The 127,837-nt window shown below is 45.2% G+C and overlaps 1 long non-coding RNA gene across 2 annotated transcripts; it reads left to right on the top strand.

Moving 5' to 3' along the window:
* The first annotated feature begins 21,436 nt into the window (after window positions 1-21,436).
* LOC307180946 lies at window positions 21,437-101,709 on the top strand. Of its 2 annotated transcripts, XR_013825830.1 has the most exons (4): window positions 21,437-21,642; window positions 44,724-44,913; window positions 52,648-52,756; window positions 100,115-101,709. It is a non-coding gene; the product is annotated as an uncharacterized lncRNA (long non-coding RNA). The 2 variants fall into 2 exon arrangements; XR_013825831.1 differs by lacking the exon at window positions 21,437-21,642 and having other exon boundaries at window positions 44,358-44,913.
* Window positions 101,710-127,837: the final 26,128 nt, after the last annotated feature.

Here is a 127,837-nt window from a genome sequence, read left to right as displayed (position 1 = left end):
GCTTCAAAATTCCATGTAATCAGAAAAATGGAGAAAACGTACAAAAAGAGATGGGATAAAAGGATGCCAACTCAAACACCTCGGCCTGTCTACTCAGTTGCCTCCCGCATTGTGGTTAACAAATCTGAACCGAAGCCCAGCCGCTGGGATTTCACTCTGTCCAAGTGGCTTGGTACCAGGAGGAATGCGCCTGCCAGGGATGTGGACTGCTCCATGAAATGCCTCACCGCATTTTGGTTCTCAGGTTTTTCTTTTAAAAGGAGGTCGTTTTGTAACAGCAGTTCATCCGAGGAACAAGAAGTGAGCACTGAACTAAAAACCATTGGTCTGTGCTGCTTCTTTTGTCTCTCGTGCTCGCACCCTTGTAGCCTCAAGGCTTATTCTCATGGACTCACCACTGTACACACCATCCACAGCCCCCCTTTCCCAACATGACCTGGGCGTGCGCCAGAAGGGACCATTCATCAGAAACGACAATATAAAGGGGAACCATGCTCATCCCAGGTCTTCTAAGTCTTCAGTGGGAGACACATTTGGCCAGAAGTGTACCATTCTGATTTATGGTGCCCAAGAGAAGCATTTTTTCCATTTCAGCCTCATTTTCCCCCATAACAACCTAATGCATTGTAGTTGCCACATGATTTGGCGCACACAATACTATTTTTGCTGGTTATTATTCATTTCAAACCTGACCCAAACACCACCTAGTTTTCTACCTGCTGAAGAGAATGAAGGTGTCAACTCCTTAGTTATGACAAGAGTAAATCACATAGTTTGGTATGTTGGCTGGGACAATTACATGTACTGAATACCAGCTTTTATGTAATGGGGTCTACGTGGTGGATTTTGGTGGGTTTTGGCCACCTGGCTTTCAGCCCACCTTCAGAACAGCCCATCAGGTGCCCCGCTCTGCCCTAGCCAGGGGGCAGCTACATGACCCAAGGGGGGCTGATTGCACACTCCTCCCTGGAATGTGAATTTTAAGCACAGTAATGTGGAGACTAACATAGTAAGAGCTTATTCCTGCCATGGTGGCTTCCTGATCAGCAATGGCTTTTTCCCATTATTCTGCTTCTAACCCTGTAGTTCATTTCCAAGGCTGGATTTCTGGTCTTTCCATCCACCTGCACACTCCTGTTTCCTTACTGTAATTTCCCTTTGCTGTAGGTTAGTGGAGGTCTGCTTCTGTTGCTTGCTACAAGCAAACATTGACTCAGCCCGTCTTGATGAAGCTGTGTGATTTGAGTCATCGGAAGAGAATTCCTGATCTTACACGGTGCTGAAATCACCTTCTTACTCGTTCCTTTGTATGAAGGCATTGGAAGCTGCTATTACAAAAGAGCAAATATTACTTAGGGAAGGTTACACTGCCAGCTCTTTACTCCTTACACCTGAGTTTTCTTATAAGGGTCGTTTCTCTTTACTTGTCAGAGATCAGCAGAATGGGACTTGAACAAGTAAATGTTGATAGGGGTGAACTGGGAGAGAATGAGAGGTCTGCAAGATCAGATTCTTCAAGATCCCACGGGTGACTGATTGGAAGGTTCTCGGTACCCAGAAGCATGAGTTCACAAGACACTGGGGAGAAGAGAAACGGAGCCAAGACGAAGCAGGAGATGCTGAAGACAGCCCTCTTTGCTGCTTGCCTGCTGGCAGCCACACACATGCACATAAATTGCCAGGAGGGGGCACTGCTGGAACTCTGAGAGAGGGTCTGGAAACCGAATGAGGCAAGGAGAAAGTGTCTCCCTCTCAGCGGGGGAGCTGTGTGAGTGCAGCTCAAACTCAGGAGGAAAAATATTTTTAAAAGGACAGTAACAGGGATAGGAAAGGGGAGGCAGAAACTTTTATCACTGTGCAGAAAGAGCAACAGATGTGGGGAAGGTGAGCCTGTGTTCCAGGCTCCTGGGCAGCAGGAAAGGAAACCCTCAGGCCTTAGCTCCTGCCGAATGACTCCTCAAGACTCCAGTGCCATTTGCTTTCAGTCACAACCCGCCTGGTATTAAGAGACGAATTCACTCCAGGTGTCCCAAGTCAACTGGCACCAAGTCACATAGATGAGGTTCATCTTAAAGGGGGGGGGTAATACTTTTACTTTTTAAAGTAAATTTTTTATTGAAGTCTAACACATACATAGTAAAGTCAGGGCAGAAATCATAAGTGTGCTGCTCAAAGATTTTCACAGAGTGAACATGTCCCTTTAAAAAGCATCAAGAAACAATGACCACTCCCCCCAAAAGTCCCCCCCCTTGCGTTCCCTGGCAGCATCCTCTCCAAGGGTAAACACAGTCCAAACTTCTCCATCATAGAGTTATTGCCCCTGATCTCAAAACTTTTGTAAGTGAAGAGGGGAAAAAACTTATATAAGTGGAACCATACAGTATGTACTTTCTGGCTTTTTTTTTTTTTTTTTTAATTTTTTGGCCACACTGCAAGGCTTGTGGGATCTTAGTTCCCCAACCAGGGATTGAACCCGGGCCCTCAGCAGTGAGAGTGTGGAGTCCTAACCCCTGGACCGCCAGCGAATTCCCTGGCTTCTTTTCATCAATGCCACATTTTAAAAATTCATCTGTGTTGCTGTGAGTAGCATGAGTTTGTTCATGCTCATTTCTTGGTAATATTTCATTGAATAAATATACCAGTTGATTTATCCATTCTGCTCGCAAGGGACAGTATGGATATTTGAGTCGTTCCACTGTGATTATTACAGAAAGAGCCGCGATGCATTTCTATTGAGTATATACCTAGGACTGGAATTCTGGGCTGGTAATATGTACTGCTTTCGGTCATAAATGACACATGACCATAAATCGACATACCAAATCTTCTGTATGATTTTTGTACCTGAAAAAGGCACTTCCAAATGTGTTTTAAGCAACACTGAAATACATATATAGGCTCTCAAAGAAATTACTGAGAAGGAAAGAGTAATTAGTTCTTACCTAATTTCATTGAATCCAGCACTCATCATGCTCTAGAAAAGTGGCCACAGGGTGGGAGAAACCATAACAAACAAAACCACAACCTAGAAATGGGAAACAATTTCTATAACATTCCCAAACTGGTTAGACATATACATAGGACAAGTTTTTGTCAAAAATATGCATATGGGGTTTCCCTGCTGGCGCAGTGGTTAAGAGTACGCCTGCCAATGCGGGGGACACGGGTTTGTGCCCAGGAGCGGCTGGGCCCGTGAGCCATGGCCGCTGAGCCTGCGCGTCCGGAGCCTGTGCTCCGCAACGGGAGAGGCCACAACAGTGAGAGGCCCGCGTACCGCAAAAAAAAAAAAAAAAAAAAAAAAAAAAAAAAGCATACGTGTGCCCAGTAGTGGGATAGCTGGGTTGTATGGTAGTTCTATTTTCAGTTTCTTAAGGAACCTCCATATTGTTCTCCATAGTGGCTGTATCAATTTACATTCCCACCAACAGTGCAAGAGGGTTCCCTTTTCTCCACACCCTCTCCAGCATTTATTGTTTGTAGATTTTTTGATGATGGCCATTCTGACCGGTGTGAGGTGATACCTCATTTGGCACCACCTAGAGGGGTGGGATAGGGAGGGTGGGAGGGAGACACAAGAGGGAGGGGATATGAGGACATATGTATACGTAAAGCTGATTCACTTTGTTATACAGCAGAAACTAACACAACACTGTAAAGCAATTATACTCCAATACAGATGTTAAAAAAATATATGCATATGTAAACTTTTAATCCTAAACCCACTTTGGGGCAGCCCTTCTCAGCTCCAGGCCAGACTCTCACCACCCCTTACTACTGCCTCTAAGTCTATTTATAAATTGTTGTACAGAATCTTTTCACATGTATGCTAAGGATAGAATTTTTATGAAGCAGGACAGGACGTTTAAAGATGTAAGAGTTCCCCAGAGGTCATAAGTAACTACTCCAATCTACAACTCCATTCTCCACAGAAAAAGAAGGACCGTTATTTGTACACATTTACAGGAATCCCAAATCGTTTGTTGCCTTGCCATTCCCTGGCCCAACAGAATGAAGCTGCATCCGCACAGCGCCAGGACGATGCTTTGAATGGACACAGAACACAGCTATTTGGCATTTGCAGTCACTGTTTTACTGACTGGAAGAGAAAAAAAAGGTTGAATTCATTTACAATGGCCTTTTAAATGTTGACCCGGTCTAAGCCTTCTTGAAGGGCCTCAAGCCCGTTAAAGGAATTTGAAAAAAATCTACAGACAAACGTGGTTAGGGGCATTTCTCTATAAAAGCCAGTTTTTAAAAGGGAAACATATGTCTAGCCACTACCCCTGCCCCTCATTCTTGCTTGGGGAGAAACTATTAGTGATTTGGATTGTCAGTGTGATAGCACTCCACCTACCAAAAGAACTGCGTTTACTTGAAATGATGCTAAATGGTCATTATCCAATTGGCCCCTGTCAGATTTCTTAAATGTTCTAAAAGGCAAGAATACTTGATTCAAAAACAACCACTATTGGAGGAAAGTTATCAAATTATAACATATTCTAAAACTTTTGGATGCCATTTGCAGCAATGGATGGACCTAGAGATTATCATACTAAGTGAAGTAAGTCAGACAGAGAAAGATAAATATCATATGATATCACTTACATGTGGAATCTAAAAAGATGATATAAATGAACTTATTCACAAAACAGAAACAGACTGACAGACTTTGAAAACAAACTTATGGTTACCAAAGGAGAAAGGCAGGGGGAGGGGGAGGGATAAATTAAGAGTTTGGGATTAACATACACACACTACTATATATAAAATAGATCATCAACAAGGACCTACTGTATAGCACAGAGAACTCTACTCAATATTCTGTCATAAACTATATGGGAAAAGAATCTGAAAAAGAATGGATATATGTGTATGTATAACTGAACCACTTTGCTGTACACCTGAAAATAACACAACATTGTAAATCAACTATACACCAATGTACAAAAAAAATTAAATTAAACAAATAAAAAATAAAATTTTGATAGTTCTCTGTCACAATGTAGAATGATTTTGCTCTATGTTTATTTTGCAGAAACTAATTTACCTGATATCTTATGATCTGATTGGAACAAGATTTAAATAGCTGTCGTGAAAAAGAAAGCAGTAGTATCAAAGGTGAGAATGTTATCTGCAAAGCTATAAATTTATAAGCAGCCAACCTTGCTACCCAGTCTTTCTCACTGCCATCACCTCATCTCACTGAAGCCTGAAAGGTAATAAGAGTCAGATGTAGGGAGGCCATTCTCCATGGGCCTCTTGTGTTTCCACCTATCGTCTGCACAAAGGCATTGGCAGCTTTTGTTCTGTACTATCTTATCAAGGACGTTGGTAGAGCCTGGGAGAATAGAGATAGTATCTTATTTCTCAAGAGCAGATTCGTTTCCTGCCAAAGATAAAAATTTCATCTCTTTCTGGGGCAATGTTTGGGCAGGTTGGCTATTGGTCCCCTTATAAGATTGGGGCTTTCCTCAACTCAGAGTTCCTCACTGTGACACAAACTCACTGTGTACCTGGCATCCACCTGGACCCGCCTCTGCATTGCCCCACCCCCTCTGAGACTCGGGGTGGGGGACAAGGGGCAGTGGTGTGACCCTGAGGCCCATGCTACCTGTTGTCCCGTGGGTAATAAAGTCCACCTCTGACCCAGGAGTCTCGTGTTTTCTACTGACATCTATGAAACTGTGACAAGCCAACTTGTTAGCTTGCAAGTAGGGGAACAATTCTTGACATCTGTAAACATCTTCAGGTAAAAGTATCCCTGAGTCATCCCACAAGTATTCTGTGCCTAAGAAAAAAAGAAAAGTACCAAAAATATAGGCTACATCAGGCCACATTAGGAATGAGTGCAATTTTAGGGAGGCACCAAGTGCCCGAGAAGAAGGGGTCATTCAGTACCCTTCCTTGCTTAGGACAGAGGCCCAGATGTGGTCTCAAATCTTTAACTCAGTGCTTTGGGCAGCCGCTGACATTCAGCCTCCTGAGGAGGCAAAAATGGGGTTCACACCATTGTTATTTCAATGTTAATATATACACTCGTGAGGCTGGAGGTTGTGGTAGATGCTGGTGAAGGTAATCTAGTCTATACAGCAGACAGGCAGCACCATTCAGTGGTAAGAAATTTGGACAGCACTCAGGGCCTGTGGCAGGTTGAAGATCTTGGTGTTGTTGCAGACCCAGTCTGCACAGTCTGTCCTTTTCTCTCACAGTGCTTCACAGCCTGGAGACAAGATGGAGAAAAGAAAGCAGTTGGCTTGATCCAGATTGGGGCTCTGCCTGGTGGCTGTGGCAGAAAGACACCAGAGCACGGGCCTTGGGGAGGCAGTGGCAAGGGTGTCTTTGAAGGTATGGTGGGCCTTGGGGTCTAGGTTGTGTTTTATTAGAGAGGAGAGTCAAACAAGGAAGAAACCAAGAGATGGGGGGGAAATGGAAATGTCAAGGGAATGGGGGTTTCATTTTAAAAAGGTCAAAGGATAAGCATGGGGAGATTAAGAAGAGAAAGCCAGATCAATCAGGAAAGTTTGATGTTGGCGTTCAAGAGTTCAGAGGTGATGATCAAGTTCAAGAGGGGCCACAGGGCAGAGACTGAGGAGGAGAAGATGGTTACTGGAATAGAGGAGGTCAAAGAACCATGAGGGCAGGTTCTGAATGGGTCATTTGGCTAGATGTCACCACGATGGTTGATGGCTATGGTTAGAAGGACGGAGGGCCAAAGAGTTATTTAACTGCTCCTTCAAGGAACAGTGGCCTTTACGTGCAAGTAGAGAAAGAAGCGACTGTGGACAAGAGTTGGAGCAATGAGGATGCTGCCCTCAACTCCAGCCCCTGAAAAGCATGCAGTGGAGGAGGATGAGCAGCTTCATGTGATCTGGACGCAGGGGGAGCAGTGGCCCTGGGAGAGCTCAGTTCAGCTAAGGATGAGAGACGGAGTCTGTTTACCAGACAATGGAGTATGTGTGATGGGGAGGGGGCAGAAATGGTGGGAGTTAGTGTCCAGAGGAGGGAGCCCATAACAGTGAGGGGATGAGAGAGTGGGAGAGGATGGATGACAAGGGGCAGCTGCATGCTGGATGATGGCCAGGGTCAACATTTATGGGAGTCATGGCTGAATCATCTGACCTTAGTTTCCCCAAAGGAACCCAAGTATGATTCCATGCTACTTCAGGCTGGAGGTCCATGATGCTGTTGGCCATTGACTGGAATTCAAAATAATATGTTGGTATTTAAGGTCCAAGAAGTTAATCCCAAACACTGTGGTCTTGTGGTAGAAATGGCAGGGGAGCCCACCAGTGGTCAGGGAAGAGTGGTCACCTGACTTTGGATTGTGTTTCGTTTGAAATACTAGATAGGCCAAGAGAGGTTTATTTTTGTCTTACTTAAGGTCAAGCAGTGACCAGTATGGGATGGGGTAGACATGCCACCATGTCATCAGGGACCTAGGCTTCCTCAAGCTATGTACTCCTCCATAGGTTGTGGCCCTTGCCCTCATGGTCACAAGGCAGCTCCCAGAGCTCCTGCCTTCACAGCCACATTGCAGGCAGGAAGGAGGAAGGGAAATGGCAAAAGGGGCTGCTAACCGAGAGCCTTCTTTAATGATCCTTCCTGGAAGCCCCACCAATGACTTCAGTGGGCTCCCCGATTTGAAAGAGAGGTTGGGAAATACAGCCTTTTAGCTGAGCACATTGCATTCCCCCCATGTATATGGTTATACTAGTAAAGAAAAAGGTGAGAATGGATATGGGATAGGCAACTAGAAGTCTCTGCTACAGATATTACAGAAACATGAAATATTTTTATTCAATTTAACTCATCTTTGTGTATTGATTTTCTCCCCCATACGTAACATAATTGCAGGCCTCCCTATTTCATTTCTGGTTCAATATCTCTTCCTGTAACCTGGATTACTGGGGTACTGTCCTTCACTTCAAGGTCTCCCCTCTATTTTCCTTTAATCTAAGCCAAACTATGCTCTCAAATCTCCTTGGTCACTGAAGAGATGGGGCCTGGGACTGGGGGGTCCTTCTTCAAGTTCTAGCACAGTGTCAGAAACCACCCGTCTCTAGGGAGGGTGGGAGGGAGGGAGACGCAAGAGGGAAGACATATGGGAACATATGTATATGTATAACTGATTCACTTTGTTATAAAGCAGAAACTAACACACCATTGTAAAGCAATTATACCTCAATAAATGTGTTAAAAAAAAAAGAAACCACCTGTCTCAGTTAGCTTTTGCTGTATAACAAACCACCCCAAACTTTCACATCTTAACACAACTATTTTATTACCTCTTGCAACTCTGTGGGCTGATTTGACTGAGCCAGGTAGTTCTCCATGTGGTCTTACTAGAAACACTGTTTTGGGGGTTTCTATAACTAGAAGTTACTCTAACATATACAGCTACAGTGCTGTATAGACTCTATGGCCAAAGAACTTCACACTAAGGGAAAACAATGTATTTTTTTCCCGCCATCTAAAGAGGTTGTATGTGTTGGTTGTATTAAAGAGAACATTGTTGAAGAAGGATTACTTAAAAAAAAAGACAAGGAAGAAGGATTACTGAGAGTTTCAGTATAAAAAAACTCTAAGAGTAAGGCTACAAATTTTAAAGATTAGTAAGTGGACACCATCTTGCTTTCCTTCCTTTTACAGCTCAATGCCTTCATTGCTTTCGGGCTAACAGGCAAATATCTGGGGAATCTTCTGTCTGGGAGCTCTCTTGAACCTCTTTCTGACCTAGAATCTTAAAACAGAATATACTTTCATCCTCAGGGAATACACTCAGGATTCATTACCACACAAAGCAGTTCTTGAATTCAGAAGAAAAGAGAAACAGAAAAGGAGGCATTAGTCTTTTTTGGAACCTGGGATCCAGGGTAGGTTAACATGGAAAACACCCTGGAGGGGCTGAGGCTGGTGATGGGCTCTGCTCGGCCACCAGGGACAAGGGCAGTTTCTCCAGCTCATGCAGAAAACTTAAGCTTAACCTCTCTACAGAACTTTCCTTCAACTGTCTATTTTGCATTTTTAGATCATAACCACACAACTCTGAAAATCTCCTTTCATGAGTGTGCCTGTAAAAAGTGCCTCCACGAAGGAAAAAGGTAGAGCTAGGCAGATCCACCAGGGGGCGCTCTCTGGGGTCTGGGGGTGTGCTTCATGCAAAGCTGGGCGTCCAGACAACCGTGCTGGCAGGACAAGTGGGCTTCCTTGGCCGGGAGCAGAAAGAGGGTCTGCATCAAATAGGGAACCCCCCAGGCAGGGGGAGAGGCCTGACACTCCGCGCGTCCCACGGCAGCAAATTGGATTTGGTATCTGTGGAAGACTAAGTTTCCAGACCTTATAGAGAACCCTGCTTCTTAGGACTTAAAGCTGACCCCATCTTACTTAAGGCGTGGAACTGTCTTCCCTTTTTCTTTCATTTGCCAGGAGAAACTACAATGCACTTTTCATAAGATGTATAAATTCACAGAAGTGATACAAAACACATCTCCCAGAAGGCTTTGCTCCTCCTGCACATGGCTTGCCAGCGCTTTCTCATCTCTTTTCTCTTCCTCCAGCCCCTCTTTCTTTCTCTCTTCATTCCTCTTTTTTGTTCCATGAGGGTTCCCATCTCTGGAAATGCTCTCTTCAGAGTTGAAGGGCTGCGAGTCAACCTTAGGGGCAGGAGTCCCCCCAGGTTCTGCGATGTTTTTCATTTTTACCTTCTTTTTCATGTTATTTTTGTGAGCAAGCAACTTCTTGATTCTGTCTTTGATGGTACCAGGTGCTCTGAGGAATTCCTTCACAGAATTTTCAGGGATAACTAAAACCAACAGTAAAAGAGAAGTTCCACATTGGCCAATAATTAGATCTCTCACGAAAAATGGAGCATTTAAAAAGCGTCAAAGTGCAGTACATGAATGCTTCCAGCATCAACACAGGGCTTCCCTGGTGGCGCAGTGGTTGAGAGTCTGCCTGCCAAAGCAGGGGACATGGGTTCGTGTCCCGGACCGGGAGGATCCCACATGCCGCGGAGCGGCTGGGCCCGTGAGCCATGGCCGCTGTGCCTGCCCGTCCAGAGCCTGTGCTCCGCAACGGGAGAGGCCACAACAGTGAGAGGCCCGCGTACCACAAACAGACAAACAAAAAACCCAGAATCAACACATATGAGGCTCAACCATTTGATATTTTAGGAAGAACTATATTTGCAGCTGTTTTAAGCAGTTCCAATGTTACGGTAGGATCTTAACGACTTTAATTGTTAAGAGGACAAACTTTTGTTTTGCTTCAGAGACTACGGTAATGAAATACCTGCTCCTACCAAGCTGGGCTACAGATTCCAACGTGATGGATTTTCCAGGATCCTCTAATATTTCTGCTTTCACAGCGGTATTCGCCAAAGTTGCTGTGGCCCAGGTGGTCCTGTAATTTGTTTAACTGTGATATTCAAAGATTATGGCTAGCATTATGTTGAACCATATAAATTGCCAATAATGGGCCATTTGTGACCTACAGAACAGTGATTTTTTTTTTTTTTTTTTGCGGTACACGGGCCTCTCACTGCTGTGGCCTCTCCCGCCCCGGAGCACAGCCTCCGGACGCACAGGCCCAGCGGCCATGGCTGACGGGCCCAGCCGCTCCGCGGCATGTGGGATCTTCCCGGACCGGGGCACGAACCCGTGTCCCCTGCATCGGCAGGTGGACTCCCAACCACCGCGCCACCAGGGAAGTCCCAGAACAGTGATTTTTGATTCAATGTATACATACCTAATTTGTCTTCCCTGTTCTCTCTCCCCTTCGAATTTCTGCACCTCAGTCAACTACTATGAAAAGCTAAATGATTTTACTTATTGACTATTTATAGAGAGGCATCTATATTTACAGTTTTACATTCATTTCCTATTTCTAATCACTAAATTAAAATCTTTTTTAAAATGCACCTTTAAATAGACTGACAGGGGGCTTCCCTGGTGGTGCGGTGGTTGAGAGTCCGCCTGCCGATGCAGGGGATGCGGGTTCGTGCCCCGGTCCAGGAAGATCCCACATGCGGCGGAGCGGCTGGGCCCGTCAGCCATGGCCACTGGGCCTGTGCGTCCAGAGCCTGTGCTCCGCAACAGGAGGGGCCACAACAGTTAGAGGCCCGCGTACCACAAAAAAAAAAAAAAAAAAAAAAGACTGACAGACATAGAAAAGAAACTTATGATAACTAAAGGGGAAAGGGAGGGATAAATTAGGAGTTTGGGATTAACAGACACACACTACTATATATAAAATAGATAAACAACAAGGACCTACTGTATAGCACAGGGAACTATATTCAATATCTTGTAATGGGGCTTCCCTGGTGGGACAGTGGTTAAGACTCCGCCTGCCAATGCAGGGGATGTGGGCTCGAGCCCTGGTCCAGGAAGATCCCACATGCCATGGAGCAACTAAGCCCGCGCACTACAACTACTGAGCCTGTGCTCTAGAGCCTGCGAGCCACAACTACTGAGCCCGTGCACCACAACTAGTGAAGCCCGCGTGCCTAAAGTCCGTGCTCCTCAACAAGAGAAGCCACCACAATGAGAAGCCCGCGCACCGCAACAAAGAGTAGCCGCCGCTCGCCGCAACTAGAGAAAGCCCACATGCAGCAACAAAGACCCAACGTAGCCAAAAATAAAATAAATAAATTTATACAAAACAATCTTGTAATAACCTATCATGGAAAACAATCTGAAAAAGAATATATATGTGTGTGTGTGTGTATAACTGAATCACTTCGCTATACACCTGAAACAAACACAACGTTGTAAATCAACTATACTTCAATTAAAAAAAATACAAACCATATGGATAAGAACAAACTCTCCTTTGACCATCATCCCCAATTCTAGAGCTCTCCCCAGAGCTAAGCACTGTTATCAGGGTGGAAATCATCCTTCAGACTTTGTCCACACTATTCATTTTGGTTCACACAAATGGACTCATGCTCTCTGTACTATTTGACAACTGCTTTTTTTATTCATGAATGTCTGGAGATACTGTCATATTTGTATGTATAAGTAGTTCTACCTTAGAAAATGTATCTCTAGGGTGATTCCTCATACTCCTCAGAGGATCAATGACCACTGGGGGAAAATGTTAGTGTAGAACTTCAGAGGTAGAAGAAAAAGGTCTTTTAGCCCAGCATCTTTGTTTTGTAAATGAGGCAACTGGGCAACGTTAAATGACTTGCCCAATGTAACTCAGCTACCCAGGAGCAGAGCTAGATTTGAGGGTAAAGCAGATGAATGAGTCTTTTTCCAGTCCTATTTCCATGGCATGTTTCTTCCTTCTTTAGGGTTAAGGGTTACTTTTCTCTAACTGCCTCAAATTCCTCGAGATCTAGAGTCTAAAGATGCATGCCCCCTTTCTGGGGATCAAATAGTGATAATAAAGAGTATTCAACTACACACTACTATATATAAAATAGGTAAACAATAAGGAACCTACTGTACAGCACAGAGAACTATATTCAATTATCTTGTAATAACCTATAACAGAAAAGAATCTGAAAAAGAATATATATGTATAAATATATATATATATATATAAATCACTTTGATGTATACCTGAAACTAATACAACATTGTATACCAAGTATACTTCAATAAAAAAAAAAAGAATATCCAAACTGATGTGAAAAAGTAATTTAAGGGAATTCCCTGGAGGTCCAGTGGTTAGGACTCCACGCTTTCACTCTCGAAGGCCCAGGTTCAATCCCTGGTTGGGGGACTAAGATCCTGCAAGCCATTTGGTGCGGCCAAAAATATTAAAAAACTTATTTAAAAAGATTAAAAACCCCGACCTTTAAGATCAAATATATTGTCCTTTTATAAAACATCTAGGCATGTGCTAGTCTAAGAGTAAGCAAAAAGGGTCTAATACCACTGAATCAATTCACTCAATTCTACAACGTGGATAGAGTTCAGAGGGAAATGAAATAAGGGAGTAGGCACCAATTTCAGTGTCCAAAAAGAATATTACAAAAAGACATTGGATTGAGAGTTTGTTAGAATATTTTTCTTGGCAATATTTTAATCTCTTCTGCTCAGTTCCTTCTCCAACATTTGGCTGATTCGTTCTGTACCAAAATGGTAGAAAAATAAATAAGAAGAGGTCCACAATATTTTGTGTAATCAAAAGGAAAAAGAAAAATGCTTTGAAAATATATATACTCCTAATTAATACATTGCTCTAACTTTGAAATCAATCTAAGGTTGTGATGACAAGAGGTACATTTCTCTTTTCAATGAAATGTCCTAGTTATTTATCAATGTGACAGCCTGTAGTTACAGGTTCGAAACCAATGACTACTAATACAAATAATCCACCATTACTCATCTTCGTGAACTTCAGATGGCCTGTTTCAGCTGATTTGCCAGAAGTTGCATAAGCTCTGACTGTAATGTGCATATATACACCTTCCTCTGAAGGCCCCACTGTGCAATTCTGTCTAAGGGTCTCTGATTCTTTTCCCAGGACCCAGCATGAAAAATTAACAGGATATACCCATTCCCTGGAAATTTCCTTTATGCAGTCAGTAACCTAACACGGAAGACCTTTAATAAATAAGGAGGACAGGGTTTCAATCCACACCAGGCAAACCTAAACATCTGCCTTTGCTTTCTGTTTTGAAGTTTTGATTTTTCCTATTGAAAAAAAATAAATCAAACCATCACAACTTTTGTGGTGCCAACAATTTCACTCCTTCGGTATGTAAAGAGCTGGGGCAAGGATAAAGCAAACTATGCATATGCACGACTATGAATGGATACATCTGGCTGTATCTAGGTGTTGCTATTTCAAATCTGACACAGCTGATGACTGTTTCTCTTGAAAATTTCTTCATTAGCGCAACATCTTTTTTGAGGATACACAAACGTGGGAGGAAGTTGCCACAGTAGGAGGATCTGGCACATTTGGGGATCTCAGACATAAAAACAGGGAATTCCACAGTTTTCAGATTCACAGGCCAGTCTTCTGTAAATGAGGTTGACAATTTCTCTTTCGGAGCGATCTGAGATTTCTCTAAATATCCACTTTGTCAACAACTCTACCTACCTGAAAATCCTTGCTTTGCTTAGAGAAGACCACTATGATGTGAGAACATCTTTCCCAGGAGGAACATGACTTTGACATTCATTTACCTGTGCCAAGTTCACCACATGATCTCCTATCACCTGTCAGGGGAAACTCTCCTCTCATCTGAGCTTTAGATGTGGTCATGGGCAGAGAGGCTTAATCATGAATGAGGAACATACTGCACCATGAGGTGCAGGCATCAGGAAGGGGCTGGATAGCAGAGAAGCTGACCCAGGAGAGTTTGCTGGGGAGGAGTCCAGGAGAGGTGTCCACCCCAGAGGAGTAGCCGTGGGTCCTGGACACACTTATCCTGCCTTCAGGCACACAGCCCTGGAGCCCTGTTTCCTGGGTATGACTCCCAAGTCCCCACTACTTCTAGTCCTATGTCCTCAAGGCCATATTTAACTTCTGTTTGCCTCAGTCTCCCCATTTATAAAGCTGGGCTAAGAAGAGGGTACTTGTGAGGCTGAAGTGAGTGATCACATATCAATTACTAAGATTAGTGCCTGACATATATTTGGCCTGTGTTTGCTATTATTTTTAGATTTCATCACCAGAATGTTGAAAATCTTCTACTGAGTTAAAAAAATTTATTCCAGGCCATACCTCCAAACTTCTGTTTATGTTATTACTGAAAGAAAAAATATTCAATGACCTGGTTGTAGCGATACCTATGCTCTTGAATATGCTCTGTATAAACTGAATTAATAATGACCAAAGCATATTCCTAATGACTAAAGAAGCTGCTTTCCAATGGGAACGATCGTTGAATTTTGATAAAGAAGCCATTGCCACTATTACTCCTATTACTAGTGCATGGTTATCAAATATTTAATAATTCTGGGCTGGAGCTAAGCCCTATATGTGAATGTTTATTGATTATATATGGATGATTTCATGTAATCATCAAGACAATATTATGGGCCAGATACTATTATGTATATTTTGTAGATGTGGAAACTGAGACACTGAAAGGTTAAATAGTTTCAGTCCACAGGCAGTAGGCTAGGGAGCGAGGAATCAAACCAAGGCAATTTGATTCCAGAAGCCACGCTCCTGGTAACTAAATGACTTTAGGTCCTTTCCTAAATTGACTGGTACTACCCAAGTCGGGTAGTACTAAAGTTTTGATTTCCTTAGAATGACACATAGCTGCTGTCAAATTAAGACCAAATTATCGAACAGTGTATTGTTAATACTAACGTATGTTAGAACAGTAAAAAAAAACAAAACATACATCGACATTTAGGTTGCTTTGTCCTTTGGGTACAGACGGTGCATAAGGATAACTGACTAACTCCTCTTCTGTACTGCCACGTAGGGCCTAAACTTTCCCCAAAACAATGAACTCATAATAAAAGTTGCTATGTTATTACATAATACAATTTACATGGATACAAATGTATTTTATAACAGCATCTTATAATGCTGGATGCCAATTGGATGCAATGCTCTCATTTTTGCATGACTTTTCTTTGCACATAAGGGTGTATTTTTTGGCCATCCTTTAAGCAATGTGTGTTAAGACTTTAAGATCAATTTTTAAAAGAGACATGGCTGTTTATTTTACAGAGAATCAATCGATGCAGAATGGAAAGGACTGGGCAAGTAATACAGTGAATGACCCAAAGATAACTTTCTCTTGTATATAAATATTCTGGCGAAAGACTAAAGAAATGATTCTGCTGCAGAATGGATAGTAACAAAATGAATGATTTTCAGATATCAAACAGAACACTGTGATGCATTTGAGGTTTCCAAGAATCAGGAAGAATTTGTTTTACCCACCCCCCTCTACTAAAGTTAGAGTTGGATGGTCAAAGAAAAACGTTAAGTTTTCTTGACGTAAGAAATGTTTGGGGCTGACAAAAGTATGCAAACAGCTCACGCAGCTCTATGTCAAAAAAACAAACAACCCAATCAAAAAATAGGCGGAAGACCTAAACAGACGTTTCTCCAAAGACATACAGATGGCCAAAAAGCATGTGAAAAGATGGTCGACATCACAAATTATCAGAGAAATGCAAATCAAAACTACAACGAGGTATCACCTCACACCAGTCACGATGGCCATCATCGAAAAGTCTACAAACAATAAATGCTGGAGAGGCTGTGGAGGAAAGGAAACCCTCTTACACTGTTGGTGGGAATGTAAATTGATACAGCCACTATGGAGAACAGTATGGAGGTTCCTTAAAAAAAGAAAAAGAGAACTACCATATGACCCAGCAATCCCACTACTGGGCATATACTCTGAGAAAACAATAATTCGAAAAGATACATGCACCCCAATGATCACTGCAGCACTATTTACAATAGCCAAGATATGGAAGCAACCTAAATGTCCATCGACAGACGAATGGAAAAAGAAGCCGTGATACATATATACAGTGGATCATTACTCAGCCATAAAAAAGAACAAAATAATGCCTTTGCAGTGACACTGATGGACCTAGAGATTATCATACTAAGTGAAGTAAGTCAGACAGAGAAAGACAAATATCATATGATATCACTTATATGTGGAATCTAAAAAAATGATACAAATGAACTTATGTAAAAAACTGAAACAGACTTACAGACTTCAAAAACAAACTTATGGTTACCAAAGGGGAAACGGGGTGGGGGGAGGGATACATTAGGAGGTTGGGATTAACATATACACACTACTATATATAAAAAAGATAATAAACTAGGACCTACTGTATAGCACAGGGAACTCTACTCAGTGTTCTGTGGTAACTTATGTGAGAAAAGAATCTGAAAAAGAATGAATATATGTGTATGTATGACTAAATCACTTTGCTGTAACCTGAAACTAACACAACATTGTAAATCGCCTATACTCCAATAAAATTTTTTTTTAAAAAGAAATGTTTGGGTTGATGTAGGATTTATAATTTCTAAACACTGGGCTACAACATCGAAAATGCGGGTTGCAAACACCTACCCCCTTGCATGCTTAAAGACAGTGTCTTCATTTCGATGTTGATAACACACTGTGGTTTCAAGAGGGAGCAAATGATCGAGAAGGAAGAGGACACCAGATTTACTCTGGCCACTTCTTCCTAATCCCTTTGATTCTTTAGCTTGCGGGCAGGGGTGGGTACGTGGAGGTGAGTTGCCCACTTACTGACACAAGTGTTTTCCCAAGGCACCGTTTTTTTCTCTGCACGGCATTTTTTTCTTTTTTACATTCACTTTTACAGGATTTCAGAGTCAAGAGGAGCTAGACCTTAAGGAATATGATTGAAATTGTGCTAATAACAGTCACAGCCTGAGCTAACTTTATTGAGCATCTACTATGTGCCCAGCTCTCTCCACCTATATTAGTTACCTCATTCAAATCTCGCAACGAACCTATGAGAGAGCTACCGGGAGGAATGTGGGCTCTCTCAAAGCAGAACCCGAGAGGAGGATTTGGGTGCAAGTGGTTTACTTAGGAGGTGGTTCCAGGAGGCTGAAGTGGGGGAAAGGGCACAGTGAGATGGGAAGGGAGAAAAGTCGAAAAGGTACCTCAATGGACAGGTAATCACTGTGGGTGAGTGGGGCTCAGTTCTGCAGGGGACATCTGGGAACCAGCATAGAACCCACTTCAGAACTGTTCCACTGCACAGGGGAAGCTGGGGGATTTACGCACAGACCCCTGGCTTTCACAGCTTGAGGACTGCCCCCAGGGGTGTACCTGCCGGGGGATGGGCACCCTCTAGAGGAAGCCACAAGGCCACGATGCAGACAGAATCCATGGCACCAGGGCTAGGGGCATGCACAGAACTGTCCACCCGCGTCATTGAAATTAGGGGTCTTCAAGGGACTGTGGCCTGGCCCCTTATGAGCACCCACCACAGGACCACCAGGAGCCCCATTTTGGATAGGAGGAAACTGAGTTTAGAACGGGGGAGCAACTTGTGAAAGGTCACAGCCAGTATGGGGCACAGCTCAGGTTCAAGTTCAGGCTTTCCTAGCCCCTGAGCCTGGGCTGCTGACCATTACATCACACAGCCTGAGACAAGTGAGGCCGGAACAGACATGTGCAAATTTGGTGGCGTGAAGGAGCCCTTGACCACTGATCCTATGTGGAAAGCTGACTTATTCCATCTCTTCTCTGAGGGCCTCTCAAAATTATGGCATCTTTCCCCCCATCCCGCCCATGCAGAGCCCTGCACAGGCAGCCAGTCTCTCTCTCTTTCTTTGAATAAAGTTTCAGAAGGACACCATGGGTACATCTACACAGAGGGACAGAAACCATAGAATCAAGACTGAGTAGCCACTGAATCTCAACTCCAGCCCAAGGCGGGAGTCCCTCCCGGAGGCCCCGGTCCCCACTCCACGGGGTCCCCTGCTCCACTCTGAGATACACAGTGGGAAAATCTGTAAGAGAGAATGCAACCCCACCCACTGGCCTTCTGCGGCTTTGGGAAGGCAATTTTATTTTACATTCGTCAAGATATTTATAGGCACAATGTCTGCTTTTCAACACTTTTTTTTCCCTTCCAGGTTAAATGCTGCCCGGTTCTTTTGGCAGTTCTTCATAGAATGTGATTTCCAGACTCACTTTCTTTGCTTATATTCTTCTGTACATCATCTCGCCCAGCGCCACTGGGGTAGGGTGAACCTTTTATGGGTGTGGGGCTCAGTGTCCGTCATGGTGTGGACCATTCATTTTTCCCATCACTGAGTGGCTGCTCTGTTGTGACACTGGGAGCATCAGCCAGATGGGGGCACGGGATGGGATACAGGTCAAGGGACCGTTTGTGACCGTATTTATTGGAACATGTGGGAACGCTGCTAAGGGGCCTGTGAGAGAGCACGGTCAGGGCAATTAACAAATCTAGGCACGTGATGAGCCAGTGCTAAAAGGCACATGATGAGAGGATAAACCTGGATGACTAAACACAGTGGGACACGGTTGGCCAGGGGAGGGACAGTGCTGTAATCGTTGCTGGCTTGTCTTGGTAGACATTCCCGGGTCTCACCATGATCTCTAGTTTTCTTCTCTTTTGGGATGCACAGCAGGATTATATGTATATTTTGCCCCTGATTCCAAGCTGAATTAAGTAAGAACTGGTGGGTGACTGTCCACACTTCCTTCCGTGCTGTGACAAACCCTACGGCCTCAGATTGATACCGTGGTATCATAAGATGGTGGGGCCTCTGTCAGCCTGGGTTCCTACGTGACAACACGGAGAAGAAACACCCTGACAACTCTCTCCAGATATAGCATGAGTGACAAAGAAACTGTGATTGCTGTTGTAACTGTGGACAGCACTGACATTTTCTTGTTACACATTCGCTGTATCGATTTCAGAGTTTACCACCTGATCACTGAGGAATTCAGCAGCAAGAACCACGGGACTCGGCTAGCCAACAAAAAAGTGAATACAGGCTTGAGGAGCATGATAAAGTGACATCAGCTCCATACTTGGTTTCGGTTGTGCGTTCTGGAAAAAGCCATGGTTAAAAACCTTCTGTGGTTCTGAGCCACTGACAACTCGGGATTGCTCGTCACTGTGCCATCACTTAGCCTATCCCAAGAGATGCATTTGCTCAGTGTCACTTGTCCTCAAATCTTATTTTCGGTGTTTGAAAATATGTCGTGACCAGAAGAACCTCCAGAATGCTTGCTGTAGTTTAAGCACCGTGCCTATGGCTTCTGTGAAAATTGGAGATGTGGTTTGACTAGCCAAGAAGACAAACCTGAGACAGAGGTAAGTTTCCAAACACTGTGTGCACACATCTCACAGCCCCCCAACACACACCACACACACACACACACACACACACACACACACACACACACACACAGCGGGAGGAACAGGAAGTAGACATGGGGAAGTAGACATGGGGAATAGCAAAGACACCATGACCGAGTGGACTTACCAGAACACTGAAGTCCACTGCCAGCATATTCATCCTATATGGGCAATTGATGAGGAGGGTGTAATTTTCTCCAGGTGAGTATGGCTAAGTCTGCCTCAGCCTCCAGCTATGATTTATAATATCACTATGATTAATAGTATATTTAGGTTGATGGATGGTGACATGTGGTATAAAACTGATAGGGGTGCACTTTTGTCATGTAAATAGCGTCAGGTCTGTTGTTCATGGAATGCCTTGTGTTACTTCAGACGCTCAGAAGTGAAATGGGGAAAGTCCTACTTTTGTGACAAGAGCGATTTTCATGAGGGTGGATGCTGCTGGATTAAAGATTTTTGTTATTCTTTGTGTTCTTTGACCAGAGTATATTAGATTAATGATAATAGCCATTATAAGTAGTATTGATGTGCTGGATTGTTTTAGGAAATATTTGTTGGATGCATATGTAGCTTATGGGTTCTGTAGCTTATCCTGTGGGTGGATAAGGAATTCTGGAAGGAAGGTATCCTCACCCAAGGAGAGCAGGTTCCTATACTTCTCCAACATCACATCCCTGTACAATTCCCATTGATCTTGGGCCAGGCATTCTCTCTCCTCTTGAGAGAAACCTATGGCCATATCCTGGTATGTCAGCAGTCCCTGAAATTAAAAGTACACATGCCGTGTGGCCACGGGAAGAGTTCATGATGTGACCCAAGAAGAAAACAGCAAGTTAAGAGAACTGGTTTTAATTTAGAAGAGTGTCTTCAATTATCTACATATATATATATATATATATATATATATATATTTTTTTTTTTTTTTACAAAGTAAGTTTCTCTATCTTATTTCTAACTACAAGAAAAGAGTATGGCATGTGATCCACAAAACCAGTATAGAGACTATACTTATCTGGAAAAGAAATGATAAAATGATGGTTTCAACACAGGCATATGCATTTTTGAGTGTTTTATTTATATCAAACTGGATAAAATGTGTGTATTTCTCAGACAGAAAAGACATGTCGAGGTAGAAATGAGCCTTTCAACTATCCATGGGTACACAAGTACACTGGGGAGATTGTAAAAGTGCAGATTGTGATTCAGTAGGTCCGGTGGGCCTGAGTTCTATTTTTTTAGGAAGCTCATTTTTAACTAGTGATGCCACAGTCTCTGATTCATTAACCACAATTGGGAATAACAGAGACATAATAAGGTCAGGTAAAAATTCATAGTTAACTTTGAACTTAAAGTGTTTTATGGATTTTACACCTTTAATAGAATAGGAAGCACAGCAGCAACAATCATTTGTGAATATTTACTCTAGACCGTGTATCTTTCTAACTGTTTTGTGTAGGATTCCAGGAAAAAGGCCTGGGCTGCGGTCACAGTGGGCGGGGCCCCCAGGCCAGGCCGCCCATCCAGGACCCCCGTTGGGGCCCTGCGCTCCTGGCGGCTTCTTCCCCCGCCGCCCCCTCCCTCCCAGAAGGCCTCTGGGCAGAGCGGTCCCACCTCCTGCGCCTAGAACGGAGCCCGCGTTTCCGTAGAGCTTGAACTCCGAGCTTGAACTGCCGGCTCGGGGTCTCTTCCCTCCGCCGTCACGGAACTAACTGCCCCGGAGGCCGAGGGGAGGGCGGCCTCACTGAGGCTACCAGCTCTGGAGGGGCCCCGGCGGCCGAAGCCACGACAGACGGCGGGACGGGTAAGTGGGCGTCGACCCTCCGCCTGGTCCGGTGCCCGGGCGGCAGCGCAAGACCAGCTTCTGAGGGGCAGGGGTTGGCTGCCACCCGCCGCTGCTGTGCAGAAAGAGCGGCCCCCAGTGTCTGGTCCCGGGGAACTTCGGTCCCTCCTCTCCCCCCTGCCCTCGGCCTGGCTCGCGGGGCCTGGGGGGCGTGGGGAGGGGGTCGGCCTGAGCGTCCTGAGGGGAAACGGGGCAAGGGAGGCGCAGGGTCCGGCTGCAGCGTCAGTGCCCCTCCTCCCGACTGCGGGGAAAGCGGCTGAAATCTCCTCCCGAGGCTCGCAGGCCCCTTATTCAGCCAAGTCCCTCTGCGCTCCTTCTTTCCTGAGCTAAAGTACCGTGGGGGGGGGGGGAGGGGACCGGGCAGGGGCCTGGCGCAGGTAATGGGGAACATCAAAAGGTGATTTTTAACTAAGGAAAACCAGCTCTCCCAACGTGAGGAATGTAGCGCTTTTCTTTGTATGCGAAGATGCCAGAGTCTGGGCTCACTGAAATCCTTCCTTTCATTTGCACCTCAGCTCTCTGGGGCCTGCATTCTGTATTTGCATATCCTGAGTTCCGTAGGGCCCGCGGCTCACACTGGAGGGCTGCAAGTGCTGACGACTGGGACGTCCTTTGTTTACTGAGATGGCAAGAAATATTCCATTTCCCACAGGCTCGAGGGGCAGAGAGTGAAAAAGTGTCAGAGAATCTCACTCAGCATGTACTTTGGTTTACATATAGGTAATATTTATACTTAACTGTGCTAATAGAGGTTCTCAAGTCCAATCAACTTGTACTACTGCCCTCTATGTATTAATTTCATCAAAATCATAAAATAAATGCCTATAGAATTGACTTAATCCATTTAAATAGGATAATGATTTTTAAAGGAAACATAGTAGAAATATAACAACAAAACCTTTACCACTGAAGGCTGGATCAGGAACAACCTAAATAAATGTTCCATTGTTAAAATATTGAAAGATGTGTTCAATAGAAATATCAACAAAAATGACAAATAATAAGGGCAGCAGAATGTTGAAATGTTCTACCTTTATCATTAAAGTGGCAGAAAATCATTTATTAGTAGGCACTGGGGGCAGAAGATGCCTGATTTTATATCTTTGTCATATTTGTACAGTTGTTTCAACAAGTAACTTAAAGACAAAATGGAAAAACAAGGAGGTTTGTGCCTGAGATCATGTTGTTGTGAAACCAGGGATGGCCACCTTGTGCCAGGTGAGTTAAGTTTACCTGGCAGGTAGACCGCAGAGCTCCTGAGAAGCAAGGGTTGGAATTTTTCTGCTGGTTGCCGCTTAGGTTCTGTGACTTGACTGATTGTGAGTCATGTTTCAGGAAAGACCTGATCACAGGAAAAGGGTGGGAATAGTGTGATTTGGGGAGCAGCTAACAACATTCATCACGGCTCATGGCCTGAATGAATTTTAAAGAAACAGGAAAACAAATGCTTCTTATGGAATCAGAGAATGTGAGGGCTGGACAATCCCACAAAATGAGGAACACCTGTCCCATTTTCCAGATGAGAAAACAGAGGGCCAGCAAGGTGAAATCCCTCACCCAAGTTGCAGCCGTCTCTCCTCCCCACTACATGGTTCATGAAAGCAGGACTCTTCCTGTCGTGATCACTGCTGAACCCCAAAAAGGGCCAGGTATCTAGCAGCTGCTCCAAAAATTTTGGTTGACTGCAGGAACAATGCTGTTTCTTTCTTTCTCACTCTTATTCAGGATTGTGCCAAGAACTCCCCAGTTTGCAATGTAATTCTATAAATGTAAATATTAATTGAGTTTTGTTGTGATGAGGACTTAGGCTTTCAAGGTAACAGACTTGGTTCAGATCTTGGTTCTGCCACTCAATAGCTGTTTGGCTTTGGGAAAATTACTAAACCTCTCTGAGCTTATTTCCTCCTTTGTAAAGTGGGGATAAGTGTATCTGAGCCAGCAGAGCACCTGCATGAGAGATGTGCACTAAATATTGGTCTTTCTCACTCTCCCACGCCATCTCTCTGTTCTTCCCAGAGAAGTTGTACAGAAGGATATAGTACTTTTTAAAAACAATTAATTAATTAATTAATTTTTGGCTGTGTTGGGTCTTCGTTGCTATGCGCGGGCTTTCTCTAGTTGTGGCGAGCGGGGGCTACTCTTTGTTGCGGTGCGTGGGCTTCTCATTGCGGTGGCTTCTCTTGTTGCGCTTGTTGTGGAGCACCGGCTCTAGGCGCGCGGGCTTCAGTAGTTGTGGCCTTCAGGCTCAGTAGTTGTGGTGCATGGGCATAGCTGCTCCGCGGCATGTGGGAGCTTCCCTGACCAGGGCTCAAACCCATGTCCCCTGCATTGGCAGGCAGATTCTTAACCACTGTGCCACCAGGGAAGTCCGATATAGTACTTTATAAAGAGGGGTTTTAATTTATTTCAGATAGTGTACATTTTTCTTGTAGAAAAGATTATTCCACTATAGAAACATTAACACGCAATACCACTACAAATGCAGTATTCTATGGGTTAGATGTTATCAGTAATTTTATAAGTAATTGGGCAAAGGCCAAAGCACTAGGTACTGAGGAGTAAGAAGACTCAAATCTGGGGTGCCTCCCCACCCCAATTTCAAGAGCAGGGTGTGTTTTTCAAATCCGTATTTCATCTGGTCTTTGCTTCTCATCCATCCTCTGTGTCTGTCTTTCTCAAGAAGGCTCAGTTCCTCCGCTTTCACACCATCCCGGCTGGCTGTGCCCCAGCTCCCGCCCTGGAACCTCTGCATGCCTGGGTGTGCCTGCTCTCCCTGTGCATCAACAGCTTTGCCAGGGAGGTGCTGTATCGTGCACTGCTCGCTGTACCCCAGAGTACCTAGACCCTTCTGGTACATGAAGTACACCCTCATCACCATGAGTGCACGCCCATCCCCTTACCTTATATCCTGCCTCTAAGCCAGGCTTGGGGGTGACTGCAGTGTGCGTTCAGCTATGTGAGCTGCTGGGATCGAAGTGAAGTTCCCAACTTTTGAAGTTGCAGTCTTGAGGGGCAGACAGTGATTTAAACTCGGGTCACCTGACTTAAAGGGGGGGCTGATTGATTTAAAGCCAGGGCAGCTGACTTAAAGCCTGCGTCCCTCAGCTGCAGGACGAGACCAACTTTGGCGGTGCACGGGTTCGCTCCAAGCCAGCACTGCTGTTCAGGAAGAGCTTCCAGTAGCGCCTTAGTGCAGGGGGACTTGGTGCGTTGTCTTGCTGCTGCCCTCAGAGGGGGGCCGCCTGCTCTTCTGGAGGAGAATCAGGGAGGGGGAAGTGCAGAGTCCCGGCTGGAGTTGCGGCACCCCTTGTCTGATGGCAAGGAAAGGGGGCGGGGCTGTGTGGTGTCCTGGGGCTGCACTCACCAGGTCGACTCAGCCTCTCAGCCTCCAAACCTCCCCCCACACACCCCACAAGAGTCTCCAATAATATGTAATTGTGCCTTAGGTTCTCGGTCTTCAAACTCATACCCAGGCTCCCAGGTCCCTTGATTCATCCAATTCCTCTGTGCTCTTTCTTCTATTAGATACAGTCCCAGAGGGAGGGGCTGGGGGATGGGACCGGAGGGACCCTGGCAGCACTGGCCTCAGCTGACTAAAGAGATCTGGGGCCTGCGCTCTCACATATGTGCGAAGACCCTTAAGGCGGAATCGAGGGGGCCAGTTAGAGGCAGTCCTTGCTGCCTCAAGTGATTATGGATCACCATCGGGTGGGGAGCACGCTGAGCCATGAGAAGTACTGTTAGGAGGACATGTTCCTCCCTCGGCTTCAAAGACGTGGGTGGGCTACAGGACTCCAGTTCCCCTCCAGGCCTCCAGGTCCGACTGCACCCCAGCGGCCTTGCAGACCTGGCTTTCTGTCCCAGAACTTGCCAGGCTCCAGGAAGAATCCAGACTGCAGAGATGGTGCCTGAGTGCTCCAGCTTAAGAAGTGCTGTCCCTGGGGACCCAACAGTGGAGGGAGGAAGGGTGAAGGGAGTAGGGGGGTGGGGTAGGGAGGGGTGGCTGCCCTGGGAAACGTTGAGAGAGAAATATCGCCCCCCACAACCCCTGCCCCCTGCAACTGACCCATTGATGCCATAGGATCTCTGGGCCTTTTAGTCAGAGATGCCTCTGCTTCTTTACTCCTGTGTTCAAAACTATGCAAAACCAACTCTTCATCCTCTTGCTGCAATGCCAGGACTTTTAAAGCACTGTTCTTTTGAAGCTCTCGTTCCCTAAACTGCAGTTTGGAGCTGTCCCAGCTATTTAAAAGTGTTCTCCTTAAACTGAGCCTAAATCCTACTCTTTTGGGAAAACTACCTTCACCTCAGAGGAGATCGTCTTTTCTGTCCATTCCTTCTTTCTACTTCCCTCTTAAGAACCCCTGTGCTCAAAGAGCTTGGTGATTTATTTTTTGCTTGATGTCAAAAAGAAACCTTCCCCATGCACCCCAAAAAGCTTTCCTGGAACATAGGTGTTTCAAAACCATGACAGTGTTTTGCAGTTAGTATACCCTGGGTAGACTGCCTAGCAATCCCTCCAAGAGCCAGAGGTGAGCGACACCTTTACTTATTTGTTTGGATGCCATTCAAGTTTAGGAAGGTCCCATTCTTGTGCCCCAGCAGATAAGACAGAGCCCTGGATGGCTGTAGCTGTGATGAGATAACTTCTGATGGTTTTATTTCCCTTACTGAGCTGCTGCTTCTAGGTGAAATTCATTTTATTACCGTGAGCCCCAGCTGCTCCGCGGCATGTGGGATCTTCCCAGACCGGGCATGAACCCGCGTCGGCAGGCGGACTCTCAACCACTGTGCCACCAGGGAAGCCCTACCTGTCCATTTTTAAAGAAAGACTGACAAAGTCACTGTAATAGGTCAGGAGTCTGAGCTCAGGGTTGGTCAAAGGTACTCACAGGGAGGAAGGTGGTTAAAAGTAGGTGGGTAAAATAGGAGGGCTGGAAAATACAGCCGGGACAACCGTGTTCACCGTGCGTGCTAATAAAGGCCAGAATCTCCTAATTTATCTCTGGTGGGAGATTCTGATGGTTTCACAGGATCAAACTCAAATCATATTCAAACTAGGGGGCTTCCCAGAGGGCGCTGAAGCACCGGCAGAGCCCACCTGCACTCCCACTTTGGCACTCCAGGATCAGAGTTGGGATTGGGGATGGGGTTGCTGTAACCCCAAGGAGGTGAGCAGAGAGGAGGAGTTGATTACCCGTCTCCTCTGACTCTCTGGCCCAAATTGCCTGGCTTCACAGGGGGGACAGAGGTTTGCTGTCAGCAACTGATGGGGCGCTTCCAGGCTGGTGGGGTTGCCCAGTGGCCCGACAGCCTGACAGGCTGTCTGCGGTGTGACCGCCCTTTGTTTCTCCAGAATCTGTACATCAGGAGGTGCATGGTTGCGGGAGCCCATTCACCGCCCTCCCCCCAAGGGGGATGGCACCTTCCCTGGCTGTACCCTATGATCACCAGGTACTTGAAATGAATGCAAGTTTTTTGACTTCAAGGAAGAGTTCACATAACCCCTTCTGCCTCGTAATGTGTGGGATTTACTATAATGGAAGGACATTATGAAGAACAGGTAGAAAACTCACCTCTTGGTCTCCATGTAGGAGTTTATTTTGCACGAATCCCTCCTACATGAGTAGATAGCAGAGGTTTATTTTTGTTCCCGTGTGTGTAGTTGTGGCAGAGGTTGTAGGTATGGTGATTTGAAGCCCTCAAAGAAATATTCTCAGAATTCTCAAGACTTCTCTTGATTGGAACCGAAAGAGACCTGGAAAAGGAGGAAAAGAAAAGGAGGAGGGAGAACGAGTGACTGTTTCTCAGTAAATTCACCTTCCTGGTTGATTGTTGTCTTCTCATTTCTTTTAACTTCTATGTATGTCTAATGGAATAATGTAGAAAGGCTGATTTTTATGCTTTAAAAGATTTTACATCACAAAGAAACTAGAAGTGGCTAACAGAACTTATTCAAATCAATGTTACATAGAGACTTTGGTATTAAATTTGTATACTAAAATGGGTTAATCCAAATTTTCTCTTTCTTTTTGAGTGAATATTTGTTAACATATTTTTGTAGATAATAATTTATCCTAGATATACAAAATTGTGAGAATGGGTACCATTTTTCACCACTTAAATGAATAGATCGTACACTTTAAATGCCAATGTTGTGTCTTACATGTTGTTTTTTAATTCCTTGATTTCCAAAACTTGTGTTTATTTAATTGATTTCTATCTAATAATCAGTGTCTCCCCTTTATTGTTTCTTACTTTATATTTTATTGATCTATAGTTAATTTACATTATTATATTAGTTTCAGAGATACAACATAGTGATTCATAAATGTTTAGGTTGTTCTCCATTTATACTTATTATAAAAGAGTGGCTCTATTCCCCATGCTATACAGTACGTCACTGTAGATTATTGATTTTATACATAGTGGATTCTTCCTCAGAATCACCTATCACTATTTTGCTCCTCCACCCTGTGTCTCCCTGCTGGGAACCACTAGTTTTTTCTTTAATGTGTGAGTCTGTTTTGTTGTTTTTGTTGTTGTATTCAATTTTTTAGATGCCACGTGTAAGTGATAACCTACCAGGCTTGTTTTCTCTGCGGCTTATTTTGCTAAGCATAATACCCTCCAAGTCCATCCATGTTCTTGCAAATTTCATTTTTTGCTGAAGTCATCATAAAAAATCTTTTTTATCCCCTAACCTATTGATGACCACTTAGTTTGACTCTATATCTCGGCTATGGCAAATAACACTGTTATGAACATTGGTGTGCAGTTATTTTTTTGCAATAGTGTTTTTGTTTTCTTCTGATATACCCAAGAGTGAAATTGCTGGATGTTATGGTAGTTCTATTTTTAGTTTTTTGTGGAACCTCCATTCTTCTTTCCACAGTAGCTGCACTACTTCACATTCACATCAAGAGCGTACAAGAGTTTCCCTTTCTCCACATCCTCACTAACATTTGTTATTTGTGACCTTTTTGATGACAGCCATTCTGACAAGACTGAGGTGATATATCTCATTGTTTTGGTTTGCATTTTATTGCCGATTAGCTATGTTTAGCATCTTTGTGAGTTCTGGCTGTCTCTCTGTATTTTTTCCTTGGAAAAATGTCTATTTAGGTGTTCTCATTTTTTAAAAAAAGATTTTGGGTGTTGTTCTGATATTGAGTTGTATGTGCTATTTCTGTAGTTGAGATATGAACCCTTGCTTGGTCATCTTTTTGGTGTTAACCTCTTATCATGTGCAAATATTGTCTCCTTCAGCAGGTTGTCTTTTCATTTTGTCTTTGGTTTCCTTTGCTGTGCAAAATCTTTTAAGTGTAGTGAAGTCCCATTTGTTTATTTTTGCTTTTGTTTCATTTGCCTTAGTAGACTGAACCTAAAACTGTTGCTATCATTTATGTTGAAGAATGTTCTGTATTTTCCTCTAGGGGTTTTATGGTCCTACATTTAGGTCTTTAATCAGTTTTGCGTTTATTTTATATATGGTGTGCTAAAATACTCTAATTTTTTTCTTTTCCATGTAGCTGACCAGTTTTCCCAGTACCACTGATTGAAGAGACAGTTTTTTCTCCATATTGCCTACTTTGTCATAAATCAATTAAATATAAGTGTGTGGGCTTCTTTCTGGGATCTCTATCCTATTCCAGTGATCTTTGTGTCCTGTTTTTGCTCCGGTCCGATTCTCTTTGATTACTGTCGCTTTGCAGTATAATCTGAAGTCAAGGTGCGTGATACCTCCAGCTCTGTTCTTTCTCAAGATTGTTTGGCTATTTGGGGTCTTTGTGTTTCTATACAAATTTTAAAATTACTTTTTCAAGTTCTGTGAAAATGCTTTAGTATTATGAGAGGGATTGCATTAAATCTGTAGATTGTCTTTGGTAGTATGGTTATTTTAACAGTATTAATTCTTCCAGTCCATGCACCTGCTATATTTTCCCATCTTTTTCTGTTGCCTTCAACTTCTTTCACCAATGGCTGATAGATTTCTGAGTACATGACTTTTACCTGCTTAGGTGTGTTTGTTCCTAGGTATCTTATTCTTTTTGGTGTGATTGCATATGGTATTGTTTTCTTAATTTTTTTCTTTCTGACAGCTTTGAGTTTTGTTTTTTCTTCTTTTTCTAATTCCTTCAGGTGTAATGTTAGGTTGTTTATTTGATATTTTTCTTGTTTCCTAAGAATAAGCTTGTATCACTTAACTTCCCCCTGTGAACTGCACTGGCTGTGTCCCATAGATTTTGGATCATTGTGTGTTCATTTTCATTTGTCGTGGGTATTTTTAGAATCCCTCTTTAATTTCTTCAGTGTTCCTTTCTTCCCCTTTTATTCTCTTCATCTGTGATGTGGGGACTATCTTTAATATTATGTTTGGATTTCTTTCAGTTGCGTGTGTGTGTGTGATTATTTAAGTTGCTGAGCTCTTAATTTCACATGGACACTAACAAATCTGCATTGTTACTCTCCTCCCCCACAGTTACTGAATTTGACCTTATATTTTACATCTACTTGTTTTGTGTGTCCCTTAACTTCTTATTGTGAATATAGATGATTTTATTAGTGTTTTCTTTCATCCTTCCTACTAGCTGTGTACATGGTTGATTTACTGCCTTTGTTGAATATTTGCCTTATCCAATGAGGTTTTTCCTTTAGTAAGTTTCCTTTCCTAATGTTTATGATTCAGTCGAGGCCTTTTCTCTTTCACTTAGAATAGCCCCTTTAAGATATCTCATAAAGCTCGTTTGGCGATGCTGATCTCTTTTAGTTTTGCTTCTCTGTAAAACTTTAGATCTCACCATCAAATCTGAAGGAGAGACTTGTTGCGTAGAGTATTTTTGGTTATAGATTTTCCCCTTTCATGACTTTAAATATACCATGCCACTCCCTTCTGGCATGCAGAGGTTATCCTGAGAAGTCAGCTGATAACTTTATGCAAGTTCCCATGTTTGTAACTTGTTGCTTTTCCTTTGCTCCGTTTAATAGTGTCTTTTTATCTTTATTTTTTTGCCATTTTAATTACAGTGAGTCTTGGTGTGGTCCTCTTTGGGTTGATCCTGTTTTGGCCTTACTGTGTTTACTGGACTTGGATGTCTGTTTTCTTTCCCAGGTTAGGAAAGTTTTCAGCTTTTATGTCTTCAGGTATGTTCTACACTGCTTTCTCTTTCCTTTTTGCTTCTGGGACCAGTATAATGCAAATATTAGTACACTTGATGTTGTTTCACAAGTCTGTTCAACTTTCCTCATTTCATTTTAATCTACTGTTTTACCGTTCATCTTCACTGATTGCCAGTACTCTGTCCTTCAGTTTTCTGATTCATTCCTCTGTATCATTTAGTCTACAGTAGTTTTCTTTTAGTGTAATTTCCATTTCAGTTATTGTATTCCTCACCTCTGTTTTGTTGTTCTTTAATGGTCTCTTTTTTTAAAAAAAAATTAACTTCTTGCTCTGGTTGTCAGTTCTTCTCCTGAGTTCTTTGATCATCTTTATAGTGATTACCTTGAACTCTTTGTTGAGGAGATTGCCTATCTCCACTTCACTTAGATCTTCTTCTGAGTTCTTTTCTTGTTCCTTCATTTGGATCGTGTTTCTGTGTCACCTCATTTTTCTTAACTTACTGTTTTTATTGCTATGTATGTAGTAGGTTCGTTACATTTCCTGACTTTGGAGAAGTGGCCTTTTGTAGGAGAGGTCCTATGTGTCCCAGCGGCCCACTGTCCCCTGGTCACTAGAATTATATGTTCCAGGTGTACCCCCTATGTGGACTGCTTGGGCTCTTCTGTTGTGGTGGGCTGACTACTGTGGGTGGTCTGGTAGGCTTGGCTGCCCCCAGAGTGCTTGTTTGCCTGGCTCTGCCTTGTATGGAGGCTGTCTGTGCTGCTTGGTGAGGCTAAATCATAAGGCAGCTGGCTGCACAGCGCTGGGGGACACCAAATCTAGTGCTGGTTCACTTATGGGTAGAATTGCAGTCCAGGTGATGTCAGGACTAGTTCCCAGTCACTGGTCCTGCGGCTATGACGGCTACTGGGAGGAAGACACAGGTCCTGAGTTCTGGCTGCAGGGCCCAGGAGTTGCAGTGTTGGTGTTGGATCACTGTCCCTGACACAGCTATCTGCAGGGTCTTCGGTATCCCGAGTCTTGTCTTGGCATTCTGATGGGCAGGGTCAGGACCCAGCTGAGTCCATGGCTGCTTCTGGCCTGCAGGTGAGTGTTCTGGTCACACAGGCTGCTGGGCTGTGGTATTCCTGGAGCTGGTGCGTGCCTGTTGGTGTAGGAGGCTGATCCCACTGCTAGAACAGGTTTGCTGTTGGGTAAGTCCAAGCTCCATCCAGTCCCTGTGCAGTAATCACCTGCCAACGGTGAGGCAGATTCCAAGTCCAGAGCAGGCTCACTTGTCAGAGGGGCCAGGGACTCTGGGGCTGGTGCCTGCCCACTGAGGTGTGGAGGCTGGTCCTGGGGCTTTTGGTGGCTCGGACCATGTCCAGGGGCAGCTGTGCATTGAGAGGGTCTGAAGGCAGCCTGTTTGCTGGTGGTTGGGGCTATGCCCCTGCTCAGTTAGTTGCTTGGCCTGCAGCATCCTAGTACTTGTGTCTATGGTCCGGTGGAAATGGGTAGGGTTAGGTCCTGAGGCTAAAAAGATAGAGGGAGGATTCGGAAATTATGCTTGCTGGTACCAGTGGCCACGAGGTAGAAGGAGCTCCCCCAGATGGCTGCTGCCAGTGTCTATGTCCCTGAGGCTGTGCTGTAGTTGCCTCTTGCCTCCCTGGGAGACTCTCCAAGATCAGGAGGTAGGTGTGACCCAGGATCCTTTCAAATGACTGCTTCTGTTCCGATTATCGGGTCATGTGGGATTTTGTGAGCATCTTTTTTTCTTTTTTTTTGCGGTACGCGGGCCTCTCACTGTTGTGGTCTCTTCTGTTGTGGAGCACAGGCTCGTGACGCGCAGGCTCAGCAGCCGTGGCTCACAGGCCCAGCTGCCCCGTGGCATGTGGGATCCTCCCGGACCGGGGCACGAACCCGTGTCCCCTGCATCGGCAGGCGGACTCTCAACCACTGCGCCACCCGGGAAGCCCTGTGAGCATCTTTTAAGTGCGGAATCTCTATTTCCCACAACCCTCTGGCTCTCTGGAAAATAAGCACTACTGGTCTTCAAAGCCCAACTTTCTAGGAACCCTTCTTTCCAGTACAGGATCCCTGGGCTTGGGAGCCTGATGTTCTGTTCATACCCCTTGCTACCTGGGAGCACCTCAGAAATTGTAATTATTCTCCCATTTATGGGCCACCCACCTGGTGGTATGGGTCTTGACTCTGTTGAGATTTTGCCCTTCCTTCTTGTCTTGCCGAGGTGCCTTCCTTATATCTTTAGCTCTAAAACATCTTTTATGTTAGGTCCCGGCCTTTTTCATCAATTGCTGTTCTGTAAACAATTGTGACTTTGGTGTGCCCATGAGAGGCATCAAGCTCTGGGTGTTTGAATGCTCCCATCTTGGACAATCTCTCCACTTCATTCTTAAATCATATTATTTAATTTTTCTTAGTATCTTATTTGATTAGCGACAGTTTGAAATTTATTATCACTCATGTTTACTTCTCCTGTTTTAAAAAATTGAATAGTGAATTCATTCATTTTGAAATGAAGGTAGTGATCTGTGAATTTCCATACCTCAAAAATCCAGGATAGGACAAAAGCCTTTTCTACCTGTGTTACCCTCAAACTCTGCACCCGACCCCAGCCTGGGGATTAACCTCTTGCACCCATGCTCACCTTCTGTTTTTGGACCGTTCACCATCACTGCATCTGTATGTATGTTGACAAAGTGAACTCTAGTCTTTCCAGTCTTTGTGTTGTGTTTTCTGGATTAGGGAACAGTCCTCCTATGAATGTACATTTACTGGTCTGCTGAAGTTCATATATAAACCTGTCAAGCACATTACCAGAATTGGAATTGCTTGTATATACACTTTGATAAATTTTAGAGACAATGGTAGAACAGAAGTAAATTGTATTTCAAATCCCACCATATTCTCACACCATGAAAACCCTTCCCTTTTTAATATATTTGTGTGTATTTTATCTTTATGCCCATAGTATATTTCCCAGAGATGGGTAAGTGTTATATTTCTTGCTAGCACATTTACCGTATTGTTCAAACATTTAGTGGTTAAACATGATCATATTTCCATGAACATGCAAATACAAGCTCTTCTCTCACACTGTCTTTTACTCCCTGCTGTTTTGTATTGCCCTCCTAATTCTCAGTCCTGGTCTTTCTTTATGTTCTTCATCAACCTGGATAGGTTATACTATTTTCTCCCTTATTCAAGGCTAATAAAATAGAATAGAACACCCAGAAATAAACCCTGATATATGGCCAAATGATTTTTGACAAGTTGCCAAGACTTTTCAAAGTAGAAAGGATAGTATTTTCAACAAATGGTGCTGAGAAGTCTTGTTGTCAACATGCAAAAGAAGGAAGATGGACCCTTACCTAACATCATATGCAAAAATTAATGGAAACGTATTAAGAAACTAAATATAAGACCTAATAAAATAAAAAGTCTTAGAAGAAGACACAGGACAAGAGGTTCATGACATTGGATTTGGCACTGTTTTCCTCAATGTGAAATGAAGGAGCAACAAAGGTACAGCTAACAAAAAAATAAACAATTTGCAGTACATAATTTAAAAAAATGTGTATCAAAGAAATGTAAACAGAATAAAATGGCAACCCACAAGATAGGAGAAAATATTTGAAAGCCATCTATCTGAGAAGAGATTTCTATTCGGAATATACAGAGAACTCCTACAACTCAACAAAAAGCAAACACCCTGATTCAAAAATGGATAAAAGACTTGAATAGATGGTTCTTCAGAAAGATGTACAAATGACTAAGCACTTGAATAGATGCTCCATATCACTAAATGCATGTTTATATATTTGTGTGCATGCACGCACACACAAGCACACAGACACATACACAAGCAGAAAACAAGTATTGGTGAGGATGTGAGGGAGTTGGAAGCATTGTGCTCTGTCAGTGGGAATGTAGAATGATACAGCTGCTTTGCAAACGAGTATGGCAAGTTTTCAGATATTGAAAAATAGAATTACTACATGATCCAGGAATTGTACTATGAGGTGTACCCAAAGGAATTGAAATCAGGGTCTTAAAGAAATATTTGTACTTCAATATTTATAGCAGTAATAATCACAATAGTTAAACTATGAAAGCAACCAAAGTGTTCATCCACTAGTTCCTGGATAAACAAAGTGTGGTATACGCATATAATACAATATTGTTCACTGTTAAGAAGGTAAAGATCTAGGAATATGCTACAACATGGATGAATGTTGAGGAAATTTAGCTACCAAAATGCCATTTTTGTGACTTTTAGTGAGTCATAACAATACAACTACTTATTTCAATTATATGGGGTACTTAGTGTGGTCAAAACCATAGAAATTGGGAGGGTAATGATGCTTTTCAGGTGGTTATGGAACAAAAAGGAAAGTTGTGTTTAAAGGATATAGAGTTACAGTTTTTAAACGTAGAAAAGAATTAGAAAGATAAATGGTGATGTTCATCACCCAATAATATGAATGTATTTAATATCACTGAACAGTGTACTTTATAATAATTCACATGTTATATTTTATGTTATTTGATTTTACTAACATACAAAATTGGGAAAGAATGTAATATCAGGAAAGGGAGTGACCCTGGGATAGAGCAGAGAGTAATCAGAAGGGTGAGACACTGCATATGTTGAAGAAGAAGAGCTGAGAGTCTTCACTGGACAGAAGAGACTTTATAAAAAAGAAAAAAAATACTCTGAGGGTGTATTAAATAGATATCTGTGGGTGTACTGCTATCTCCCATGGGTTATCTTAAGGAGTCTTTAACAAAGTCCATAAGGCTTGCTGAGGCATTTTTAAAAACTGGATTCCCTAGGAGATAATTAAAGGGTGGTACTTCAGTCTATGTCTAGGTTGACAGATTTTGCAGGGAAGACGAACCTGAGAACAGTGGATGTCCAGAGAGTGTAAGTACATAGAAATTAGAAAAAAAATAATAAAGGGAATTAGGAAAACTTTGGACTTTGGAGGTCACGTATTACTGAGTCAGACCTGAGGTTTCTAAGGTGTTATATACAAAGTTGCTCTTTGGATTATTTGTTGATAAAGATAAGTGGAAAAACTAGAGTCGTTTCCAAGTGTAGGTAAGATATAATGAGAGGATGGAGGTGGAAAGTAGGGAGGCCCAGAGAAAAGTGGGAAGGTCATATTGGGCCACGATGGTGGTAATATCCCGCAGAACAGATGGTAGGGCAGACTATGAATTCATCTTTCTTATTTCGGCTCCCCACCTCATCCTTAATAATTCTTTGGGAATATTTCATTGCTCTGTGATGCAGGTACAGAATTCTAGTAAGGAGACTACACCCTCAGTGTCCAGCTGTTTGAGTCCTCAGTGTGCTTCAAATGATGGAGAGTTATTGCTTCTTTATGAGAAGAGTTAGTACCTCGTAGGTAAGCTTAAGCTGGAGCTTATGCAATATTGATTCCATTTTATATATACTGTTGGCATGGAGGTTCCTCCTCCTCTTTCCTTGACCATTATGAAATGAATCTATATTTCTCAATATTTGGGTATATCAGATAAATACATTAAGTAAAGGAATCTTATATATTTCTCCCTGCATAATTTGCTTTTTCTTGTTTCTCTTTTACCTTTAGTAAATTAGCACAGGAAGAGACCTTGAAATGTTCTAATCAGGAGAGATTAGAACATCATATTTCTAGAGAGGTTGCTTGGACAGAGCAGGGGTCCCAGTGAGAATCAAGGCTTCTGTTTCTACTTGGAAGTATACCTGTATAGAGTAGAGGGCTCCAGGAAATATCCTAGAATATTGCAATTAGAGAGGCAGGATCTGGTACCAGATCAGTGTACTGTGACATATTTGTCAGTCATCTGATGTGAGATTCTTAGAGCCAATCCCATATGGTAGGGCTGAGTGCAGAGTGATAAAGAACCTGTGAAAGCCTCTGATTGCATGTTAAAGATGAAACTCTGATTTCGGGGAGAATTTTCTTACCTGACTGAATGTCACCTTTCTGTGGGTATGAGATTCTGTGTTTTTCCTCTGTTGATGACCACTGACTGAAAATCATTAGAGGATCATGTCTAGAAAGCATTCATTATTTAATTTCTTAAAGAAGAAAACATAGAAAACATATTTATCCACTTTCAAATTGAGGATCAAGGGGAATGACGTCGGTGAAAATGTCAGAGTAGGGAGCTCTGGCTTGTGTCCATCGCCAGAAACACTGACATACGTGGTAAAACCTGTCAGAATGATCTTATCAACACATGAAAGTTTCCTTTTATTTTTCGCCCTGTAGATTTATCTTTCATTGAAACTTAACTTACTACAGGATGTGGAGAATAAACAGGGAAGTAGAACCTGTATTTCCTGATGAGAGAATCACTAAGTCATATTAGCTGTTCTGAGCTGTGTCTTACTCACCGTGACTGTAATTAAAACAAACAAACAAAACACTTTTTTTTTGTAAGTCAGTTCTGACATTTCCTCGTTAAAGACAAGGTAACAGATAGAGACTTAGATCTACCAGAATTGAGCAAAATTTTGACTGTACCTGTGTTGAATATATGAGCATGACCTGCTACAAATCTTCATTATACTTATTGCCACAACTGACAAATTCCCTTTTTCCACTCCTGATATGTTGCATGTAAGGAATGCATAGGTCACTTATCCCAGCTGGTCACAGGTAAACACTGCCACATGGATTACTGGATGGTTTCCTGCTGGAACACCACACATTCTCGAGTATCATGCCTACAGAGTATCTGGGCTCTTCCTTTTTCTGGATAAAGGTTAGATAATCACCTAATTTTATGAGAAATATATAAATTGTATTCTTCAGGTTTTTATTTGTCCATTCTCTTTCAAGTCCTAAGTGCAAATATTAAAGTGATTTCCAAGAGGGTGGTAAATAAGACAGCTACATTTATGCTCCGAAATTAGCAATAAATCATAATACAATTGTAAATGCATTAATGTGTGATTAATATGTAGATACATATGTAAATGCAATTTTAGTAATGCTTTGTGGAGAGCTTCAGAATCTAGGTATTAAAAAAAAAGAAGTTCTTGAAACTCACAGGGAATTATAGAGAAGTCTTTGTGTCTATAAATATCAATCAGAAATAATGCATATTCTCAGAAATAAACTAGGCATAAAATTGTAGGAAAACACTTCATGAAATGAAAGAGCATGTGATGGCCATACAAGAAAAAAGAATATTCTCAGAGAATAATGAACAGTGTGGAGTTCAGCAGAAGGGTAATACAGATTCAGAGCGTAGTACTTTGGAGAGCCTAATTATGAGTTCCTCATATTTCATCTTTGGAGAGACAGTAGTCATTTGAAATATGATGTTATAAGATGACGTTAGCATACTTAAATACTTTCGTTTAGAAATGACCACTTAGAACCAGAATAAATGAAAGAGAACACAAAATTATGTTTTTGTTGATTTTTGAAGATCTCAGGTGAGTTCTGATAATTTAAAAACACATGATGCCTTTCACTGCAAAGTAAAGGAGCTCTTACAGTGGAGGATTCCTGGACTGAATGTCAATATTATGACATAGTGTGAGTGTGTTTCATGTTTGGTAATTGCAGTCATTGTTGCTTTTGTTGTGGTCATCCATTTACAGTGCTTGGTGTCAGTTGATTTATCTGTTGTAAAAATAAAATACAGTCTGTGTCTGTGAAAAAAAATACATGATGTCTTGATAAAATTGTATGGAATTTGAGATCTGGAAAAAAGCATTTCTTTTCTGTAATGCTAGGATGGTAATTGGACATTTTTGCAAGAAAGAGATTTCAGGATGCAAATCTGGTGTCTCTAAGGTGGGAAGTCAGTTCATGGTGGAATATTCTATTAAACTTGTGTGAGTGCAGAAATATTTCTTTGGAAGGAAGAGGTCACGAATCCCTTTTTAACAGTTAGTGGTTTATAGTATACTGAATGAGCAAAATGGTTATGTCTGAACTTGAGAAAAAAATAATATAGTTTTTCTGCATTTATATAATGAAGCTGATGTAGAATATCAAAAATTCTTTATTTTGAAAAACAATGTAATCAACTTGACATAATTCATATATATTGAACCTGTGGTACACACACACAATAAAACTTACATTCAAAAAATCTTTTGCACTTAAGAAATATTTGGCAGTGTAGTTGATTTACAATGTTGTGGGGTTTTTTTAATACATGTATATTGGAGTATAATTGCTTTATAACACTGTATTAGTTTCTGCTTTACAGCAAAGTGAATCACCTATATGTATACATATATCCCCATATCCCCCCCTCCTGAGGCTCCCTCCCACACTCCCTATCCCACCCCTGTGGGGGACATAAAGCACTGAGCTGATCTCCCTGTGCTATGCGGCAGCTTACCACTAGCTCTTTTACATTTGGTAGTGTATATATGTCAGTGCTACTCTCTCACTACGTCCCTGTCTCCCCTTTTGCTCTCTGTCCTTAAGTCCGTTCTCTACATCTGTGTCTTTATTCCTGCCCTGTCACTAGGTTCGTCAGTACCATTTTTCTAGATTCCATATATATGTGTTCACGTACAGTATTTCTTTTTCTCTTTCTGACTTATTTCACTCTGTATGACAGACTCTAGGTCCAACCACCTCACTACAAATAACACAGTTTTGTTCCTTTTTATGTCTGAGTAATACTCCATTGTATATATGGGCCACATCTGATTTATATATTCATCTCTTGATGGACACTTAGATTGCTTCTATGTCCTGGCTATTGTAAAAAGTGCTACAGTGAACATTGTGGTACAAGTATCTTTTTGAATTATGGTTTTCTCAGGGTAAATGCCCAGTAGTGGGATTGCTGGGTCATATGGTAGTTCTATTTTTAGCTTTAAGGAACCTCCATACTGTTCTCCATAGTGGCTGTATCAGTTTACATTCCCACCAACAGTGCAGGAGGGTTCCCTTTTCTCCACATCCTCTGCAGCCTTTATACATTGTTGTATTAATTTCTGCTGTGCAGCAAAGTGATTCAGTTATATATATATATATATATATATATATATATATATATATATGTATAGTCTTTTCCATTATGGTTTATCACAGGATATTGAATATAGTTTCCTCCGCTATACAGTAGGTCTTTGTGGTTTGTTTATCCTATGTAGAATAGTTTGCTTCTGCTATTCCAAAACTCCCAATCTTTCCATCCCTCTCTTCTTGGCAACCACAGCTCTGTTTTCTATATCTGTGTGTTTGTTTCTGTTTCACTGACATGTTTATTTGTGGCCTGTTTTCGATTCCACATATAAGTGATATCATATGGTATTTGTCTTTCTCTTTCTGACTTACTTCACTTAGTATCATTATCTCTAGGTCCATCCATGTTGCTGCAAATGGCATTATTTCATTCTTTATTTATGTCTGAGTAATATCTATTGTATATATATACCACACCTTCTTTATACATTCATTTTTCAATGAACATTTAGCTTGTTTCCATGTCTTGGCTATTATAAATACTGCTGCAATGAACATAGGGTTTTATATATCTTTTTGAATTATAGTTTTGTCTAGATATATGTCCACAAGTGGGATTGCTAGATCATATGGCAACTCTCTTTATAGTTTTTTTGAGGAACCTCCATAGTGTTTTCCATAGTGGCTGCATCAACTTACATGGCCACCAACAGTGTAGAAGGGTTCCCTTTTCTCCATACCCCATCCAGCATTTGTTAATTGTAGATTTTTTTAATGATGGCCATTCTGATCAGTGTGAAGTGATACCTCATTGTAATTTGGATTTGCATTTCTCTAATAATTAGTGATGATGAGCATCTTTTCATGTGTCTATTGGCTATCTGTATGTCTTCTTTGGAGAAATGTTTCTTTAGGTTTTCTACCCATTTTTCCATTGAGTTATTTGTTATTTTGTTATTGAGTTGTATGAGCTGTTTGTGAAGTTTGGAAATTAAGCCCTTGTCAGTCTCATCATTTGCTAATATTTTCTCCCAGTCCATAGGTTGTATTTTCATTTTGATTATGGTTTCCTTTGCTGTGCAACAGCTTATAAGTTTGATTAGTTCCTGTTTCTTTTTTGCTTTTACAGTAAGTCACCTATATATGAACAAGTTCTGTTCCAAGAGTGCATTTGTAAGTCCAGTTTGTTTGTAAGTGCAACAAACTTAGCCTAGGTACCCATCTTACACAGTCGGCTATATGGTATTGTACCGTAATAGGTTTATAATACTCTTCACACAAACGATACTTAAAAAACAAACACAAAAATAAAGAAAACAGTTTTAGTCTTACAGTACAGTAACTTGAAAAGTACAGTAATACAGTACAACAGCTGGGATACTCAGGCTGGCATCGAGGGAACAGGCGAGAAGAGTTGCTGATTAGAGGAGGGAGAGGAGGTGGGAGAAGGTAGAGGTGAAGGATTATCAGCAGTAGGAGACAGAGGGCAAGCTGCCATTTCACTCATACCTGACGTTGATGGCGCAAGTTCTGGTTCCTCGCTGGATTTAATTCTATGTACCCTCTTGAAAAAATGGTCCATTGATGTCTGGGTCGTAGCTCTTTTTTTCTCATCATAGATGACAAGGTAGCACTGGATTGCATTCTGAATGGCTGCTGCCACCTTTGGGTACCATTCTAGGTTCGGGTCCTGTGCCTCAAAAACTAACAGTGCTTCCTCAAATAAAGAAGATTCCCTTGCCATTTTCTGTGTCGTGAATCTCTTAAGTTCTTCAGTTACTTCTTCCTCCTGTCCCTCTTCATCCTTTCTCTGGGCCTCCAATTCCATCAGTAAGCTCCTCATGTTGCACAGCAAGGAATTCAGTGAAATCGTCCTCTTGCAGATCTAGCTCCAGCTTCTCGCTGAGGGTCACTACATTGCTGAAAATCTCTTCAGACTTCTGATCTACCTTCTCAAATCCAAAAAAATCATGAACTGTGGGCAAAGGTTCTTCCAAACCCCATTCATGGTGACCACTATACCTTCACACCATGCAAACTCAATGTTTTTATGGTCTTGTAGATGTTATAGTCCTTCCAAAGTTGTCCCTAGGTTGTTACTGATTTGTCACTTACCTTTACTGCCTGACAAAAAGTGTGACATAAATAATATTTCTTGAAAGTCGCTCTAACTCCCTGGTCCATAGGTTGGATGAGCAACGTAGTATTCAGTGACAGATGCACTACTTTGACGTTGGGATGAAAGTCATCCATGGATGGGGTGTGGCCCAGAGCATTGTCGAGCAGCAAAAGAATGTTTTGCTGGAACGTCCTCCTCCACGCAATATTTCTCTACATCTGGGATAAAGTGGTGGCAAAACCAGTCCTGGAACGTGGCCTGTGTAATCCAGGATATGGGGTTATGCTTCCACACAACAGGAAGAGAGCCCTTGGCTATGTGTTTAAGGGTTCTCGGGTTCTCTGAATGATAAACTAAGAGAGGCTTCAGCTTCAATTCACCGGAAGCATTGCCACCAAACAACAGTTAGACTGTCCTTTGCTGCTTTACAGCCCGGCATCAACTTTTCCTCCTTACTGATGTAACTTCGGTCTGGCATCCTCTTCCAGTACAGTTGGGTCTCATCCACATTAAAAACCTGGTTGGGTAAATACACACCATCATCAATAATTTCTCAGAGTGTTTCCGGGAGTTCCCGGACAGCTACCCTATCTGCCCTTGCTGCCTCTCCACTTACTTTTACATTATGAAGGTTGGCTCTAGCCTTGAACCGATGAAACCAGCCATGGCTGGCATTAAAAGATGTGCCCTCTGATTCTTTCCCGTGTTTCTTCTTCAAGTCTTCATGAAGGCTTTTAGCTTTCTCTTGAATCAGCATCAAGCTGAGCAGGACTCAGCACTAACGTTGATCCTGCATCTGCACACTGAGAAGTTTCTCCATCTCCTCCATCACTTTTCCATGCTTCTTCAGTGTTTTGTCAGCATCATCAGTACAGCAGACTTCACATGTTCCATGATCTTGTCCTTGTTCTGTAGATTCGTGACAACGATAGAATGATTCATGTTATAAGAATGAGCGATGTCTAACATCTTTTTGCCTCGCTCCACTCTCTTAATTACTTTCACTTTTGTTTCCATCGTTATCGCGTGGCCCTTCTTAACAGTACCAGCTACATCACCACTGCTTTTACGCTTGCTTCCAGACATCTTGGGCTTGAAATAAAGGTACTGTACTACTGTACTCTATACAGTACTGTAAAGAACACAAAAGCGCAACCACTTATAGAGGATGAACGCACGTGACAATGTATGCCAGACACGTGAACTAACTTACATGCGAATTGGACATGCAAATGGACGTTTGCATCTTTGAAAGTTTGCAACTTGAAGGTGCTTATGTAGGTGACTTACTGTATTTGTACTGCCTAGGGAGAACTACCTAGGAAAACTGTGGTATGATTTATGTCAGAGAATGTTTTGCTTATGTTCTCTTCTAGGAGTTTTAAGGTGTCCTATGTTATATTTAAGCATGTAAACCGTTTTGAGTTTATTTCTGTGTATGGTGTGAGGGTATGTTCTGACTTCACTGATTTGAATACGGCTGTCCAACTTTCAAAACACCACTTGCTGAAGAGACTGTCTTTTCCCCATTGTATATTCTTGCCTCCTTTGTCGAAGGTTAATTGACCATAGGTGTGTGGGTTTATTTCTGGGCTCTCTATTCCATTCCATTGATCCATGTATCTCTTTCTGTGCCAATACCATGCGGTTTTGATTACTGTAACTTTGTAGTATTGTCTGAAGTTTAGGAGGGTTATGCCTCCTGCTTTGTTCTTTTTCCTCAGGATTGTGTTGACAGTTCTGACTTTTTATGGTTCCAGATATATTTTAGGATTATTTGTTCTAGTTCTGGGGAAAGTGTCATGGGCAATTTGACAGGAATCACATTAAATCTGTAGATTGCTTTGGGTAGTATAGCCACTTTAACAGTTTTAATTCTTCCCATCCAAGAGCATGGGATGTCTTTCCATTTCTCTGGATCATCTTCAGTTTCCTTTACTAATGTTTTGTAGTTCTCAACATATAAGTCTTTCACCTCCTTGGTGAGGTTTTTTCCTAAGTATTTTATTTTCTTGATGCCATTTTAAAAAGGACTGCTTGTTTACATTTCCTTTCTGATATTTCATTGTTAGTGTAAAGAAATGCATCCAGGGACTTCCCTGGTGGCTCCATGGTTGAGAATCCGCCTGCCAATACAGGGGGCATAGGTTTGTGCTCTGGTGCAGGAAGATCTCACATGCCGTGGAGCAACTAGACCTGTGTGCCACAAGTACTTAGCCTGCACACTAGAACCCGTGAGCCACAAGTACTGAGCCCATGTGCCACAACTACTTAAGCCCGCATGCCTAGAGCCCATGCTCCGCAACAAGAGAAGCCACTGCAATGAGAAGCCTGCGCACCACAACGAAGACTAGCCCCCACTGGCCACAACTAGAGAAAGCCCGTGCACAGCAATGAAGACCCGATGCAGCCAAAATAAATTTAAAAAAAAAGAAAAACCAAGAAATGCAACCAATTTATGTATGTTAATCTTGTGTCCTGCTACTTTGCTGAATTTGTTTATCAGTTCTAGTAGTTTTTGGTTGGAACTTTTAGGGTTTCCTTTATATATATTATCATGTCATCTACATACAATGACAACTTTACCTCTTCCCTTCCAATGTGGTTAGATTTTATTTCTTTTTCTTGTCTGATTGTTGTGGCTAGGACTTCCAGTACTATGTTGAAGAGAAGAGGTGAGAGTGGGCATCCTTGTCTTCTTCCAGATTTTAGGGGGAAGGCTTTCAGCCTATGAACATTGAGTATTATATTGGTTGTGGGTTTGTCATAAATAGCTTTTATTATGTTGAGATATGTTTCCTCTATACCCACTTTGGTAAGTTTTTTTTTTTCCTTTTTGCAGTACGTGGGCCTCTCACTGTAGTGACCTCTCCCGTTGCGGAGCACAGGCTCTGGACGCACAGGCTCAGTGGCCATGGCTCACGGGCCCAGCCACTCTGCGGCATGTGGGATCTTCCCGGACCGGGGCACGATCCTGTGTCCCCTGCATTGGCAGGCGGACTCTCAATCACTGCGCCACCAGGGGAGCCCTGGTAAGTGTTTTTATCATCAATGGATGTGCTTTTCCGGCATCTATTGAGATGATCATTTGTTTTGTGTTTTTCCTTTGTTGATGGGGTGTATCATGTTGGTTGATTTGCATATGTTGAAACAACTTTGTGACACTGGGGTGAATCAAATTTGGTCATGGTGTATGATCCTCTTATGTGTTGTCAGATTCGGTTTTCTAATATTCAGTTGAGAATTTTTGCATCTATATTTATCAAAGATATTGGTCTGCAATTTTCTTATTTTGGTAGTGTCTTTCTCTCTGTGTTGGTTTTTTAAGTCTTTAATGAATTTGTTCCAACATTCCTTCTGTTTTATGTTTTGGTTTCTTGTTTGTGAGGCATGTGGGATCTTAGCTCCACCATGAGGGATTGAACCTGCCCCCCCCTGCAGTGGAAGGCGAAATCTTAACTACTGGACAACTAGAAAAGTCCCCATCTGTATTTTGTTTGTTTGTTTGTTTGTTTGTTTCAGTAGATTTCTTTCTTTATTTTTGGATGGATTGGGTGTCCATTGCTTTGCTTTTGTTGCAGAGCATGGGCTCTAGGTGCACGGGCTTCAGCAGTTGTGGCTATCAGGCTCAGTAGTTGTGGCTCCTGGGCTGTAGAGCGCAGGCTCAGTAGTTGTGGCACACAGGCTTAGTTGCTCCGCGGCATGTGGGATCTTCCCAGACCTGGGCTCGAACCTATGTCCCCTGCATTGTCAGACGGATTCTTAACCACTGAGCCACCAGGGAAGTCCCCCCCATCTGTTTTTGATATCAGGGTGATGGTGGCTTCATAGAATGTCTTTGGAAGTATTCTTTACTCTTCAATCTTTTCGAAGAGTTTGAGAAGAATCAGTGTAAGTTTTGCTTTGTATATTTGGAAGAATTTGCCTGTGAAACCATCTGATACTGGACTTTTGTTGGTAGGGAGTTCTTTTTAATTACAGATTCTATTTTGCTTTTAGTGATCAGTATGTTCAAGTTATCTATTTCTTCTTGATTCAGTTTTGTTTGGCTGTAAAAAAAAACCACATATATTTTTAGGTTATGTTAGCACCTAAATACTTACCATGTATTAGACCACAAAAGAGTGAAGAAAAAAATATTAAAATATTTTTTCAAATAGAAAATGTATTGAGATATTTTTCACAAATTGGGATAATAATACTAATTACAATAATGACAAATTGTTCTGAACTTAAAGACTATTTTATCTAAGATGCTTATTATATGCTTATTATAAGCATGGTATTATATGCTTATATATTATATGATATTATATATGCTTTTTATATGCTTATTATAAGCATGATATTATATGCTTATTGTTTTAAAATACATGGAATGTTTTCTCCTTTCTAACGTAATTCTTTTATTTTACCTGTATATTGTGAAAAAAATTTAGTTGCACGTAATATAAAAAATTACACTTTAATAGGAGATATTAATCCAGTTACATTTACTATAGTACTGAAAATACTTAGGTTTAGAGTTACCATGTTATCGAGTGCTGTTTTTTATTTATTTATTTTTTAAAAAGAGTTAATTGGGGGGGCATAAATTATTTATTTATTTATTTATTTATATCATCTTATTGGACTATAATTGCTTTACTATGGTGTGTTAGTTTCTGCTTTATAACAAAGTGAACAAGCTATACATACACATATATCCCCATATCTTCTCCCTCTTGCATCTCCCTCCCACCCTCCCTATCCCACCGCTCTAAGTGGTCACAAAGCACTGAGCTGATCTCCCTGTGCTATGCAGCAGTTTCTTACTAGCCATCTATTTTACATTTGGTAGTGTATATAAGTCCATGCCACTCTCTCACTTCATCCCAGCTTACCCTTCTCCCTCCCCATGTCCTCAAGTCCATTCTCTATGTCTATGTCTTTATTCCTGTCCTGCCCCTAGGTTCTTCCAAACCATTTTTTTTCTTTTTGTTTAGATTCCATATATATGTGTTAGCATACAGTATTTGTTTTTCTCTTTCTGACTTACCTCACTCTGTATGACAGATTCTAGGTCCATCCACCTCACTACAAATAACTCAATTTTATTTCTTTTTATGGCTGAGTAATATTCCATTTTATATTGAAGATGTGCAGCATCTTCTTTATCCAGTCATCAGTTGATGGACACTTAGATTGCTTCTATGTCCTGGCTATTGCAAATAGAGCTGCAGTGAACATTGTGGAACATGACTCTTTTTGAATTATGGTTTTCTGCAGGTATATGCCCAGTAGTGGGATTGCTGTGTCATATGGTAGTGGTAGTTCTATTTTTAGGTTTTTAAGGAACCTCCATACTGTTCTCAATAGTGGCTGTATCAATTTACACTCCCACCAACGGTGCAAGAGGGTTCCCTTTTCTCCACACCTCTGCAGCATTTATTGTTTGTAGATTTTTTTGATGATGGCCATTCTTACCTGTGTGTGGTGATACCTCATTGTAATTTTGATTTGCGTTTCTCTAATGATCAGTGATGTTGAGCATTCTTTCATGTGTTTGTTGGCAAACTGTATATCTTCTTTGGAGAAATGTCTGTTTAGGTCTTCTGCCCATTTATGGATTGGGTTGTTTGTTTTTTTGATATTGATCTGCATGGGCTGCTTGTAAAGTTTGGAGATTAATCCTTTGTCAGTTGCTTCGTTGGCAAATATTTTCTCCCATTCTGAGGGTTGCCTTTTCGTCTTGTTTACGTTTTCCTTTGCTGTGCAAAAGCTTTTAAGTCTCATTAGGTCTTATTTGTTTATTTTTGTTTTTATTTCCATTTCTCTAGGAGGTGGGTCAAAAAGGATCTTGCAGGCTTCCCTGGTGGCGCAGTGGTTGAGAGTCCGCCTGCCGATGCAGGGGACACAGGTTCGTGCCCCGGTCTGGGAAGATCCCACATGCCACGGAGCAGCTAGGCCTGTGAGCCATGGCTGCTGAGCCTGCGCGTCCAGAGCCTGTGCACTGCAATGGGAGAGGCCACAACAGTGAGAGGCCCGCGTACCGCAAAAAAAAAAAAAAAAAAAAAGGATCTTGCTGTGATTGATGTCATAGAGTGTTCTGCCTATGTTTTCCTCTAAGAGTTTTATAGTGTCTGGCCTTACATTTAGGTCTTTAATCAATTTTGAGTTTATTTTTGTGTATGGTGTTAGGGAATTTTCTAATTTCATTCTTTTACCTGTAGCTGCCCAGTTTTACCAGCACCATTTATTGAAGAGGCTGTGATTTCTCCATTGTATATTCTTGCCTCCTTTATCATAAATAATGTGACCATATGTGTATGGGTTTATCTCTGGGCTTTCCCTCATGTTCCATTGCTCTATATTTCTGTTTTTGTGCCAGTACCATACTGTCTTGAGTACTGTAGCTTTGTAGTATTGTCTGAAGTCAGGGAGCCTGCTTCCTCCAGCTCTGTTTTTCTTCTCAAGATTGCTTTGGCTGTTCGGGGTCTTTTGTGTTTCCATACAAATTGTGAAATTTTTTGGTGCAGTTCTCTGAAAAATGCCATTGGTAGTTTGATAGGGATTGCATTGAATCTGTAGATTGCTTTGGGTAGTATAGTCATTTCCACAATGTTGATTCTTCCAATCCAAGCACATGGTATATCTCTCTGTTTGTGTCATCTTTGATTTCTTTAATCAGTGTCTTATAGTTTGTTGAGTAAACTACTTTTGTCTCCTTAGGCAGGGTTATTCCTAGGTATTTTATTCTTTCTGTTGCAGTGGTAAATGGGAGTGTTTCCTTAATTTCTCTTTCAGATTTTTCATCTTTAGTGTATAGGGATGAAAGTGATAACTGTACATTTATTTTGTGTGCTGCAACCTTACCAGATTCATTGATTAACTCTAATAGGTTACTGGTAGCATCTTTAAGATTCTCTATGTATAGTATCATGTCATCTGCAAACAGTGAGAGCTTAACTTCTTCTTTTCCGATTTGGATTCCCTTTATTTCTTTTTCTTCTCTGGTTGCTGTAGCTAAAAATTCCAAAAGTGTGTTGAATCATAGTGGTGAGAGTGGGCAACCTTGTCTTGTTCCTGATCTTGGTGGAAATGGTTTCACTTTTTCACCATTGAGAACGATGTTGGCTGTGGGTTTGTCATATATGGCCTTTATTATGTTGAGGAAAGTTCCCTCTATGCCTACTCTCTGGAGGTTTTTTTAAATCATAAATGGGTGTTTAATATTGTCTAAAGCATTTTATGCATCTCTTGAGATGACCATATCGTTTTTATCCTTCAGTTTTTTAATATGGTGTATCACACTGATTTGCATATATTGAAGAATCCTTGCATCCCTGTGATAAATCCCATTTTATCTTGGTGTATGATCCTTTTAATGTGCTGTTGGATTCTGTTTGCTAGTCTTTTGCTGTGGATTTTTGCATCTGTGTTCATCAGTGATATTGGCCTGTAGTTTTCTTTCTTTGTGACATCTTTGTCTGGTTTTGGTATCAGGGAGATGGTGGTCTCATAGAATAAGTTTGGGAGAGTTCCTCCCTCTGCTATATTTTGGAAGAGTTTGAGAAGGATAGGTGTTAACTCTTCTCTAAATGTTTGATAGAATTTGCCTGTTAAGCCATCTGGTCCTGGGCTTTTGTTTGTTGGAAGATTTTTAATCACAGTCTCAATTTCTGTGCTTTGGATTGGTTTGTTTATAGTTTCTATTTCTTCCTGGTTCAGTCTTGGAAGCTTGTGCTTTTCTAAGAATTTGTCCATTTCTTCCAGGTTGTCCATTTTATTGGCATATTGTTGCTTGCAGTAATCTCTCATGATCCTTTGTATTTCTGCAGTGTCAGTTGTTACTTCTCCTTTTTTATTTGTAATTCTATTGATTTGAGCCTTCCTTTTTTTCTTGATGAGTCTGGCTAATGGTTTGTCAATTTTGTTTATCTTCTTAGAGAACAAACTTTTAGTTTTTTTGATCTTTGCTGTTGTTTCTTTCACTTCTTTTTCATTTATTTCTGATCTGATCTTTATGATTTCTTTCCTCTGCTGACTTTGTTTTTTTTTTTTTCTTTCTTTCTCTAATTGCTTTCGGTGTAAGGTTAGCTTGTTTATTTGAGATGTTTCTTGTTTCTTGAGGTAGGATTGTAGTGCTATAAACCTCCCTCTTAGAACTGCTTTTTCTGCATCCCATAGGTTTTGGGTCTTCATTGTCATTTGTTTCTAGGTATTTTTTAAATTTCCTCTTTGATTTCTTCAGTGACGTCTTGGTTATTAAGTAGTGTATTGTTTAGCGTCCATGTGTTTGTATTTTTTACAGATCTTTTCCTGTAATTGATATCTATTCTGATGGCATTGTGGTCAGAAAAGATACTTGATAAGATTTCAATTTTCGTAAATTTACCAAGGCTTTTTTTGTGACCCAGGATATGATCTATCCTGGAGAATATTCCACGAGCACTTGAGATAAAGTGTATTCTGTTGGTTTTGGATGGAATGTCCTATAAATATCAATTAAGTCCATCTTGTTTAATGTATTATTTAAAGCTTGTGTTTCTTTATTTATTTTCATTTTGGATGATCAGTTCATTGGTGAAAGAGGGGTGCTAAAGTCCCCTACTATGATTGTGTTACTGTCGATTTCCCCTTTTATGGCTGTTAGCATTTGCCTTATGTATTGAGGAGCTCCTGTGTTGGGTGCATAAATATTTACAATTGTTATATCTTCTTCTTGGATTGATCCCTTGATCATAATGTAGTGTCCTTCTTTGTCTCCGGTAATAGTCTTTATTTTAAAGTCTTTTTTGTCTGATATGAGAATTGCTACTCTAGCTTTTTTTTGATTTCCATTTGCATGGAATATCTTTTTCCATCCCCTATCTTTCAGTCTGTATGTGTCTCTAGGTCTGAAGTGGGTCTCTTGTAGACCGCGTATATGCTGGTCATGTTTTTGGATCCATTCAGCCAGTCTGTGTCTTTTGGTTGGAGCATTTAATCCATTTACATTTAAGGTAATTATTGATATGTATGTTCTTATTACCATTTTCTTAATTGTTTTGGGTTTGTTATTGTACATCTTTTCCTTCTCTTGTGTTTCCTGCCTAGAGAAGTTCCTTTAGCGTTTGTTGTAAAGCTGGTTTGGTGGTGCTGAATTCTCTTAGCTTTTGCTTGTCTGTAAAGGTTTTAATTTCTCTGTCAAATCTGAATGAGATCCTTGCTGGGTCGAGTAATCTTGGTTGTAGCTTTTCCCCTTTCATCACTTTAAATATGTTCTGCCAGTCCCTTCTGGCTTGCAGAGTTTCTGCTGAAAGATCAGCCGTTAATCTTTTGGGGATTCCCTTGTATGTTATTTGTTGTTTTTCCCTTGGTGATTTTAATATTTTTTCTTTGTATTTAATTTTTGATAGTTTAAGTAATATATGTTTTGGCATGTTTCTCCTTGGGTGTATCTTGTATGGGACTCTGCACTTCCTGAACTTGATTAATGATATCCTTTCCCATATTAGGGAAGTTTTCAACTATTATTTCTTCAAATATTTTCTCAGTCTCTTTCTTTTTCTCTTCTACTTCTGGGACCCCTATATTCGAATACTGGTATGTTTAATGTTGTCCCAGAGGTGTCTCAGATTGTCCTCAATTCTTTTCATTCTTTTTTCTTTATTCTGCTCTGCAGTAGTTATTTCCACTATTTTGTCTTACAGGTCATTTATCCATTCTTCTGCCTCAATTATTCTGCTATTGTTTCCTTCTAGAGCATTTTAAATTCCATTTATTGTGTTGTTCATCATTGTTTGTTTGCTTTGCTCTTTAGTTCTTCTACGTCCTTGTTAAACGTTTCTTGTATATTCTCCATTCCAGTTCCAAGATTTGGGATCATCTTTAATATCATTACTCTGAATTCTTTTTCCGGTAGACTGCCTATTTCCTCTACGTTTGTTTGTTCTGGTGGGATCTTACCTTGCTCCTTCACCTGCTGTGTGTTCCTCTGTCATATTTGGCTTTGGGGACTGTGTTTGGGGTCTCCTTTTCGCAGGCCGCAGATTCGTAGTTCCCGTTGTTTTTGGTGTCTGCCCCCAGTGGCTGAGGTTGGTTTAGTGGGTTGTGTAGGCTTTCTGGTGGAGGGGACTGGTGCCTGTGTTCTGGTGGGTGTGTCTGGATCTTGTCTTTCTGGTTGACAGGTCTGCATCTGGTGGTGTGTTTTGGAGTGTCTGTGGCCTTATTATGATTTTAGGCAGCCTCTCTGCTAATGGGTGGGCCTGCATTCCTGTCTTGCTAGTTGTTTGGCATGGGATATCCAGCACTGGATCTTGCTCGTCTCTGAGTGGAGCTGGGTCTTAGCGTTGAGACGGATGTCTCTGGGAGGCTTTCACTATTTGATATTACAAGGTGCCAGAGGTCTCTGGTAGACCAATGACCTGAACTCGGCTCTCCCAACTCAGAGGCACAGGCCTGACACCCGGCTGGAGTACCAAGACCCTGTCAGCCACACGGCTGGAGGTGAGAGCAAGAGGTAACTTTGGTACATCTCAAAGACCACCAATGAGATTCACTGACCATTTTATCTCCAGAAGTGAAGAAAACAAAATTCAGTGTTTGGCTAGTCAGCCACTTTGGAAGCCAGTCTCCAAGATGGCCCTAATTATCCCTAATTGTCTCCCAGTCTTCATGTACCTGTGTGGCTCCTCGCACTTGAAAAGGGCTGACTGTTTAACTAATAAGAAATTGCAGAAATGACAAAGTGCAGCTTCCAAAGTTATGAAAGACATTGCAGCTTCTGCTTTGGTTTCTGCTAGGTCACTCATCCTGGGGTAAGCCAGCTACCATGTCATGAGGACACTCAAGCAGCCCTAAGGAGAGATCCATGTGGCAAGGAACTGAGGCCTCTTACCTACAGCCACGTGAGTGAGTCATCTCAGAAGTCAAAAGATTTAATTTTATTTATTTTTCATTGCATTGGGTCTTTGTTGCTGCACAAGGTTTCTCTAGTTGTTTCAAGCAGGGGTTACTCATCGTTGTGGTGCACGGGCTTCTCCTTGTGGTCGTTTCTCTTGTTGTGGAGTATGGGCTCTAGGTGCATGGGCTTCAGTAGTTGTGTCATGCAGGCTCAATAGTTGTTGCTTGCTGGCTCTAGAGCGCAGGCTCAGTAGTTGTGGCACACGGGCTTAGTTGCTCTGCGGCATGTGGGATCTTCCCAGACCAGGGATTGAACCCCTGTCCCCTGCATTGGCAGGCAAATTCTTACCCACTGTGCCACCAGGGAAGTCCAGTGTGCTCTTTTTTAAACCTAGTCTGTTTTCATTATTTTCTATCTTAACAATTCTGTATTAATTAAAAAAAAATAATACTCCTTTCTACCCCTCCTGTTTGAGGATTATATATGAAGAGTTATGTCTTATTTATTAATCTCAAATTTTCACCTTTTAAGAAGTAATCACAATGTCAAGTATTTAATACCTTTCAGTTCCACCTTGAAAAGCATGGATATTAAAGTGCTAATATAATTACCTTCCCTAGTATATCGTTTTTACTTTTTGTTATGTATAAAAAACAACTAAAAACATGCATGGTTTGTAAGGAAATGACAAATTTCAGAAAATTCAGAATCTGAATACACTCTATACATAGCTTCTAGATAAAGACACAGAAAATTGCCAGATACTCAGAGGCCCCCTGATCCCACTCTAGTGACTCCCCTTAAGGTTTAATATTGTTCTTGTATCTAACAAAAAGATCATGTTACCTGTATTTTGTAGTTTATATAAATGTTATGGCACAGTAAAATCACTTTTGGATTGGGCTTTTTTATTTTATGTTGCTTGTGAATATGTCTATATGGTTTCCTGTTGTGATCATGCATTGCCACTGTTGCATAGGATTCCATAGTGTAAATATTTAACAATTAATTTATTCCAATTTGTATTACAATATGAGTGATTTTCAGTTTGTGCCTGTTGAGAATAGCATGGGTATAAAAATTCTAGAACTTGAGCTTTGGTGGTGTGTGTATAAATAATTGTTCAGTATACATGTAGTAGTAAAATTTTCGAGTCATAGCTTTCATGTGTTTATCTTTTTAGATATTTCTAAATATTTTCAAAACATGTGTATGATTTTTCTTTTTCTTTTTTTTTACATCTTTATTGGAGTATAATTGCTTCACAATGGTGTGTTAGTTTCTGCTTTATAACAAAGCGAATCAGTTATACATATACATGTGTTCCCATATCTCTTCCCTCTTGCATCTCCCTCCCTCCCACCCTCCCCATCCCACCCCTCTAGGTGGTCACAAAGCACCGAGCTGATCTCCCTGTGCTATGTGGCTGCTTCCCAGTAGCTATCTATTTTACGTTTGGTAGTGTATATATGTCCATGCCACTCTCTCGCTTTGTCACAGCTTACCCTTTCCCCTCCCCATATCGTCAAGTCCATTCTCTAGTAGGTCTGTGTCTTTATTCCTGTCTTACCCCTAGGTTCTTCATGACAGTTTTTTTTTGTTAAATTCCATATATATGTGTTAGCATACAGTATTTGTCTTTCTCTTTCTGACTTACTTCACTCATTTGTATGATTTTTCATCCTCAGCAGCAGTGAATGAGATTCAAGGATTATATACATTCTCGTCAAACCTGATAATACCTGTCATTTTCATTTGAACTTTCTGGTTGGTAAGTGATAATTAAATGTATCACTTTTTTTGCATTTAATTGACTACTAAGAAGCCAAGCATCTTTTGATATGTTTACTTAACATTCTGTACTCTCTTTTTGGAAATACCTTTTGGTATATTTTCCCCATATTTGCTATTACATTATCTTCTTATTGAAGACTTCTTTTTTTTTAACATCTGAAGACTTCTTATTGAGGAGTTTTTAATATATGCTTGCTATGAGTTCTTCTCTCTTTCTGTCTCTCCTTCTCTTTCTTTAGATGAGTGTCACTTTTTAATAACATCTAATTTGTTATTTTCCTATTTATTTATTTATTTAGTCTTATTTCTATTTATTTATGTAGTCTTCTTATCTGTAGCAGAACACATTATTTATTCTAAATCACAAATATGTTTTCGTTTCTTCAATAAATCTAATTATTAATCTTTAAATTTAAGTTAACTTTCTAAACTAAATATGTTGTATCATAGTGAGTATTAATTTTTCTGTGACAGCTGAAAGGTTACATTTATTCAGAAAATGTTGTATTCAGCTTTCTTTTCATTTGCTCCTACTTCTCATTGATTCATAGAGGTAAACATCACTTCATCCATGGGTCTGACTTTTCTCTGATTTCTCATGGTCATTCTCACTAATTCGTCTTGCCTCCTGAAATCTTTAGCAATCCCATTATTCCACAGAAGCAGAAACCTTCCTTGGGCCTTTTTCCTCAGAAGATTGATTATTCCCACATTTTAAATGGGAGATTGCAATAAGTTAGGAGAAAATGCCACAAGGGTCTCTCATTTTATTTTTCACATCTTGTATCAGCCTCTGCTTGCACTCTGTGTTCAAAGATTTTTGTACAACACATTGATGGAAGATGTCAGTTGTTTCTCTCCTTGGGGAAAAAGACAGATTAATTACCTGACAAATAAAATAAAGACAGTGTCTTGCTCTGTTCAAATGTTGGACAGGATTGCTTGCATCCTACTTTAAAAGTTTCAGGTGACTGTAGCTTAAGATTCCTAAGCTTTTTTTTTTTTTTTTTTTTTTTTGCGGTACGCGGGCCTCTCACTGCTGTGGCCTCTCCCGTTGCGGAGCACAGGCTCTGGACGCGCAGGCTCAGCGGCCATGGCTCACGGGCCCAGCCGCTCCGCGGCATGTGGGATCTTCCCAGACCGGGGCACGAACCCATGTCCCCTGCATCAACCACTGCGCCACCAGGGAAGCCCAAGATTCCTAAGCTTTAATCCATATTTGCACCAAGCACAGCACCCAAAAGGACTGCCTTACATAACCCCATGAGACTTTTGTGTGCAAGTGGAACAGATAAAAATATAAAACTATTGCTGTCTTTTTGTGTCATAAAAATGATTTTTTTTCTCATTTAAAATATTTTTTTCTAAAATCCAAAAACGTGTCAGGCTAAAATATTGGAATTTCAAATATGGTAAATCTAAGACCCTTCAAATTTCTGTCCAGTTTTGTTGATGATGGGATGCCATCAGAGATATGACTTCATCAAACACAATAGGTAAGATCCCTTCATATGCCTGATTGGGGAATATGAAAATAATCCCTGGAAAAATCTGGACATTTTCTGGTTCTCAAGTATTGGTTAAGATGGTAGAAAGGACCCTTCATTGTCCTATATGTGAATGCAGATCAATTGAGAGAGGTGGGGATAAAACAAGCAGCCTAAATATCCTTTATGTTTGCTGTACTACTAGTAGAAAGAGGAAGGCTCAACCTGTCACCATGGTTGATATAGGAAATGAGCTGCTGAAACTACACAGAAATGTACCTGCTTGTATTTTCTGTGCAGATACCTTCTCTTTTGGTGTGCCCTGATACCTCCCTCAACTTATGTACCAACTCCAGTAGCATTAAGCAGAAATCCAAAGAAATCTATTCTTTGGAATTATGAGGAAGGGAAGAGTCAAAAATTTTATAGCATGTTCTATACAAGTATACACATCACCATCCTTATCTATGTCATGCCATGCATGGAGGGTCAGTAGGTTCAGGGGATTCTGGAAGCACCAAGGTCTGTGGGGTTAATCACAGCTACATTCATGGGCAGTAAAAGAGAAGGGCCTTATCTTGCTCACTTTCTCAATGCTAGTAGCTACAAAAAGAAGAGGACAGCAGACATCTTAGGGAGAAGAGCCAACATTAAATGAAATGTCCTAATTACTCTAGGCAACCTCTCATGATAGCCTCCCATAGCTCCTCGAATCCCTACATCCTTGCACAAGGGATAGTGTAATATTACTGGAGTGTGTGACTGCAGATTAGCATTATTTTTGCTGAAAAAAAATGAAAGTAGGTTCAAGTGATAGGGTTTGAAAAGGGTTCACAGTGCCAGGGAAACTATTGTAACAATGTGGACAGAACCCTTTGGATGGATTCATCATGTTTTTGTTTTTGTTTTTTTTCTGCTTCAGAATCTGTAGTAGAGATTGGTGTGTTCCATGATGCATTCCCGCTTCTTATAAGTTTTAGATGGAATACCCCATTAGGAAGAAGTGCACGTAAGGAAGATTAGTGAGTCAAACTCCTCTGCCCTCTGTCAGCAGTGGGTGCAAAGGGATTTAGACCAAGTGCTTTCATCCTTTGACGTGCAAAGTTTTCACTATATAAATGATGTTTTGTTTGTTTGCAGGTCAGGAGCCTTGGTCTCAATATCCCTGTTTAAAAAGTGTTATCAAATGTCTGCCAGAAAGAATTGCTGATGATACTGGAAAAAATTGAGAGTTATCCTTAACAATTAAAGGTTTTGTAGCAACATGGATGGACCTAGAGATTGTTATACTGAGTGAAGCAAGTCAGACACAGAAAGACAGATATCATTTGATATTGCTTATATGAGGAATCTAAAAAGGAAAAAAAAGGTACAAATGAACTAATTTACACAACAGAAATAGAGTCATGGATATAGAAAACAAACTTATGGTTACCAGGGGATAAGTGGGGAAGGGATAAATTGGGAGATTGGGACTGACCTATACACACTAGTATATATACAATAGATAAGTATTGATAAGGACCTGCTTTATAGCACAGGTAACTCTACTCAATGGTGTGTACTGGCATATACGGGAAAAGAATCTTAAAAAAAACAACAAGGGTTTTGGGAGTATATAATAAATATAAATGTGCAAACCGTTAACATGAAAGGAAAAATCAGTGAACTCTGTGCTCCCTGTTATGGTGTAAACATTTTGTAACTCTAATTTTAAAATTTTGAAACCCAGCTCCCATGTTGATGGTATTAGCAGGTGGGGCTTTTGGGAGGTGATTAGGTCATGAGGCCAGACACCTCAAACATGGGATTAGTGACCTAATAAATGTAGCACACAGAAGATCTCATGCCCATCACATGATTTCATTGCCGAGCGAGAAGACCCACGTTATGAACCAGATATTGGTCCCTCACCAGACACTAAGTCAGCTGGCAACTTGTTCTTTTTTTAAAATTAATTAATTAATTAATTTTTTGGCTGTGTTGGGTCTTTGTTGCTGTGTGCGGGCTTCTCATTGGGTGGCTTCTCTTGTTGCAGAACATGGGCTCTAGGCGTGCGGGTTTCAGTAGTTGTGGCACACGAGCTCAGTAGTTGTGGCCTGTGGTCTCTAGAGTACAGGCTCAGTATTTGTGGTGCACGGGCTTAGTTGTTCCATGGCATGTGGGATATTCCAGGACCAGGGCTCGAACCCGTGTCCACTTTATTGGTAGGCAGATTCTTAACCACTGCGCCACCAGCGACGCCCCTGGTAACTTGTTCTTGAACTTTTCAGCCTCAGCAATTACGAGAAAACAAAAATATTCTGTTGTTTATAAAATACCAAGTCTCCCGTATTTCGTTTTAGCAGTCAAAGAGCTGGCTGAGGAGAAACATCTGTGAGCTTGAAGGCATATCAAGAGAAACCTTTAAATCTCAAAAGAAAAGAGAAAATGGGCAGGAAAGAAATCAACAGAACAGAGTAATCAATAATTGTGGAACAATGAAAATGCTGTGACCTATACATAATGGGTATGGCAGGAGGAGAATAAAGATAACAAAGAACAGAAAATATTTTTTAAAAATGACTGAGAATCTCCCCCAAATGAATGTCTGATACTAAATCCACAACATCCAAACTTAGAGGAACATATGAGTAGTAAAGAAAACGGACCAATATCTCTCAGGAACATCAATGCAAAAATCCTCAACAAAATATTAACAAATCGAATCCAACAATATTTTGAGAGAATTTTATATCATGAATGAGAGGGAATAATCCCAGGTATGCAAGGCTGGTTCAACATTCTAAAATCAAATAATTATATCCATCATATAAACACTCTAAAGTCAATCATTAGCATATCAATAGATTCAGAAGACCTTTGAAAAAATCTAACACCCATTCTTCATAAAAACTCTCAGTTAAAGAAATAGACTGGAGCTTTCTCAAGTTGATAACAAAGATCTACAGGAAACGTTTATCTTACATCATGATTAATGATCAAAAACATGAAGCTTTTCCACTAAGTTCAGGTAAAAGCAAGGATGTTCCCTTTCATGACTCCTTTTCCATATTTTACTCCACGTCCTTGCTAATGCAATAAGGCACGAAAATAAATAAAACAAATACAGATTGGGTAGAAAAAAATGAAAGCAGCCTAAATAAAATGTGGACCAATATACTTTACGGACACCTCACCAAAGAAAATAGACACTATGCATATAAGTATACAGAAGAATAATTCAGATTACGTGCTGCCATCAAAAAGCAAATTAACAATACAATTGCATACGAGTTTAGCCATTAGAATGGCTAAAATGTGAACAATGACAAGAACAAATTCTGTAAGGGATGTGGAACAATAGGAAATGTCATGTGTTATTGGTGGAAATGAAAAATAATACAGCTACTTTGGTAGTCTGATTGACACTTGCTATAATATTGAACATTCCCTTACTGTATAATCCGGCAAGTGTTCTCATGTATATCTACTGAAAGTAGTTTAAAACATACTTCCAGACGAAAACCTGCATATGGATATTTATAGCACCTAATTCAATATTGCCAAAATGTGAATGAAACTAAGGTGTCCTCCAATAGGTGAATGAAATGATATAGTATTAATATATTCTGGGAATGGGATAATATTGAGCACTAAAAAAGTAAGCTATCAAGCCATAAAAATATGTGGGAATTCTTTTTATCTTTTGAAATATAGGCGATTTTCTTTATTTTGTAATTTAAATTTTCTTGGAGTATAGTTGATTTACAATGTTGTGTTCATTTCAACTGCACAGCAAGTGATTCAGTTACACATATGCATATATTCATTCTTTTTCAGATTCTTTTCTGATAAAGGTATTCCCAGAATATTGAGTAGAGTTCCCTGTGCTATACAGTAGGTCCTTGTTGCTTATCTACGTTATATATAGTAGTATTCGTATGTTTCCCCCAAGTTCCTGATTTATCCCTGCCCCCCGACCTTTCCCCTTTGGTAACCATAAGTTTGTGTTCCAAGTCTGTGAGTCTGCCTCTGTTTTGTAAGTTAGTTCATTTGTATCAATTTTTAAGTTCCACCTAGAAGTGATATCATACAATATTTGTCTTACTGTGTCTGACTTACTTCACTTAGTACAATCATCTCTAGGTCCATCCATGTTACTGCAATTGGCATTATTTTCTTCTATTTTATGGCTGAGTCATATTCCATTATATATATGTATCACATATTCTTTACCTATATTCATATGTTGATGGACATTTTGGTTGCTTCCATGTCTTCGCTATTGTAAAGAGTGTTGCAGTGAACATTGGGGAAGATGTGTCTTTTCGATTTATGCTTTCCTCCAGATATGCACACAGGAGTGAACTTGCTGGATCATCTGGTAGCTCTATTTTATTTTATTTTATTTCATTTCATTTCAATTTTTTTGGAGTATGGTTGATTTACGATGTTGTGTTACTTTCTGCTGCACAGCAGAGTGAAGCAGTTATACATATATCCAGTCCTTTTTGCATTCCTTTCCCATACAGGTCATTACACAGTATTGAGTAGAGTTCCCTGTGCTATACAGTAGGCCCTTATTTGTTATCTCTTTTATATATAGTGGTGTGTATATGTCAATCCCAATTTCCAGTTTATCCCTCCTACCTCCCCTTAATCTGGTAACCTCCATTCTGTGCCCCATAGTGGCTGTTACCAATTGGCATTGCCCCCAGTAACGTAGTATTGGTGGCACAGTGGTTAAGAATCCGCCTACCAGTGCAGGGGACACAGGTTCGAGCCCTGGCCCAGGAAGATCCCACACGCCTCAGAGCAACTAAGCCTGTGTGCCACAACTACTGAGTCTGCGCTCTAGAGCCCACGAGCCACAACTACTGAGCTCACGTGCCACAACTACTGAAGCCTGTGTGCCTAGAGCCTGTGCTCCACAACAAGAGAAGCCACTGCACACGGAAGGCTGTGTACCACAACGATGAGTAAACCCCGCTTGCTGCAACTATAGAAAAGCCGCATGCAGCAACGAAGACCCAACGCAGATTAAAAAAATAATAATAATAAGTAGTAGGTTTCTCTTTTTTCCACACCCTCTGAAGCATTTCTTGTTTCTAGACATTGTGAGGATGGCTATTCTGAGTGGTTCCAGGTGATACTTCTTTGTACATCTGATTTGCATTTGTCTAACATAAAGCAACGGTGAGCATCTTCATATGTGCTTTTTTTTTGAACAGTGTGAGTAAAATTTACCCCTTGAAAAAGGGTTATTGAAAGGTTGCCTTGTTTTGAAGTCTATTTCGATTACCTACCCCAAGGCATTTCTTGAGGGCTGTTGTCATTTACAGCTCCCCAGGCATTGTGAATATGAAGTGCCTATAAGGTCCAGTTTTAGAATTGTTTTTATGGGAAAAACAGAAGGCGGCAGGATTTCTACTGTCCCTCTCTGGTTACTGACACAACCTTAGATGTAGGGAAAGTCCTGTTCCTGGGTTTTAAATTAGAGTGGAATGTGCCTGACCAAACATGTAAGGGCTTCTGTCCCATTCATTCTTCCTCCTTACCCTTCATCCCCCGAACAAGTGTAAACCCCTGCAAAATCACCTGTTGAGGGTGCTGTCTTGTAGAGTGGGATGACCCTAACGAAGGAGTCGGGAGGTCGGAACCCAAACACCAGGATATGTTGAGACCAGGTGATTTTCCAAATGTCATCCAGCCCAGAGAGTCCACCATCCTTTGGGTGTCAGAGCGTTAGTTTAGTAGTATGAGGGAACACTTAGATCTGGAGATTGTGATCCCATGCAGAGGGGACCAGGTACTACATGTTTAAGGGGTCGGATTAGCTGGCATATCCTCCCGAGGTCCTCAGGCCCACAACAGTCCAGCCTTGGGACCAAATTGAGTCTGTGTCCAGGGATGTGACACTAGCACGTTAACTGAGACTAAACGAATTTAGTGATCATTTTTCTTTTCTATAATTCAATTTTAAATTTATAATGGAGTTTAGTTGATTTACCATGTTGTGTTCGTTTTTGATATACACCAACATGATTCACTTATACAGAGATGACTATATATTCTTTCTGGAATTATTTTTCCATGGAGGTTACTAAAGGGTGTTGAGAAGAGTTCCAAGTGCTCTACAGCAGGTCCATGTTGATTACAAGTTTTCTCTCTGTAAGTATGTATATACTAACTCCAACCTCATGATTTATGCCTTCAACACACCTTTCCAGTTTGGTAACCATAAGTTTGTGTTCTAAGTCTGGGACTCTGTTTCTGTGTTGTAAGATCGTACCTTTGTATCAATTGTTAGATTCCACCGATAAGTAATATCATATGATATTTATCATTGTCTGATTTATGACACTTAGTATGAATGTATCTATGTCCTTCCAAGTGGCTGCAAATGGCCTTATTCCATTCATTTCATGGCTGAGTAATATTCCATTGTACATATCTACCATAGTTTCTTCATCCAGTCTTCCTTCCAAGGACGTTTAGGTAGCTTCCAAGTACAGGCTCTTGTAAACAGGGCTGCATAAATTTCGGAGTGCCTGGGTCCTGTCAATTTATGTTTTTTCCAAGATACAGGCCCAGGAGTGGAAGCGCCATATGCTCTGAAGCTCTGTTTTTGAGACTTTTAAGGAATCACCACCCACTTCTCCACAGTGGCTGTTAGCAATTTACATTCCCACCATCAGCTTGTCAGGGTCCCCTTTTCTCGACGCCCTGTCCTGCATTTCAGGTTTTACACTTTGTGAGCTTGGCCATTCTGACTGGTGGAAGTGATACCTCTTTGTAGTATTAATTTACATTGCCCGCCTGTTTTGTTGGCCAAAAATGGAGTAAGGGTTTTTCCTGAATATATTAAGGAATAACGCATACAGCCTTTTTGGCAAACTGCATCATTGGCGATGTTCAGCAGCTTTTCATGTGCTTTAATGGCGAGTGCAAACTACCTCTTGAAATCCCTTTCCTGCAATTCTGCCTTGCTTACAAGGCCTTTAGGAATACTTGGCTCAAGAAATGACTCCATTAGAGGTGTCAATTACAACCCTGCATGTTTGTGAATTGCAGTGCCCCTGAGCACCAGTTTTCAACTTGTTTAGGGAAGCAGCCACAAAGGGGCAGGATTTCTACAGACCTATTCCGGTTACTGGGGCACCTGAAGGATAGGGAAATTCTTCCAGATTAGGAAACTAGAGTGGCATATGCCTGTCCAAACATCTAGGGCTTGTGTCTCATTCCATCCCCCCATTCCCCTTCTTCACATGGAAAATTCCAAGCTGTGCAAAACCGGCTCTTGAGTGTGCTGCCTTCCCAAAGTGGGGAGACTCTAAGGAAAGGAGCTGGGGCACCCGAATACCAGAAGAAGTGGAGATGAGGTGACTTTCCCAAATTCTTCCCGAACAGATGGTGTACCATCCTCTGGATGTCCCATTCATGTTTTAGCTGTAGGAAGGGTCCCCTGCACCTGGAGATATGGGACCCATGGAATGGGGGCCAGGCAGTATTACTCTAAAAGTGCTGCATTTGCTGTCCCATCCTCACCAAGCCTCTCAGAACCACGAGTGTAGAGCCTTACGTCCCATCCAGCTGTGTGTCTAGATGTGTTCAGTCCAGGTTGCATCACAGCCCTTGAACAAATTTTGTAAGAATTTCTCTCTCTCTCACTGTCTTTTTTTTTGTTCTTGTTATTTAATTTTATAATGGGGTATGGCTGATTTTCAATACTGTCTCTCTTCCTGCTCTACATCTATCCACTTGATTCACTTAAAGAGAGACATCAATAAATTCTTTTACAGATTCTTACCCGTCTTATATGTCCTTTTCCGGTGACAACAGTGTGCTGAGTCCAACTCTTTGAGCTATACAGTAGGTCCTGTCGATTACCTATTTTGTTTATGGAACTGTATCTATGCTAATTCCAACCTCCTCGTTTATGCATCACCCCACCCCACCATTCTCCTTTAGCAGCCATAAGTGTGTTTTCTAAATGTGTGACTCTGTTTCTGTTTTGTAATTGAGTTCATGTGTAGCCATTTTTAGATACCATCTATAAGTGATACCTTATGATAAGTCTCTTTTTATGTCTGACTTATGTCACATAGAATGATCGTACCTCAGACTCCACGAATTGCTGCAACTGGCCTTATTTCGCTGATTTAATTGCTCAGTTATATCCCATTGTACATAAGTACCACATCTTCTTTATCCATTTTTTACTTCCAAGGACATGTAAGTTGTACCCAAGTCATTTCTAAACAGAGTAACACTAAACGTAGCGGTGCCTGTGTCCTGTCGATGTTTGGTTTTCCCAAGATATACGCCCAAGAGTGGAAGTGCCCTAGGCTCTGTAGCTCTGCATTTTAGATGTTTTGGAAACACCATACACTTCTCCAGAGTGGCCTTGGCTATTTACATCCCTCCCATCAGCGTAACAAGGCTCCCTTTTCTCCATGGCCTGTGCTGCATTTCTGGTTTTACACTTTTCCAGGATGGCCCTTTTGACGAATGTGAAGTGAGACTTCTTTGTAGTGCTGATTTGCATTTGGCGCTTGTTTGCATGGCCAAAAAGAGCGTATGCGTTTTTCCTGAATATATTTATTTTTATGATGGGGTTTAGCTGATTTCCACTGTGTTTATGCCGCATTACACCCACTTGATTCACGTACAGAGAGATATCAATAAATACTTTTTAAGATTTTTAATAGTCATATATATTCCTCGGTGGTGAATAGGGTGTGTTGAGTCCAGTTCATAGAGCAATGAGTAGGTGTTCACTATTACATATTTGGTTTATGGAACGATATCTGTGCTAATTTCAAACTCTACTTTTATGCATCACCCCACCTCACCTTTCCCCTTAAGCAGGCATAAGTGTGTTTTCTAAATGTGAGCCTCTGTTCTGTTTTGTAATTCAGCTCATGTGTAGCCATGTTTACATTCCCTCTATAAGTGATATCTCATGGTAAGTTTCTTTTTCTCTGTGACTTATTTCACTTAGAATCATCGTACCTAAATCCACTCATTATGCTGCTACTAGCCTTATGACTTCATGGCTGAGGGGTATTCCATTGTACATAAGTACCACAACCTCTTTATCCATTTTTCTCTTTCCTGGGATATATAAGGTGTACCGAAGTCGAGGTTCTTATAAACAAAGCAGCCCTAAACTTTGGGGTGCCTAAGTCCTGTCGATTTTTGATTTTCTAAAGATATACACCCATGAGTGGAAGTGCCCTATGCTCTGTAGCTCTGTTTTTTTAGTTGTTTTAGGAAACACCATACACTACGCCAGAGTGGCCCTTGGCAATTTACATCCCACCCATCAGTGTAACAAGGCTCCCTTTTCTCCATGACCTGTCCTGCATTTCTGGTTTTTACATTTTTTCAGGATGGCCTTTTGAACCATGCAAAGTGAGACTTAGTTTTTGTGCTGATGTGCAGTGCCCGCTTGTTTGGTTGGCCAAAAAGGGGGCATATGCCTTTTTTCCTGAATATATTCAGGAAAAAACGCATGCGCCCTTTTAGGCCAACTGCATCATTGTTGACGTTCTGCCGCTTTTCATGTGATTTAAAGGACAGTCCAATCTACCTCTTGAAAACTGTCTCCTGCAATTCTGCTTTGCTTTCAAATCCTCTTCGTTGCCTTACTTCAATATATTTTTGGATGATAGTTATCATTTATAACCCTGCAGGTTTGTGAATTGCAGTGCCCCTGAGCTCCATTTTTCAAATCGCCTTTTTGGGAGCTGGCCGCAAAACCGCAGGATTGCTTCAGGCCCTATGCTGGTTCCGGAGGGAAGGCTGAACCTTTGTTTAATTCTTCTTCCTGATGGGAAATTAGACTGACATGTGCCGGTCGAAACACCTACAGCTAGTCTGCCATTGGTTCCCCCTCTTCCCGTTCATCCAGCGCACTAATTGCAGACTGTGCGGAACAGGAGGTTAAAGGCGCTGACTCTCCGAGTGGGGAGATTATTAGTAAAGCAGTTGGAATGGCAAACCCGAGCACCAGGAGATGAAAAATGAGGTGCGTTGTAGAAACCATTCCCGATCGCACGGTGTACCATCCTCTGGGTTTCCATGCATGTTGTAGCTGTAGGAATTTCCCCTTGAACCTGGAGAGTGGGGACCCGTGGAATGGGTAGCACGCAGTATTTCTTTAAAGAGTCTGTATTTGCTCACCCAACCTCACCAATCCTCTCAGCCCCAAGAGTGTCCAGCCTTATGTCTCATCCAGCTGTGTGTGTAGATGTGGTCAATTCAGGGTGCATCACAGCCCCTGAACGAATTTTGTAAGACTTTCTCTCTTTCACTATCTTTCTGTTTTGTGTTTGAAATTTATTCTTACAATGCGGTTTAGCTGATTTCACTGCTGTGTTTATGCAGCTTTACACAGCCATGATTCACTTACAGACAGATATCAATATATAGGTTTTAAGATTCTTACTAGTCAGATATCTTCTTCTGCGGTGAATAGGGCGTGTTGAGTCCAGTTCACTGAGCAAGGAGTAGGTCTTGTCTATTAAATATTTGTTTTATGGAACGGTATCTGTGCTGATTTCAAACTCTTGTGTTATGCATCACCGCACCTCACCTTTCCACTTAAACAGGCATAAGTGTGCTTTCTAAATGTGAGACTCTGTTCTGTTTTGTAATTCAGTTCATATGTAGAGATGTTTACATTCCCTCCATAAGTGATATCTTATGATAAGTTTCTTTTTCTGTGTGACTTCTTTCACTTAGAATCATCGTAACTAAATCCACTCATTATGCTGCTCCTGGCCTTATGACATTGATTTCATGGCCGACTGATATTCCATTGTACATAAGTACCACAACGTCTTTATCCATTTTTCTCTTTTCTGGGATATTAAGGTGTACCGAAGTCGAGGTTTTTGAAAACAGAGCAGCCCTAAACTTTGGGGTGGCTGTGTCTTGTTGCTTTTAAGTTTTCCCAAGATATATGCACATGAGTGGAAGTGCCCTATGCTCTGTTTCTCTGTTTTTTAGATGTTTCAGGAAACACCATACACTCCTCTAGAGTGGCTGTTGGCAATTAACATCCCGCCCATCAGAGTAACAAGGATGCCTGTTCTCTATGGCTTGTCCTGCCTCTGGTTTTTACACTGTTTTCGGATGGCCCTTTGGACCGGTGGGAACTGAGACTTTGCTGTAGTGCGGATTTGCATTGCCCGCTTGCTTGGTTGGCCAAAAAGTTCGTATGCGTTTTTTCCTGAATATATTCAGGAAAAACCACATACGCCCTTTTTGGCCAGCTGCATCACTGTCGAAGTTCTGCCGCTTTTCATGTTCTTTAAAGGAGACTCCAATCTACCTCTTGAAAGCTGTTTCCTGCAAATCTGCCTTGGTTTCAGATTCCCTTCTTTACCTTACCTCAATATATATTTCGACGAAAGTTGTCCTTTTCAACTCTGCAGGTTTGTGAATTGCAGTGACCCTGAGCTCCATTTTTCAACTCGCTCTTTTGTGAGCTGGCCGCAAAACCGCAGGATTGCTTCAGGCCCTATTCTGGTTCTGGGGCGGCGCGCTGAGCCTTTGGTTAATTCTTCCTCCTGATGGGAAACTAGAGTGACATGTGCCCGTCCAAACACCTACAGCTAGTCTCTCATTGGTTCCCCCTCATCCCGTTCATCCTCCGCACTAATTGCAGACTGTGCAAAACAGGAGGTTAAAGGCTCTGACTCTCCAAATGGGGAGATTGTTAGTAAAGTGGCTGGAGTGGCGAACCCGTGCAGCAGGAGATGAAAAATGAGGTGCATTGTAGAAACCATTCCCGATCACATGGTGTACCATCCTCTGGGTTTCCCACGCATGTGTTAGCTGTAGGAAGATTCCCTTAAACCTGGAAAGTTGGGACCCATGGAATGGGTAGCACTCAGTATTGCTTTAAAGGGTCTGCATTTGCTCACCCAACCATACCAATCCTCTCAGCCCCAAGTGTCCAGCCTTATGTCTCATCCAGCTGTAGGTGTAGATAAGGTCAATTCAGGGTGCATCACAGCCCCTGAACGAATTTTGTAAGAATTTCTCTCTCTTTCGCTCTCTTTGTGTTTTTTTGATATTTAAAATTTATTTTTATAGTGGGGTTTAGCAGATTTTCACTACAGTGTTTATGCCACTCTACACACACTTGATTCCCTTACGGAGACATATCAATACATAGGTTTTAAGATTCTTACTAGTCAGATATACTCCTCTGCGGTGCATAGGAGGTGTTGAGTCCAGTTCATTGAGCAAAGTGTAGGTCTTGTCTATTACATATTTGGTTTATGGAATGGTATCTGTGCTAATTTCAAACTCTGGTTTTATGCATCACCCCACCTCACCTTTCCCCTGAAGCAGGCATAAGTGTGCTTTCTAAATGTGTGACTCTGTTCTGTTTTGTAATTCAGTTCATGTGTAGCCATGTTTACATTCCCTCTGTAAGTGATATCTTATGATAAGTTTCTTTTTCTGTGTGACTTCTTTCACTTAGGATCATCACCTAAATCCACTCATTATGCTGCTACTGGCCCGATGACACTGATTTCATGGCTGAGTGATATTCCATTGTACATAAGTACCGAAACTTCTTTATCCATTTTTCTCTTTTCTGGGCTATTTAAGGTGTACCGAAGTCGAGGATTTTGTAAACAGAGCAGCCCTAAACATTGGGGTGTCTGTGTCTTGTTCATTTTTAGTTTTTCCATGATATATGCGCATGAGTGGAAGTGTCCTATGCTTTGTAGCTCTGGTTTTTACATGTTTCAGGAAACACCAAACACTTCTCCAGAGTGGCTGTTGGCAATTTACATCCCGCCCATCAGGGTAACAAGGCTTCCTGTTCTCCATGGCCTGTCCTGCCTCTCTGGTTTTTACACTTTTTTCGCATGGCCCTTTGGACCGGTGGGAAGAGAGACTTCTTTGTTGTGCAGATTTGCATTGCCCGCTTGCCGGGTTGGCCAAAAAGGGCGTATGCGTTTTTTCCTGAATATATTCAGGAAAAAAACGCATACGCCCTTTTTGGCCAACTGCATCATTGTCGAAGTTCTGCCGCTTTTCATGTGCTTTAAAGGAGACTCCAATCTATGTCTTCAAACCTGTTTCGTGGAATTCTGCCTTGGTTTCAAATTCCCTTCTTTGCCTTACCTGAATATATTTTTCGACAATAGTTGTCCTTTATAACTCTGCAGGTTTGTGAATTGCAGTGACCCTGAGCTCCATTTTTCAACTCGCTTTTTTGTGAGCTGGCCGCAAAGCCGCAGGATTGCTTCAGGCCTTATTCTGGTTCCCGGGCAGCAGGCTGAGGCTTTGGTTAATTCTTCTTCCTTATGGGATATTAGAGTGACGTGTGCCCGTCCAAACACCTACAGCTATTCTCTCATTGGTTCCCCCTCATCCGGTTCATCTTCCGCACTAATTGCAGAGTGTGCGAAACAGGAGGTAAAGGTGCTGACTCTCCAAAGGGGAGATTGTTAGTAAAGTGGTTGGAATGGCTAACCCGAGTACCAGGACAGGAAAATTGAGGTGTGTTTTAGAAACATTTCCCCATCACACGGTGCACCATCTCTGGTTTTCCCATGCATGTTTTAGCTGTAGGAAGATTCCCTTAAACCTGGAGAGTTGGGACCCATGGAATGGGTAACACGCAGTATTACTTTAAATGGTCTGCATTTGCTCACCCAACCTCACCAATCCTCTCAGCCCCTACTGTCCAGCCTTATGTATCATCCAGCTGTGGTTGTAGATATGGTCAATCCTGGGTGCATCACAGCCCCTGAACGAATTTTGTAAGAATTTCTCTCTCTTTCGCTGTCTTTGTGTTTTGTTTTTGAAATTTATTTTTATAATGGAGTTTAGCTGATTTTCACTGCTGTGTTTATGCTGCTCTACACACACTTGTTTCCCTTATGGAGCCATATCAATACATAGGTTTTAAGATTCTTACTAGTCAGATATATTCCTCTGCGGTGAATAGGGGGTGTTGAGTCCAGTTCATTGAGCAAGGAGCAGGTCTTTTCTATTACATATTTGGTTTATGGAACGCTATCTGTGGTAATTTCAAACTCTGGTTTTATGCATCACCCCATCTCACCTTTCCCGTTAAGCAGGCATAAGTGCGTTTACTAAATGTGAGCCTCTGTTCTGTTTTGTAATTCAGCTCATGTGTAGCCATATTTACTTTCCCTCTATAAGTGATATGATAAGTTTTTTTTTCTGTGTGAGTTATTTCACTTAGAATCATCGTGCCTAAATCCACTCATTATGCTGCTGCTGGCCCTATGACATTGATTTCATGGCTGAGTGATATTCCATTGTACATAAGTACCACAACTTCTTTATCCATTTTTTTCTTTCCTGGGATATTTAAGGTGTACCGAAGTTGAGGTTCTTGTACGCAGAGCAGCCCTAAACTTTGGGGTGGCTGTGTCTTGTTGATTTTTAGTTTTCCCAAGATATACGCCCATGAGTCGAAGTGCCCTTTGATCTGTAGCTCTGTTTTTCAGATGTTTTAGGAAACACCATACACTTCTCCAGAGTGGCTGTTGACAGTTTACATCCCGTCCATCAGTGTAACGAGGCTCCCTGTTTGCCATGGCCTGTCCTGCCTTTCTGGGTTTAACACTTTTTTCTGATGGCCCTTTGGACCGGTGGGAAGTGAGACTTCTTTGTAGTGAAGATTTGCAATGCCTACTTGCTTGGTTGGCCAAAACGTGTGAATGCGTTTTTCCCTGAATATATTCAGGGAAAAACGCATACGCCCTTTTTGGCGAACTGCATCATTGTCGAAATTCTTACGCTTTTCATGTGCTTTAAAGGTGACTCCAATCTCCCTCTTGAAATCTGTTCCCTGAAATTCTGCCTTGGTTTCAAATACTCTTCGTTGCCTTACCTCAATATATTTTTGGACGATAGTTGTCCTTTATAACTCTGCAGGTTTGTGAACTGCAGTGCCCCTGAGCTCCATTTTTCAACTCGCATTTTGTTAGGTGGCCGCAAAACAGCAGGATTGCTTCAGGCCCTATTCTGGTTCTGAAGTGGGAGGCTGAGCCTTTGGTTCATTCTTCTTCCTGATGGGAAATTACAGTGACATGTGCCCCTCCAAACACCTACAGCTAGTCTCTCATTGGTTCCCCCTCTTCCCGTTTATCCTCCGGACAAATTGCAAACTGTGGAAAACAGTAGGTTAAAGGCGCTGATTATTCAAGTGAAGAGATTGTTAGTAAAGCAGCTGGAATGGCGAGCCCGAGCACCAGGAGATTAAAAAATGAGGTGCGTTTTAGAAACCTTTCCAGATCACACGGTGTACCATCCTCTGGGTTTCCCATGCGTGTTTTAGCTGTAGGAAGATTCCCTTACACCTGGAGAGTTGGGACCCATGGAATGCGTAGCACGCAGAATTACTTTAAAGGGTCTGCCTTTGCTCACCCAACCCTGCCAATCGTCTCAGCCACAAGAGTGTCCAGCCTTATGTCTCATCCAGCTGTGGTTGGATGAGATGTGGTCAGTCCGGTTTGCATCACAGCCCCTGAACGCATTTTGTAAGAATTTCTCTCTCTTTCACTATCTTTGTGTCTGTGGTTGAAATTTATTTTTGTAATGGGGTTTAGCTGAGTTTCACTGCTGTGTTTATGCCGCTCTACACACACTTGATTCCCCTACGGCAACATATCAATACATAGGTTTTAAGATTCTTACTAGTCAGATATATTCTTCTTTGGTGAAGGGGGGGTGTTGAATCTAGTTCATTGAGCAAGGAGTAGGTCTTGTCTATTACATATTTGATGCATATAACGGTATCTGTGCTAATTTCAAACTCTTGTGTTAAGCATCACCCCACCTCACCTTTGCACTTAAGCAGGCATAAGTGTGTTTTCTAAATGTGACTCTGCTTTGTTTTGTAATTTAGTTCATGTGTAGCGATGTTTACATTCCTTCTAAAAGTGATATCTTATGATAAGTTTCTTTTTCTGTGTGACTTATTTCACTTAGAATCATCGGACGTAAATCCACTCATTATGCTGCTGCTGGCCTTATGACATTGATTTCATGGCTGAGTGATATTCCATTGTACATAAGTACCACAACTTCTTTATCCATTGTTTTCTTTCCTGGAATATTTAAGGTCAGCCGAAATCGAGGTTCTTGTAAACACAGCAGCCCTAAACTTTGGGTTGCCTTTGTCTTGTTGATTTTTAGTCTTCCCAAGATATTCGCCCATGAGTGGAAGTGCCCTATGCTCTGTCGCTCTGTTTTTTAAATGTTTTTGGAAACACCATCCACTTTTCCAGAGTGGCTCTCGGTAATTTACACCACGCACATCCCCATAATAAGGCTCCCTGTTCTCTATGGCCTGTCCTGCATTTCTGGTTTTTACACTTTTTTCGGATGGCCCTTTTGACTGGTGGTAAGTGAGACTTCTTTATTGTGCGGATTTGCATTGCCCGCTTGCTTGGTTGGCCAAAAAGGGCGTATGCGTTTTTTCCTGAATATATTCAGGAAAAAACGCATACGCCCTTATTGGCCAACTGCATCATTGTCGAAGTTCTGACGCTTTTCATGTGCTTTAATAGCTAGACCAATCTAACTCTTGAAATCGGTTTCCTGAAATTCTGCCTTGCATTCAGAGCCTCTTCGTTGTCTTACCTCAATATATTTTTGGTCGTTAGGTGTCATTTATAACTCTGCAGTTTTGTGAATTGCGCTGCCCATGAGCTGCATTTTTCAACTCGCTCTTTTTTTGAGCTGGCTGCAAAACTGCAGGATTGTTTCAGGCCCTATTCTGGTTTCGGGCCGGCAGGTTGAGCCTTTGGTTAATTCTTGTTCCCAATGGGAAATTTGACTGACATGTGCCTGTCGAAACACCCATAGCTGGTGTCTCATAGTTTCCCCCTCTTCCCGTTCATCCTCTGCACAAATTGCAAACTGTGCGAAACAGGAGGTTAAAGGTGCTGGTTCTCCTAGTGGGGAGAATTTTAGTAAAGTGGGTGGAATGGTGAACCTGAACACCAGGAGATGAAAAATGAGGTGCATTTTAGACACCTTTCCCGTTCACACGGTGTACAGTCCTCTGGGTTTCCCATGCATGTTTTACCTGTAGGCAGTGCCCTTGAACCTGCAGATTTGGGACCCATGCAATGGGTACCAGGCAGTATTACTTTAAAGGGTCTGCATTTCCTCACCCAACCTCACTAATTCTCTTAGCGCGATCAGTTTCCAACCTTATGTCTCATCCTGCTGTGCGTCTATATGTATTCAATCCATGTTGATTAACAGCCCCTGAGCAAAAGTTGTAAGAATTTTTCTGTCTCACTCTCTTTTTTAAAATTTATTATTATATTGGTTACAGCTGATTTTCAGTGGTCTGTTTCTTGCTGCTGTACATCCACTTGATTAACGTATAGAGAGACATCAATAAATTCTTCTTCAGACTCTTACCAGTCATATATATTCTTTTCCGGTGACTTGATTGTGCTGAGTACCATTCTTTGAGGTACCGTATAGGCCTTTTCGATTATCAATTTGGTATTTGGAACGGTATATTTGCTAATTTCAACCTCCTGGATAATGCCTCACCCCTCCCTACCCTTCTCCTTTAGCAGCCTTATGTGTGTTTTCTACATATTTGACTATGTTTATCTTTTAAAATTTATTTCATGTGTAGCCATTTTTGATTCCACATTTAAGTGATATCTTATGATATGTGTCTTTTTCTTTATGATGTATGTCACTTAGAATGATCGTACGTAACTCCTTTGGAGTTGTTGCAACTGGACTCATTTCATTAATTTCTGGGCTAATATTCCACTCTACATAAGTACCACATCTCTTTTATCCATTTTTTCCTTCCAGGGACATTTAGGTTATATCCAAGTCGAGGCTCTTTTAAACAGACAGGCGGTAAATGTTGGGGTGCCAGTGGCCTGTCGATTTTTGTTTTTCCCAAGATATACGCCCATGAGTGCAAGTGCCCTATGCTCTGTAGCTCATTTTTTAGATGATTTAGTAAACACAATACACTTCTCCAGAGTGGCCGTTGGCAATTTACATTTCCACTATCAGCCTCACAGGGCTCCCTTTGCTCCTCGCCCTGTCCTGCATTTCTAGTGTTTACACTTTATGAGGATGGCTCTTCTGACTGATGCGAAGTGATACCTTTTGTAGTGTTGATTTCCAGTGCCCACCTGCTTGGTTGGCTAAAAAGGGCGTATGCCCTTTTCTTGAATATATTCAGAAAAAACGCATACGCCCTTTTTGGCCAACTGCATCGCTGGCGATGTTCAGCCCCTTTTCTTGTGCTTTAATGGCGAGTCCTTTCTACCTCTTCAAATCCCTTTCCTGCCATTCTCCCTTGCTTACAAGTCCTTTTCGGTGACTTACCTCAAGACATTTTTCAACGATAGATATTTTCAGCTCTTAAGTTTCGTGAATTTCAGTGCCCCTGTGTTCCATTTTTCAACTTGTGTTTTTGGGAACTGGCCACAAAACAGCAGGATTTCCTCAAGCCCTATTCTGTTTCCGTGGGTAATCTTAGCCTTTGGTCAATACGTCTTCCTGATTGGAAATTAGCGTGACATGTGCCTGTCCGAACACCTAGGACTTGTCTCTCATTGTTTCTCATCCTTCCGCTTCATCCTCTGGACAGATTCCAAACTGTGTGCAACAGGATGTTGATGGTGCTGACATCGCCAAGTGGGGAGATTGTTAGGAAAGATGCTGGAGGGGTGAACCCTAGCACCAAGAGATGAGGAGATGAGATGCCTTTTCCAAACTCTTCCTGATCAAATGGTGTACCATCTCCTGGGTGTGACAGGCATGTTTTAGCAGTAGGAAGGGTCCCGTGCATGTAAGGAGAACACCAGCGATTTTTTCAAATCAGTGTCTCCCCGAACCCCAAACTGGGAAATTTTTAAGCTACGGCTACACGTATGTTCATTAAGGGCCTTGGGAAGTAGGCAGAGTCCGAACTTTAGATGATTGAAGTGTTCAGGGTCAGAAGCGCTCACCATCGGCCTCCCTTAGGTTACATTTTATCTGTCGTTGATAGATGGTGTCGATAAAAATACCTATTCTTTTTCAGATTATTTCCCCTTATAGGTTATTGCAAAATATTGACTGTAGTTCCCTGTGCTATACAGTGGTTCCTTGTTGATGATCTATTTTATACATAGCAGTGTGTATGTGTTAATCCCAAACTGTTAATTTATCCCTCCTCCCACCTTTCCCCTTTGGTAATAATAAACTATAAGATTTTATACTTCTCAGAAATGGGTGAGCTGAAAGAGAGGTAGCATTTTCAATGGCAAAGCATTCAAAACAAGATTGAAGCTTCAGCCAAGATTATTAGATGTACATCCTTGGAAAGAAATCACTTCATTTCTCTAATGTTGACCGGACAAATAAGACAAACCCCTTCACTGAACTTGCTTATAATAAAGTGATGGAAATATCAAATGGAAGTGTTAGAAACATCTTATTTTACCCGAGCCTTATACACTGCTCTATGTTAATTACAGTTTGGCTCACACATCTGTTCATTGAAGTTACAGTGTTCTCAATTTCTGTTACTGATCCTCCAGAGTTGGCCTCAACAAGGGTCCCCCTGCCCAGTGTCATTGGAGCCAACAGATCGGGACTGAGTTTGGTTCAGAAGCAAAGGAAACTTTATATTTTGATCAGAGAATGCAAGGTGAGAGCGTGCGCTCCCTCACGGGCTGTGGGTCGGGCTGCTGTGTAGGGATCCCAGCAGCGTCAGCGGGAGGGAGGGGGCGGAGCTCTCGAGGGCCGGGTTGGCTGCGGCTCAGGCTCTATGTCGAGGAGTCTGCACGGGGGCCCCACGAGCTGAGGTGTCGGCCCAGCCATTCTGCACTAGGAAATCGGGTCTGAAGTGCCGGGTGTGGGACCTCTGCACATGGCAACTTAGGAGCACGTGAAATTAGACAAAGCACAAAGGAAAAAAAGGTTAGACTTTATTTTATTGCCCAGATTCTACTTTTATCTCCCAGGAATTTTTCATGGGCTTTGCCGGTGACAAACCCCTCCTCTGCCTTTTGTCCCGTTCCTCATTCTTGGGGCGCTGAGGGTGCAGACCCCTCTTCTGTAACTGCTTCGTGCTGAGTTGGGAGTCCTCATACCCGGGGGGGAGGGGCAGAACTTCTCCCCAGCAGCCTCCAGGTGAGGTTGATTGTCCCCAGGCCTCCTGCCTCACTGCTCGTCCGCCTGAGCACCAGCATTGGAAGTGTTATAGATTCCAATGACCTTGAAGGGTCCAGGAAAGAGATGTGCAGAGACGCTGGGGGGGCCGTTTTTACCCCGCCCCACATTTGATAGGCCACCTTAGGCTGACGGTTTCTGCCAGCCTAGATGCTCTGACCAGTGGTCTGTGCTTTCTTCAATTAGGCCCCTGAATTTACATACAAACAGCACCAGGTGTCATAGCCCTGCCTGCTCAACTCCCAAACAGTCCAGGGTCGGTGGTGATCCAGGACCATGACGGCCACTGAGTCAACGGCCTTTTGAAGTAGACAGGAGTCCAGCCGGTCTCATTGGCCGCCATCACCGCGGTGTCTGTAGGCTTTTCTATGGTGACAGCGTGATATACGGTTCCCCCGCCAAGCTTATTAGCACCCCTCTGGGTGCAGTAAGTCCTGCAAGCAGTAGTCTGCTCTTTTGGGGCACACTCTTGTTGTTTTCTGAGAGAAGGTCCAGGTCAAGTGATGGTCACACGAGTCGTCATGGGGGCCCGTTGCCCCTGGTTGTCTCTCTGGAGGTTGGAGCTGGAGGGCCTCCTCACTCGAGGTCAGTGTGCCCACGGAGCGACCCCTGCATCTTCAGGGCATGGTGGGTGGTTAGGATAAGCACATGGGGTCCTTTTCCCTTAGGAGGGAGCTGGCCTTGCGGGCTGCTGATTTCCAGGTTTTTAGATACCCCCAGTATCCTAGCTGGATGGGGCGGCGGGCCAAGCCCTTGGTGACCGTAGTTTATTCTACCTGTAGGGCATTCTTGCGTTGTTCCATTTCAGGTGGTCCCAGTTTTTACACTAATACTCCAAGGGCGATTCACCTTTGACTGGGAATGTAAAGGTCAAAGGGTATAGCTAAATTAGGGAGGTCCAGGGCAAGGGTCTGAATTGACTGCTCTTTCCATTCTTGAAAGACCACTTCTGGGTTCTATACAAAAGGATCATCATCTTTTCCTTTCAGTGTTTCCTATAGAGGCGCAGCTATTAGACTGTAGTTAGGGATCCAGATGCAGCAAACCCCGGCCTTCCCAGGAACCCCTGAGCTATCTTCTAGTTTAAGAAGTGGTAAGGCTGCAAATGGCTTCTTCCCTTTCCTGGGATGGGCTTATCTGACCTTCTGTGAGAATGAAGCCCAGGTAGGCCACCTTAGTCTGTGATATTTGCACCTTTTTCTTGGACACCTTCTATCCTTTATTGGCTAGGTAGTTCAGAGGCCTCCTTAGTAGGGCTGGAGATCAGAAAGTAATCTGCATATTGAAGGAGGGTTCCCTTTTCCAGAGGTAGAACTTTTAGGTGTTTAGCTAACGTTTCCCCAAAGATGGTGTGGGAATTTTTGAACCCTTGGGGCAGGATGGCCCAGCAGTATTGTTTTTGTTGTATGTTGAGTCCTGCCACTCACCAGCCAAAATTTCTTGTGACTCTGGGACTAATGGTATACAGAAGACGGCATCATTGAAGTCTAATACAGAATACCATGTCCTGGTGGATGGTAGAATGACCAGCAGTGTGTAGGAATTAGGAACTACTGGATGTATATCCTCAGTGGCTTCACTGACTGTCCTGACATCCATTACCAGGTCCCCAGCAGCCCACGGGGCTCTCGTGGTCAGGCCCCTCCCAGGATATGGAGCTCACCTGGGCAGGTACCCAGCAGCCACCCGGGCTCTCTTGGTCAGGCACCTCCCAGGATATGGAACTTCCCTTGGCAGGTATCCCGGCAGGGCTGGGCACACAGGAACCATGCATATAGCCCTCAATGCAGAGCAACCCCAGCTCACCTGTTGCTCAGAGCTGACACAGAGCACTTCAGAGCAGGACTTGAACTAACAAACAGCAGCTCTGACAGGTCTGTGACCCTGGGCATCACTCTGTGGGGCTTCCCTCCACCTGTCTTCCAGAGACTTCCACTGCAGCTGGGGCACCAGGCCTCTGTCTCCACCCACCACCCCTCCTCTCCCTGACTCCTGGGTTCCTCTCATTAGGAGAGGGTTTTCTTGAAGTTGTCTCCCACTCATGGGCCAGGTAAAATGATTAGAAAACAAGCCGCAGCTGCAGCCCCTTGTCTATCCTGACTCTCAGGAGCCCACACCTGTTCCTTGGACTTGGCCGGTTCAGCAAGGTCCATTTTCTGCAACTGTGAGCCCCTGAGGGGTGAGGATTGGCTGACCTGGGCAGCCTGACCGTGCGGGCCAGCCCTCCCCAGGTGTGCCTTGTTGAGGTCAATATAAACACCGCTCCAGGCAGCAAGATTCCCCGCAGCCGTGCCTGACGCCATTTTCTCTGCCCCGTCAGCAGTGTTAGGGCTGGGCTGGTGGGTGGGAGTGAGGGGCTACGGGTTTGTGGCTGGCCCAGTGTGAGTGGGGCGCTGCTGGACTTTCTGCAGGAGTTGCCAAGCTGCCACCTGCTAAAGAAGAGGATGTGTCACCCATACCTGCCGCTGTAATTTCTCCCCAGGCAGAGGTGAGGAAGGGAAAAAAGCAGTGGGGGCCGGGACAGGAGGGGTATCTCAGGCAGGGAAATGGAAAGCTTCCAGAAGAGTGCCCGGGCCCAGGACAATCCTAGCTGGCCTGCAGGCACCAAGTCGGCCGGCGTGCTGTCGCTGGTGTGGCTCCACGGCCCTTCCTCTAGGCTTTCAAGTCCTTGTACATATTCCGGTGTTTTACCTGGGAAGGGTGGGAACAGTTCAGCAGCAGCTGGCCTGGGGCTCAGCTCACGTTTACTCACAGACGCCTCGGCACGGTCCCCCAGCTTTGCAATGAGGACGCTCCTTGTGGGTGGGCTGCTGGCTTCATGGGAGACGATTCCCCACCTCTGACCAACTTCAGAATTGTTTACCACTGGAGCAAGTGCCCTGATAGGGTTTTCCTCTGTTTAACTGGTGGTTTCTGGGTTGTTTTTCTTTTTTTCTTTTTTGGTTCAAGGTAGGTTTTATTCCTCTTCTTTGTATTTATACATATGAGCATGGAAATAATTCATTCATATAAATACATCTATGGGAAGGGAAGAACTTTGTTTTCTGTTTTATTATTTTTTAAATTTTATTTAATTTTTAAATTTTATTTTTTTATACAGCAGGTTCTTATTGGTTATCTATTTTATACATATAAATGTATACATGTCAATCCCAACCTCCCAACTCATCCCACCACCACCCCACCACGGCTTTCCCCCTTGGTGTCCATACGTTTGTTCTCTACATCTGTGTCTCTATTTCTGCCCTGCAAACCGGTTCATCTGTAGCATTTTTCTAGGTTCCACATATATGCATTAATATACAATATTTGTTTTTCTCTTTCTGACTTACTTCACTCTGTATGACAGTCTCTGGATCCATCGACGTCTCTACAAATGACCCAATTTCATTCCTTTTTATGGATGAGTAATATTCCATTTTATATATGTACCACATCTTTATCCATTCGTCTGTCTCTGGGCATTTATGTTGCTTCCATTACCTGGCTATTGTAAACAGTGCTGCAATGAACATAGTGGTAAATGTGTCTTTTTGATTTATGGTTTTCTCTGGATATATGCCCAGTAGTGGGATTGCTGGATCATATGGTAATTCTAGTTTTAGGTTTTTAAGGAACCTCCATACTGTTCTCCATAGTGACTGTATCAATTTACATTCCCACCAATAGTGGAAGAGGGTTCCTTTTCTCCACACACTCTCCAGCATTTGTTGTTCGTAGATTTTCTGATGATGCCCATTCTAACAGGTGTGAAGTGATATCTCATTGTAGGTTTTTTTGCATTTCTGTAATAATTAGTGATGTTGAGCAGCTTTTCATGTGCGTCTTGGCCATCTCTGTGTCTTCTTAGAAGAAATGTCTATTTAGATCTTCTGCCCGTTTTTGTATTGGGTTGTTTGTTTTTTTAATACTGAGCTGCATGAGCTGTTTATATATATTGGAGATTAAACCTTTGTCCATTGATTCGTTTGCAAATATTTTCGCCTATTCTGAGGGTTGTCTTTTCGTCTTGTTTGTAGTTTCCTTTGCTTTGCAAAAGCTTTTATGTTTCATTAGGTCCCATTTGTTTAGTTTTCTTTTTTATTGCATTACTCTAGGCGGTGGATCAAAACAGATGTTGCTGTGATTTATGTCAGAGTATTCTTCCTGTTTCCTCTAAGAGTTTTATACTGTCCGGTCTTACATGAAGGTCTGTAATCCATTTTGAATTTATTTTTCTGTATGGTGTTAGGGAGTGTTCTATTTTCATTCTTTTACATGTAGCTGTCCATTTTTCCCAGCACCACTGATTGAAGAGACTGTCTTTACTCCATTGTATAGTCTTGTCTCCTTTGTCATAGATTAGTTGACCATAGGTGTGTAGGTTTATCTCTGGGCTTTCTTTTTTTATTTCCTTTTACACCTTTATTGGAGTATAATTGCTTTACAATGGAGTGTTAGTTTCTGCTGTATAACAAAGTGAATCAGCTATACATATACACATATCACCATATCCCCTTCTTCTTGCATCTCCCTCCCACCCTCCGTATCCCACCCCTTTAGGTGGTCACAAAGCACTGAGCTGATCTCCCTGTGCTATGTGGCTGCTTCCCAGTAGCTATTGATGTTACATTTGGTAACGTATTTATGTCCATGGCACTCTCTCACTTCGTCCCAGCTTACCCTTCCCTCTCCCCGTGTCCTCAAGTCCTTTCTCTACGTCTGTGTCCTTAATCCTGTCCTGCCCCTAGGTTTTTCATAAACATTTTTTTCCTTTAGATTCCATATATCTCTGTTAGCATACGGTATTTGTTTTTCTCTTTCTGACTTACTTCACTGTGTAGGACTGATTCTAAGTCCATCCACCTCACGACAAATACCTCAGTTTTGTTTCTTTTCATGGCTGAGTAATATTCCATTTTATATATGGGCCAGATCTTCTTTATCCATTCATCTGTCGATGGACACTTAGGTTGCTTCCATGTCCTGGCTATTGTAAATAGAGCTGCAATGAACATTGTTGTACATAACTCTTTTTGAATTATGGTTTTCTCAGGGTAAATGCCCAGTACTTGGATTGATGGGTCATATGGTACCTCTATTTTTAGTTTTTTAAGGAACCTCCATACTGTTCTCCCTAGTGGCTATATCGATTTACATTCCCACCAACAGTGCAAGAGCGTTCCCTTTTCTCCAGTAAATGCCTCTCCAGCATTTATTGTTTGTAGATGTTTTGATGATGGCCATTCTGACTGCTGGGAGGTGATACCTCACTGTAGTTTTGATTTGCATTTCTCTAATGATTAGTGATGTTCAGCATGCTTTCATGTGTTTGTTGGCAATCTGTATGTCTTCTTTGGAGAAATGTCTATTTAGGTCTTCTGCCCATTTTTGGATTGGGTTGTTTGTTTTTGTGATATTGAGCTACACGAGCTGCTTGTAAATTTTGGAGATTAATCTTTTGTCATTTGCTTCATTTGAAAACATTTTCTCCCATTCTGAGGGTTGTCTTTTCGTCTTGTTTATGTTTTCCTTTGCTGTGCAAAAGCTTTGAAGTTTCATTAGGTCCCATTTGTTTATTTTTGTTTTTATTTCCACTTCTCTAGGAGGTGGGTCAAAAAGGATCTTGCTGTGATTTATGTCATAGAGTGTTCTGCCTGTTTTCCTCTAATAATTTTATAGTGTCTGGTCTAACATTTAGATCTCTAATCCATTTTGAGTTTATTTTTGTGTATGATGTTATGGAGTGTTCTAATTTCATTCTTTTACGTGTAGTTGTCCAGTTTTCCCAGCACCACTTACTGAAGAGACTGTCTTTTCTTCATTGTATATCTTTGCCTCCTTTGTCATAGATGAGTTAGCATAGGTACGTAGGTTTATCTCTGGGCTTTCTATCTTGTTCAATTGATCTATATTTCTGTTTTTGTGCCAGTACCATATAGTCTTGATTAATGTAGCTTTGTAGTATAGTCTGAAGTCAGGAAGTCTGATTCCTCCAGCTCTTTTAATTTCCCTCAAGACTGCTTTGGCTATTCGGGGTCTTTTGTGTCTCCATACAAATTTTAAGATTTTTTTGTTCTAGTTCTGTAGAAAATGCCAGTGGTAATTTGATAGGGATTGCATTGAATCTGTAGCTTGCTTTGGGTACTATAGTCATTTTCACAATATTGATTCTTCCAACCCAAGAACATGGTATATCTCTCCATCTGTTTATATCATCTTTGATTTCTTTCAGCAGTGTCTTATAGTTTTCTGAGTGCAGGTCTTTTACCTCCTTACGTAGGTTCATTCTTATGTATTTTATTCTTTTTGTTGCAATGGTGAATGAGATTGTTTCCTTAATTTCTCTTTCTGATCTTTCATTGTTAGTGTATAGGAATGCAAGAGATTTCTGTGCATTAATTTTGTATCCTGCAACTTTATCAAATTCATTGATTAGCTCTAGTAGTTTTCTGGTGGCATCTTTAGGATTCACTATGTGTAGTATCGTGTCATTTGCAAACAGTGACAATTTTACTTCTTCTTTTCCAATTTGTATTCCTTTTATTTCTTTTTCTTCTCTGATTACTGTGTCTAGGACTTCCAAAACTATGTTGAGTAATAGTGGTGAGAGTGGACATCCTTGTCTTGTTCCTGATCTTAGAGGAAATGCTTTTAGTTTTTCACTATTGAGAATGATGTTTGCTGTGGGTTTGTCATATACTGCCTTTATTATGTTGAGGTAGATTCCCTCTATGCCCACTTTTTGGAGACTTTTAATCATAAATGGGTGTTGAATTTTGTCGAAAGCTTTTCCTGCATCTATTGGGATGATCATATTTTTATTCTACAATTTGTTAATATGGTGTATCACATTGATTGATTTGTGTATATTGAAGAATTCTTGCATCCCTGGGATAAACCCCACCTGATCATGGTGCATGATCCTTTTAATGTGTTGTTCAATTCTGTTTCCTAGTATTTTGTTGAGGATTTTTACATCTATATTAATCAGTGATATTGGTCTCTAGTTTTCTTTTTCTGTAGTATCTTTGTCTGGTTTTGGTATCAGGGTGATGGTGGCCTCATATAATGAGTTTGGGAGTGTTCCTTCCCCTGAAAAGTTCTGAAGAGTTTGAGAAGATTGGGTGTTAGCTCTTGTCTAAATGTTTGATAGAATTCACCTCTGATGCCATCTAGTTCTGGACTTTTGTTTGTTGGAAGATTTTTAATCACACTTTCAATTTCGTTACTTGTGATTGGTCTGTTCATATTTTCTATTTCTTCCCGGTTCAGTCTTGGAAGGTTATACCTTTCTAAGAATTTGTCCATTTCTTCCAGGTTGTCCATTTTATTGGCATAGAGTTGCTTGTAGAGGTCTCTTAGGATGCTTTGTATTTCTGTGGTGTCTGTTACAACTTCTCCTTTTTCATTTCTAATTTTATTGATTTGAGTCCTCTCCCTCTTTTACTTGAGTCTGGCTAAAGGTTTATCATTTTTGTTTATCTTCTCAAAGAACCAGCTTTTAGTTTTATTGATCTTTGCTATTGTTTTTATTTCATTTATTTCTGCTCTGATCTTTATGATTTCTTTCCTTCTATTAACTTTGGGTTTTGTTCTCTGTTCTCTAGTTCCTTTAGGTGTAGGGTTAGATTGTTTATTTGAGATTGTTCTGGTTTCTTGAGGTAGGCTTTTATTGCTATAAACTTCCCTCTTAGAACTGTTTTTGCTGCATCCCATAGGTTTTGGATCATCGTGTTTTTGTTGTCATTTGTCTCTAGGTAGTTTTTGATTTCCTCTTTGATTTCTTCAGTGATCTCTTGGTTATTTAGAAACGTATTGTTTAGCCTCCATGTGTTTGTTTTTTACGTTATTTTCCCTGTAATTGATTTCTAATCTCATAGCATTGTGGTCGGAACAGCTGCTTGACATGATTTCAGTTTTCTTAAATTTACTGAGGCTTTATTTGTGACCCAAGATGTGATCTATCCCGGAGAATGTTCCGTGTGCCATTGAGAAGAACTTGTAGTCTGCTGTTTTTGGATGGAATGTCCTATAAATATCCGTTAAATCTATCTGGTCTATTGTGTCATTTAAAGCTTGTGTTTCCTTATTAATTTTCTGTCTGGATGATCTCCATTGGTGTAAGTGAGGTGTTAAAGTCCCTTGCTATTATTGTGTTACTGTTGATTTCCTCTTTTATAGCTGTTAGCAGTTGCCTTATATATTGAGGTGTTCCTGTGTTGGGTACATATATATTTATAATTGTTATATCTTGGATTGATCCCTTGATCATTATGTAGTGTCCTTCCTTGTCTCTTGTAACATTCTTTATTTAAAATCTATTTTATCTGATATGAGTATTGCTACTCCAGCTTTCTTTTGATTTTCATTTGCATGGAATATATTTTTCCATCCCCTCACTTTCAGTCTGTATGTGTCCCTAGGTCTGAAATGGGTCTCTTGTAGACAGCATATATATGGGTCTTGTTTCTGTATCCATTCAGTGAGCCTGTGTCATTTGGTTGGAGCATTTAATCCATTCACGTTTAAGGTAATTATCAATATGTATGTTCCTATTATTATTTTCTTAATTGTTATGGGTTTGTCTTAGTGGGTCCTTTTCTTCTCTTGTGTTTCCCACTTAGAGAAGTTCCTTTAGCATTTGTTGTAGAGCTGGTTTGGTGGTGCTGAATTCTCTTAGCTTTTGCTTGTCTGTAAAGCTTTTGATTTCTCCATCAAATCTGAATGAGATACTTGCTGGGTGGAGTACTCTTGGTGGTAGGTTCTTCCCTTTCATCACGTTAAATTTATCATGCCACTCCCTTCTGGCTTGTAGATTTTCTGCTGAGAAATCAGCTGTTAACCTTATGGGAGTTCCGTTGTATGTTATTTGTCATTTTTCCCTTGTTGCTTTCAATAATTTTTCTTTGTCTTTAATTTTTTCAATTTGATTACTGTGTCTCAGCATTTTTCTCCTTTGGTTTATCCTGCCTGGGACTCTCTGCGCTTCGTGGACTTCGGTGGCTATTTCTTTTCCCATGCTAGGGAAGTTTTCAACTATAATCTCTTCAGATATTTTCTCGAGTCCTTTCTCTCCCTCTTCTCCATCTGGGACCCCTATAATGCGAATGTTGTTGTGTTTAATGTTGTCCCAGAGGTCTCTTCGGGTGTCTTCATTTATTTTCATTCTTTTTCTTTATTCTGTTCCATGGCAGTGATTTCCACCTTTCTGTCTTCCAGGTCACTTATCCGTTCTTCTGTCACAGTTATTCTGCTACTGATTCCTTCTAGTGTATTTTTCATTTCAGTTATTCTATTGTTCATCTCTGTTTGTTTGTTCTTTAATTCTTCTAGGTGTTTGTTCCTTAATTCTTCTAGGTCTTTGTTAAGCATTTCTTGCATCTTCTCGATCTTTGCCTCCATTATTTTTCTAAGGTCTTGGATCATCTTCACTATCATTATTCTGAATTCTTTTACTGGAAGGTTACCTATCCCCACTTCATTTCGTTGTTTTTCTGAGGATTTATCTTGTTCCTTGATCTGGTATAAAGTCCTCTGCCTTTTCATTTTCTCTATCTTTCTGTGAATGTGGTTTTCCTTCCACAGGCTGCAGAATTGTAGTTCTTCTTGCTTCTGCTGTCTGCTCTCCAGTGATTGAGTCTATCTGAGAGGCTTGTGCAAGCTTCCTTATGCGAGGGACTGGTGGTGGGTAGAGCTGGGTGTTGCTCTGGTGGGCAGAGCTTTAATCTGCTTGTCTGTGGATTAAATAAAAGTTTAATAAAAAGTTTAATCCGCTTGTCTGCTGAGGCATGGGGCTGGGTTCCCTCCCTGTTGGTTGTTTGGACTGAGGCGACCCAGCACTGGAGCCTACCTTGCTCTTGGTGAGGCTAATGGTGGACTCTGGGAGAGTTCACGCCAAGGAGTATTTCCCAGAACTTCTGCTGTCAGTGTCGTTGTCCCCATGGTGAGCCGCAGCCACACCCCACCTCTGCAGGAGACCCTCTAAAACTAGCAGCTAGGTATGATCATTCACCTACGGGGTGACTGCTCCTTCCCCTGGGTCCTGATGTGCACACTACTTTGTGTGTGTCCTCCAAGAGTGGAGTCTCTGTTGAGACTCTGAGTCTCTGAGTGCAGTTGAGACTCTGAGTGGAGTCGCACAGACTCTGGGTCCTGTGAAGCTTCGATGTTTTGTGGTTCTAGAAATCCTATAGGAGACGGTCCACAGCAGGTGAAGCTAATGCTGTCATAGAGGTGGTGAAGCCAAAGATCTGCAGTTCCGACTAGAGGTGCTGATGTACAAACAGGACAAAATCATCTCATGTGAATGTAGTTCAGGCACGTTTAAAATGAATGCAGTCATGTTAATGCCTAACATCTTCTATCTTGTGCCTCTCCTCAAGGACCCTCTCCTCAGTTCCTGAGGCTCCTGTAAGTCATGTACAGGGGAATGGAGAGTGGGCTCTGTCCAGTCTGAGCCCTGAGTTACCCTGTGTGTATCTTAGGATACTTTGTATTTCTGTGGTGGCTCTTGTAACATCATCTCTTTCAGTTCTGATTTATTTGGGCCCTCTCTTTTAAGAAAAGTACTATTGTTGTCTTTTATTCTTTACAGAAGTTTAATAAGTGTTTGATCTACTACCCTTACTCTATGTATACTTTTTGCCGTGAGATTTTTACTTTTGTTTGTTTTCTTGTTACTGTCAATAATTAGTGAGAATTCTTTTAAGCTACCTTCAACATTGCTTATAAAGCTGCTTTATTAGTGATGACAGAGTTTTAATGGAAGTCGTGTTCTGGTTGTAAACTAGAATGCAACGTGTCAGCAAAAAGCCCCTAAGTGTATGTCTCATTACTTCTTGTTCTTTTTTTTTTCCTTTTTTTCTCTCTTTTTTTCTTGTTCTTTTTTTAATTTTTATTTTTTATCAGAGCAAATTTGATTAAAATGTTTTGTTTGTTCTAGGTGTGTAAGATGTGGTTCTTTTACACATATACATGTATCTATACTTCTTCAGATCGTTTTCTCATGTAGCTTGTGACACAATGTTGAGTAGTCTTCTCTTGGTATTCCGTAGGTCTTTGGTGATTATATATTTCACATGTGTTTCTATATCTATGTTAACCCCAATATCCTAATGTATCCAGTCCTCACACCTTTCCATTTGGTGAACCATAACTTTGTTTAATGAATCTGTGATTGCCTTTCTCTGTGGAAATATCTTCATTGGTATCAATTTTTAGCTAACACCTATAAGTGATATTATAGGATATGTGTCTTTTGCTGTCTGACTTAGTACAATTTGCCTGATTACCTCTAGAATCATCTACGGTGCTGCAAATGGCATTGTTTCATTTTTTTCCCTAGATAATATTCCATCTGTACATGTACCAGTTCTTCTTTGTCCACTCACCTGTTGATGGACTTTTTGGTTGCCTCCATGTCTTGGCTATTGTAATACTGCTGCACTGCACATTTGCCTGCCTGTGTCTTTACAATTCTGTCTTCTTATGTTATAGGCCCAGGAGTGGGCATCCTGTATCATATGGTATCTCGGGGTTTACCGTTTAAATGCACCACGATTCTGTGCTCATTATTGGCTCTTTCCAGGTTACATCCCACTTAAAGTTGAGGGTATGCATTTCTCCACAACACCTTCAGCATTTATTTATTTATTTATTTTTAATATCTTTATTGAAGTATAATTGCTTTACAATGGTGTGCTAGCTTGTGCTTTACAACAAAATGAATCAGTTATACATATACATATGTTCCCATATCACTTCCCTCTTGCGTCTCCCTCCCTCTCACCCTCCCTCCCCTCCAGGCGGTCACAAAGCACCGAGCTGATCTCCCTGTGCCATGCTGCTGCTTCCCACTAGCTATCTACCTTACGTTTGGTAGTGTATATATGTCCATGCCTCTCTCTCCCTTTGTCACAGCTTACCCTTCCCCCTCCCCATATCCTCAAGTCCATTCTCTAGTAGGTCTCTGTCTTTATTCCTGTTTTACCCCTAGGTTCTTCATGACATTTTTTTCCCTTAAATTCCAGGTATATGTGTTAGCATACGGTATTTGTCTCTCTCTTTCTGACTTACTTCACTGTGTATGACAGACTCTAGGTCTATCCACCTCATTACAAATAGCTCAATTTCGTTTCTTTTTATGGCTTCAGCATTTATTGTTTGTAGTTTTCTTGCTGATGGATATTCTGACTGGTGTGAGCTGATACCTCTTTGTGGTTGAATTTGCATATGACTCATAATCCTTTGAAATTGAGCTTTAAGTCATGTCCTTTTTATTTTTCAAACTGTGATTACAGCTTAGCTCTTCAAAGTGTTTTCTAAAGTATGTGTTACATTTTGAAATTTATTGGCCATTACCTCCCTCAAAACATTTTGAGGGCAGGTTTCATTTACAGCCCTGCAGTACTTGTTCACATGAAGTGACCATTAGCACAGGCTTTAAAGCTGCTTTTGCAGGTAACGGCCAGATTGCGGCAGCCTTTCTTTGTTCCCCATGCTGGTACTAGGGAAACAGAGCTTCCGGCCGGTGGTCTTCCTCGGTTATAAATTAGAGTGGAATGTGCCCGGATAAACCCCCAAAGGCTGATGTCTCCTTACTTTTGTTTGTTTTTTTAATTTAATTTATATTTTTATCGGAGTAATATTCCATTTTGTATATGGACCACTTCTTGGTGCATTGCTCTGTTGAGGGACATTTTCGTTGCTTCCAAGTGTTGGCTATATTAAATATTGCTGGAGTGCAAGATTGCCAGCTTGTGACTTTTTGATTCTCATTTTCTCAGGTGATAGTCCCAGCAGTGGGTATGACTGATTGACTAGTAGCTCAATGTTTACCTTTTCAAAGCACCTCCATTGTGTTTTCATTAGTGGCTCTTACCATGTCTCCCTTAGAGCCGAGGGTACGAACTTCTCCACAATCCCTTCAGCATTTATAGTTTGCAGCATTTTTGCTAATGGCCAATCTGACTGCTGTGACCTGATAGGTTTTTGTAATTTGGGTTTGCATGACTTTAAAAATTCCTAAAATTCATCATTTTCCACGCCTTTTTCCTTTCTGTTAAAAATCAAGTGTGAGGGCTTCCCTGGTGGCGCAGTGGTTGAGAATCTGCCTGCCAATGCAGGGGACACGGGTTCGAGCCCTGGTCTGGGAAGATCTCACATACCGTGGAGCAACTAGCCCCGTGAGCCATAATTACTGAGCCTGCGCGTCTGGAGCCTGTGCTCCGCAACAAGAGAGGCCGCGATAGTGAGAGGCCCGCGCCCCGCGATGAGGAGTGGCCCCCACTTGCTGCAACTGGAGAAAGCCTTGCACAGAAACGAAGAGCCAACAAAGCCATAAATAAATAAATAAATAAAATTAAAAAAAAACAAGTGTGAGTACAATCTATCTCTTGAAGCTGTCTTCTTGGAAGGTTGCCCTCTTTTGAATTTTTGGTGGATATTCGACCCCAGGATTTTTTTGGAGGGCAGATGTCATTACAGAACTGCAAGTTTGGTGAATATTTAGTGACCATTAGCACTGGGTTTAAAGCCGCTGTTGTGGGAAACGGCCACAAGGAGGCAGCATTTGTCCTTTCCCAAATCTGGGTACTAGGGCAGCAGAGCCTTTCTGGAAGTCGTGGTCCTAGGTTTTAAGTTAGAATGGAATGTGCCAGGAGGAACGCCCATAAGTTTATGTCTCATTACATCTTGGTTTTTAAAATTTATTTAATCGGGGTAATGATTAGATATTGTTTGTCCAGATGTACACAATCTGGTTCATTTGTACAATATATATGTCTATTCATGTTCAGATCCTCTTCCCATGTAAAATATTACAGTGTTCCGTAGACCTCCCTTGCTATATGGTCCGTCTTTTTGATATATGTTTATTATATGTATTTGTATACGTACGGTAACGTTAATCTTAATTTATCCATTCTGCCCACCTTTCCTTTTAGATAAGCATACTTAATTTCTAAGTCTGTGAGTGTCTTTCTCTGTGGAAATATGCTCATTTGTGTTAGTTATTAGATAACGCCTATAAGTGATATCATAGGATATAGGTCTTTTGCTTTCTGACTTACCTCATATTCTGTGATTATCTCCAAGCTCATCTATGGCGCCTCAAATAGCAGTGTTTCATTGTTTTCCATGGCTAATATTCTATTGTGAACGTGGACCACTTCTTCTTCATCCATACATCTGTTGATGGACATTTTGGTGGCTTCACTGTCTTGGCTGTTGTGAATAAGGCTGCAGTGCAGCTTTTGCAGCCCGCGTCTTCTCGATTCTGGTCTTCTCAGGTGAGAGGCCCAGTGGTGTGACTGCTGCATCGAATGGTACCTCAACTTTTACTTTTAATCGTAGCTCCTTTCTGTTCTCATTATTGGCTCTTACCACGTTACATCTCACCAGCAGCTAGAGGGTACACAGTTCTCTAAAACCCCTTCAGAATTTATTGTTTGTAGACCTTTTGCTGATGGTCAGTCGACTGGTGTGAGTTGAAACCTTTTTGTACATTAGATTTGCATGAGTCTAATAATTCCTGAGGTTGAGCTTTCACCCATTTTCCTTTTTTTAAACAAGAGAGTGAGTCAAACTTACCTCTTCATACTATCGTCTTGAAAAATTTGCCAGTTTTGAATTTTATTGTCCATTCCCTACCTCAGCACAGTTGTTTAGGGCAGGTGTCCTTTGCAGCCCTGAGTCCTTGTGAATGTTAAGAGAACATTAGCTGTGGGCTTAACGCCGCTCTTGCGGAAAACGGCCACAAGGCAGCAGAATTTGTACATTTCCAACTCTGGGTTTTTGGGCAGCAGAGCCTTCCTGGAAATCGTGTTAGTAGGCTGCAAATTAGAGTGGAATGTGCCAGAGCACATCCCCAAGAGCTTATATCTCCTTACTTCTTGTTTGTTTTATAAATGTAATTTTTATTAATTATCAGAGCAAACTTGATAAAAATATTTTGTTTCTCCTAGGTGTACAGAATCTGGTTCATTATATCAATGTATCTGTCATTTATCTTTGCATTCTTTACCGTGTAGGTTATTACAGAGTGTTGCCTAGACCTCTCTTGGTATTCCATAGGTATTTTGTGATTATATATTTCATATGTATTAGTACATGTCTGTTAACCCTCATATCCTAATTCACACATTCCTTACACTTTTCCATTTGGTTAAACATAATTTTTTTTTCTTAATCCATGCTTTTCCTTCTCTTGGAAATAAGTTCATGAGTATCAACTTTTAGGTAACACCTAGAAGTGATGTCATAGGATATCTGTCTTTCACTTTCTTTCTTTAATTTGAGTGATTATCTCTAGGTCCTTATATGGTGGTGCAAACGGCACTGTTTCATTGTTTTCCATGGCTTATATTCCATTGTTTACATGGACCACTTCCTCTTTGTGCATTTTTCTGTTGATGGACATTTTGGTTTCTTCCAAGTCTTGGCTATGTTAAATATTCCTGCAGTGCAGGATTGCCAGCCTGTGTCTTTTCCATTCTGCTCTGCTCAGGTGATAGGCACATCAAGGGACCTACCAGATCACATGGTAGCTCAATTTTTACCCTTAAACGCGCCTCCATTATGTTCTCACTACTGGCTGTTACCAGTTTACATCCCCCCAGCAGCTGGAGTGTGGGACGCCGCCAGGAAGGAGCTGGATTCTTGGTCCAGAGGAAGGCGAAGTTACATTGTTGCATTTTGCTTGCACTACCCGGGAGTGCCACGTAAGGCGCCACGCGTGCATCCCGTGGATTGTAGGCGTAGCAATATATTGTCACATGTACTGACACACACCAATCCAGGGCTGTTGTGTGGACCTTCTGGCCAGTATAAAGCCTGCCATATTCTGCTGCGTAGGGTCTTCCTTCCATCTTTCTTCAACTAAGCTGTGCTCCAATAAAGTGTGATACGAGAAGAATCTTGCGTGTGGTGACTCGTCATTCTGCTGGTCAGAAGCGGCTCGCCGCAAGTGGTGCCGAAACCCGGGAACTTCGTTGCACCCTGCATGGAGGACCGATTCAGAACTCGACACACGGAGTGAACCGGTAATCTTGCCGGTAAGTAGCTTCTGTGCCTTGCACTATCTTGTTGTGTGTAATGGTGTTAATCTTTTAGTGAAGGTCAGTAAAAGTACATGATGGGGAATACTCCTGTTAACCCCACGGCAAATTTTTATGAGCCGATACAGCTACTTCTACGGGATCGGGGGTTGATGTTATCTCACAAGACTATTGGCCGTTTACTGAATGATATAGATCAAGCAGCGCCATGGTTTAGAGTTTCAGGTACTTTGACAATCCCTTCATGGGAGAAATTAGGAAAGGATTTGCACCGTTTTCATGAGGAGGGTAAGCTGTGCTGTGGGACTTTCCCTTTGTGGAATTTAGTTAGATCTTGTTTGAAGGAGGGAAAGTGTACAGACATAGTGAAACAAGCGACGCAAGTTTTGCGGTCATATCAAGATAGTGCTTCTGAAGCAGGCAGTCATAAAGCTACAGATGATAGGCCTACAAAAAAAGAATTAGTAGATAATAACGAGAAAGTGTGTGTTAAGAAAAAGTTAAAATCTAAACAACCAGACGCCCAAGAGACTGGGCGAAAAACATTGTATCCACTATTGTCTGGCTTGCAAGCCATGTATTTATCAGAGGATGAGGAGCTGGATCCTGCTGACGCTGCAGAGTTGGCAGAAGCTGCTGCAAAATATGAGGAGGAGCAATGTGGCCCTTTTGGGGCTTTGTCCCCTGCCTTAGGGAGTGCTGCTCAACCTAGGTGTTCTGCGCCTTCCATTCCTCCCCCGAAAAGTACTTTTATTCCCCGCGAGGCTTGGTACCAAGTTCCTTTTTCTTCTTTGTCCAATGCATTTCCAGTATTTGAAGACCCGGCTACACGCCAGCGATATTATGATATGATAGATCATAAATTAATTAGAGATCTTGCAGAAGCTTCCAAACGAGATGACATTTCTGCTAATTATACCATTATGCTTTTGCAACGGCTTACAAGGAATGCCTTGACCCCTACTGACTGGCAAGATATTGCTCGTGCGTGTTTAACGATGGGGCAATATTTAGACTGGAAGTCCATTGTTTCTGATTTGGCTCACAGTCAAGCAAGAGAAAATGCTGCAAATGGGCAGCCTGCCTAGAATGTAGATATGTTACTAGGCCAAGGACAGTAGATAAATAACCAGACTGTGTTCCCTGTACAAGTTTATAATCAAATAAATGAGATTAATATGCGTGCTTGGCGAGCCCTCCCAAATAAAGGAAAAGTGTCAGGAAATTTAACAAAAATAATACAGGGAGGCACAGAGCCATTTTCTGATTTTGTAGCCCGGATGATAGAAGCGGCAGGAAGAATTTTTGGTAATGTGAATGAGGCGATGCCTCTAGTAAAACAACTTGTTTATGAACAATGTACAAAAAAATGCCGCCGAGCCATTACACCTTTTAAAGAAAAGGATATTAAAGTATGAATACAGTTCATGCTAAGAGTCGAGTACTCCCAATTTTATATGCTAGTGATTGCTCTATGTATACTCCTTGTATAGATCCACAGAATATGGATTGGATATCATATAATGGCAGTTCTGTTAAAATTAATAGAACCCTTTGTTTTAGTTGAGATTTAAATGTAAGCTGTATAGGTTTGTTATAGAAAAGACTTGTTGCCTGGGATAATCCATTAAAACATAATCAAATGCCGTTTAATATGCTATCTGAAGCCTTATCCAAAATATCCTTAGGTGCTCAATCTGGCTCAGGTGATGGAGCAAATGGCTCAAAGTTAATGAATGTGACTACTTTATTATTTTATCATGATGGAGTGATTCCTGTAAGAAATAAAAAAGTTAATCAAACCAGGGGAAATAACACGTTAAATTTTTTATCCTGTGTTCCAAATGTTAGGTACCCTCCGGTATTTACATCTTGTGCTGGTAAAGATTTTGCATCGTTGCAAGTTGCCCATGGTTTTCGATTATCATTTAATATAAAGTCTTTTGCGGGCAAAAAAGAATGTAATGCTCCTAATGTTACCTGGTATTCTGAAGGGTGGCCGTTTTATTCTTGGGTTGTGACTAATGATGCTGGCGCTAGCATGGATCTTTCTGCGTTGGCCATGATTCATTCTAGTAATGGCACCTTGTATAATGTAAGCGAGAAAATTAAATTAGCTAATTTAAAGGTAGCTAATAAAAGTCAAATATATAAATTGAAAATACGTAATATACTAAATTCTTTGCATAATTATTCCAAGCCTGCAGCTGTGATATGTGTACAACCCCCTTTTATGTTTTTATTGTCTAATGATACAGAAGGATGTAATAAGGGCGTTTCTTGCTGGATTTCACAATGTTGGAATAAAACAATCGTGCAGACTGCTGTAGTACTACGTATACCTACATTTGTTCCCATTCCAGTTAAGGCAGATCCCGCTACTTTTCCATTAGTTAATTTGGTAAAGCAGCGGCGGGATTTTGAGATTACTGCTGCACTTATAATTGCCTTAACTGCTTCTGTGACGGCGGCCGCCACTGCTGCTGCAGCAATGGTGAATCAGGTACAATCAGCTGCTATAATTAACGATATAGTAAAGCAAACGTCGCTAACATTAGAAAATCAGAATCGTTTTAATACACATCTGCATGCTGACATTTTATCTTTAAATCAACGGATGGATTTGCTGGAAGATGCCTTTGAAGAATTGTATGATATGCTTCAGCTTGGTTGTGTTGCTAAATTTAATCATCTTTGTGTTACTCCCTATAAAATTATAGGACGCTTGAACCAAAGTAAATTGATTGGAGAATATTTAAAAGGAAATTGGTCCGAAGAAGCAGAGAGACTGCTATTTGAACAACGATTACAGATTATTCATCTTAATACTACTGAGTTACACCCTGTCTCTTTTGGGAATTTCGCTTCATGGCTATCCTCTACTTTTCTTTTCTTTAAAGAATGGGTAGGCATGGGGGCTTTTGGCATCCTTTGTGCAGTGGGGATTGCACTATGCCTATGGTTGGTGTGTCGTCTGAAACGTAAGTCACACACACAGAAGATCATGTTGATGCAAGCCTTGGTGGCCATTAAAAACGGCCAGCCTGCCGGTGCCTAGATCTCCCTGCTAAACAAGTCCTAATGGTTGCCCCTACACAGGATGGCCATGAGCCATTGCACTCCTAGTGGGAGCCTCTGCGAAATCAGCCCTTGCACCCCGCGCTGTAAGCAACATTGCACTATGGGAGGGTGATTTCTGCCGCCCATGACAATAGCCCTTGAACAGCCATGTCCCCTTGGGGGCAAAACTTGTACGGGCGACCGTCGTGTGGTCTAAGGACTTAAACAAAAAGGGGGAGATGTGGGACGCCGCCAGGAAGGAGCTGGATTCTTGGTCCAGAGGAAGGCGAAGTTACATTGTTGCATTTTGCTTGCACTACCCGGGAGTGCCACGTAAGGCGCCACGCGTGCATCCCGTGGATTGTAGGCGTAGCAATATATTGTCACATGTACTGACACACACCAATCCAGGGCTGTTGTGTGGACCTTCTGGCCAGTATAAAGCCTGCCATATTCTGCTGCGTAGGGTCTTCCTTCCATCTTTCTTCAACTAAGCTGTGCTCCAATAAAGTGTGATACGAGAAGAATCTTGCGTGTGGTGACTCGTCATTCTGCTGGTCAGAAGCGGCTCGCCGCACTGGAGGGTACACAGTTCTCTGAAACCCCTTCAGCATTTATTCTTTGTAGACTTTTTGCTGAAGAACATTCTGACGGCTGTGAGGTGAACATTTCTGTAATTGGATTTGCATGGCTTTATTCATTGCTGATGTTGCGCATTTTTCAATTCCCTTTTATTTTAAAGAGAAAAAAAAGAAAAGACAAAATGTGCGTAAAATATGCCTCTTGACATTGTCTTCTTGAAATGTTGACGTCTTTTGAATTTTCTGGTCGATTACGACCCCAGGACATTTTTGAGGCCCGGTGTCCTTTACAGTGCTGCACATATTTCGAATATTAAGTGACCATTACCTCTTGGTTTAGAGCTGCTGTTGTGTGAAACAGTCACAAGGCGGCAGCATTTCTCCTTTACCAAATCTGGTTACCAGGGCAACAGAGCCTTAATGGAAGTCCTGTTCTAGGTTGAAAATTAGAATGGGATGTGCCAGGAAAAATTCCTTTCAGTTTATGTCTCATTATTTCTTGTTCATATTTTTAATTTAATTTTTATTTTTTATCGCAGCAAATTTGATTACGTTTTTTTTTTTTTTGTTCTAGGTGTGCAAGATGTGGTTCTTTCACACACATACATATATCTATTCTTCTTCAGAACCTTTTCCCAGGTAGGTTATGACACAATGTTGAGTAGTCTTCTCTTGGTATTCCGTAGGTCTTTGGTGATTATATATTTCACATGTGTTTCTATATCTATGTTAACCCCAATATCGTAATGTATCCAATCCTCACACCTTTCGATTTGGGGAACCATAAGTTTGTTCAATGAATCTGTGATTGCCTTTCTCTGTGGAAATATCTTCATTGTTATCAATTTTCAGGTAACACCTATAAGTGATATACGTTAGGTGTCTTTCACTTTCTCACTTACTACAAGTTGCATGGTTACCTCTAGACTCATCTATGGTGCTGCAAATGGCATTGTTTCATTTTTTTCCCGAGCTAATATTCCATCTCTACATGTAACAGTTCCTCTTTGTCCACTCATCTGTTGATGGACTTTTGGTTGCTTCCATGTCTTGGCTATTGTAATACTGCTGCAGTGCAGATTTCCTGCCTGTGTCTTTCCAATTCTGTCTTCTTATGTTATAGGCCCAGGAGTGGGCCTGCTGGATCATATAGTAGCTCAATGTTTACCTTTTAAAGGCACCTCCACCCTGTTCCCATTAGTGACTCTTACCAGGTTACGTCCCACTTCAAATTAAGGGTATGCATTTCTCCACAACCTCTTCAGCATTGATCATTTGTAGTTTCTTTCCTGATGGTTATTCTGAATGGTGTGAGCTGATACCTCTGTGTGGTTGGATTTGCATGTGTCTCATAATCCTTTGAAATTGAGCTTTCAGGCATGTCCTTTTATTTTTCAAACGGTTATTACAGCTTAGTTCTTCAAATGGTTTTCTTGAAATATGTGCCACATTTTGAAATACTTTGGCCTTTACCTCCCGCAAGACATGATGAAGGCAGGTTTCCTTTACAGCCCTGCAGGACTTGTTCATATGAAGTGACAATTAGCATAGGTTTTAAAGCTGCTTTTTCAGATAATGGCCAGAGGGTGGAGCATTTCATAATTCTATGAAACGTAACTGAACACACAATATATATTTTTTCTTTTAAATTTCCATTGTTACTTTTTTAAAGTACAATTATAATTGAAGTTCTTTGTAACAAGTGAAATTTAAAAAATTAAAGGAAAAGATAATATTTTACCACTTGCCATCCTTTCCCATTTACTGAACCGACCAGCATAATGTGTAGATTTCTCATTTTATCCAGGTGTTCTATACATCTGGAATATCATGCTTCTCACTGTAGAAAAACAGATTTAGCTCTCACACTTTTTATAGGCTACATAACAGTCCATAGAACAAAAGTACCAACTATTTCAGACTTAGCTTTTTGAGGGACACTCAGGTTACTTTCTGTTTTATTTTGTTGTTCTTTTTTTTTGGGGGGGGGTAGGAGTTTATTATTTATTTATTTATTTTTGTTGTGTTGGGTCTGAGTTTCCGTGTGAGGGCTTTCTCTAGTTGTGGCAAGCGGGGGGCCACTCTTGATCTCGGTGCGCGGGCCTCTCACTATTGCGGCCTCTCTTGTTGCAGAGCACAGGCTCCAGATGCGAGGGCTCACTGGTTGTGGCTTATGGGCCTAGTTGCTCCATGGCATGTGGGATCCTCCCAGACCAGGGCTCGAACCTGTGTCCCCTGCATTAGCAGGCAGATTCTAACCACCGCACCACCAGCGAAGCCCTCTATTTTGTTGTTCTGCTAGTTTGTTTTAACCCAAGAAAATATTTTTTTAAATACAAAAAAAACAAAATTAAGCTAGGGGTAAGGATTAGGGTTTAGGGTAAGGTTTAGGGTTAGGGTACGGGTTAGGATTATTGTACGGCTTAGAGTATGGTTTAGGGCTATGGTTATGGTACGGGTTAGTGTTAGGGTACAGTTTAGGGTATGGCTATGGTTTAGTGTTAGGGTACGGGTTAAGGTATGGGTTAGTGTTAGGGTATGGGTTAGGATTCAGGTACGGTTTACGTTCAGGGTTATGGTTAGGTTTAGTGTATGGGTTAGTGTTAGGTACGGGTTAGGGTTAGGTTTAGTGTTAAGGAAGGGGTACAGTTTAGGGTACAGGATAGGGAACAACAAAGGGTTAGGGTTAGGGTACGTGTTAGGGTACAGTTTAGTGTTAGTGTACGGGTTAGGATTAGGGTACGGTTTAGGGTAAGGTTTAGGGTTAGGGTTAGGGGACGGGTATGGTTTGGGGTACAGTTTAGGGTATGACCACGGGTTAGGAGTAGGGTAAGTGTTAGAGTACGGTTTAGTGTTAGTATACAGGTTAGGATTATGGTACGGGGTAGTGTAAGGGTTAGGGTTAGGGAATGGGTACGGATTAGGTTGCAGGTTAGGGTATGACAACGGGTTAGGGTTAGGGTATGTGTTAGTGTATGGGTTAGGATTAGGGTACGGGTTAGGTTATGGGTTAATGTTAGGGGATGGGTTAGGATTAGGGTACGGGTTATGGTACGGTTTAGGGAAAGGGTTAGGATACGGGGTAGGGTTAGGATAAAGTTTAGTGTATGGCTATGTGTTACTGTTAGGGTACATGTTAGCGTACGGGTTAGTGTTCGTGTACAGCTTAGGGTAAGGGTTAGGGTTAGGGAACGGGTACGGTCTCAGGTACAGGTTAGGGTACGGTAGCGGGATAGGGTTAGGGTACGTGTTAGGATGAGACTTCTTTGTAGTGCAGATTTGAATTTCCCGCTTGCTTGGTTGGCCAAAAAGTGTGTATGCATTTTATCCTGAATATACTCAGGAAAAAACGCATACGCCCTTTTTGGCCAAGTGCATCGCTGCCAAACGATGTGCCAAACAGGAGGTTACAAGCACTGACTCTCCAAGTGGGGAGATTGTTAGTAAAGCGTCTGGAATGGCGAACCCGAGTACCAGAGGACGAATAATGAGATGCGTTTTAGAAACCTTGCCCGATCACACTGTGGACCATCCTCTGGGTTTCCCACGCATGTTTTAGCTGTAGGAAGAATCCCTTAAACCTGGAGGGTTGGGACCCATGGAATGGGTAGCACGCAGTACTACTTCAAAGGGTCTGCATTTGCTCACCGAACCTCACCAATCCTCACAGCCCCAAGTGTCCAGCCTTATGCCTCACTCAGCTGTGGGTGTAGATGTGGTAAATCCAGGTTTCATCACAAGCCCTGAACGAGTTATTTAAGAATTTCTCTCTCTTTCACTTTCTTTGTGTTTTGATTTTGAAATTTATTTTTATAATGGGGTTTAGCTGATTTTCACTGCTGTGTTTATGCGTCTGTACACACACGTGATTCTCTTACGGAGACATATAAATACATAGGTTTTAAGATTCTTACTAGTCAGATATATTCCTCTGCGGTGAATAGGGGGTGTTGAGTCCACTTCGTTGAGCAAGGAGTATATCTTGTCTATTACTGGCTTATGGAACGGTATCTCTGCTAATTTCAATCTCTGGATTTATGCAGCACCCCAACTCACCTTTCCCCTTAAGCAAGCATAAGTTGGTTTTCTAAATGTGAGACTCTGTTCTGTTTTGTAATTCAGTTTATGTGTAGCCAAGTTTACATTCCCTCTATAAGTGTTATCTTATGACTAGTTTCTTTTTCTGTGTGACTTATTTCACTCAGAATCATCGAACCTAAATCCACTCATTATGCTGCTACGGGCCTGATGACATTGATTTCATTGCGGAGTGATATTCCATTGTATGTAAGTACCACAACTTCTTTATCCATTTTTCTCTTTCTGGGATATTTAAGTTGTTCCGTTGTCGAGGTTCTTGTAAACACAGCAGCCCTAAACTTTGGGGTGGCTGTGTCTTTTTTATTTTAATTTCCCTAAGCTATAGGACCATAAGTGGAAGTGCCCGAGTCTCTGTAGCTTTGTTTTTTAGATGTTTCAGGAAACACCATACACTTCTCCAGAGTGGCTGTTGGCCATTTACATCCCGCCCATCAGCATAACAAGGCTCCCAGTTCTCCATGGCCTGTCCTGCCTTTCTGGATTTTACACTTTTTTCAGATGGCCCATTTGACCGGTGGGAAGTGAAACTTCATTGTAGTGCGGATTTCCATTGCACGCTTCCCTGGTTGGCAAAAAAGGCCGTATGCGTTTTTTCCTGGATATATTCAGGAAAAAACGCATATGCATTTTTTGGCCAAGTGCATCATTGTCGAAGTTCTGCCGCTTTTCATATGCTTTAAATGCAATTCCAATCTACCTCCTGAAATCTGTTTCCTGCAATTGTGCCTTGCTTTCAAGTCCTCTTCGCAGCCTTACCTCAATATATTTTTGGACAATAGTTGTCCTTTATAACTCTGCAGGTTTGTGAATTGCAGTGACCCTGAGCTCCTTTTTCCAACTCGCTTTTTTGTGAGCTGGACGCAAAACGGCAGGATTGCTTCAGGCCCTAATCTGGTTCCGGCGTGGCACGCTGAGCCTTTGGTTAATTCTTCTTCTTGGTGGGAAATTAGAGTGAAATGTGCCCGTCCAAACAACTACAGCTAGTCTCTCATTGGTTCTCCCTATTCCCGTTCATCCTCCGCAGAAATTGCAGAGTGTGCCAAACAGGAGGTTACAAGCACTGACTCTCCAAGTGGGGAGATTGTTAGTAAAGCGTCTGGAATGGCGAACCTGAGTACCAGAGGACGAATAATGAGATGCGTTTTAGAAACCTTGCCCGATCACACTGTGGACCATCCTCTGGGTTTCCCACGCATGTTTTAGCTGTAGGAAGAATCCCTTAAACCTGGAGGGTTGGGACCCATGGAATGGGTAACATGCAGGATTACTTCAAAGGGTCTGCATTTGCTCACCGAACCTCACCAATTCTCTCAGCCCCAAGTGTCCAGCCTTATGTCTCACCCAGCTGTGGGTGTAGATGTGGTAAATCCAGGTTTCATCACAAGCCTGAACAAATTATTTAAGAATTTCTCTCTCTTTCACTGTCTTTCTGTTTTGTTTTTGAAGTTTATTTTTATAATGGGGTTGAGCTAATTTTCACTGCTGTGTTTATGCGTCTGTACACACACTTGATTCTCTTACGGAGACATATAAATACATAGATTTTAAGATTCTTACTAGTCAGATATATTCCTCTGCGGTGAATAGGGGGTGTTGAGTCCACTTCGCTGAGCAAGGAGTAGGTCTTGTCTATTACATATTTGGCTTATGGAACGGTATCTGTGCTCATTTCAATCTCTGGATTTATGCAGCACCCCAACTCACCTTTCCCCTTAAGCAAACATGTTTGTTTTCTAAATGTGAGACTCTGTTCTGTTTTGTAATTCAGTTCATGTGTAGCCAAGTTTACGTTCCCTCTATAAGTGATATCTTATGATAAGTTTCTTTATCTGTGTGACTTATTTCCTTAGAATCATCGTACCTAAATCCACTCATTATGCTCCTACGGGCCTGATGATATTGATTTCATTGCTGAGTGATATTCCATTGTACATAAGTACCACAACTTCTTTATCCATTTTCCTCTTTCTGGGATATTTAAATTGTACCGTAGTCGAGGTTCTTGTAAACACAGCAGCCCTAAACTTTGGGGTGGCTGTGTCTTGTTGATTTTAATTTTCCTAAGCTATAGGGCCATAAGTGGAAGCAACCTAGGCTCTGTAGCTTTGTTTTTTAGATGTTTCAGGAAACACCATACACTTCTCCAGAGTGGCTGTTGGCCATTTACATCCCGCCCATCAGCATAACAAGGCTCCCAGTTCTCCATGGCCTGTCCTGCCTTTCTGGTTTTTACACTTTTTTCAGATGGCCCTTTTGACCGGTGGGAAGTGAGACTTCATTGTAGTGCAGATCTCCGTTGCAGGCTTGCTAATTTGGACAAAAAGAGCGTATGCGTTTTTTCCTGCATGTATTCAGGAAAAAAACGCATACGCCCTTTTTGGCCAAGTGCATCACTGTCGAAGTTCTGCCGCTTTTCATATGCTTTAAATGCAGTTTCCATCTACCTCCTGAAATATATTTCCTGCAATTGTGCCATGCTTTCAAGTCCTCTTCGCAGCCTTACCTCAATATATTTTTGGACGATAGCTGTCATTTATAACTCTGCAGGTTTATGAATTACAGTGCCCCTGAGGTCCTTTCTTCAACTCGCTTTCTTGTGGGCTGGCCGCAGAACTGCAGGATTGCTTCAGGCCCTAATCTTGTTTCATCACGGCACGCTGAGCCTTTTGTTAATTCCTCTTCCTGGTGGGAAATTAGAGTGAAATGTGACCGTCCAAACACCTAAGCTAAGCTAGTCTCTCATTGGTTCTCCCTATTCCCGTTCAACCTCCGCAGAAATTGCTAACTGTGCCAAACAGGAGTTTTAAGGCACTGACTCTCCACGTGGGGAGATTTTTAGTAAAGCGTCTGGAATGGCGAACCCGTGTACCAGGGGACAAAAAATGAGATGGGTTTTAGAAACGTTGCCCGATCACATGGTGTACAATCCTCTGGGTTTCCCATGCATGTTTTAGCTGTAGGAAGAATCCCTTAAACCAGGAGAGTTGGGACCCAGGGAATGGGTAGCATACAGTATTACTTCAAAGGGTCTGCATTTGCTCACCGAACCTCACCAATCCTCTCAGCCCCAAATGTCCTGCCTTATGTCTCACCCAGCTGTGGGTGTAGATGTGGTAAATCCAAGTTTCATCACAAGCCCTGAACGAATTATTTAAGAACTTTCTCTCCTTCACTGTCTTTGTTTTTGAAATTTATTTTAATAATGGGGTTTAGTTGATTTTCACGGCTGTGTATACTGCTCTACACACACTTGAGTCTCTTACGGAGACATATAGATACATATGTTTTAATATTCTTATTGTCAGATATATTCCTCTGCGGTGAATAGGTGGTGTTGAGTCTAATTCGTTGAGCAAGGAGTATATCTTGTCTATTATATATTTGGCTTATGGAATACTATCTGTGCCAATTTCAGTCTCTGGTTTTATGCAGCACCCCAACTCACCATTCCCCTTAAGAAAGCATAAGTTTGTTTTCTAAATGTGAGACTCTGTTCTGTTTTGTAATTCAGTTCATGTGTAGCCAAGTTTACGTTCCCTCTATAAGTGATATCTTATGATAAGTTTCTTTTTCTGTGTGACTTATTTCCTTTGAATCATCGTACCTAAATCCATTCATTATGCTTGTACGGGCCTGACGACATTGATTTCATTGTTGAGTGATATTCCATTGTACGTAAGTACGAAAACTTCTTTATCCATTTCTCTCTTTCAAGGATATTTAATTTGTACCGTAGTCGAGGCTCTTGTAAACAGGGCAGCTCTAAACTTTGCGGTGGTTGTTTCTTGTTATTTAAATTTTCCTGAGCTATAGTGCTATAAGTGGGTTTAGGGTTAGGGTTAGGGTTAGGGTTAAGGTTAGGGTTAGGGAACGGGTATGATTTAGGATGCGACAATGGTTTAGGGTGAGCAAAAGTGTTAGGGTACAGGTCAGTGTTAGTGTACCGTTTAGGATTAGGGTAAGTGTTAGGGTAATGCTTCGGGTTAGGGTTACGGTTAGGGAACGGGGACGGTTTAGGGTACAGGTTAGGGTACGACAACGGTTTAGGGATAGCGTAATGTAAGGGTAAGGTTTAGTGTTAGCGTACGGGTTAGGATTAGGGGACGGGTGAGGGTAAGGCTGCAGGTAAGGGTTAGGGTTAGGGTTAGGGGAGAGGGACAGTTTAGGGTACAGGTTAGGGTGCGACAATGGTTTAGGATGAGCGTACGTGTTAGGGTACGGGTTAGTGTTAGCGTATGGGCTAGGATTAGGTGACGGGTTAGAGTAAGGCTTCGGGTAAGGGTTAGGGTTAGGGTTAAGGGACGGGGACGGTTTAGGGTACAGGTTAGGGTACGACAACGGTTTAGGGTGAGCATACGTGTGAGGGCATGGGTTAGTGTTAGCGTACGGGTTAGGATTAGGAGAGGGGTTAGGGTAAGGCTTTGGGTAAGGGTTAGGGTTAGGGTTAGGGGACGATTTAGGGTACAGGTTAGGGTACGACAATGGTATACTGTGAGCGTACGTGTGAGGGAACGGGTTAGTGTCAGCGTACAGGTTAGGATTAGGGGACGGGTTAGGGTAAGGCTTCAGGTAAGCAATAGGGTTAGGGATAGGGTTAGGGGACAGGGACGGTTTAGGGTACAGGTTAGGGTAAGACAACGGTTTAGGGTGAGCGTACGTGTGAGGGCACGGGTTAGTGTTAGCGTACGGGTTAGGATTAGGGGACGGGTTAGGGGACGGGTTAGGGGAAGGGTTAGGGTTAGGGGACGGGGACGGCTCAGGGGACAGGTTAGGGTTAGGGTTAGGGGACGGGGACGGTTTAGGGGACAGGTTAGGGTACGACAATGGTTTAGGGTGAGCGTACGTGTGAGGGCATGGGTTAGTGTTAGCGTACGGGTTAGGATTAGGGGACGGGTAAGGGTAAGGCTTCGTGTAAGGGTTAGGGTTAGAGGACGGGGACGGTTTAGGGGACAGGTTAGGGTACGACAACGGTTTAGAGGGAGCGTACGTGTGAGGGCGCGGGTTAGTGTTAGTGTACGGGTTAGGATTAGGGTACGGGTGAGGGTAAGGCTTCCGGGAAGGGTTAGGGTTAGGGATCGGGCTAGGGTTAGGGTTAGGGGACAGGAACGGTTTAGGGTCCAGGTGAGGGTACGACAATGCTTTAGGGGGAGTGTACGTGTGAGGGCGCGGGTTAGTGTTAGCGTACGTGTTAGGATTAGGGGACGGGTGAGTGTCAGGCTTCGTTGAAGGGTTAGGGTTAGGGTTCGGGCTAAGGTTAGGGTTAGGGGACGGGGACGGTTTAGGGTCCAGGTGAGGGTACGGCAACGCTTTAGGGGGAGCGTACGTGTGAGGGCGCGGGTTAGTGTTAGCGTACGGGTTAGGATTAGGGGACGGATGAGGCTCAGGCCTCGTGGAAGGGTTAGGGTTAGGGTTCGGGCTAGGGTTAGGGGACGGGGACGGTTTAGGGTCCAGGTGAGGGTACGACAATGCTTTAGGGGGAGCATACGTGTGAGGGCGTGGGTTAGTGTTAGCGTAACGGTTAGGATTAGGGGACCGGTGAGTTTCAGGCCTCGGGGAAGGGTTAGAGTTAGGGTTCGGGCTAGGGTTAGGTTGAGGGGACGGGGACGGTTTAGGGTCGAGATGAGGGTACGACAACGCTTCAGGGGGAGCGTACCTGTGAGGAGCGGGTTAGTGTTAGCGTTCGGGTTAGGATTAGGGGACGGGTGAGGGTCAGGCTTCGGGGAAGGGTTAGGGTTAGGGTTCGGGCTAGGGTTAGGGTTAGGGGACGGGGACGGTTTAGGGTCCAGGTGAGGGTACGGCAACGCTTTAGGGGGAGCGTACGTTTGAGGGAGCGGCTTAGTGTTAGCCTACGGGTTAGGATTAGGGGACGGGTGAGGGTCAGGCTTCGGGGAAGGGTTAGGGTTAGGGTTCGGGCTAGGGTTAGGGTTAGGGGATGGGGACGGTTTAGGGTCCAGGTGAGGGTACGGCAACACTTTAGAGGGAGCGTGCGTGTGAGGGCGCGGTTTAGTGTTAGCGTACGGGTTAGGATTAGGGGACAGGTGAGTGTCAGGCTTCGGGGAAGGGTTAGGGTTAGGGTTCGGGCTAGGTTTAGGGTTAGGGGACGGGGACGGTTTAGGGTCCAGGTGAGGGTACGGCAACGCTTTAGGGGGAGCGTGCGTGTGAGGGCGCGGGTTAGTGTGAGCGTACGGGTTAGGATTAGGGGACGGGTGAGGGTCAGGCTTCGGGGAAGGGTTAGGGTTAGGGTTCGGGCTAGGGTTAGGGTTAGGGGACGGGGACGGTTTAGGGTCCAGGGGAGGGTACGGCAACGCTTTACGGGGAGCGTGCGTGTGAGGACGCGGGTTAGTATTAGCGTACGGGTTAGGATTAGGGAACGGGTGAGGGTCAGGCTTCGGGGAAGTGTTAGGGTTAGGGTTCGGGCTAGGGTTAGGGTTAGGGGACGGGGACGGTTTAGGGTCCAGGTGAGGGTACGGCAACGCTTTAGGGGGAGCGTGCGTGTGAGGGCGCGGGTTAGTGTGAGCGTACGGGTTAGGATTAGGGGACGGGTGAGGGTCAGGCTTCGGGGGAGGGTTAGGGTTAGGGTTCGGGCTAGGGTTAGGGTTAGGGGACGGGGACGGTTTAGGGTCCAGGTGAGGGTACGGCAACGCTTTAGGGGGACCGTACGTATGAGGGCGCGGGTTAGTGTTAGCGTACGGGTTAGGATTAGGGGACGGGTGAGTGTCAGGCTTCGGGGAAGGGTTAGGGTTAGGGTTCGGGCTAGGGTTAGGGTTAGGGGACGGGGACGGTTTAGGGTCCAGGTGAGGGTACGGCAACGTTTTAGGGACAGCGTGCGTGTGAGGGCGCGGGTTAGTGTGAGCGTACGGGTTAGGATTAGGGGACGGGTGAGGGTCAGGCTTCGCGGAAGTGTTAGGGTTAGGGTTCGGGCTAGGGTTAGGGTTAGGGGACGGGGACGGTTTAGGGTCCAGGTGAGGGTACGGCAACGCTTTAGGGGGACCGTACGTGTGAGGGCGCGGGTTAGTGTTAGCGTACGGGTTAGGATTAGGGGACGGGTGAGGGTCAGGCTTCGGGGAAGGGTTAGGGTTAGGGTTCGGGCTAGGGTTAGGGTTAGGGGACGGGGACGGTTTAGGGTCCAGGTGAGGGTACGGCAACGCTTTAGGGGGAGCATGCGTGTGAGGGCGCAAGTTAGTGTTAGCGCACGGGTTAGGATTAGGGGACGGGTGAGGGTCAGGCTTCGGGGAAGGGTTAGGGTTAGGGTTCGGGCTAGGGTTCGGGCTAGGGTTAGGGTTAGGGGACGGGGACGGTTTAGGGTCCAGGTGAGGGTACGGCAACGCTTTAGGGGGAGCGTGCGTGTGAGGGCGCGGGTTAGTGTTAGCGTACGGGTTAGGATTAGGGGACGGGTGAGGGTCAGGCTTCGGGGAAGGGTTAGGGTTAGGGTTCGGGCTAGGGTTAGGGTTAGGGGATGGGGACGGTTTAGGGTCCAGGTGAGGGTACGGCAACACTTTAGGGGGAGCGTGCGTGTGAGGGCGCGGGTTAGTGTTAGCGTACGGGTTAGGATTAGGGGACAGGTGAGTGTCAGGCTTCGGGGAAGGGTTAGGGTTAGGGTTCGGGCTAGGGTTAGGGTTAGGGGATGGGGACGGTTTAGGGTCCAGGGGAGGGTACGGCAACACTTTAGGGGGAGCGTGCGTGTGAGGGCGCGGGTTAGTGTTTGCGTACGGGTTAGGATTAGTGGACGGGTGAGGGTCAGGCTTCGGGAAAGGGTTAGGGTTAGGGTTCGGGCTAGGGTTAGGGTTAGGGGACGGGGACGGTTTAGGGTCCAGGTGAGGGTACGGCAACGCTTTAGGGGGAGCGTGCGTGTGAGGGCGCGGGTTAGTGTTAGCGTACGGGTTAGGATTAGGGGACGGGTGAGGGTCAGCGTTCGGGGAAGGGTTAGGGTTAGGGTTAGGGTTCGGGCTAGGGTTAGGGTTAGGGGACGGGGACGGTTTAGGGTCCAGGTGAGGGTACGGCAACGCTTTAGGGGGAGCGTGTGTGTGAGGGCGCGGGTTAGTGTGAGCGTACGGGTTAGGATTAGGGGACGGGTGAGGGTCAGGCTTCGGGGAAGGGTTAGGGTTAGGGTTCGGGCTAGGGTTCGGGCTAGGGTTAGGGTTAGGGGACGGGGACGGTTTAGGGTCCAGGTGAGGGTACGGCAACGCTTTAGGGGGAGCGTGTGTGTGAGGGCGCGGGTTAGTGTGAGCGTACGGGTTAGGATTAGGGGACGGGTGAGGGTCAGGCTTCGGGGAAGGGTTAGGGTTAGGGTTCGGGCTAGGGTTCGGGCTAGGGTTAGGGTTAGGGGACGGGGACGGTTTAGGGTCCAGGTGAGGGTACGGCAACGCTTTAGGGGGAGCGTGCGTGTGAGGGCGCGGGTTAGTGTTAGCGTACGGGTTAGGATTAGGGGACGGGTGAGGGTCACGCTTCGGCGAACGGTTAGGTTTAGGGTTCGGGCTAGGGTTAGGGTTAGGGGACGGGGACGGTTTAGGGTCCAGGTGAGGGTACGGCATCGCTTTAGGGGGAGCGTGCGTGTGAGGGCGCGGGTTAGTGTTAGCGTATGGGTTAGGATTAGGGGACGGGTCAGGGTCAGGCTTCGGGGAAGGGTTAGGGTTAGGGTTCGGGCTAGGGTTAGGGTTAGGGGACGGGGACGGTTTAGGGTCCAGGTGAGGGTACGGCAACGCTTTAGGGGGAGCGTGCGTGTGAGGGCGCGGGTTAGTGTTAGCGTACGGGTTAGGATTAGGGGACGGGTGAGGGTCAGGCTTCGGGGAAGGGTTAGGGTTAGGGTTCGGGCTAGGGTTAGGGTTAGGGGACGGGGACGGTTTAGGGTCCAGGTGAGGGTACGGCATCGCTTTAGGGGGAGCGTGCGTGTGAGGGCGCGGGTTAGTGTTAGCGTATGGGTTAGGATTAGGGGACGGGTCAGGGTCAGGCTTCGGGGAAGGGTTAGGGTTAGGGTTCGGGCTAGGGTTAGGGTTAGGGGACGGGGACGGTTTAGGGTCCAGGTGAGGGTACGGCAACGCTTTAGGGGGAGCGTGCGTGTGAGGGCGCGGGTTAGTGTTAGCGTACGGGTTAGGATTAGGGGACGGGTGAGGGTCAGGCTTCGGGGAAGGGTTAGGGTTAGGGTTCGGGCTAGGGTTAGGGTTAGGGGACGGGGACGGTTTAGGGTCCAGGTGAGGGTACGGCAACGCTTTAGGGGGAGCGTGCGTGTGAGGGCGCAGGTTAGTGTTAGCGTACGGGTTAGGATTAGGGGACGGGTGAGGGTCAGGCTTCGGGGAAGGGTTAGGGTTAGGGTTCGGGCTAGGGTTAGGGTTAGGGGACGGGGACGGTTTAGGGTCCAGGTGAGGGTACGGCAACGCTTTAGGGGGATCGTGCGTGTGAGGGCGCGGGTTAGTGTTAGCTTACGGGTTAGGATTAGGGGACGGGTGAGGGTCAGGCTTCGGGGAAGGGTTAGGGTTAGGGTTCGGGCTAGGGTTAGGGTTAGGGGACGGGGACGGTTTAGGGTCCAGGTGAGGGTACGGCAACGCTTTAGGGGGAGCGTGCGTGTGAGGGCGCGGGTTAGTGTTAGCGTACGGGTTAGGATTAGGGGACGGGTGAGGGTCAGGCTTCGGGGAAGGGTTAGGGTTAGGGTTCGGGCTAGGGTTAGGGTTAGGGGACGGGGACGGTTTAGGGTCCAGGTGAGGGTACGGCAACGCTTTAGGGGGAGCATGCGTGTGAGGGCGCGGGTTAGTGTTAGCGCACGGGTTAGGATTAGGGGACGGGTGAGGGTCAGGCTTCGGGGAAGGGTTAGGGTTAGGGTTCGGGCTAGGGTTAGGGTTAGGGGACGGGGACGGTTTAGGGTCCAGGTGAGGGTACGGCAACGCTTTAGGGGGAGCGTGCGTGTGAGGGCGCGGGTTAGTGTTAGCGTACGGGTTAGGATTAGGGGACGGGTGAGGGTCAGGCTTCGGGGAAGGGTTAGGGTTAGGGTTCGGGCTAGGGTTAGGGTTAGGGGACGGGGACGGTTTAGGGTCCAGGTGAGGGTACGGCAACACTTTAGGGGGAGCGTGCGTGTGAGGGCGCGGGTTAGTGTTAGCGTACTGGTTAGGATTAGGGGACAGTTGAGTGTCAGGCTTCGGGGAAGGGTTAGGGTTAGGGTTCGGGCTAGGGTTAGGGTTAGGGGACGGGGACGGTTTAGGGTCCAGGTGAGGGTACGGCAACGCTTTAGGGGGAGCGTGCGTGTGAGGGCGCGGGTTAGTGTGAGCGTACGGGTTAGGATTAGGGGACGGGTGAGGGTCAGGCTTCGGGGAAGGGTTAGGGTTAGGGTTCGGGCTAGGGTTAGGGTTAGGGGACGGGGACGGTTTAGGGTCCAGGTGAGGGTATGGCAACGCTTTAGGGGGAGCGTGCGTGTGGGGGCGCGGGTTAGTGTTAGCGTACGGTTTAGGATTAGGGTCGGGTGAGGGTCAGGCTTCGGGGAAGGGTTAGGGTTAGGGTTCGGGCTAGGGTTAGGGTTAGGGGACGGGGACGGTTTCGGGTCCAGGTGAGGGTACGGCAGCGCTTTAGGGGGAGCGTGCGTGTGAGGGCGCGGGTTAGTGTTAGCGTACGGGTTAGGATTAGGGGATGGGTGAGGGTCAGGCTTCGGGGAAGGGTTAGGGTTAGGGTTCGGGCTAGGGTTAGGGTTAGGGGACGGGGACGGTTTAGGGTCCAGGTGAGGGTACGGCATCGCTTTAGGGGGAGCGTGCGTGTGAGGGCGCGGGTTAGTGTTAGCGTATGGGTTAGGATTAGGGGACGGGTCAGGGTCAGGCTTCGGGGAAGGGTTAGGGTTAGGGTTCGGGCTAGGGTTAGGGTTAGGGGACGGGGACGGTTTAGGGTCCAGGTGAGGGTACGGCAACGCTTTAGGGGGAGCGTGCGTGTGAGGGCGCGGGTTAGTGTTAGCGTACGGGTTAGGATTAGGGGACGGGTGAGGGTCAGGCTTCGGGGAAGGGTTAGGGTTAGGGTTCGGGCTAGGGTTAGGGTTAGGGGACGGGGACGGTTTAGGGTCCAGGTGAGGGTACGGCAACGCTTTAGGGGGAGCGTGCGTGTGAGGGCGCGGGTTAGTGTGAGCGTACGGGTTAGGATTAGGGGACGGGTGAGGGTCAGGCTTCGGGGAAGGGTTAGGGTTAGGGTTCGGGCTAGGGTTAGGGTTAGGGGACGGGGACGGTTTAGGGTCCAGGTGAGGGTATGGCAACGCTTTAGGGGGATCGTGCGTGTGAGGGCGCGGGTTAGTGTTAGCTTACGGGTTAGGATTAGGGGACGGGTGAGGGTCAGGCTTCGGGGAAGGGTTAGGGTTAGGGTTCGGGCTAGGGTTAGGGTTAGGGGACGGGGACGGTTTAGGGTCCAGGTGAGGGTACGGCAACGCTTTAGGGGGAGCGTGCGTGTGAGGGCGCGGGTTAGTGTTAGCGTACGGGTTAGGATTAGGGGACGGGTGAGGGTCAGGCTTCGGGGAAGGGTTAGGGTTAGGGTTCGGGCTAGGGTTAGGGTTAGGGGACGGGGACGGTTTAGGGTCCAGGTGAGGGTACGGCAACGCTTTAGGGGGAGCATGCGTGTGAGGGCGCGGGTTAGTGTTAGCGCACGGGTTAGGATTAGGGGACGGGTGAGGGTCAGGCTTCGGGGAAGGGTTAGGGTTAGGGTTCGGGCTAGGGTTAGGGTTAGGGGACGGGGACGGTTTAGGGTCCAGGTGAGGGTACGGCAACGCTTTAGGGGGAGCGTGCGTGTGAGGGCGCGGGTTAGTGTTAGCGTACGGGTTAGGATTAGGGGACGGGTGAGGGTCAGGCTTCGGGGAAGGGTTAGGGTTAGGGTTCGGGCTAGGGTTAGGGTTAGGGGACGGGGACGGTTTAGGGTCCAGGTGAGGGTACGGCAACACTTTAGGGGGAGCGTGCGTGTGAGGGCGCGGGTTAGTGTTAGCGTACTGGTTAGGATTAGGGGACAGTTGAGTGTCAGGCTTCGGGGAAGGGTTAGGGTTAGGGTTCGGGCTAGGGTTAGGGTTAGGGGACGGGGACGGTTTAGGGTCCAGGTGAGGGTACGGCAACGCTTTAGGGGGAGCGTGCGTGTGAGGGCGCGGGTTAGTGTGAGCGTACGGGTTAGGATTAGGGGACGGGTGAGGGTCAGGCTTCGGGGAAGGGTTAGGGTTAGGGTTCGGGCTAGGGTTAGGGTTAGGGGACGGGGACGGTTTAGGGTCCAGGTGAGGGTATGGCAACGCTTTAGGGGGAGCGTGCGTGTGGGGGCGCGGGTTAGTGTTAGCGTACGGTTTAGGATTAGGGTCGGGTGAGGGTCAGGCTTCGGGGAAGGGTTAGGGTTAGGGTTCGGGCTAGGGTTAGGGTTAGGGGACGGGGACGGTTTCGGGTCCAGGTGAGGGTACGGCAGCGCTTTAGGGGGAGCGTGCGTGTGAGGGCGCGGGTTAGTGTTAGCGTACGGGTTAGGATTAGGGGATGGGTGAGGGTCAGGCTTCGGGGAAGGGTTAGGGTTAGGGTTCGGGCTAGGGTTAGGGTTAGGGGACGGGGACGGTTTAGGGTCCAGGTGAGGGTACGGCATCGCTTTAGGGGGAGCGTGCGTGTGAGGGCGCGGGTTAGTGTTAGCGTATGGGTTAGGATTAGGGGACGGGTCAGGGTCAGGCTTCGGGGAAGGGTTAGGGTTAGGGTTCGGGCTAGGGTTAGGGTTAGGGGACGGGGACGGTTTAGGGTCCAGGTGAGGGTACGGCAACGCTTTAGGGGGAGCGTGCGTGTGAGGGCGCGGGTTAGTGTTAGCGTACGGGTTAGGATTAGGGGACGGGTGAGGGTCAGGCTTCGGGGAAGGGTTAGGGTTAGGGTTCGGGCTAGGGTTAGGGTTAGGGGACGGGGACGGTTTAGGGTCCAGGTGAGGGTACGGCAACGCTTTAGGGGGAGCGTGCGTGTGAGGGCGCGGGTTAGTGTGAGCGTACGGGTTAGGATTAGGGGACGGGTGAGGGTCAGGCTTCGGGGAAGGGTTAGGGTTAGGGTTCGGGCTAGGGTTAGGGTTAGGGGACGGGGACGGTTTAGGGTCCAGGTGAGGGTATGGCAACGCTTTAGGGGGATCGTGCGTGTGAGGGCGCGGGTTAGTGTTAGCGTACGGTTTAGGATTAGGGTCGGGTGAGGGTCAGGCTTCGGGGAAGGGTTAGGGTTAGGGTTCGGGCTAGGGTTAGGGTTAGGGGACGGGGACGGTTTAGGGTCCAGGTGAGGGTACGGCAACGCTTTAGGGGGAGCGTGCGTGTGAGGGCGCGGGTTAGTGTTAGCGTACGGGTTAGGATTAGGGGATGGGTGAGGGTCAGGCTTCGGGGAAGGGTTAGGGTTAGGGTTCGGGCTAGGGTTAGGGTTAGGGGACGGGGACGGTTTAGGGTCCAGGTGAGGGTACGGCATCGCTTTAGGGGGAGCGTGCGTGTGAGGGCGCGGGTTAGTGTTAGCGTATGGGTTAGGATTAGGGGACGGGTCAGGGTCAGGCTTCGGGGAAGGGTTAGGGTTAGGGTTCGGGCTAGGGTTAGGGTTAGGGGACGGGGACGGTTTAGGGTCCAGGTGAGGGTACGGCAACGCTTTAGGGGGATCGTGCGTGTGAGGGCGCGGGTTAGTGTTAGCGTACGGGTTAGGATTAGGGGACGGGTGAGGGTCAGACTTCGGGGAAGGGTTAGGGTTAGGGTTCGGGCTAGGGTTAGGGTTAGGGGACGGGGACGGTTTAGGGTCCAGGTGAGGGTACGGCAACGCTTTAGGGGGATCGTGCGTGTGAGGGCGCGGGTTAGTGTTAGCTTACGGGTTAGGATTAGGGGACGGGTGAGGGTCAGGCTTCGGGGAATGGTTAGGGTTAGGGTTCGGGCTAGGGTTAGGGTTAAGGGACGGGGACGGTTTAGGGTCCAGGTGAGGGTACGGCAACGCTTTAGGGGGAGCGTGCGTGTGAGGGCGCGGGTTAGTGTTAGCGCACGGGTTAGGATTAGGGCACGGGGAGGTTCAGATTTCGGGGAAGGGTTAGGGTTAGGGTTCGGGCTAGGGTTAGGGTTAGGGGACGGGGACGGTTTAGGGTCCAGGTGAGGGTACGGCAACGCTTTAGGGGGAGCGTGCGTGTGAGGGCGCGGGTTAGTGTTAGCGTACGGGTTAGGATTAGGGGACGGGTGAGGGTCAGGCTTCGGGGAAGGGTTAGGGTTAGGGTTCGGGCTAGGGTTAGGGTTAGGGGACGGGGACGGTTTAGGGTCCAGGTGAGGGTACGGCAACGCTTTAGGGGGAGCGTGCGTGTGAGGGCGCGGGTTAGTGTTAGCGTACGGGTTAGGATTAAGGGACGGGTGAGTGTCAGGCTTCGGGGAAGGGTTAGGGTTAGGGTTCGGGCTAGGGTTAGGGTTAGGGGACGGGGACGGTTTAGGGTCCAGGTGAGGGTACGGCAACGCTTTAGGGGGAGCGTGCGTGTGAGGGCGCGGGTTAGTGTGAGCGTACGGGTTAGGATTAGGGGACGGGTGAGGGTCAGGCTTCGGGGAAGGGTTAGGGTTAGGGTTCGGGCTAGGGTTAGGGTTAGGGGACGGGGACGGTTTAGGGTCCAGGTGAGGGTACGGCAACGCTTTAGGGGGATCGTGCGTGTGAGGGCGCGGGTTAGTGTTAGCTTACGGGTTAGGATTAGGGGACGAGTGAGGGTCAGGCTTCGGGGAAGGGTTAGGGTTAGGGTTCGGGCTAGGTTTAGGGTTAGGGTTAGGGGACGGTTTAGGGTCCAGGTGAGGGTACGGCAACGCTTTAGGGGGAGCGTGCGTGTGAGGGCGCGGGTTAGTGTTAGCGTACGGGTTAGGATTAGGGGACGGGTGAGGGTCAGACTTCGGGGAAGGGTTAGGGTTAGGGTTCGGGCTAGGGTTAGGGGACGGGGACGGTTTAGGGTCCAGGTGAGGGTACGGCAACGCTTTAGGGGGAGCATGCGTGTGAGGGCGCGGGTTAGTGTTAGCGCACGGGTTAGGATTAGGGGACGGGTGAGGGTCAGGCTTCGGGGAAGGGTTAGGGTTAGGGTTCGGGCTAGGGTTAGGGTTAGGGGACGGGGACGGTTTAGGGTCCAGGTGAGGGTACGGCAACGCTTTAGGGGGAGCGTGCGTGTGAGGGCGCGGGTTAGTGTTAGCGTACGGGTTAGGATTAGGGGACGGGTGAGGGTCAGGCTTCGGGGAAGGGTTAGGGTTAGGGTTCGGGCTAGGGTTAGGGTTAGGGGACGGGGACGGTTTAGGGTCCAGGTGAGGGTACGGCAACACTTTAGGGGGAGCGTGCGTGTGAGGGCGCGGGTTAGTGTTAGCGTACTGGTTAGGATTAGGGGACAGGTGAGTGTCAGGCTTCGGGGAAGGGTTAGGGTTAGGGTTCGGGCTAGGGTTAGGGTTAGGGGACGGGGACGGTTTAGGGTCCAGGTGAGGGTACGGCAACGCTTTAGGGGGAGCGTGCGTGTGAGGGCGCGGGTTAGTGTGAGCGTACGGGTTAGGATTAGGGGACGGGTGAGGGTTAGGCTTCGGGGAAGGGTTAGGGTTAGGGTTCGGGCTAGGGTTAGGGTTAGGGGACGGGGACGGTTTAGGGTCCAGGTGAGGGTACGGCAACGCTTTAGGGGGAGCGTGCGTGTGAGGGCGCGGGTTAGTGTTAGCGCACGGGTTAGGATTAGGGGACGGGTGAGGGTCAGGCTTCGGGGAAGGGTTAGGGTTAGGGTTCGGGCTAGGGTTAGGGTTAGGGGACGGGGACGGTTTAGGGTCCAGGTGAGGGTACGGCAACGCTTTAGGGGGAGCGTGCGTGTGAGGGCGCGGGTTAGTGTTAGCTTACGGGTTAGGATTAGGGGACAGGTGAGGGTCAGGCTTCGGGGAAGGGTTAGGGTTAGGGTTCGGGCTAGGGTTAGGGTTAGGGGACGGGGACGGTTTAGGGTCCAGGTGAGGGTACGGCAACGCTTTAGGGGGATCGTGCGTGTGAGGGCGCGGGTTAGTGTTAGCTTACGGGTTAGGATTAGGGGACGGGTGAGGGTCAGGCTTCGGGGAAGGGTTAGGGTTAGGGTTCGGGCTAGGGTTAGGGTTAGGGGACGGGGACGGTTTAGGGTCCAGGTGAGGGTACGGCAACGCTTTAGGGGGAGCGTGCGTGTGAGGGCGCGGGTTAGTGTTAGCGTACGGGTTAGGATTAGGGGACGGGTGAGGGTCAGGCTTCGGGGAAGGGTTAGGGTTAGGGTTCGGGCTAGGGTTAGGGTTAGGGGATGGGGACGGTTTAGGGTCCAGGTGAGGGTACGGCAACGCTTTAGGGGGAGCGTGCGTGTGAGGGCACGGGTTAGTGTTAGCGCACGGGTTAGGATTAGGGCACGGGGAGGTTCAGATTTCGGGGAAGGGTTAGGGTTAGGGTTCGGGCTAGGGTTAGGGTTAGGGGACGGGGACGGTTTAGGGTCCAGGTGAGGGTACGGCAATGCTTTAGGGGGAGCGTGCGTGTGAGGGCGCGGGTTAGTGTTAGCGTACGGGTTAGGATTAGGGGACGGGTGAGGGTCAGGCTTCGGGGAAGGGTTAGGGTTAGGGTTCGGGCTAGGGTTAGGGTTAGGGGACGGGGACGGTTTAGGGTCCAGGTGAGGGTACGGCAACGCTTTAGGGGGAGCGTGCATGTGAGGGCGCGGGTTAGTGTTAGCGTTCGGGTTAGGATTAAGGGACGGGTGAGGGTCAGGCTTCGGGGAAGGGTTAGGGTTCGGGCTAGGGTTAGGGTTAGGGGACAGGGACGGTTTAGGGTCCAGGTGAGGGTACGGCAACGCTTTAGGGAGAGCGTGCGTGTGAGGGCGCGGGTTAGTGTGAGCGTACATGTTAGGATTAGGGGACGGGTGAGGGTCAGGCTTCGGGGAAGGGTTAGGGTTAGGGTTCGGGCTAGGGTTGGGGTTACGGGACGGGGACGGTTTAGGGTCCAGGTGAGGGTACGGCAAGGCTTTAGGGGGAGCGTGCGTGTGAGGGCGTGGGTTAGTGTTAGCGTACGGGTTAGGATTAGGGGACGGGTGAGGGTCAGGCTTCGGGGAAGGGTTAGGGTTAGGGTTCGGGCTAGGGTTAGGGTTAGCGGACGGGGACGGTTTAGGGTCCAGGTGAGGGTACGGCAACACTTTAGGGGGAGCGTGCGTGTGAGGGCGCGGGTTAGTGTTAGCGTACGGGTTAGGATTAGGGGACAGGTGAGTGTCAGGCTTCGGGGAAGGGTTAGGGTTAGGGTTCGGGCTAGGGTTAGGGTTAGGGGACGGGGACGGTTTAGGGTCCAGGTGAGGGTACGGCAACGCTTTAGGGGGAGCGTGCGTGTGAGGGCGCGGGTTAGTGTGAGCGTACGGGTTAGGATTAGGGGACGGGTGAGGGTCAGGCTTCGGGGAAGGGTTAGGGTTAGGGTTCGGGCTAGGGTTAGGGTTAGGGGACGGGGACGGTTTAGGGTCCAGGTGAGGGTACGGCAACGCTTTAGGGGGAGCGTGCGTGTGAGGGCGCGGGTTAGTGTTAGCGTACGGTTTAGGATTAGGGTCGGGTGAGGGTCAGGCTTCGGGGAAGGGTTAGGGTTAGGGTTCGGGCTAGGGTTAGGGTTAGGGGACGGGGACGGTTTAGGGTCCAGGTGAGGGTACGGCAACGCTTTAGGGGGAGCGTGCGTGTGAGGGCGCGGGTTAGTGTTAGCGTACGGGTTAGGATTAGGGGATGGGTGAGGGTCAGGCTTCGGGGAAGGGTTAGGGTTAGGGTTCGGGCTAGGGTTAGGGTTATGGGACGGGGACGGTTTAGGGTCCAGGTGAGGGTACAGCATCGCTTTAGGGGGAGCGTGCGTGTGAGGGCGCGGGTTAGTGTTAGCGTATGGGTTAGGATTAGGGGATGGGTCAGGGTCAGGCTTCGGGGAACGGTTAGGGTTAGGGTTCGGGCTAGGGTTAGGGTTAGGGGACGGGGACGGTTTAGGGTCCAGGTGAGGGTACGGCAACGCTTTAGGGGGAGCGTGCGTGTGAGGGCGCAGGTTAGTGTGAGCGTACGGGTTAGGATTAGGGGACGGGTGAGGGTCAGGCTTCGGGGAAGGGTTAGGGTTAGGGTTCGGGCTAGGGTTAGGGTTAGGGGACGGGGACGGTTTAGGGTCCAGGGGAGGGTACGGCAACGCTTTAGGGGGAGCGTGCGTGTGAGGGCGCGGGTTAGTGTTAGCGCACGGGTTAGGATTAGGGCACGGGGAGGTTCAGATTTCGGGGAAGGGTTAGGGTTAGGGTTCGGGCTAGGGTTAGGGTTAGGGGACGGGGACGGTTTAGGGTCCAGGTGAGGGTACGGCAACGCTTTAGGGGGAGCGTGCGTGTGAGGGCGCGGGTTAGTGTTAGCGTACGGGTTAGGATTAGGGGACGGGTGAGGGTCAGGCTTCGGGGAAGGGTTAGGGTTAGGGTTCGGGCTAGGGTTAGGGTTAGGGGACTGGGACGGTTTAGGGTCCAGGTGAGGGTACGGCAACGCTTTAGGGGGAGCGTGCGTGTGAGGGCGCGGGTTAGTGTTAGCGTACGGTTTAGGATTAGGGTCGGGTGAGGGTCAGGCTTCGGGGAAGGGTTAGGGTTAGGGTTCGGGCTAGGGTTAGGGTTAGGGGACGGGGACGGTTTAGGGTCCAGGTGAGGGTACGGCAACGCTTTAGGGGGAGCGTGCGTGTGAGGGCGCGGGTTAGTGTTAGCGTACGGGTTAGGATTAGGGGATGGGTGAGGGTCAGGCTTCGGGGAAGGGTTAGGGTTAGGGTTCGGGCTAGGGTTAGGGTTATGGGACGGGGACGGTTTAGGGTCCAGGTGAGGGTACAGCATCGCTTTAGGGGGAGCGTGCGTGTGAGGGCGCGGGTTAGTGTTAGCGTATGGGTTAGGATTAGGGGACGGGTCAGGGTCAGGCTTCGGGGAAGGGTTAGGGTTAGGGTTCGGGCTAGGGTTAGGGTTAGGGGACGGGGACGGTTTAGGGTCCAGGTGAGGGTACGGCAACGCTTTAGGGGGAGCGTGCGTGTGAGGGCGCGGGTTAGTGTTAGCGTACGGGTTAGGATTAGGGGACGGGTGAGGGTCAGGCTTCGGGGAAGGGTTAGGGTTAGGGTTCGGGCTAGGGTTAGGGTTAGGGGACGGGGACGGTTTAGGGTCCAGGTGAGGGTACGGCAACGCTTTAGGGGGAGCGTGCGTGTGAGGGCGCGGGTTAGTGTTAGCGTACGGGTTAGGATTAGGGGACGGGTGAGGGTCAGGCTTCGGGGAAGGGTTAGGGTTAGGGTTCGGGCTAGGGTTAGGGTTAGGGGACGGGGACGGTTTAGGGTCCAGGTGAGGGTACGGCAACGCTTTAGGGGGATCGTGCGTGTGAGGGCGCGGGTTAGTGTTAGCTTACGTGTTAGGATTAGGGGACGGGTGAGGGTCAGGCTTCGGGGAAGGGTTAGGGTTAGGGTTCGGGCTAGGGTTAGGGTTAGGGGACGGGGACGTTTTAGGGTCCAGGTGAGGGTACGGCAACGCTTTAGGGGGAGCGTGCGTGTGAGGGCGCGGGTTAGTGTTAGCGTACGGGTTAGGATTAGGGGACGGGTGAGGGTCAGGCTTCGGGGAAGGGTTAGGGTTAGGGTTCGGGCTAGGGTTAGGGTTAGGGGACGGGGACGGTTTAGGGTCCAGGTGAGGGTACGGCAACGCTTTAGGGGGAGCGTGCGTGTGAGGGCGCGGGTTAGTGTTAGCGTACGGGTTAGGATTAGGGGACGGGTGAGGGTCAGGCTTCTGGGAAGGGTTAGGGTTAGGGTTCGGGCTAGGGTTAGGGTTAGGGGACGGGGACGGTTTAGGGTCCAGGTGAGGGTACAGCAACGCTTTAGGGGGAGCGTGCGTGTGAGGGCGCGGGTTAGTGTTAGCGTACGGGTTAGGATTAGGGGACGGGTGAGGGTCAGGCTTCGGGGAAGGGTTAGGTTAGGGTTCGGGCTAGGGTTAGGGTTAGGGGACGGGGACGGTTTAGGGTCCAGGTGAGGGTACGGCAACGCTTTAGGGGGATCGTGCGTGTGAGGGCGCGGGTTAGTGTTAGCGTACGGGTTAGGATTAGGGGACGGGTGAGGGTCAGGCTTCGGGGAATGGTTAGGGTTAGGGTTCGGGCTAGGGTTAGGGTTAGGGGACGGGGACGGTTTAGGGTCCAGGTGAGGGTACGGCAACGCTTTAGGGGGAGCATGCGTGTGAGGGCGCGGGTTAGTGTTAGCGCACGGGTTAGGATTAGGGGACGGGTGAGGGTCAGGCTTCGGGGAAGGGTTAGGGTTAGGGTTCGGGCTAGGGTTAGGGTTAGGGGACGGGGACGGTTTAGGGTCCAGGTGAGGGTACGGCAACGCTTTAGGGGGAGCGTGCGTGTGAGGGCGCGGGTTAGTGTGAGCGTACGGGTTAGGATTAGGGGACGGGTGAGGGTCAGGCTTCGGGGAAGGGTTAGGGTTAGGGTTCGGGCTAGGGTTAGGGTTAGCGGACGGGGACGGTTTAGGGTCCAGGTGAGGGTACGGCAACACTTTAGGGGGAGCGTGCGTGTGAGGGCGCGGGTTAGTGTTAGCGTACTGGTTAGGATTAGGGGACAGGTGAGTGTCAGGCTTCGGGGAAGGGTTAGGGTTAGGGTTCGGGCTAGGGTTAGGGTTAGGGGACGGGGACGGTTTAGGGTCCAGGTGAGGGTACGGCAACGCTTTAGGGGGAGCGTGCGTGTGAGGGCGCGGGTTAGTGTGAGCGTACGGGTTAGGATTAGGGGACGGGTGAGGGTCAGGCTTCGGGGAAGGGTTAGGGTTAGGGTTCGGGCTAGGGTTAGGGTTAGGGGACGGGGACGGTTTAGGGTCCAGGGGAGGGTAGAGCAACGCTTTAGGTGGAGCGTGCATGTGAGGGCGCGGGTTAGTGTTAGCGTACTGGTTTGGATTAGGGGACAGGTGAGTGTCAGGCTTCGGGGAAGGGTTAGGGTTAGGGTTCGGGCTAGGGTTAGGGTTAGGGGACGGGGACGGTTTAGGGTCCAGGTGAGGGTACGGCAACGCTTTAGGGGGAGCGTGCGTGTGAGGGCGCAGGTTAGTGTGAGCGTACGGGTTAGGATTAGGGGACGGGTGAGGGTCAGGCTTCGGGGAAGGGTTAGGGTTAGGGTTCGGGCTAGGGTTAGGGTTAGGGGACGGGGACGGTTTAGGGTCCAGGGGAGGGTACGGCAACGCTTTAGGGGGAGCGTGCGTGTGAGGGCGCGGGTTAGTGTTATCGTACGGGTTAGGATTAGGGGACGGGTGAGGGTCAGGCTTCGGGGAAGTGTTAGCGTTAGGGTTCGGTCTAGGGTTAGGGTTAGGGGACGGGGACGGTTTAGGGTCCAGGTGAGGGTACGTCAACGCTTTAGGGGGAGCGTGCGTGTGAGGGCGCGCGTTAGTGTTAGCGCACAGGTTAGGATTAGGGCACGGGGAGGGTCAGATTTCGGGGAAGAGTTAGGGTTAGGGTTCGGGCTAGGGTTAGGGTTAGGGGACGGGGACGGTTTAGGGTCCAGGTGAGGGTACGGCAACGCTTTAGGGGGAGCGTGCGTGTGAGGGCACGGGTTAGTGTTAGCGTACGGGTTAGGATTAGGGGACGGGTGAGGGTCAGGCTTCGGGGAAGGGTTAGGGTTAGGGTTCGGGCTAGGGTTAGGGTTAGGGGACGGGGACGGTTTAGGGTCCAGGTGAGGGTACGGCAACGCTTTAGGGGGAGCGTGCGTGTGAGGGCGCGGGTTAGTGTTAGCGTACGGGTTAGGATTAAGGGACGGGTGAGGGTCAGGCTTCGGGGAAGGGTTAGGGTTAGGGTTCGGGCTAGGGTTAGGGTTAGGGGACGGGGACGGTTTAGGGTCCAGGTGAGGGTACGGCAACGCTTTAGGGGGAGCGTGCGTGTGAGGGCGCGGGTTAGTGTGAGCGTACGGGTTAGGATTAGGGGACGGGTGAGGGTCAGGCTTCGGGGAAGGGTTAGGGTTAGGGTTCGGGCTAGGGTTAGGGTTAGGGGACGGGGACGGTTTAGGGTCCAGGTGAGGGTATGGCAACGCTTTAGGGGGATCGTGCGTGTGAGGGCGCGGGTTAGTGTTAGCGTACGGTTTAGGATTAGGGTCGGGTGAGGGTCAGGCTTCGGGGAAGGGTTAGGGTTAGGGTTCGGGCTAGGATTAGGGTTAGGGGACGGGGACGGTTTAGGGTCCAGGTGAGGGTACGGCAACGCTTTAGGGGGAGCGTGCGTGTGAGGGCGCGGGTTAGTGTTAGCGTACGGGTTAGGATTAGGGGATGGGTGAGGGTCAGGCTTCGGGGAAGAGTTAGGGTTAGGGTTCGGGCTAGGGTTAGGGTTAGGGGACGGGGACGGTTTAGGGTCCAGGTGAGGGTACGGCATCGCTTTAGGGGGAGCGTGCGTGTGAGGGCGCGGGTTAGTGTTAGCGTACGGGTTAGGATTAGGGGACGGGTCAGGGTCAGGCTTCGGGGAAGGGTTAGGGTTAGGGTTCGGGCTAGGGTTAGGGTTAGGGGACGGGGACGGTTTAGGGTCCAGGTGATGGTACGGCAACGCTTTAGGGGGAGCGTGCGTGTGAGGGCGCGGGTTAGTGTGAGCGTACGGGTTAGGATTAGGGGACGGGTGAGGGTCAGGCTTCGGGGAAGATTTAGGGTTAGTGTTCGGGCTAGGGTTAGGGTTAGGGGACGGGGACGGTTTAGGGTCCAGGTGAGGGTACGGCAACGCTTTAGGGGTAGCGTGTGTGTGAGGGCGCGGGTTAGTGTGAGCGTACGGGTTAGGATTAGGGGACGGGTGAGGGTCAGGCTTCGGGGAAGGGTTAGGGTTAGGGTTCGGGCTAGGGTTAGGGTTAGGGGACGGGGATGGTTTAGGGTCCAGGTGAGGGTACGGCAACGCTTTAGGGGGAGCGTGCGTGTGAGGGCGCGTGTTAGTGTTAGCGCACGGGTTAGGATTAGGGGACGGGTGAGGGTCAGGCTTCGGGGAAGGGTTAGGGTTAGGGTTCGGGCTAGGGTTAGGGTTAGGGGACGGGGACGGTTTAGGGTCCAGGTGAGGGTACGGCAACGCTTTAGGGGGAGCGTGCGTGTGAGGGCGCGGGTTAATGTGAGCGTACGGGTTAGGATTAGGGGACGGGTGAGGGTCAGGCTTCGGGGAAGGGTTAGGGTTAGGGTTCGGGCTAGGGTTAGGGTTAGGGGACGGGGACGGTTTAGGGTCCAGGTGAGGGTACGGCAACGCTTTAGGGGGAGCGTGCGTGTGAGGGCGCGGGTTAGTGTTAGCGTACGGGTTAGGATTAGGGGACAGGTGAGTGTCAGGCTTCGGGGGAGGGTTAGGGTTAGGGTTCGGGCTAGGGTTAGGGTTAGGGGACGGGGACGGTTTAGGGTCCAGGTGAGGGTACGGCAACGCTTTAGGGGGAGCGTGCGTGTGAGGGCGCGGGTTAGTGTTAGCGTACGGGTTAGGATTAGGGGACGGGTGAGGGTCAGGCTTCGGGGAAGGGTTAGGGTTAGGGTTCGGGCTAGGGTTAGGGTTAGGGGACGGGGACGGTTTAGGGTCCAGGTGAGGGTACGGCAACGCTTTAGGGGGAGCGTGCGTGTGAGGGCGCGGGTTAGTGTTAGCGTACGGGTTAGGATTAGGGGACGGGTGAGGGTCAGGCTTCGGGGAAGGGTTAGGTTTAGGGTTCGGGCTAGGGTTAGGGTTAGGGGATGGGGACGGTTTAGGGTCCAGGTGAGGGTACGGCAACGCTTTAGGGGGAGCGTGCGTGTGAGGGCGCGGGTTAGTGTGAGCGTACGGGTTAGGATTAGGGGACGGGTGAGGGTCAGGCTTCGGGGAAGGGTTAGGGTTAGGGTTCGGGCTAGGGTTAGGGTTAGGGGACGGGGACGGTTTAGGGTCCAGGTGAGGGTACGGCAACGCTTTAGGGGGAGCGTGCGTGTGAGGGCGCGGGTTAATGTGAGCGTACGGGTTAGGATTAGGGGACGGGTGAGGGTCAGGCTTCGGGGAAGGGTTAGGGTTAGGGTTCGGGCTAGGGTTAGGGTTAGGGGACGGGGACGGTTTAGGGTCCAGGTGAGGGTACGGCAACGCTTTAGGGGGAGCGTGCGTGTGAGGGCGCGGGTTAGTGTTAGCGTACGGGTTAGGATTAGGGGACGGGTGAGGGTCAGGCTTCGGGGAAGGGTTAGGGTTAGGGTTCGGGCTAGGGTTAGGGTTAGGGGACGGGGACGGTTTAGGGTCCAGGTGAGGGTACGGCAACGCTTTAGGGGGAGCGTGCGTGTGAGGGCGCGGGTTAGTGTTAGCGTACGGGTTAGGATTAGAGACGGGTGAGGGTCAGGCTTCGGGGAAGGGTTAGGGTTAGGGTTCGGGCTAGGGTTAGGGTTAGGGGACGGGGACGGTTTAGGGTCCAGGTGAGGGTACGGCAACACTTTAGGGGGAGCGTGCGTGTGAGGGCGCGGGTTAGTGTTAGCGTACGGGTTAGGATTAGGGGACAGGTGAGTGTCAGGCTTCGGGGAAGGGTTAGGGTTAGGGTTCGGGCTAGGGTTAGGGTTAGGGGACGGGGACGGTTTAGGGTCCAGGTGAGGGAACGGCAACGCTTTAGGGGGAGCGTGCGTGTGAGGGCGCAGGTTAGTGTGAGCGTACGGGTTAGGATTAGGGGACGGGTGAGGGTCAGGCTTCGGGGAAGGGTTAGGGTTAGGGTTCGGGCTAGGGTTAGGGTTAGGGGACGGGGACGGTTTAGGGTCCAGGGGAGGGTACGGCAACGCTTTACGGGGAGCGTGCGTGTGAGGGCGCGGGTTAGTGTTAGCGTACGGGTTAGGATTAGGGGACGGGTGAGGGTCAGGCTTTGGGGGAGGGTTAGGGTTAGGGTTCGGGCTAGGGTTAGGGTTAGGGGACGGGGACGGTTTAGGGTCCAGGTGAGGGTACGGCAACGCTTTAGGGGGAGCGTGCGTGTGAGGGCGCGGGTTAGTGTTAGCACACGGGTTAGGATTAGAGGACGGGTGAGGGTCAGGCTTCGGGGAAGGGTTAGGGTTAGGGTTCGGGCTAGGGTTAGGGTTAGGGGACGGGGACGGTTTAGGGTCCAGGTGAGGGTACGGCAACGCTTTAGGGGGAGCGTGCGTGTGAGGGCGCGGGTTAGTGTGAGCGTACGGGTTAGGATTAGGGGACGGGTGAGGGTCAGGCTTCGGGGAAGGGTTAGGGTTAGGGTTCGGGCTAGGGTTAGGGTTAGGGGACGGGGACGGTTTAGGGTGCAGGTGAGGGTACGGCAACGCTTTAGGGGGAGCGTGCGTGTGAGGGCGCGGGTTAGTGTTAGCGTACGGGTTAGGATTAGGGGACAGGTGAGGGTCAGGCTTCGGGGAAGGGTTAGGGTTAGGGTTCGGGCTAGGGTTAGGGTTAGGGGACGGGGACGGTTTAGGGTCCAGGTGAGGGTACGGAACGCTTCAGGGGGAGCGTGCATGTGAGGGCGCGGGTTAGTGTTAGCGTACGGGTTAGGATTAAGGGACGGGTGAGGGTCAGGCTTCGGGGAAGTGTTAGGGTTAGGGTTCGGGCTAGGGTTAGGGTTAGGGGACGGGGACGGTTTAGGGTCCAGGTGAGGGTACGGCAACGCTTTAGGGGGAGCGTGCGTGTGAGGGCGCGGGTTAGTGTGAGCGTACGGGTTAGGATTAGGGGACGTGTGAGGGTCAGGCTTCGGGGAAGGGTTAGGGTTAGGGTTCGGGCTAGGGTTAGGGTTAGGGGACGGGGACGGTTTAGGGTCCAGGTGAGGGTACGGCAACGCTTTAGGGGGAGCGTGCCTGTGAGGGCGCGGGTTAGTGTTAGCGTACGTGTTAGGATTAGGGCACGGGTGAGGGTTAGGCTTCGGGGAAGGGTTAGGGTTAGGGTTCGGGCTAGGGTTAGGGTTAGGGGACGGGGACGGTTTAGGGTCCAGGTGAGGGTACGGCAACGCTTTAGGGGGAGCGTGCGTGTGAGGGCGCGGGTTAGTGTTAGCGTACGGGTTAGGATTAGGGGACGGGTGAGGGTCAGGCTTCGGGGAAGGGATAGCGTTAGGTTTCGGGCTAGGGTTAGGGTTAGGGGACGGGGACGATTTAGGGTCCAGGTGAGGGTACGGCAACGCTTTAGGGGGAGCGTGCGTGTGAGGGCGCGGGTTAGTGTTAGCGTACGGGTTAGGATTAAGGGACGGGTGAGGGTCAGGCTTCGGGGAAGGGTTAGGGTTAGGGTTCGGGCTAGGGTTAGGTTTAGGGGACGGGGACGGTTTAGGGTCCAGGTGAGGGTACGGCAACGCTTTAGGGGGAGCGTGCGTGTGAGGGCGCGGGTTAGTGTTAGCGTACGGTTTAGGATTAGGGTCGGGTGAGGGTCAGGCTTCGGGGAAGTGTTAGGGTTAGGGTTCGGGCTAGGGTTAGGGTTAGGGGACGGGGACGGTTTAGGGTCCAGGTGAGGGTTCGGCAACGCTTTAGGGGGAGTGTGCGTGTGAGGGCGCGGGTTAGTGTTAGCGTACGGGTTAGGATTAGGGGACGGGTGAGGGTCAGGCTTCGAGCAAGGGTTAGGGTTAGGGTTCGGGCTAGGGTTAGGGTTAGGGGACGGGGACGGTTTAGGGTCCAGGTGAGGGTACGGCAACGCTTTAGGGGGAGCGTGCGTGTGAGGGCGCCGGTTAGTGTTAGCGTACGGGTTAGGATTAGGGGACGGGTGAGGGTCAGGCTTCGGGGAAGGGTTAGGGTTAGGGTTCGGGCTAGGGTTAGGGTTAGGGGACGGGGACGGTTTAGGGTCCAGGTGAGGGTACGGCAACGCTTTAGGGGGAGCGTGCGTGTGAGGGCGCGGGTTAGTGTTAGCGTACGGGTTAGGATTAGGGGACGGGTGAGGGTCAGGCTTCGGGGAAGGGATAGCGTTAGGTTTCGGGCTAGGGTTAGGGTTAGGGGACGGGGACGGTTTAGGGTCCAGGTGAGGGTACGGCAACGCTTTAGGGGGAGCGTGCGTGTGAGGGCGCGGGTTAGTGTTAGCGTACGGGTTAGGATTAAGGGACGGGTGAGGGTCAGGCTTCGGGGAAGGGTTAGGGTTAGGGTTCGGGCTAGGGTTAGGGTTAGGGGACGGGGACGGTTTAGGGTCCAGGTGAGGGTACGGCAACGCTTTAGGGGGAGCGTGCGTGTGAGGGCGCGGGTTAGTGTTAGCGTACGGGTTAGGATTAGGGGACGGGTGAGGGTCAGGCTTCGGGGAAGGGTTAGGGTTAGGGTTCGGGCTAGGGTTAGGGTTAGGGGACGGGGACGGTTTAGGGTCCAGGTGAGGGTACGGCAACGCTTTAGGGGGAGCGTGCGTGTGAGGGCGCGGGTTAGTGTTAGCGTACGGGTTAGGATTAGGGGACGGGTAAGGGTCAGGCTTCGGGGAAGGGTTAGGGTTAGGGTTCGGGCTAGGGTTAGGGTTAGGGGACGGGGATGGTTTAGGGTCCAGATGAGGGTACGGCAACACTTTAGGGGGAGCGTGCGTGTGAGGGCGCGGGTTAGTGTTAGCGTACTGGTTAGGATTAGGGGACAGGTGAGTGTCAGGCTTCGGGGAAGGGTTAGGGTTAGGGTTCGGGCTAGGGTTAGCGTTAGGGGACGGGGACGGTTTAGGGTCCAGGTGAGGGTACGGCAACGCTTTAGGGGGAGCGTGCGTGTGAGGGCGCGGGTTAGTGTGAGCGTACGGGTTAGGATTAGGGGACGGGTGAGGGTCAGGCTTCGGGGAAGGGTTAGGGTTAGGGTTCGGGCTAGGGTTAGGGTTAGGGGACGGGGACGGTTTAGGGTGCAGGTGAGGGTACGGCAACGCTTTAGGGGGAGCATGCGTGTGAGGGCGCGGGTTAGTGTTAGCGTACGGGTTAGGATTAGGGGACGGGTGAGGGTCAGGCTTCGGGGAAGGGTTAGGGTTAGGGTTCGGGCTAGGGTTAGGGTTAGGGGCGGGGACGGTTTAGGGTCCAGGTGAGGGTACGGAACGCT

This window comes from Stenella coeruleoalba (assembly GCF_951394435.1).
Source record: "Stenella coeruleoalba genome assembly, chromosome: X".
NCBI lineage: Eukaryota > Metazoa > Chordata > Mammalia > Artiodactyla > Delphinidae > Stenella > Stenella coeruleoalba.
The sequence above is the reverse complement of the archived record's forward strand: the minus strand, read 5'-3'. Positions and strand labels throughout refer to the sequence as shown.